Source organism: Callorhinchus milii, unplaced genomic scaffold (assembly GCF_018977255.1).
Source record: "Callorhinchus milii isolate IMCB2004 unplaced genomic scaffold, IMCB_Cmil_1.0 Scaffold2, whole genome shotgun sequence".
Lineage (NCBI taxonomy): Eukaryota > Metazoa > Chordata > Chondrichthyes > Chimaeriformes > Callorhinchidae > Callorhinchus > Callorhinchus milii.
In genome coordinates, this window is record NW_024704743.1 from 10,540,245 (window position 1) to 10,684,423 (window position 144,179).

Genomic DNA, 144,179 nt, shown 5'->3' on the forward strand with positions numbered 1-144,179 from the left:
GCGCTTTGAGATGTCGAGAAGATGTGAAAAGCGCTATATCAAAATGCAAGGATTATTATTATTATTCTCAGGCTCTCACTTCTAACAGTATAGACACGGTTTCATTCCCTTCCTTGGAGGAACTGGTGTAAAATGAATCCAAAATCTCCTTTACAGCATAGAAAATGTGTTCTCCATTCCCTTCCTTTGACAGCATCAACAGATTCAAGGAAGGCTTTCTCTTGCTGTAACATGCTGTTTGCAAATGCTGCCAACAAAATTTTCAGCAGTGCATGGGTTTCAAATAGTGCCATCAATATGATCACAGAACTGCTTACATTACTGACAAGGACATGTGTTACTTTTGGCCGCTCCAGTTGTATAACAAAAACAAGGGGCAATGTAATTCCTCCTCTTCCTGACGAGGCTGGGTTTCAAATGGCATTTGTGCCGTTTCCCACAATTTGCGTTTACTTAAAAGGACCATCTGTCCTTTGGATGAGATGTTCAACTGAGGTCCTATGCTGTTGCCTGTTCATTAAAGATCCTATTAGCACCATTGGAAAAAAGAGAAGGAAGTTTCTCCCGAGGCCTGGCCACAAAATCCCTAGATAAAATTGTTCATTCACTTTGTGGTTGTTTATGAGACATTGATGTGCATAAATGGGCTGCCGGGTTCAGTTTCAGAATTAAAAATTTGCAAAATTCTAGATGCTCAGAAATGTTGGGGCTGGGGGGGAAGTGGGGGAGGTAGCTGAACCTCAGATATGCTGGGGTCAGTGCCGATTGATCTTTGCTCACATCAGCTTCAAGTTAGACCAGGTGAGTGATCTTCTCTTGTTTCTTTTATCTTCAATCCGGGAGTAAAATTTACAATCTTCCTTCACACATTTCTCATGCTGATTAGCACAAAGGCAAGTTAGACCAGGTGAGTGATAATAATAATAATAATCCTTGCATTTGATATAGCGCTTTTCATGTCAGGAGGACGTCCCAAAGCTCTTCACAGAACACACTGTAAAGTGAATTGACTGTATATTTGTGGTGAACGCGGCAGCCAATTGCGCACAGAAATGTCCCACAAACAGTCGTAGATTGAAAATGACCAATTTATTATTGTTTTTTGTTTTGGAGGGATTATTATTAGGTGTGTGGAGTAAGGAAACTTGCCCAAGGTTTCGCCCTGCCCTCCACGTCCCACGACCCACCCGCCCCACCATTGGCGGGAGAGCCTTCAGCCATTCTGCCCCCAACCTTGGAATTCCATCCCCCAATCACTCCGCCTCGCCCCATCCTTAGCCTCCTTCAAGTCCCACCACAAAACCCTCCTCTTCGACCATGCCATCGGTCACCCCCTTCCCCTCCCGCCCTTCTCCCCAGCTCGGGACTGAAATCTGTACACCGTTGAGCACCTCGGGACGTCCTCCTGACGTGAAAAGCGTTCTGCAAATGTAATCTTGTTGTTGTTGTTATCACTGAATGTGCACTTACCAACAACCATTGGAATCACATTGAATCATGGGAAATGAAGTTTTCTGCACATGCGGCGACAGATCAAGACTGCATTTCCCGCTTCACAGAATATACTGTAAATTGGTGTGTATTGTTTAATGGGCAAACATGGCAGCCAATTTGCACACACCAGTATCCCAGAAATAGCCATGGAATTAGCACAGATGTTGACACTCACTGCAATGAAAAGATCTCTAGTCTGACCTCCCAAGCAAATCATTGAGATGTCCTCAAGCAATCAATTCTGGTATCTCCTATAAAACTGGTGTTATTGTGGTGTCTCTAGTAAGCTTGTAAATAATTATAGTCATTTGGTGCTTTGCAAATGCCTTTAGCTGCATACATTATAGTAGGACAAATAACATTGAAAAATGTAAGGAACACATGAAGATGTAAACTAACTTTTTTTAATATTTACAGAGAAAGGTGAACAATAGGAATTGGTAACAAATTTCATACGATACATTTTTCACCACACGGGAATGAGCTCCAGTAAAGCCTGTCTCAAGTGAGGAGTTGAATAGAAAAACAAACAGCTAAACAATGATGAGGAGAATCATCACAAAGTGAAAATAATAACGATAATAATAATAATATTATTATTAATAATAATAATAACGATAATAATAACGATAATAATCTTTGCATTTGATATAGAGCCTGACCATGTTTCACCCACAAAATATACAGTCAATTCACTTTACAGTATATTCTGTGAAGCGCTTTGAGACTTCTAGAAAGGCGCTATTTCAAATGCAAGAATTTTTATTATTATTATTATTATGTTGTTGAGCTGCCTCAAAGTGCTTCACAGGATTTAACATTAAAGTGTAGTGATTGTGTATTTTACAATAATAGTCATAATAATCCTTGCCTTGTGTACAGTGCCTTTCCCATCGTGACTTCTCCAAGCGCTTTACACAATATAATTCAAAGTGCAGTGACTATGTCATTTGTAGGCAAATGCGGTAGCCATATTTGCACACAGCAACGTATGCATCACCTAGAAATGAAGACTATTTCTAGGTGATACGTGGTGTCCTGTAGCTTAGTGGTTAGAGCACTTGCCTCGCAAAGCGAGAGGACCTGGTTTCAATTCCTGAGCAGGGCGAAATGTTGGGCAGTTTGCTTACTCCACATGCCTCTGTTCACGTTACAGTTGTTAGTCGATTGGCAAATCTTTTTTCCGGGGTAATAATCCCTTAAAAAAATAATAACTTTGTCACTCAATCCTCAACTGTTTGTGGGACACTGGTATGCGCAATTGGCTGCCGAGAAGACGAAAGGAAGGGAGGAAGGAAAACTGCTTCATCTGTCAAGTGAGAATTTAGGCAAATAAACATGTGTTGGAAATGCTCAAGGTAGGGCTGGTATTGTGTCAATCTCTGCGGATTCTGAGCTGGATTGTTGGATAGCTGGTAAAAGCCACCAGACTAGAATTTGGTGTTTAGCTTGCAGTTTTGGCTATTGTATTATCTCTGAAACCCAGATGAGTTTGCGCTTTCAATTAACTCACAATTCGGGGAATTTGTTTGGATTCTTGTGGTGCATGTGAACCGTCTGAATTACATTACTAATCCTGTTTGCCAACTTTTTGGTTTTTGACACAACAGTCCAACCTTATGCTATTGCTAGTGCACATGAATGAAGCCACTGTTCTGCACTTATCCGCTGATAAGGAACAAGATCAGTGCTTTGTTATATTATTGCTGTGTTATTTCCATTGTGATGTTGAATTAATAAATATCTACCATATCTACATTTGCCTTCAAAATACATAGTAGTACACTTTCGAGTAAATGTTACTTTGAGACGTCCTCCCAATGAGGAGTGATACCAAATGTAGGGATCATTATTATTGTTTATTATTATCTCAAATTTTATTCCAGAGCCTCTTTAAAAAGTGATGCCAAATAAAATTCAAGTATTTGGTCAGGTTAAGGCAATAGGATTCTTTATCAAAAAGTGTTCTTTTGTGTCCTGAAGAAGTTAAGCTCCCCTTTAAAAAGTAAAAGGCAATTAAGAAAGCCAACAAAATAGAAGGAGCCAGGCTGCAGCTTTATGGATGGATGATTGGAGGGAAACTGAGATTGGTGGAATTACTCATTACAGCAGTATTGTAGATAGAGAATCATTACAGAATTGCTGTTACAATTGGCTTCAGCAACATTGGTGAGGAGGGTAAAAACAGCCAGTGGTCAAATACGCTGTGACACTCACTGAAAAGGTCCGCTTGTATTGGTGTCAGCCTGGCTCAATTGGTAACATTCTTGCCTCTTGACTCAGAAAATTGTGGGTTCAAACGTCAGGACTTCAAATTCACAGTTGTCAATCTGACACTCAAATATACTGCTGGGTATGCTACCTTGTTGCAAGTGCAGTCCTTCAAATTAGATGCGTTTTCTCCCAGGGTCCTGGCCAACAATCCCTCAGATAAAATTGATCATTCACTTCATGGCTGTTTGTGGGGCATTGCTGTGTGCAAAGAGGCTGTGTCGTTTTTGCTTTCAAACATACAGTAAAATCCTGTAAAGTGCTTTGAGCCATCTCAACGATGTAATAAGCTACTATATCAAATACAAAAAAATCATTAATATTATAATGGACACTTGGGTGACGTGAAGTACTAGAGGGTAATTGTGGCTTCCCAGAAGTAGGAAAAAATAGTCAAATGTTTTCAGGAGAGGGGAAAATATTGAAGGAGAAAATTGTTAAAACACTGTACAGTACATTAAAACTAAGGAATTCTGACAGGAGACTGGGTACTGCCTAACACCTCTTACTGTGCATTAGTGATCACAGAAAGCTGTCTACTGGAGCTCAGACAATGTTTCTGAAAGATGCCAAAAAGTCAGAGAAGCAAATTGGTGACTCAAACTGTTACTGAACAGCACAAGTAAAATCAGTTTGAACAGGGCCAGGCAATTGAGGGTAATGGGCTGGTTGAACTTCTCAGGCATGAATCTTATACAATGGATCAACTTGGCCAGTCTCAATTCCCTGAACAGAACAAGTGGTTATCAATTACTGCTTAGTTATTTTATTTAGGTGTGACATTTATTGCTTATCGTATTAAAGGATGTATTAGACATCAGAACTGATGAAAATGGTCAGACAGACAGACAGACCAGCGAGTTATTAGGTTCTGACAGTGATTTGACAGCAATAGGTTTATATTTCTACACCATTCATCTTACTTTGAGAACCTGTTACACTTTTTACGGTTTGTCTGTTCCTCTGACAGTCGTAATAAGTAATTTTTATTAAAAGGCATTTGCTTTCACTTTTCTAGACTGCAATATATCAAAAGGGCTGCAGGATGTGTCTTTGTAAAAATCTTATTTGCCAATTAGGCCAAAATAAACCTGTTGTTTATTAAAAATTCAAAAGTGCGGTGTTAACTGGTTAACACCATCCAGAACTCTGTAGCTCATGTCCTCTCTCGCACAAGGCTCTGTAACCCCATCACATCCAACCTCCACTGGCTCCCCATCCCTCAGAGGATCGAGTTCAAAATCCTCATACTCACCTTCAAGGCTCTCCATCGCCTTGCCCCCGCCTACCTCTCTGACCCTTATCAACCTGCTTCCTCCATTTGGCAGCCTCCGACCTGCTCTATGTCCCCTTTGTCCATACCCTCTGGAACTGCATCCCACATTTCCTTTGGCTTGCTCCCTCGCTTGCCTCCTTCAAAGCATGCCTCAAGACCCTCCTCTTCAATTGTCCCTTCAGCCACCCTCTCTGCCCTCCACCCTCCCTGATCCCAACACCCCCACCCCTCGGATCCTAATGACCCTGACTGTTCAGCACCTTGGGCCGACCTCCCAATGTGAAAGGCGCTTTACAAATGTAATTTCGTATTGTATTGTTAAACACCAACAGTACCCCAAAACGTATTCTTTTTCACTAATCTGTGCCTAATAACCTCTGGAAATGGATAAGAAGGAGACAGTATGCATTCCTTGCCAGAAACAGGGAACTTTTCGCATGGACGTTGCATAATTAAGTGGCATTTTTAGTCTGGTTTGGATACTCTTAAGTATGGTGATGCCTTTCTGCATTGTTCAGAACAAACAAAACAAATACTGCGCTGATATCTCAATGAGAGTATGAGTTTGTTGCTGTACTTGAATTCAAAACTATCTAGTCCAGAGGTGAAGGCACCGATGCAACATCTGGCATAGTTAATTTGCTTAACCTACTCTTACCTATTCATATGACTCTGAATCTCAGCTAACTTAATGCTCCACCAAGGACGACTTTCAAAGGTAATAATCATTTAATAATTATAACAATTTGATGTAATGCCTCTTTCAACATGGCTCAGAGCCTTCACAGGATTTATTTAGTGTGTGACTTTGCTCAGTGTCCAACCCATTTCCTGTCTGAGATGTTAGCCTAAGTGAAGGGTGCTATATAAAGGTTAGTTGCTGTTGTTTTTGTAGGGGATTGTGCAGTCACATTGTGCATTGCAATGCTCCACAAACAGGCATGAAGTGAATGACTAATTTTATTTGGGGGATTGTTGGCCAGGACACAGGGAGAAAAATGCCTTCTCACTGGAAGAAAGATCCCATCTGTGATGGGATTTGAATAAATATTACTGCAGAAAATAAATTTTTCATCGCACTCAGTTGCCAATTGCCATTCTGGGAATTCTGGAAAATGTTTAAACTGCAGAATTTTGAATATTATAAATACAATTTTGAAAAGTGTCCAGTGTGGATGTCTCAGCCACTGAGATAACAGTTTGATTGCCTTCAGCCACTATGCCCCAAATCACTGGAACTTCTTGCCTCTATTCTCCACCTCACCCTCTCATTTTCTATCTTTCAATAATAATAATAATCTTTACATTTGATATAGTGTCTTATCACATCATTGAGATGTCTCAACGTGCTTCACAGAATACACCTTAAAGTGAATTGACTGCATATTTATAGGCAAAATGCATTTATATTATATCTAACTTTATTTTAGATATAATATAATACACTGTTTGTGGGACAGCAGTGTTCCACAAACAGTCATGAACCAATTTTTTTTGAGGAATTATTACCCTCCGAAAGCAAACCACCAATCAACTAACAACTGGGTTACTACTTACTGCTAGGTAAACAAAGGAGGGTAGAGTAAGGAGACTTGCCTAAGGTTTCGCCCTGCCTGGGAATCGAACCCAGCTCCTCTCGTTTGTGAAGCGAGCGGGGAAACCACTATGCTACAGGACTCCACACTATAGCAATGTCCCACAAATGAATGACAAATTTTATTTGGGAGTTTTTGATTGGGAGAAATCTCTTCTCTTTTTTAATAGTGCCACGGCGTCTTTACTGTCCACCTACACAGGTAAATGGGACCTTGGTTCAGCAAGTCATCCAGCAATGCAACACACTTTACCACACAAAATAAAGTAATGTTATTCCAAGAACCTGATATGCAGCCAAAGATGTGGATCTGAGATGAATGGTATCCATCTATTTCTGGTTACACGGTAGATTATTTCGGGACCAGCACATATGCCAGACAATCATACATTACTGTCTGACACATGCTCTATGGTAAATATATCGTAGGCAGATGACTGATATGTACACCAGCATAATTCCAATCTATTGAATTCTAGAAATGTTCTGAAGCAGGGCTGAGGGGATGAAGTATCCAGTTTAAGCTGACACAGCACACTGCGCTTCATGATTCATTAACGTTTCAGACCTTCCTGATTGCACTGAATAGTTGCCAGAATTTTGTTCCCACCCACTCATCCACCTCCAGCTCTGACAAAGGAGACCGAAGGTTCCCAAAAGAATATTAATAGCATCGTTCTCGGAAAATAAATTCCGAAGGTGTTGTAATTGGGGAGAGGAGGCAGGAAGAGGAAGAAGGAGAAAAAGGGTGAGTGGAAGAGCTGTGAGAGGCAGGGGAGAATAGTGGGACAGAGGAGTGGAAGAGGAGGGGGAGAATAGGGGGAGAGAGGAGGGGAAGAGGAGGGGGAGAGGAGGACGATGAAAGCAGGGATAGATGGAGGTGTGAGAGGAGAGGTGAGAAAGGTGCTCCAAACCTCTCTTAATGTTTAATCCAAATAGTCTGGAAATTAAGTGTAAAACAAATTAAAGCTGCCTGGATCTTCTAATATGTCTGGGAAGGAGAGATCAAGAGCAGTAAATTTATATGCAAATGATGATTATTTGCAGACAAAGTGACCTTTTTACATGCAGAGAAGGTGGAAGGGGAGAGAGGCATAGCATTTGAAATGCTTTTGACTTTCAATTGCAAACAGCTGTTCATTTGGTAGCATCTCCCTTTTCAGCTGCAGTGTCAACAGAGCTCAAGTGAGGTCATGAATGGCAGGCAGCAGCTGTATTCACAGTACAATCAAACCATATCCAAGTGAAATTTACTGCACGGTTCCCCGAAGGATGAAATTCCTGTCACTGTTATGTGTAGTGGTTATGGTGCTTTTTTTGGTCACATGAAAAAAAACCATCTCTGTGCTTAAGAGAATCCAAACCTGATTGAGCTATCCATGTTTGCCACCTACACATGGAAATTTCCGTGCCTGGAATGGGATGCACACCCTCGCCCTGAGGGATACACCATGCTTACCCAATTCGGAGAATATTAGGAACAGGTTGGCAAAAGTCAAGATTTGGGGACCCTAGTGGATGCGTTGCGGGTACTGCTGGAGTTTAACCAGCGAAGACCACAGTAGCTGAGCTGTACTAACATGGAATGTTCCAAGTCTAACTTCCACAGTTAGGGTTGATCTACGCTGGGGCTGGACAAGAACCTGCTACAAATATAGGTTAAATGAGATCAGACATGATTGAGATGCCACTTTCTGCTGCTGAATAGTCTGTCAGTCACTCACAAAACTCATTCAGAAATTATGGTTGATGTTTGGTCAATATCGAATTATCGGACAGCAAATAGCACTTCAGTAGAAGGTCTCGTCCTTCGGATGAGTCATTAAATAAATGCAAGTTGTTGTTGTTCAACTGAGGTCCTGTCTGTCTGTTTAAGTGAAGATTAAAGATCTCATGGCATTATTTCAAAACATGTACTGGGCCAAAAATACTCCAAATCATAGAATCATAGAATCGTACAGTTCAAAAAGAGGCCATTCGGCCCATCGAGTCTGTGCCGGCTCTTTGAAAAGAGCAATGCATGTCAATCCCACTCCCCAGCCCTTTCCCCATAATCCTGCAAACCCGTCCTCCTCAAATACCCGTCCACCACGTTTTTAAAAGTTGTTATCAAATTGGCCTCAACCACCCTTTCAGGCAATGCGTTCCAGATTCGAACAACTCGCTGCGTGAAAAAATTTCTTCTCACCTCCACTCTGCTTCTTTTAGAAACTATTTTAAATCTGTGATCTCGAGTCACCGACACACCCACCAGTGGAAACAGTTTTTCCCTTTCTAATCTATCAAATCCCCTCATGATTTTGAAGACTTCTATTAGGTCTCCTCATAACCTTCTCTGCTCCAATGAGAATAATCCTACCTCTCTAGCCTTTCCTCATGATCAAGGTCCCTCATTCCTGGTACCATCCTCGTAAATCTCCTCTGCACCCTTTCCAATGCCTCAACATCCTTCCTATAGTGTGGTGCCCAAAACTGGGCGCAGTATTCTAATTAAGGCCTATCCAGTGGCTTACATAGGTTAATCATAACCTCCTGACTCTTGTACTCTATGCCCCAAGTTATAAAGCCTAGTATCCCACATGCCCTTTTTACAGCTTTTTTATTTTTAACTTTTACCTGTCCTGTCACCTTCAAGGATTCATTTACCTGAACCCCCAGGACTCTCTGTTCTTTCACCCCCTTAAGATTGTATTACCTAGTCTATATTGCCTCCTCTCATTCTCGTGTTACCTCGCATTTCTCCACATTGAAATTCATCTGCCATGTGTCTGCCCATTTTACCAATTTGTTTATATCTTCCTGCCGTTGACTACTATCCTTCTCACTGTTTAGCACCCTACCTAACTTTGTGTCATCCGCAAATTTGGAAATGGTACTTCCTATACCCAAGTCCAGATCATTTATGTATATTAAGAAGAGCAGTGGTCCTAATACTTCCCTCCAGTCAGCAAAGCAGCCATTCACCACAACTGTCTGCTTTCTGTCTCCCAGCCAGTTCTGGATCCACGCTGCCACTGTCCCTTTTATACCATGGGCTTCTAACTTTCTTACAAATTTTTCATGTGTCACTTTGTCAAATGCCTTTTGAAAGTCCATATAAACTACATCAACTGCACTACCTTTATCCATCCTCTCTCCGTTACCTCATTGAAAAATTCTATTAGATTTGTTAGACAAGATTTGCCTTTAACAAATCCGTGCTGGCTGTCCCTAATTAACCGATATTCTTCTAAGTGAAGATTTATTATCTCCCGGATTATAGTCTGCAGGAGTTTCCCCACTACTGATGTCAGGCTGACTAGCCTGCAGTTCCCAGGTTTGTCCTTCTGCCCCCTTTTGTCCAGGGGAGTCACATTGGGCACTCTCCAGTCCTCCAGCACCAACCCTGTGTCCAATGAAGATTGAAAAATTGTAGCCAAAGCCTCCGCTATTTGTACCCGTGCCTCCCATAGTAATGTTGGCTGCATCCCCTCCGGACCGGGCGACTTATCTACCAGTCAACCTTTTCAGTACTTCCTCTCTGTTATACTTATCCTATCCATTTCCTCTACCCTCTCCTCCAATACTGGGGCATTTGGTGCATCCACTTCTTTTGTGAAGACAGATGCAAAGTACTCATTCAGTACATCAGCCATGCCCACTGCCTCCACAATAAGATTTCTGCCATGGTCCTTAATTGGCCCCACCCTATTTTTGACTCGCCTTTTTTTCTTGATATGTTTGTAAAATATTTTAGAATTCCCTTTAATGTTACCTGCTAACTTTTTCTCGTATAATCTTTTTGCCCCTCTTATTTACTTTTTCAAACCTCTTCTGCACTTCCTATATTCTATTTGGTTGTCTTCTGTATCTTGGGTTTGACATTTGTCCTACGCCTCTTTTTTCTGCTTCATTCTAGATACCTTTGTCATCCAGGGAGGTTTGGATGCCCTACTTTTCACTTTTGTGGGAATGTATTTATTCTGTCCCCAGCTATCTCATCCTTGAAGACTTCCCACTGCTCTTTAGTTGTTTTACCTGCCAATCTTTCTTTCCAGTCCACCTTGGCTAGGTCCCTTTTTAACTCACTGAAATTTGCCTTCTTCCAGTTGAGCATCTTCACCTTAGATGGTTCCTTGTCACTTTCCATATGTACTCTGAATCTAATGATGTTATGATTACTATTGCCCAGATGCTCTCCCACTGAAACCTGCTCCATTTGCCCTACTTCATTCCCCAGAACTAGATCCAGCACTGCTTCCTTCCTTGTCAGGCTGGAAACGTACTGATGAAGTAAAATTGATCAATCACTTCCTAGCTGTTTGCACTATATTACTGTGTGCAAATTGGTTGTTCTGTTTGCTTACCATGAATAATAATAATAATCCTTACATTTGATTTCAAGATCCTCATCCTCACCTACAAGGCCATTCACGGCCTTGCTCCCTCCTACCTCTCCAACCTACTGTCCCCCTACCTACCTGCCCGTACCCTCCGTTCCTCTAGCTCCGGTCTGCTCCACGTCCCCCGCCCCAATCGCCCTACCATCGGTGGTCGGGCTTTCAGCCTCTCAGCCCCAAGGCTCTGAAACTCTATCCCCCAGTGCCTTCGCCTTGCTTCCTCCCTTTCCTCCTTCAAGGCCGGTCTCAAAACCTTTCTCTTTGACCGAGCCTTCAGCTCCCCTCTCGACTCTCTTCCCCCTTCTCGCTCCCTCCCATCCCTCCCCTCACCCTGACCATTTCCCCCCTCCTCGCTCCCTCCCCTCCCCTCACCCTGACCATTTCCCCCCTCCTCGCTCCCTCCCTTCCCTCCCCTCACCCTGACCATTTCCACCCTGCTCGGGTCATGACCCAACTGTGCAGCGCCTTGGGACGTCCTCCTGACGTGAAAGGCGCTTTATAAATGGAATCTTGTTGTTGTTGTTGTTGATATAACACCTTCTCATGTCATCGAGACATCTCAAAGCTCTTCATAGAATAAACTATGAAGTGTAGTGATTGTATATTTGGTGGGTGAAACGCGGCAGCCAATTGCACACAGCAGTGACCCACAAACAGTAGTGGATTGAGTGGCCGAAATTATTATTATTTTTCTTGAAGGGATTATTAAAATCATAGAATCATATAGCACAGAAGGAGATCATTTGGCTCATTATGTCTGTGCCGGCTCTTTGAAAAGAGCTATCCAAATCAATCCGAATCTCCCTCTCTCTTTCTCATAGTCCTGCAAAAACTTGTCCTCCCCAAATAATTATCTACTTCTCTCTTAAAAGTTGTTATCGAATCAGCTTCCACCACCCTTTCAGACAATGCGTTCCAGATCTGAACAACTCGCTGTGTGAAAACATTTCTCCTCACCTCCCTTCTGTTTCTTTCAACAACTACTGAATGGTTCAGTTTTAAATCGGTGTCCTCTACCAGTGGAAATAGTTTCTCCTTGTTCACTCTATCAAACCCCCTCATAATTTTGAAAACTTCTATTAAATGTCCTCTTAACTTTCTCTGCTCCAAGGAGAATAATCCTCGCTTCTCTAGCCTCTCCTGATAGCTGAAGTCCCTCATTCCTGGTACCATTCTGATAAATCATCTCCTTTGCACCCTCTCCAATGCCTTGACATCGTTCATAAAGTGTGGTGCCCAGAACTGAACACAGTACTCCAGCTGAAGTAATTTGTCATATTACCGCCGTAAAGCGATCCACCAATCGACTAACAAGCGGGTTCCTACTTACTGCTAGGTAAACAGAAGCGTGTAATAATAATAATAATCCTTGCATTTGATATAGCGCTTTTCACATCTTCCAGACATCTCAAAGAGCCTCACAGAATATGCTGTAAAGTGAATTGACCGTATATTTGTGGGCGAAACGCGGCAGCCAATTACGCACAGCAGTGTCCCACAAACAGTCGTGGATTGAAAATGACCAATTTATTATTGTTTTGTTTTTGGAGGGATTGTGTGTTTGAAGTAAGGAAACTTGCCTAACGTTTCATCCTGACCCATCTGGGAATTGAACCCAGGTCCTTTCACCTGCGAGACGAATACAGTCACTACATTTTACAGTAAATCCTGAAAAGCATTTTGAGACTTAAAAGGTTACAAGTTGTTCGGATATGGAATGTATTGCCTGAAAGGGTGGTGGAAGCCAATTTGACAACAACTTTTAAGAGAGAATTAGATGATTATTTGGGGAGGACAAGTTTACAGAGCTATGGGGAGGGAGTAGTGGAGTCAGATTGATTTGGATAGCTCTTTTAAAAGAGCCGGAACAGACACAGTGTGCCGAATGGTCTCCTTCTGTGCTGTATAATTCTATGATTCTTTGATTCTATGACTTACTTTGACATGAAAGTGGCATCCGCCTTTGGGAGGCTACCCAGCAAGAAGGGCGCTGTAAAGTTGCAAGTTGTTGTTGAAAGGCGCTCTATCAAATGTAAGGATTTTTATTGTTATTATGTTGATAGACGGTGCAGTCAAAATCAGGGAAATGTTAGGATGGACATTTATAATTGGAAGGATTACAAATCTTTCCAAATATATTGAACTGTGTTTGAGAGGCATATTTATCAAAACAGAAGGATGTTTTTGAAACTAAACAAAGTGAATGGTATTCCTGAGGAGTGACATTTGGAAGATCTCCATGGGCGATCAAAGTTGGGATTGTCATTGATTACTCAAATCCTAGCATGCACGCTTTTATCATGTCCTGATAAGAATCTCTTCACATTGTGGCCAATCTTTTCAGCACCTGAAGCTCATCGCCAGTCTATTTAATACTTGCTGTGGAAATTGATGGAATTTGGATGATGAATTGTACCTGATTTCCGAAGCAAAAATTACTTTGAACTCTCAGCGGGAAGATTTTCTCTAAAAACAGGCCTGTGTGAAGCTACCGGAACACAGATTGTCCAAAACAATGCTGTGAAATCCACAGTCAGTCTCCATCTGTCTACCATCATCGTGGCTGCTTTATATGCAACAGAATCAGGAGAAAAATTAAAGAGTTACATTACACGAGAAAACAATCTTTGCACAGAAGCTGGTGGAATGTGAATTTCACTGTCGTAAATAAAGCTTAATAAAACAACATAACTTGGATTTATATAGTGCCCTTCATGCAGGGCAACATCTCAGAATGCTTAATAATGCAAAGAATATAATAATAATTTTTGCATTGATATTGCACACCTTTAATGTTGGGATGATGTTTCTGTGGATGTTCAAGATCCTGTGCCACTATTCAAAAAGAGAAGGGAGTGTCCCAGTGTCCTGGCCAACAACCCCCTAGAAAAAAATTGGTCATTAACAAAATCGGGACATGTGCAATACTGTGGGACATTCGCTGTGCAAATTTGCCTGCAAAATGCCTACTTACTAGATTTTACAGGAAATTCTTTGAAGTGCTAGAAGATGCCCTCTTGACATGAAAGGCCTTAAAAATTGTAAGACAGTAAGGATGTAAATGTGGATGTGAGAAATTCCATATATGGGATATATGTCCATTGATATCCAACTGTGTACAAGAACAGCAAATTACACTTGAAGGGCACCCTTCACATTGGAATGACATCCCCAGGGCACTACCATCAGTTGAAGGGGGTGGGTATTGTGAGAGTGGAGTTGTGGTGGATATGGTGGGGGGCAGAGAGTGAAAAATGAACAAGAACAATGAGTTCGAAAAAGAGGGAAATTAAAGTAGAAAATTAAAGAAAGTGAAAAGAGCAAAATAAAGATCTTCTGGTACTGCAGAAGAGAGAGTATGAAATAAGAGCAACCTCCAAGAAAACAAACACAGCACTTTCCCTTACAGCTACCACATGTCAGAGGTCATAAATTAGCCCTATTATGCCTTCAAAGTGCTGGAGGTGCAGAGTTTACTGCCAGATATTTGCATTTATCATAACACAGAGTATTACGTCAATCGCTTGCCATTAATCTATGCATTCCTAAGAACTTGTGTGGACAATTCTTTTTTTCAGATGCAGCAAATTCCCTAGAAAAGGGCTGATAGAGCACAGTTAATTGCCTCTTTTGATAAGATCGCATGTACACCATTTTCACTAGCTCAGCACCATCCTGTTAGATGCCATCTGCCCTATAAACAACCTGGAATTCCATTTCTGAAATGAGAAACATCATTGTACATTCACTGATGTTCAAAGTAAGAGTGGAGGAAAAATGGATAACACAATTTTGTATGCAAGGGAGCAGGAAGAATGTCTCATTCTCAGGGAGAATGTTTTCTTACTGGACGCCATAAACTTTCACATGCAAATGCTGCTTACAGTAATGAAGCATAGTTATGGGATAAACGTATTTAATTTAGTTTAATCGGTTGTCCATTTCCTGAGCTAGGTGGTTCTGCAGTTATCCACTGCACTGCTGATAATAGACCACTTTCTGGCTTGCTCCTGTGAACCCTGCAAGCCAAAGCCCCAAGTGGTTGAGTGATACTGATAGCAAGAATCTTGCCGGATAATGTTCTCAATGGTAAGCTATGCAGTTTTGGCTGGATAAACTGCAGCAACCGTAGGGGCAGGGAGTCATCCCACTCAGCTTCCGTTAACCCTGCAAGCCAAAGGCCTAATGAGTAGGGTGGTTCCAGCTGGACAAGCAGCGGGAAAGCTTGCCGGACAGCAATATCAATGGCAAGCTGTGCTGTTTTAGCTGGATAGATTCCAGCAGTACCCCAATGCAACCCTCGAATATTGAAGCCAACTGAGTGTTCTCACTGCAAACAAAACTGCAATACAAAAACCGATCAGATTTGAGACATTCCTAGGTTCCCCTTTGGAACCTTAAAACTTTAGGCAATTTGCAGGTGCCACTGAGGTTAAAGTTCAGTACAGAAATCTGTCAGGTATCAGGGTGAACACTGATATGCCAGGGTCTAATGTGCAGTATTTCTTAATCAAATTCCTTCATAAGAAAGCCAAGCCACGAGAAAAAAATTAGGGCTTCTCAAGTACATTCATCCACAAATAGTCACTCCACTTTACCTTCTGTCCACACACCCTTCTGTCAACCACATCGGACTACAAAACGTCCGCTCCCTCTGTTACAAGGCCCTGGTCATCAACGATCTCATCCTCGATGAGAGCGTTGACATCATGGCCTTAACGGAAACCTGGCTCACCCCAAGCGACACCTTCCCCCTCACGGAGGCCACACCACCCGGCTACACCTCCCACCACATCCCTCGCCCCAACCGCCTTGGCGGTTGTGTAGCACTTATCTCAAGGACACCACTTGCCCTATCCCCTACTCCTCTGGCTCTTTCCCCACTTTTGAGTACCTCAACCTCTTCCACCCCTCCTATATCTCACTCAAAATCCCTAATCCTAACCCTAACTCTACCGGCTCCCTAAAATCTTTCCCACCTTCATCTCCAATATTTCTACCCACCTAACATCTCTCTGTCTCTGCTCTGATCGCCTCATCATCCTGGGCAACTTCAACCTGCACTTCACAGCCTCCTGTGCCATCTCCTCGGACTTCTCCTCCCTCCTCTCCTCGCTCAACCTTTCACTCAACATCAATTCTGCTACTCACAGTCACGGCCACCCACTCGATTTTGTGATCACCCGGGGCCTCAGTGTCTCGGATGTCACCATTACCGACAAGGCCATATCTGATCACCACTTCATCTCCTTCACCACCTCCACCCCCATCCTCACCTCCACCAGACCCACCACCATCTTCTACCGCCCCTGGAAGAAGTTACCCCCACAATCCCTAACCGCTGCCTTGGAGTCCTCTGAACGCCTCTCCCTCTGGCCTTCATCCCTCACTGAAACCTTCTTCTGCCCTCACCTTCATCCACAACGCCCTCTCCTCCACACTCGACACTATTGCCCCCATTACCTCCCGTACTGTCTCTTACTCTCGCTCCTCCCCCGGTTCACCACCCACTTCCACTCATTGAAGAGCCAGGTGCGGGCCGCTGAACGCAACCTGCCTCAAATCTGGCCTAACGGGCCACCGACATATCTGGTTGGACCTCCTCAAAATCTACCGCTCCACTCTAGCCTCAGCCAAGTCGTCCTTCTACTCCAGCATAATCCTGGAGGCGAAGAACAACCCCAGGCTTGTGTTCTCTACCACATCCCGACTCCTCCAAACCCCCGCCACCCCGCGCAGGTCATCTCCTCCAACCTTCACTGCGAGGAGATGCTGGATTTCCTTGAATCCAAAATCAAGGGAATCCGCTCCGCAGTCACTGCCCCTCCAACTTCCACCCACCCCACACCCCTTCCCTCCCATACTCCGTCTCCTACCCATCCTCCCCTGCACACCTTCGAACCTGTTTCCCCACCCTCTGTCACCAAACTCATCCTGTCCCTGAAACCCACCACCTGCTCCCTTGACCCCATCTCCACTCCACTCCTTATCTCCCAGCTCCACCTCCTTGCCCCCTTTCTCGTGGACTCGTGGAGTCCTGTAGCTCAGTGGTTAGAGCACTCGCTTTGCAAGCGAGAGACCTGAGTTCAATTCCAGACAGGGCGAAACCTTGGGCAAGTTTCCTTACTCCACACGCCTAATAATAATCCCTCCAAAACCAAAAACAGTAATAAATTGGTCATTTTCAATCTACGACTGTTTGTGGGACATTGCTGTGCGCAATTGGCTGCCGCGTTCGCCCACAAATATACAGTCAATTCACTTTACGGTGTGTTCTGTGAAGCACTTTGGGACGTCCTCCCGACGTGAAAAGTGCTATATCAAATGCAAGGATTATTATTATTATTATTATTATTATTATTATTATTATTATTATTATTATTATTATTATTATTCTCACAGACATCATCAACCTGTCCCTCTCCTCTGGCTCTGTTCCCATTACCCTAAAAACTGCCACCATCACTCCCACTTTGAAAAAACCCTCCCTTGATGCGTCGCAGCTATCAAGCTACCGGCCCATCTCCAACCTTCCCTTCCTGTCCAAGGACCTTGAAAGAGTACTCGCCTCCCAGCTGCACTCTTTCCTCTCCATCCATGCATTATTCGAACCCCTTCAGTCGGGTTTCCGTGCTGCCCATAGCACAGAAACTGCCCTGGTCAAGGTCACCAATGACATCCTGACCATCTGTGACCAGGGCTCCCTCTGCCTCCTCGTCCTCCTCGACCTATCGTCCGCATTCGATACGGTCGACCACGCTATCCGCCTCCACCGCTTTTCCTCCCACCTCAACTTTCAAGGCCCTGTCCTTGAGTGATTTAGGTCGTACCTCTCCCACCGTCTTCATTTTGTTTCCATAAATGTCTTTTCCTCCAGCCCCCGCACTGTCTCGTGCGGTGTCCCTCAGGGCTCTGTCCTTGGTCCCCTCCTCTTCACCCTCTACATGCTCCCCCTTGGTGACATCAACCGCAGACATGGAGTTAACTTCCACAAGTATGCGGATGACACCCAACTCTACCTTTCCTCTTCTACCCTCAACTCCACGACCACCGATGTCCTGACAGCTGCCTGTCTGACATCGAGTCCTGGACGAGAGACAACTTTCTTCAGCTCAACGTGCGCAAAACTGAGGCCCTCTTGATTGGCTCGTGTCAGCCCCTCCGCACCTCAGGCGCTGACAGCATCAGCATCCAAGGCTGCACTCTCCACCTCTCAAAGTCAGTCAGGAACCTCGGTGTTCTGCTGTCCTTTCTTCCTCATATCCGCGCCACAACTGGCACTGCCTTCCATCACCTCCGGAATATCACCAGACTACGGCACTACCTCACCCCTCACGCTGCTGAATCACTGGTCCACGCCTTTATCACTTCAAGGCTGGACTATGGGAACTCTCTCCTCGCCGGCCTTCCCGGCACCTCCCTCCACAAGCTGCAGGTCATTCACAACTGTACAGTTTGTGTACTGTCCCGCACCAGGCTTCGCGACCACATCACTCCCACCCTCGCTCACCTCCACTGGCTCACCATCCCCCAGAGGATCGACTTCAAGATCCTCATCCTCACCTAAAAGGCCATTCATGGCCTTGCTCCCTCCTACCTCTCCGACCTACTATTCTCCTACTTACCTTCCCTTACCTTCCGTTCCTCTGGCTCCAGTCTACTACACATCCCCTGCCCTAACCGCCCTACCATCGGTGGCCGGGCCTTCAGCCTCTCAGCCTCTAGGCTCTGGAACTCCATCCCCCAGTGCCTCCGCTTTGCTTCCTCCCTTTCCTCCTTGAAGGCCTGTCTCAAGACCATTATTGTTGTTTACAATATACAACAGCAACAACAAAATTACACTTATAGAGCGCGTTTCACATCGGGAGAACGTCCCAAGGCGATGGATAGTTGGAAGTCAGGTTCCGAGCATGGGAAAGGGGTGGGGTAGGGGCAAGGGAAGGCAGAGAGGTGGGAGGGCAACCGAAGACACGATCGAAGAGGAGGGTCTTGAGACCAGCGAGGAAGGAGGCAAGGGAGGAAGCGATGTGAAGGGACTGTGGGATGGAGTTCCAGAGTGTGGGGGCAGAGGCTGAAAGCTTGGCCACTGATGGTAGGGCGGGTCGGGCGGGAGACTTGGAGCACGACAGAGCCTGCTGATTGGAGACAGTGGGCAGGTTGGTAGGGAGTCAGCAGGTTAGAGAGGTAGGAGGGGGCAAGGCCATGGATAGCCTTGAATGTGAGGACGAGGATCTTGAATTCGATCCTATGGGGGATGCGGAGCCAGTGGAGTCGGGTGAGGGTGGGAGTAATGGGGTCACAGAGCCTGGTGCATGAGAGTACACGAGCTTCAGGGTTTTGGATGATCTGCAGCTTGTGAAGGGAAGAGTTGGGAAGGCCGATGAGGAGGAAATTTCCATAATCGAGCCTTGATGTGACAAATGCATGGGTGAGGGTTTCGGCAGCCTGAGGGGTAAGGCAGTGGTCGAGTCTGGCAATGTTGGGGAGGTGGTGGTAGGCAGTGCCAGTCATGGCGTGGATGTGGGGGAGAAAGGACAGTTCTGGTTCAAACAAGACACCCAGGTTCCTGACTGGCTTAGTGAGGTTGAGTGAGCAGCCATAGAGGCTGGTGCTGCCATCAACTGAGGTGCGGAGACGCTGGCGCGAGCCAATCAGGAGCCTTGGTCTTGCTGACATTCAGCTGGAGAAAGTGGTCCCTCGTCCAGGACTTGATGTTGGACAGGCAGTCGGTCAGGACGCCAGTAGTCCTGGAGTTGAGGGTGGAGGCAGAGAGATAGAGTTGGGTGTCATCCGCATACATGTGGAAATTTACCCTGCAGATGATGTCACCAAGGGGGATCATGTAGAGGGTGAAGAAGAGGGGACCGAGGACAGAGATGGAGGATATATCCTGTGAAGCGCTTTGAGATGTCCTCCTGATGTGAATGGCGCTACACTAAATGGAAGAATTAAGGTAACTGGAAGAATATCAGGCTGACTCATGGGAACGCCACTCTGAAGTGAGTTGCTTCCAGAGCAGCGCAAAAAGCATCCTAACAAAATACTTTAATTCTGATTTTTCGAAATAATAATAATCCTTGTTGATGTATTTGTTTATCCTTATTGTTTGATAGAGCACCTTACATGTCAGGAGGGTCAGTCAAAGTACTTCATGTGATATACTGTAAAGTGTAGTGACTTTGTATTGTGTAGGTAAATGCAGCAACCAATTTACTCACAAAATACAGCAAATTAGACCTCCCATCATGTTCTAAGATAGGATATACAGGCTCACATCCACCACAGCTATGAGCAATGATTTGATAAGCTAAGGCTCTTCAATCTTGAGAAACAACATCTCAGAGGGTACCATATAGAGATGCATAATATTTCTGCTGGGGTTGAAAAAGTAAACCTTGAATAATATTTTAGGATGTACCAAGACAGTGAAACAAAAGTACAAGTTTAGAATTGCAAAGGGCAATTTCAGAATAGCACTAGGAAGTTTTTTCCTTTACGACTGGAAAAGTTTGCCAGGAAGAGTGGTTGAGGACTCTGTATTGTGGAAGTATGAGATCAAAAGAGCCAAAGAACCTTTTTCATTCAAACCAATCCTCTGATTTTGTACCCAAACCGTTCGTTAATCTGACATGGACTAACAGGTAATTAAATAAAAACACCTTGGAACATGAACACAGATCACCAGTGAAAACCAACATAATCCCAACCTTAACCACCAATGCATATTAACCAACCAACTGTCTGGGAATCAGACACTGGCAAACAGAGAAGCAACAACAGCAAAATTACATTTGTGTAGTGCCTTCCACGTCGGGAGGACATCCCAAGGTGCTGGATAATCAGGGTTTCTGACGAGAGCTGAGAGTTGGGATCGGGGAAGGTGAAGGGTGGTAGGGAAAGGAAGGTGACCGAAAGGCATGGTCGAAGAGGAGGATCTTGAGATGGGTCTTGAAGGTGGCAAGGGATAGGGCAAGGTGAAGGGACTGTGGGAAGGAGTTCCAGAGGATGGGGTGGCTGAAGGCCCACCCACCAATGGTGAGATGGGCGAGACGGGGGATATAAAGCAGGCCGGAGCTCGCTGAACAGAGGGAGCAGACAGGTTGGTAGTTAGGAGGTTACAGAGGCTATGGAGAGCTTTGAAAGTGAGGACCAGGATCTTGAACTGTATCTGTGTGATGGGAAACCTGTGGAGTCGTGCAAGGATGGGGGTGATGGGGTCTCGGAGCCTGATGTGGGAGAGGACACGGGCTGCAGATTTCTGGATGATCTGCAACCTATGGAGGGAGACGTTGGGGAGGCCGACAAGCAGCGAGTTTGCGTAATCAAGCCTGGATGTTATGAATGCATTTATGAGGGTTTTGGTGGTCTGCGGTGAGACAGTGGTGGAACCGGGTGATGTTGCAGAGGTGGGGGAAGGCAGAACTGGTCATGGTATGGATGTGGGGTAGAAAGGACAGTTGAGGGTCAAACAAGATGCCAAGGTTCCAGACTGGCTTAGTGAGGTGGAGTGTGCATCCTTAGATGGTGATCCTGTCAGTGCCTAAGATGTGGAAGCACTGATGGGAGCCAATCAGGAGAGCCTCGGTCTTGTTGATGTTCAGGCGTAGAAAGTTAGCACTCATCCAGGACTTGATGTCTGACAGACATTCTGTCAGAACAGCAGTTGTCCTGGAGTCGAGGGTAAAGTCAAAGAGATAGAGTTGGGTGTCATCCGCGGACATGTGGAAGTTGACTCCATGTCTGCCGATGATTGTCACCAAGAGGGAGCATATAGATATTGAAGAGGAGGGGACCAAGGACAGAGCCTTGAAGAATGTCGAATGAGACGATGCAAGGGCTAGAGGAGAAACCGTTTGTGGAGATGAAGTGGAAATGGTGTGAGAGGTAGGAGCTGCACCATTCAGTAGTTGTTACCAGAAACAGAGGGGAGGTGAGAAGACATTTTTTCACCCAGCGAATTGTTTGGATCTGGAATGCATTGTCTGATTCGATAACAACTTTTAAGAGACAAGTAGATAATTATTTGGAGAGGACAAGTTTGCAGGGCTATGAGGAGAGAGTGTGGGAGTGGGATTGATTTGGATAGCTCTTTTAAAAGAGCCAGCACAGACACGATGGGCCAAATGGCCTCCTTCTCTGCTGTATAATTCTATGATTCTATAATGATTTAGCAAGTACATTGAAGGATGCATTGTAATGAGAGCTGTGAGGGCTGCATTTAATTTTAAGTTTGCCTTCAAAATATACTCACTAAACTTTGAGATGTCTTCCTGACATGAAAATATTTATAATAATAATAATCATTGCATTTGATATAGTTTTATTATCCTGGTTTCCAACAACCAAACTAGGAGGGTTATTGTCAATAATATGCCAGTGCACATGTGCAGATTGAGGGCACTTGCCAGGTAGTGCTCACAGTGTCCAGGAAAAAGGTTTAGGTTAAATCCAACAGCACACCAACAACTACTCTGCTCCTCTCCCCCAAGCTTTGCTCTCGCCAAACTCATCCTAATATTCTCCGGATTAAATAAGCAGGGTGCATCCCTCCAGGGAGAGTGTGCATGTTCCATTCCAGATACAGGGATATATACAAGTGTAGATAGCACACACAAAGAACCCTCAGTCTGCTTTAGATACTCTTAAGGGTGGTGATAGGTTCCCAAGTGTCAGACACTCATCTGACCAAACAAAAATAGAAGAAAAAAAGAGGGAAAAACACTTGTAAACTATTCAAATTTTTTTGAAGGACTAGATGAAGCTAAACATAATATTTTACCTTTCAGCTGCGTTTTTATTTGGTTTTTCTTAACTTAAATCCAAATCCATTTGTGTTCAAGAAAATATACCTAGAACATGTCCACACATACAATGCCACTAGTTGATCTACTTCAACTTTGAACCTCCAACTTTACTACAATAATAAATGATAATCCTTAACATGAATTAATATCTCACTTTTACCTTCCAATGCCTCAACACCCTTGCCCCACTCTATCTCTACGATTTCCTGTGGTGCTAAACTCCCAGCACAATCGCTGACTCCATCAGCTCAGACTTGATTCATGTCCCTTGCTGCTTCTGCCCCAGTGTTGAAGGGCAAATTTTCAGCCACTTTGTCCGCTCTCTATCTGGCTAAATTTCTCCTCTTCGCACCCTCCCTCTCTGCTTTCAAAACCCATCTAAAGCCCTATATCTTTGAGTGAGCATTCAGCCACCTCCTGTCTAAACCACTTGCCTCTGTCTCTTTCACTGCTAGGAAACCCACTATCTCTGTAAAGTGCTATACATAAATATAATAATAAGATGCTGCTTTTGTTGTGTTAGATTGTCTATAAAATACAGCCACTTAACTTTACAGTGTCCTGAGAAGTGTTTTGAGATGTCCTTCCTAACAGGAAAGGTGCTATATTAAATGAAGGATTGATTAATTTGTGTATTTATTTATCAATTTATATACCTATTTATTTATTTAATTATCTATTTATTTGATTATTTATTTGGCTCAATGTCTTTTGAAGCAACACTGAACTGTCCTATGGGCATCAAAGAGGACAGAGATTGGAGACTTTGACCTGCTTCAGTCCAAACCATTGTTCTCTAATAAGTAAAATAATAGAATTTAAATGCACCATTGGCAAAGAGATAACGTGGAGTTCTGTAGCATAGTGGTTAGAATACTCGCCTCGCAAGCGATAAGACCTGGGTTCAATTCCCATCAGGATGAAATGTTGAACAAGTTTCCTTACTCCTCATGCCTCTGTTTACCTAGCAGTAAGTAGGAACCAGGTTGTTAATCATTAAGTGGATCGTTTTTCTGGGGGTAACAATCCCTAAAAGAAACATAATAACAATATTAATTTGTTCACTCAATCCATGACTGTTTATAATAATAATAATCCTTGCATTTGATATAGCGCTTTTGACGTCTTCTGGACGTCTCAAAGCGCTTCAAGAATAGACTGTAAAGTGAATGACCGTATATTTGTGGGCGAAATGTGGCAGCCAATTGCGCACAGCAGTGTCCCACAAACAGTCGTGGATTGAAATGACCAATTTATTATTTTTTTTGAGGGATTATTATCAGTGTCGAGTAAGGAAACTTGCCCAAGGTTTCGCCCTGCTGGGAATCGAACCTAGGTCTCTTGCTTGCAAAGCAAGTGATCTAACCACTGAGCTACAGGACTCCACATATGGCGGAGATGGCCGATGCATCAGAGGTATTTGTGAGATACCACTGTGCACAATTGGCTGCCGCGTTTCGCCCACAAAATGCATAGTCAATTCACTTTACAGTTTAGTCTTTGAAGCACTTTGTGACGTCTAGAAAACATGTTAAGGTGCTATATCAAATGCAAGGATTATGAACACGTGTGATCAGAGAATAATAAAACATGAAACCATTCCATCCAGATAAATAGATACAAAATTATGATTTGTAACACAACCTGTTAATGCATTGCTTACATGTGCCCTGTGTGTGAATCATAAAGAGAACATTTTAATGAAAAGCTGCTTGTTGTTGGCTCAGCTTGCACTTTGAAATGGGGGGTGAATGTGAAATGTGCGACATTTCAGAACAAATTGGATGTGATAATTACCACATTGAATCAGGGTTTCACTACAGCCACTGTGTTAAAAATCAATCATTTCATTTCACAAGATTGAGTATTGTAATATCAAGTCATGTTTCGCAAACTCTAGAGTTTATGGTAACAGCGATATAAATATCAGCCTGGGATTCTGTTGCAATCATCAGTAACCTTTAGCTATATGCCAGAGTTCCCTTTGTTGGTTCAGTTTGAACAATCTGGCAGTATTTTACATTAAGCGCACCTTTCACAAGCTGTGACACAGACAGGTTATCTGTTTTTTGTTCACAATATTTGACATAACTGAAGTAAGAAAAAAAGGTCAGGGCTGGATTGAACATGATGCAGTGTACATTCATCTGACTCACTGCTTAGTCACATAGGCAGATTTCTTCATAGCTTGTGTAAGTCACTTGTTCTGGAGAACAGAATTGACTGACAGGCTGTGGTTTGAGTGGGAACTAAATGACACTTAGTTCCTCATAAATTAATCCCTGTTGAAAACGTATTGCATTTCCCTTTCATGCTCTGTTATCATTCTTGGTTGCAAGAGTAGGTGACAGGAACGTGTTTCGGTGGCAGTAATAATAATAATTCTTGCATTTTACACAGCGCCTTATCATGTTGTTGAGACATCTCAAAGCGCTTCACAGAATATATTGTAAAGTGAATTGACTTGTGGGCGAAAATGGTATGACAATGGTCTCCTTTTGCTCTATAAATTTCTGCAATTCCATGCTTCTAAGAACTATATTGATATTTTAAAATAAAATACAAATAAATTCAAATTAAAACAGCGCTCAAGTGAATTGATTGAATATTTTGTGGGTGAAAAGCAGCAGCCAATTGTGCACAGCAGTGTCCCACAAAGAGTCATGGACTGAGCAACCAAACTACTATTTTAAGGAATTATTACCCCCAGAAAGCGATCCACCAATGGATTAACAACTGAGTGCCTACTTACTGCGAGGTAAATAGAGGTGTGTGGAGTAAGGAAACTTGCCTATGTCTTGCCCTGCGTGAGAATTAAACCTGGGTCCTCTCATTTGCGAGGCAAGTGCTCTAACCAATATGTTGCGGGACTCCAAGCCTCAGCTCAGGCCAACCTGCGCTTAATACTCTCTGGAATTAAGCAGGATGGGTCCCTTTGGGAGACAGTACACATTCCAATTCAAATATGGGTATTTCCATGTTCCATACCTAGAACTCTTAGTTTAGTTTGAGTACTTTCGCTTATGGTAATGGGTTTCTGCATGTGTCAGACTGACCATAAAATACTAGGAACACTTTTCAGAAAGGCACTTGGATAGCTCCCTCTGTTGTTCTCAATCTCACTTCAATGGTTTCAATGTGGTGTCTCGGGTAATCTCTGCACATGTATCACATCCATTTGATTAGAAAGTAACAGTCTGGCATCTGTTCTCATGAGGAATGTGTGGAACAGGTTGTGGCTCTGTATGAGATTGCAGAATGTTGTAGGACTAAGGGGAAACCCAGCTATATTGCATTCATCGAATTCCACAGGGATTTTAACCTAGTGACTTATGAAGCCTTCATGGTGAACCTGGAAGCCATGGGAATACTTGGCCAAATAACAAATTTTAAGCGCTCTGAGACGCTACCTTGCGTGGAGGGCGCTATATAAGTGCACGTTGTTGTTGTGTTATAGTTGTTGTGCATTCCAACTGTAAGATCCATGTAAAGGTTGACGGTGGACTGAATGAGCTCATTCCTCTTGAAAGAGGGGTGAAGCAAGGGTTGTCCATTGTCATCCACCCTATTTGATGTATTCATTGATGTATCAAATGGCATCGAGGGGAATGCCATCCAGGGCATTGCTGATGACAGCCAGCTTGCCAACTTGTGCTCTTGCTAACCTCACCTAATAGATAATTAGATAAGCAGTGAGAAAGTGCACATTCCATTCCAATAAATACCTCAGGAATTTCCATGTGGAGGTGGGATGCATGGAACTCTGTTAAACATGGTGAATGTGTCAGTTGAACTCCCAAAAAATATAACAGCTCAGGATTGAGTATTTGTGCACTGATTACTAAATGCAAGTTGTTGTTGATTATTAATGGCCAGATTTTCCTAAGGAATCATTGCCATGAGTTTTGCAGGTTCAGCCTGGTTGTAATTTTACATGTGTGCATGTGGTTATAAATAACTGAAGTGAAGTGCTGGGAAGGGGAATATTTATACTCTGTACTTCATGTCAACATTAAGCACTGCTTAGTTTTTCTTGTGTCAATTACCACCTCCACCCACTTTCTCCTTCTGTCCTGAAACCTTTGATACTTGCTGGGATACAAGCCCCCAGGCCTCTTCAGTCAGTATCTTGCCCAAGTGTACCAAGCAAGATTCTAGTTAATTGGACGTCAGCAACTTGTTTAACCATGTGTGGGCTATCACAGTAAAACCAGATTCAGGCATAACCTTAACAAAACACAAAATACTGCAGATGCTGGAATCTGAAACAAAAACAGAGAGAACTGGGAAATCTCAGCAGGTCAGGCAGCATCTATGGAGAAAGGAAAGTAAGTCAACGTTTCGGGTCCACGACCCTTTGTCAGAACTGGGGCATGTTGGGAGGGTGAGGTTTTTAAGGACAAGTTGAGAGGGGGAGGCAGGACAAGGGTGACAAAGAAGACAAAAGAGAGAATGTGTTAGTTGATGGGTTAAAGAGGTGATAGTAGTGTAAAACAAAAGGGGAGGTTGTACAACAAAAGGAGGGGGCGAGGGGTTTGAAACAAAACAAGGGAGAAGAGGTGTTAATAGTGTGGAACAGACAACACACTAGAGAGAGGCAAAGAGTATCTGGGCTGATGATTGCAATGATAACAGAAGATAACTTTTCTGGTAACAGAAAGAGAGGAGGGGAGGAGGTGAGCCGTATTTTCTGTACCTACGTCCTCACCCCTTCCCCCCCATCCCGGAACTGGGGTAGGGTCCCCTTAGTCCTCTCGACTCTCTACCCCCTCCTCGCTCCCTCCCTTCCCTCCCTTCACCCTGACCATTTCCCCCTTGCTCGGGTCCTGACCCAACTGTACAGCACCTTGGGACGTCCTCCCGACGTGAAAGGTGCTCTATAAATGGAATTTTATTGTTGTTGTTGTCCTCATCTATCACCCCACCTGGCTCAAGATTCAGCACATCATTCTCTGACATTTTCAGCATGACTCATCCACCAAACAAACATTTCCCTCCCTGCCACACTCCGCATTCCAAGGGAATCATTCCCCCCGGAATTCCTTAGTTCATTCCGCCGTCAGCACTACCAGCTGCTCTCCTTCCCCTGGCACCTTCCCATGCCAGTGCAGGAGATGTAATACCTGCCATTTCACCTCCTCTCAGACCACTAGCCAAGGCCTCAAATACAGCTTCCATGTAAGATAGCGGTTTACATGTACTACCACCAATGTAGTCTACTGTATTAGCTGCTCACGGTATGGTCTCCTCTATATTGGGGAGACTAAGCGCAGATTGGGTGACCGATTTGCAGAACACCTCCGTTCTGGACGCAAGGTCAACCCTGATTTTCTGGTCTTCAGCCATTTTAACTCACACTCCCATTCACAGTCTGACCTCTCCAACCATGATCTCCTACGCTGTTCCAATGATCCACGGCGAAAGCTTGAGGAACAGCATCTTATCTATCTGCTAGGGACGCTACAGCCCTCTGACCTTAATATTGCCACTCTCTTTGCCTCTCTCTGGTGTGTTGCCTGTTCTGCACTATTAACGCCTCTTTTCCCCAGTTTTGTTTCAACCCACAACCCCCCCCCCTTTTGTTGTACAACCTCTCTTTTGTTTATGCCACTATCACCTCTTTAACCCATCAACTAACACAGTCTCACCTTTATCTTCTTTGCTGTCCTTGTCCTGCCTCCCCCTCTCAACTTGTCCTTAAAACCTCTCCCTCCCAACATACCCCAGTTCTGACGAAGGGTCGTGGATCTGAAACATTGACTCACTTTCCTTTCTCCATAGATGCTGCCTGACCTGCTGAGTTTCTCAGCTCTCTTTGTTTTTGTTTCAGACATTACCTTGTTGTGCCTTCATATACACTTTCCAGCAGAGGTCACTGGATAGTGATGCAAAGTGGGAAGCTTGATTGACATTCCACATCCCTATCCCAAAGGTACTTTTAGGTTCAGTTTATCAAGTCATGGTGATTAAAAATGAACAACAACTAGACAAGCTTCTCTCTTCAGTCTTGAGAGAAGATGACTCAGAGGGGATCTCAGACCACAATGCGATCAGAGGAGATCTCAGCACACAATCTTGAATGGGATTGAAAAACTAAACCCAAAGCAATACTTTAGGATGTATCTAAAGTAGTAAAAGAGGGCATAGGTTCTGAAGAGCAACTTCGGAACAGATATCAGGAAGTTTTTTCTTTTCTTAGATGGTACTCAATGACTGGAACAAGTTGCCAGGAAAGGTGCTAGAGGCCAAGACACTAGATTCATTTAAAAAGCATCTCAATGCTGTGAATAGGGAGGTGGTAGGGTGGGTGTTTTGGATCTTTGATGGGCTGAAGGGCCTTCTTCTTTCCGACTAATTTTGTGATTTTATGAAAAAGAGTTGTCAGAGATTAGCTGGAATAAATAACCTTCTCCTGTTCTCCCATTCCTATCGTCTCTCAGATCATCTATAGCACCTCAGAACGTCCAGATATACCTATCATTAGAACATTAATGGAACATCATTAGAACTTCATGGAGTTTTGTAGCTCAGTGGATAGAGCACTCACCTGGCAAGCGAGAGACCTGGGTTTGATTCCCAACAGGGCGAAATATTGGGCAAGTTTCCTTACTCCACACGTCTCTGTTTACCTAGCAGTAAGTAGGAACCTGTTTGTTGGTCGATTGGCAGATTGTTTTTTGGGACAATAATTCCTTCCAAAAAGATAATAATAATTGATCACTTCAATCACGACTGTTTGTGGAACACTGCTGTGCGCAATTGGAGTCCACGTTTCACCCACAAAATATACAGTCAACTCACTTTACAGTCTATTCTGTGAAGCGCTGTGAAACGTCTTGAAAACGTGATAAGGCCTTATATCAAATTCAAGGATTATTATTGTTTATTGTCATTATATTCTGTGAAGCACTTTGAGACATCTGGAAGACGCGATAAGGCGGCTCTGAACTCCTCAACCTCCCCACCCTATCCCTCAGACTTACCGAAGTAGTGCACAACCTAGGCATCAGGTTCGACCCACAGCTGTCCTTCCTTCCCCACATCCGCTTCTTCCCCACATTATTGACAGGGAGGAACGGGCTGACAGGATCACAGAATCTTGTTCTCTGTTATTGGTGCATACAGTATATTGTGTATTTGGTCATGTGGAATGACATGCACTCACTCACTAAGGTTTCTAAACAACCAGCACAACAAGATTATATTTGTATTGTGCCTTTCATGTCGGGAGGATTTCCCAAGGCGCTGGACAGTGTACAGCATTTCAGACCTGAGCTGGGGTCAGAGGGTGTGAAGGGAGGGGAGGGGAAGGGGGGTGGCCGATGGCATGATCGAAGAGGAGGGTCTTGAGGTGGGACTTGAAGGGAGCTAAGGTCAGAAAAATCTCTCAGTGTATTGAAACATTCCTTTCATTTGGCTTGGCAATGTGTCTCAGTTTATACGTCAGATAAACATTCATTCCTGTACCATTTCCCTTTTCCTTTGCATTTAACTTCATGATCTCTGAATGCGTGAGACTGGCACATTGTTCTCAAAGAGTGGGAACAATGAAGATAGATCTAAACTGTGGGTAATTCACTGAAGCAATGGACAATGGCATACTCTAATCTGATTTTATTCTGGGATTTTGTAAGCAGCGAATGAACACACAATCAGAGAGAGAGAGAGAGAGGGAAATTTTCTCTTTTAAATTTTTTTTTCATGGGGATTCTCTTTTCCAGTTGTTCTTCCCTTGTTCTCCTCAAAGTTTGACTCATTTACTGAGTAACAATTTCACATATTTGCTTGTATTTGAACTTTTTGAGAGCTTCAGCAGGTTGTTTATCCACAAGAAACATCCCATCCCAAGTCTTCACCTGAAGTAACACACATACTTTTATGATCAAATGGAATGGATTACCAGGGAAGCCTGTTCTCTGAAGTAATTTAACAAACAGCTTCTGCCATCTAATCAAGAACTTAATTTCACCTTATCATGTTGTCGAGACATCTCAAAGTGTTTCACAGGATCTACTGTAAAGTGTAGTGACTGTATTTTGTAGCCAAACACAACAGTCAATTAGCGCAAGGCAATGTCCCATAAACAACTATTGACCAATTGTATTGGGAATTTGTTGGTCAGGACACTAGGAGAACTTCCCTTTTCTTTTTGAATAGTGCCATGGGGTCTTTGATATCTACCTGAACACACAGACAGGACCTTGTTTCATCCGAAGAACGGCACCTCAAACGATATAGCACACCCCCAGCACTGTGTTGAAGTGTCATAATAATAATAATAATAATCCTTGCATTTGATATAGCGCTTTTCACATCGGGAGGATGTCCCAAAGCGCTTCACAGAAGACACTGTAAAGTGAATTGACTGTATATTGGTGGGCGAACGCGGCAGCGAATTGCGCACAGCAACAGCCAATTGTGCACAGCAAATCATAGACTATTTGGGTTCAAAGTCCCAAGATGGGGTTCAAACCAACAACTTTCTGATTCAGAGTTGAGAGTCTTACCAGCTAGGCCTGGCTGACAAACTGCTGTTTGATGGTAGGGGGGATTTCTGGAAGGACGAGATCAAATGGAGTCCTGTAGCTCAGTGGTTAGAGCACTCGCTTTGCAAGGGAGAGACCTGAGTTCAATTCCAGGCAGAGGGCGAAACCTTGGGCAAGTTTCCTTACTCCACACAGAGCCTAATAATAATCCCTCCAAAACCAAAAAAAAAACAATAATAAATTGGTCATTTTCAATCTACGACTGTTTGTGGGACATTGCTGTGCGCAATTGGCTGCCGCGTTCGCCCACAAATATACAGTCAATTCACTTTACAGTATATTCTGTGAAGCGCTTTGGGACGTCCTCCTGACGTGAAAAGCGCTATATCAAATGCAAGGATTATTATAAATGTCCTGAAGGACTGCACTTTGAAGGGGTGAAGGGCACTCTGATCATGCTCATCCCTCTTCAAGGGCAGCAAGGTCCCAATGTAGGTCAAGCTTGTGGCATCCAAGACCTTTGTCAAACAGTCCTCCCATTGGTGGATCCATCACTGAATGGGAGGATATGTGCTTAAGCTGCAGACAGGAAGACAGTTGCAATGCTCTCACTCATTTCATGCTGAGATGCATTGCCCACTAGGAAGCTTGCAGGGAGTTCTTTGTGCTTACCATCCACCTACAACAACAACAACAACAAAATTACATTTATATAGAGCCTTTCATGACAGGAGGATGTCCCAAGGAGGTGAACAGACAGAGTTTCGGACCCGAGCTGAGGGTCGGTGTGGGGGAGGGGTGAGGGCAGGGGTGGAAGCAGAGAGATCGAAAGCACAATCGAAGAGGAGAGTCTTGAGATCAGTCTTGAAGGTGGCGAGGGAGGGGGCGAGAGGGAGGGACTGCGGGATGGAGTTCCAGAGAGTAGGTGCAGAGTGGCGGAAGCCCACCCGCCAATAGTGGGATGAGCAAGGTGAGGGACGTAAAGCAGGTCAGAGCCCGCTGAGTGGAAGAAGCGAATAGGATGGTAGGGGGTTAGGAGGTCGCAGAGGTAGGGGGGAGCAAGACCATGGCGGGCTTTGAAGGTGAGGACCAGGATCTTGAACTTTATCCTCTGTGTGAAGCCAGTGGAGTTGGGCAAGGATGGGGGTGATAGGGTCATGGAGCCTAGCGTGGGAGAGGACATGGGCTACAGAATTCTGGATGAACTGGGGCCTGTGGAGGAAGGAGTTGGGGAGGCCGACAAGCATTGAGTTTGCTTTGTCGAGCCTCGAAGTAATGAAGGCATGTTTGAGGGTTTCGGCAGCCTGGGGTGTGAGACAGTGTCAGAGCTGGGCAACGTTGCAGAGATAGGGGAAGGCAGAGTGGGTCATGGCGCGAATGTGGGGTAGAAAGGATAGTTGAGGGTCGAAAAAGACTCCAAGGTTCCAGATTGGCTTAGCAAGGTTGAGTGTGCAACCATGGATGGTGATACTGTCAGTGCCTGAGGTGAGGAGGCGCTGATGGGAGCCAATCAAGAGCCTCGGTCTTGTTTACAGTCAAATGAAGAAAGTTAGTTCTCATCCAGGACTTGATGTCTGACAGAAATTCTGTCAGCAACCAGTGGTCCTAGAGTCATGGGTGGAGGCAGAGAGGTAGAGTTGGGTGTCATCCACATACATGTGGAAGTCTGCGGATGATGTCACCGAGGGGGAGCATATAGATGTTGAAGAGGAGGGGACCAAGGACAGAGCCCTGAGGAATGCTGCACAAGATGGTTTGCAGGCTAGATAAGAAGCCATTTGAGAGATGAAGTGCAGGCAGTGTGAGAGGTATGATCTGAACCAATCAAGGACAGCGCCGTGGAGGTTGAGGTGAGAGGAGAGGCGGTGGATGAGGATAGAGTGGTCGTCGGTGTCAAAAGCAGCAGAGAGGTCAAGGAGGATGAGAAGGCAAAGGGAGCCCTGGTCGCAGATGGACAGAATATCATTTGTCACTTTGATCACTGCGGTTTCTGTGCTGTGGGCAGCTAGGAAGCCCGATTGAAGGGGTTCGAGAAGGGAGTGGTGGGAGAGGAAGGAGTGAAGCTGAGAAGCAACAACTCGTTCCAGGACCTTGAAGAGGAAGGAGAGGTTGAAGATGGGGCGGTAGTTAGAGAGTAGAGAAGGGTCCAGGGAGAGTTTTTTAAGGACAGGAGTGATGACACCAGTTTTTAAAGGGGTGGGAACAGGCAGGACAGGGAGAGGTTAACAGTGTCAGTGAGTAGAGGGGCAAGGAGGTGGAGCTGAGAGGTAAGGAGTGGGGGTAGGGATGGGATACAGAGAGTGGGTGGTGGGTTTCATACAGGTTATGGTGGTGATGAGAGAGGAAGGAGAGACGGGTTCAAAGGTGTGGGGGGAGGGGTGGGTAGGGGCTGGGGTGGGTGGGAGGAGATGGGGAGGGGGTTGCAGTGGCAGAGGCAGCTGAGCGGATTCCCTTGATTTTGGATTCAACAACAACAACTTGGATTTATATATCGCCCTCCACGCTGGACGGTGTTTCAGAGCACTTCACAATAACGGATCCCGGGGCCGAGCCAGGGGAGAGGGAGGAAGGTGACCAAAGGCATGTCAAAAAGAAAGGTCTTCAACTGAGACCTGAAAATAGGAAGAGAGGGGACGAGTCAGAGGGATTGAGGAAGGGACTTCCAGAGCCTTGGGATGTAGTGGCTGAAGGCACAGCCACCGATGGTGGAGCGGAGAATTCAGGGAACAAGGAGGAGGCCAGACCCAGTGGAGCGAAGGCAACGGGCACTGTTGTGAGGAGAGTGGAGGTCAGAGAGGTAGGGGGTTGCAGAGGAGTGGAGGGATTTGAAAACAAGAGTGAGGATCTTGAAGTAGATCCTCTCTGGGACAGGCAGGATTTTATGAATGGTAGTGGAGGGGAGACCAGCGAGGAGGGCATTTGAATAGTTCAGCCAAGAGGTGACAAAGGAATGTTCAGGTCTCGGCTGAACCAGGATTTCGGCGGCTTTTGGGGTGAGGTATTGGCGGAGATAGGCAATGTGTCGGGGGTGGAAGAAAGCGGTGCTGGTGAGGGATTGGATGTGGGTGAGGAAAGATAATTGGGGGTCGAACCTGACACCTAGGTTGCATATGGGTTCGGAGAGTTTTAGGAGTAGGTGGAGGAGATGAAAATCATGCGATTTTAGATGTTGACGAAAGCAAAAGAATATGGCTTCCGTCTTGTCAACATTTAGCTGAAGGAAATTCACGCTCATCCAGCTCCTGATGTCTGACAGGCAGGCTGACAGAACATCAGGGATTGTGGGTCGCAAAGTGAGGCGGAAAAATAGAGTTGGCTGTTGTCCGCAGACATGTAGAAGTGTACCCCGTGTCTGCGGATAACCCCCAAGAGGGAGCATGTAGATTAGGAAGAGGAGGTGGCCAAGGATGGATCCTTGGGGTACCCCGCAGGTAACCGGGTAAGAGTCGGAGGAGAAGCCGTCTCTGCTGGTGGTTTGTGAGGTAGGACTCGAACCAGGCGAGTGCGGTCCCACTGAGGTGGATAACGGAGGAAAGGCGATGGAGGAGGATGGAGTGATCGACTGTGTCAAAAATGGTGGAGAGGTCCAGGAGGACAAGGAGGCAGAGGGAGCCCTGGTCATAGATAGAGAGGACGTCATTTGAGACTTTCACAAGCGCAGTCTCTGTACTGTGGGCAGGGCAGAAACCAGACTGGAGGGGTTCGAAGGGGGAATGGGAGGAGAGGTGTGCGTGAAGTTGATTGACAACAACGCGTTCTAGGACTTTGGCGAGGAAGGGCACGTTTGAAATAGGGCGGTAGTGGCTAGGGTTTGAGGGATCTAGGGAAGGTTTTTGTGGAGGAGAGTGATGACAGCAGTTTTGAGGGGGGCATGGACTGATCCAGAGGAGAGGGACTTGTTGATGACATCAGCTAGTAGTGGGCAGAGGAGGGGGAGCTGGGTGATCAGCAAATTGGTTTCATCAAAGTGATTGTGGGTGAGAGGGAGGAAGGAGAGATGGGGAGGAAGGAATGTAGGATAGAGGTCGTGGTAGGAGCTGATGTTGGGCAGGGTGAGGGGGATGGAGAGGGGGTGGTGGTGGGTGACAAGAGTCAGGAGGATGAGGCTGCCTGGCGAATATTATGTATTTTGGTTGAAAAGAAGTCCATGACCTCCTCACACTTGGCCTTAGATGAAGAGGCCTGAGAGGGCACACGGAGGAGGTAGTGGTTGGTGGAAAAAAGGACTTTGGGATTTTTTTTGGCTCCAAGATGATGTTGCAGTAATAGGCCGTTTTCGCACGTGTCAAAGAACGGCAGTAGCTGTGGAGATGAACGAAAGAGTTGAACGTGGAGGAAAGGCGATCATGGAGCAGCTGGACGGCTGCTTCAGGGTCTTCGTGGGTGGAAGGCCAAAGGGATAGGATATTTGATGATGTGAGGGCCTTTGTGAGGGTGTCAGGTAACTTTTTCCACGGGCTGCAGAGTATGGTTGAGGGTGGAGGAGAGAGGGATGTGAGAGGAGAAGGAGATGAGGAAGTGGTCCGAGATGACCTTGTCCACTATGCTAAGGCCGGAAATGTCAAGGCCGTGGGTGATGATGAGGACAACCCTACCTCGCCTCGCATTTGGCATTTGAGGTGAGAATGGGTGAGGCATGAAAGGGTGGGCGGAAGAGTTGGTTCATGATGGAGAAGAGGAGCCTAGGGTTGTCCTTAGCAACCAAGATTTTCTTGGAGTAGAACAACGATTTAGCGGAGGCGGGGGCTGAGTGGTAGGATTTGACAGTCTAGCCAAATCTGCTGGTGGACAGTTAGGTTTGATTTGAGCCAGATGCACTCAGCAGAACGCACTTGGGCTTTAAGGGAGCGGAGGTGGCTGGTGTACCAGGGTGATCTGCGTGAGTAGGGGACGGTTTGGGAAAAGAGGGGAGTGAGGGAATCAAGAGTGAAGTAACGGGAGCTATGGAGAAATGTGACCGAGGAGGATAGGTCAGTGCAGGAGAATGCCCAGAGGGGAAGGAGTTCAAATGACTCCAAGGCAGCCAAGAGGGAGGGGGGGGGTGAGATTTTTTTCCAAGGGCGGTGTGAGATGGATGTGGGTTGGGTGGTGGTGGGAACAGGGAATGAGGAGTTAAGGGAGATGAAGTGATGGTCTGAGATCACTTTGCGATGATGGTGAGGTCCAAGTGATCACCAGGTCGAGGAGGTAATGGAGTGAATGTGGAGGGAAAGATTGAGGGAGGAGATAAGGAAGGAAAAGTCAGCAGAGGTAGAGCAGGAGGGGGCGAAGTGAAGGTTGAAATTGCCTTGGATGAGGAGGTGTTCAGAGCAAAGGGAGATGGAAGATAGAAGGGTGGAGATGTCAGAGATGAAGATGGGGTAAGGCTTGGGGGCGGTAGATTAGGAGAATTTTGAGGGAAAGGTTGGAGGGGTGATAGAGTGTAACGTGCTCAAGGGAGGGGAAGGTGGTGTGGCCTCATTCAGGGGGAAAGTGTCCCCTGGAGTGATCCAGGTTTCAGTGAGGGCAAGGATGTCAATGTGTTCATTGACGATGAGGTCTTGGATGGTGTGTGTTTTGTTGGTGAGGGAACAGACATTTTGTAGACCGATACAGAGGGGAATAAGTGAGGTCAGAGGAGAGGGCTGGGGGCATTGTGGGGAAGCAGCTTGGGTTGGTGGCGGCAGCCATAACTGAGACTAAAAGCAAGCGGCTGGAGTGGCGGAGCTTAGCGAGGCATGGTGAGCACACCGGTGAGAGTCATCGTGGGAGGGGGGACAATGTCAGTTCAGGCCGAGAGATTCAGAAATGGCAGGAAGGTGTGACGTCACGCAGCAGCCGGTCTCTGGTTGTCTCCTAATGAGCCGCACCTAGTGAGGCTCAAACCCACGCTTGTTGGATGTCCAACAATCAACTAGTGACTGTCCTCCTTGGGGAGGATGGTAAGCAGGGTCTCTTTGGAGCTAAACTGGCAATGGAATGTCAGAATTGAGGCAGCCTTCTTTGGCGACCTTGGTAGTCCGGTTTCTGAGCCAGGCGGGTTTGCCAATATTCCAGTGCGCTGCTGATGACAGCACAGCCAGCTGGCTCATCGCCAGGACCTTGAAGGGCAGACCAGTCACTGGGGGCAGGGAGTTATCCCATTCAGCTCCCTTTAATCCTGCAAGCCAAAACCCTAACGGATAGGATGGTACTAGCTGGGTAAGAACGGGACAGCACTATCAATGGCAACCTATGCGGTTTAGATGGTGAGACTCCAGCAGTACCACAATATGCACTTTGGGGTCCCCAAGCCTTTGGTCTTGCCAACCTGTTAATCCCTATGATATAGGACTTCACAAATTATATCAATCCTATAGTCTGCCTGGCCTGTGTGACGAGCTACTACTTTAAATTCTCACTATACCATGATTTTAAATACAACACGTTCTTTTAGTAGCTGAGAGATCAAAGCGTTTTAAAGAAGTTGTAAAATAATACAAAGCATTCATTTATGGAAAAATCCCAGTTCTCTCGAAACAAAAAAGTTCTTTTGAGCTATTCACATACAAATGTGGCTATCGTTATGTAACATCTGTTCAGATTATTTCTCACAATTTTCTTATGTTCTATTAATAATAACTCATCGACATTGGGAGATTTTCTGTTTATTTCTGTGTTAATTTCTCTGGCGAATCGATATAAAAGATAATTTTTCAGTTCAAAATATGTTTTTGTGAGCACTTCAATTAATCAAAGTAAACTTTTGTTTTGGACAAGACACTGGATATGAACTATGTGTGGAAATATGATTTTTATTCCTTCTGATTTGTGACTACATGGATTTGGATTGCATTTGCTATTCTTCTCCTCTCCTGAAGACCTGAGTCTTGTTGGGATTCAGTCTTGAAAGGAGACATCTCAGAGGAGACCTTAAAGAGGCACACAATATTTTAAATGGGATTGAAATAATAGTAATAATAACAATAGTATAATAATCCTTATATTTGATATAGCGGGATATCCTCACATTGGGAGGATGTCTCAAAGTGCCTTACGGGATATACTATAAAGTGTAGTGATCCAGAACACCAAAACAGTAGAACAAGAGGACATTTATTTGTAATGGTGATAATTATCATATTTTCCACCATTCTCAATAAAAATACTTGAACGAAAAAGAGAATTACAATAAATTACAAATTGATGTTTGTATAATTCCTTTCATGTCGGAAGGACAACCCTACTGGTGGTAGGAGATGACGAGAGGTAGGGAGAGGAAAGATGACCAAAAACGTGGTTAAAGGGGTAGGTCTTGACACAAACCTAAGGTTATCCCAGGTTGAAATGAGCTACAGTTTAATCTAGTCATTTTTGCAAGTGCACATATTTATCTTGCATTTTAATAATCCTAAAATAATAATGGTATAGTGCTTTTCATGTTGGGAGGATGTCTGAAACTACTTCACAAGACACACTCTAAAGTGTAGTAACTATGTATTTGTAAGGGAACATGACAGTCGAATTGTGCAGAGCAATGCCTCACAAACAGCCACGAGCAAATGTGTTTGGGGGATTGTTGGCTAGGACGATGGGGTGAAACACACTTCTCTTTTCAAATAGTGCCATGGGAACATTAACATCCAATTGAACGGGTACACAGGACCTCAGTTTAACATTTTATCCAAAGGACGGCACTGCATTGGAGTATCAGCCTCAATGTAATATCAAGTCCTGATGCTTATTTCATCATCAAAGGAAAATTCAGTTTTCAAAATGTTACTTATCTACTAATACAAGTGTGAAGACTGAACAACAACAAAATGACATTTGTATAGCCCTTTCACATTGGGAGGATGTCCCAAAGCGCTGGACAATCAGTGTTTCGGACCCGAGCTGGGGGTCGGGATCGGGGAGGGTAACTGGGGAAAGAGGATGATGGAAGGCGTGGTGAAGGAGGAGGGTCTTGAGACGGATCTTGAAGGAGGCAAGAGAGGGGGCAAGGTGGAGAGACTGCGCGATTGAATTCCTGAGGGCGGGGGCAGTGGCTGAAGGTCCGTCTGCCAATGTTGGAGCGTGCGAGGCGGGGGACATGAAGCAGGCCGGTGCCCGCTGAGCGGAGGGAGCAGGCAGGTTGGTAGGGGTGTAGGAGGTCACAAAGATAAGGGGGAGCAAGGCCATGGAGGGCTTTCAAGATGAGGACCAGGATCTCGATCTGTATCTTCTGTGTGATGATAAGTCAATGAAGTCAGGCGAGGATGGGGGTGATAGGGTTGCGGAACCTGGTGCTGGAGAGGACACTGGCTGCAGAGTTCTGGATGATCTGCAGCCTATGGAGGGAGGATTTGGGGAGGGCGACAAGCAAGGAGTTTGCATAGTCAAGCCTCGATGTTATGAATACGTGTATCAGGGCCTTGGCGGCCTGCGGTGTGAGACAGTGGAAACACACCTCAGCAGAGGTTACAGATGTGATCTTATATAGCTATTCCTCAGCTCAGTTGATAACACTCTTGCCTCTGCCATCAGAAGATTGTGGGTTCACAAGTTCACTATCAGGTCTAGCACTACAAAACAATGCTGTAAGGGTGTTGCAATGTTCTTTGAATGAACTATAAACTTACATCGTGTTTATCTGTTGAGATGAATATTAAAAACCTGTTGCACTGTTCGACAAAGAAAGGAGTTTCTTCCTGTCTTTTAATCAAAAATCCTTTTGGCTGGCTGTGAGAATTTGGTATGTACGTTGTAGTTGACATGCTTGCCTACAAACACAACATCCTTACACCTGACAGAAACTATCTGCAATAAAATCTTTGAGATGTTTTTATTATTAATGCAATTATAATTAACTAGTCACTGAGTAAATTTGTTCAACTGCTTTGATATTTGGTGCAGAAATGGGCTAAATACTCTGTAATAAACAACTAGTGTGATGGGAATCATTCCGTGAAGAGGGGTTTACTTTCAATATCCTTGTGAAGCCGAAAAAAGTAAAATCCCATACATCACTGCTAACAGCACGTGCCACAGCTATAACATTGAATTTGTAATATAGATTAAATTGTTCTCATTTGCCATTTTAACAACTAGAAGTGAAGTGCCACTTGGTATTTTGTCAATAAGTAATGCCTACAACAACGATAACAAAATTACATTTATAGAGCACCTTTCGCGTCAGGAGGACATCCCAAAGCGCTGACCAGTCAGGTGTCGGGGCCCGAGCTTGGGGGAGGGGTGGTGTAGGGGTGAGGGAAGATAGAGAGGTGTGAGGGAGAACAAAGGCACGGTCAAAGAGAAGGGTCTTGAAACCAGCCTTGAAGGATGCAAGGGAGGAAGTGAGGTGAAGGGACCGTGGGATGGAGTTCCAGAGTGTGGGGGCAGAGAGTCTGAAAGCCCAGCCACTGATGGTAGGGCAGGTTGGGCGGGAGACATGGAGCAGGCCGGAGACCGCTGAATGGAGGGAGCGGGCATGTTGTTAGGGAGTCAACAGGTCAGAGAGGGCAAGACCATGGATAGCCTTAAAGATGAGGATGAGGTTTTGAATTCAATCCTCTGGGGGATGGGGAGCCAGTGGATTCAGGCGAGGGTGGGAGTGATGGGGTCACAGAGCCTGGTGCATGAGAGTACATGAGCTGCAGAGTTTTGGATGATCTGAGGTTTGTGAAGCGAAGAGTTGGGAAGGCCAATGAGGAGGGAGTTCCCATAATCGAGCCTTGATGTGACAAATGCGTGGGTGAGGGTTTCGGCAGCCTGAGGGGTAAAGCAGTGGCAGAGTCTGGCAATGTTGCAGAGGTGGTGGTAGGCAGTGCCGGTCATGTCACGGATGTGGGGGAGAAAGGACAGTTCAGTGTCAAACAAGACACCCAGGTTTCTGAGGTTGAGTGAGCAGCCGTGGAGACTGATGCTGCAGCGACTGAGGTGCGGAGGCGCTGGCGCGAGCCAATCAGGAGGGCCTCAGTTTTGCTGACGTTGAGTTGGAGAAAGTTGACCCTCGCCCAGGACTTGATGTTGATGTTGGACAGGCAGTCGGTCAGGATGCCTGTAGTCCTGGAGTTCAGGGTGGATGCAGAGAGGTAGAGTTGGGTATCATCTGTGGAAATTTACCCCAGGGGGTGGAAATTTACCCCGTGTCTGCGGATTGTTAACAAAGGGGAGCATGTAGAGGGTGAAGAGGAGGGGACCAAGGACAGAGCCCTGAGGAACACCACACGAGATGATGTGGGGGCTGGAGAAAAAGCCGTTTGCCACGATGAAGTGGAGGCGGTGTGAAAGGTAGGACATGAGCCAGTCAAGGACAAAACCTTGAAGGTTGAGGTGGAAGGAGAGGCGGTGGAGGAGGATTGAGTGGTCCACGGTGTCAAAGGCAGTGGAGAGGACAAGGAGAATGAGGAGGCAGAGGGAGCCCTGGTCACACATTGTCAGGATGTGTTTTGTGACCTTGACCAGAGCAGTTTCCATGCTGTGGGTAGCACAGAAACCCGATTGGAGGGGTTCATGGAAGGCGTGAGAGGAGAGGAATGAGTGAAGCTGGGAGGCAATGGCTCTCTCAAGGATCTTAGATAGGAAGGGGAGATTCCCTAAGATGACCCAGTAGCTAGATAGCTGTGATGGGTTAAGGGAAGGTTTCTTCAAGGCTGTTTTTAGGGGTGAAGGAACAGTGCCAGATGACAAAGAAAAGTTGATGATGTCGGCAAATAGTGGGGCAAGGAGGTGGAGCTGGGCTTGAAGGAGTGGGGTGGGGATGGGGTCGAGGGAGCAGGTGGTGGGCTTCATGGAGGTTACAGTGGTGAAGACAGAGGAGGGGATGACAGGTTCAAAGGTGTGGAAGGAGGGATGAGTAATTGTCAGATGGGTAATTGTGTGGTGTGGGGGTAGGGAGGGTGTGGAAGTTGCGGGGTGCAGTGGCAGCTGAGTGGATTCCTTCGATTTTGGACTCGAGGAAGTTCAGCATTTCCTCACAGTGAGAGTCAGAGGAAAAAAATTGCAAGGCATGTCAGGGAGGACAGAGGAGCCGGTTGATGGTGGAGAACAGGAGCCTGGGGTTGCCCTTCGCCTCCAGGATTAAGCTGGAATAGAAGGACGATTTGGCCGAGGTGAGAGCGGAGCGGTAGGTTTTGATGAGGTCCAGCCAGATGTGGACCGTTAAGCCGGATTTGAGCCAAGTGCATTCGGTAGTCCACACCTGGCCCTTCAGCGAGCGGAGGTGGCTGTTGAACCAGGGTGAGGATCGGGAATAATAATAATAATCCTTGCATTTGATATAGCACTTTTCACATCTTCTAGACGTCCCAAAGCGCTTCACAGAATATACTGTAAAGTGAATTGACTGTATATTTGTGGGCAAACGCGGCAGCCAATTGCAGTGTCCCACAAACAGTCGTAGATTGAAAATGACCAATTTATTATTGTTTTTTTTTTTTGGAGGGATTATTATTAGGCATGTGGAGTCAGGAAACTTGCCCAAGGTTTCGCCCTGCCTGGAATTGAACTCAGGTCTCTCGCTTACGAAGCGAGTGCTTTAACCACTGAGCTACAGGACTCCACAATAGAGGCAGTTGGGGAGGTGAGGAGAGCAAGGACATTGAGTGTGGTGGAGAGGATACTGTGGAGAAGAGTGAGTGCAGCGAGTGGGTTGGGGCGGAAGGTGGGCCAGAAGGGAGGAGTTCAGAACTCCAGGGCAGCAGAGAGGAATTGTGGGGAGATCTTCTTCCACGGGTGGTAGAAGATGGTGGTAAGTTTGGAGGCAGTGGAGAGAGGGATATGGGAGTTGAGGGAGATGAAATGGTGGTCAGAGAGGGCCTTGTCAGTGATGGTGACATCCGAGACGCTGAGGTCCGGGTGACCATGGGTGGAGGTAGCAGAGTGGATGTGGAGGGAGAGGTTGAGAGAGGAGAGGAGAGAGGAGAAGTCTGAGGAGGTGGAGCAGGAGAGGGTGAAGTGGAGGTTGAAGTCACCTAGGATGATGAGGCGGTCGAATCAGAAGCAGAGGGAAGCAAGGAGTGTGGAGATGTCAGAAATGAAGGTGGGAGAGGATTTTGGGGGGCTGTAAAGTAAGAGAACTTTTAGAGGGAGATGGGAAGGATGGTAGAGGGTAAGGTGTTCTAAAGAGGGGAATGAACCAGTGGAGTAGGGGGATAGGACAAGTGATGCCCTGGATATGAGGGCCACACCACTGCCACGACAGTTGGGATGTGGGGCATGGTGGTAGGTATAGCCGGGTGGTGTGGCCTCAGTGAAGGGGAAGGTGTCATCCGGGGTGATTCAGGTTTCCATGAGGGCCATGATGTCAATGTTTTCATCGAGGATGAGATCATTAACGGCCAGGGTCTTGTTGGAGATGGAGCAGACATTTTGAAGGCCAATGTGGAATGGACAGTTGGCAGGGGTGTGTGTGGGATGGGAGTGGGTAGTGGATTGGTAGGGAGGGAGGGTGGAGATGCGGATGAGGGAGGAGAGGTTAGCCCCCGGGGTCAGGGTCCTGGGTGGCTTGCAGTGGTAGTGGGGAATGGGGCAGTCGGTGTGGCTGCTGCTGGACATCCAACACTGAATGCCGCGATGCGCCCGGTGGAGGATTCCCAGGCTGGAGCAGAGGGAGGCAGTGTGGGGGGTGGGGAAGCAGGGACAGGAGGCAGGGAGGGCGGAGAGAGAGCAGGACAGAGCGGGAGATTGGCAGGGTGGGGGGCATTTTGAGGGAGGGCCAACTCGGGTCAGGGGCGGCAGCCAAGATGCGAATGCTGGAACAAGAGGCGGCTGGTTTAGTAGGACATTGTCAGCCTGCAGGAGGCTGTGGGGCTAGAGGTGGCACAGAGAGGAGAGGGCGCTCATTGTGTTTAGCAATGAGTAGCCTGTAGGGGAAGGATAGGGGAGGGAGACAGACAGACAGAGGGTGGCAGGGAGGGAGACACATGATAGAGGAGCTGTAATTGAGGTGCTGAGGTTTATCTGGGAGACTGTATGAAAGACGTACAGCATATAGCCCATGAAGACCTACAGGGATATCCCACTGTAGGGACAACTTGCTGTAGTACCAATGGCAATGAAGTGAACTGACCCTTTAACCAGCCCCTTGGGGCGTCCTCCCGACATGAAAGGTGCTACACAAATGAAATGTGTTGTTGCTGTTAACTGGTATCATTTAACTTGCTCAGTTGTATTCCCTTGAGTTTAGAAGGTTGAGGAGTGATCTGATTGAGGTATTTAAAATAATAAAGGGATTTGATAGGGTAACTACAGAGAAACTATTTCCTCTGGTGGGGGAATCCAGAACAGGGAGGTATAATTTTAAAATTAGAGTTAGGCCATTTAGGAGTGAAATCAGGAGGCAATTTGGAGATAAACTGGAACTCTCACCCCCAAAAAGCAGTGGATGCTGGATCCATTGAAATTTTGAAGATGGTGGATAGATATTTGTTAGGTAAGGGTATCAAGGTATATGGGGCAAAGGTGGGCAATTGGAGTTTAGGTACAGATCAGACACGATCTAATCGAATGGCTGAACAGCCTTGAGGGTCTGTGTTCCTGTGTTCACTGATTAAGTGAGTATGAGGGTTTTGAAATCAATCCATTCTGTGATAAGGGACCAATGTAGCCCAGCAAGGACCGGGGTAATGGAGGTGTACAGTTTGTTTGGTAACACACAGAACACATAATTCACGTTTCCTTATGCTTTTCTTAGCATTAAGGCGGCATGTCCACTGCAAATGTCTGAAAATGTTATGTATATAATAAGCGCTTTTTAATTTGAATTCATTTGTATTTTATTTTACAATATCAATATACTTCTTAGAAGCATGGAATCATAGAAATTTACAGAGCAGAAGGAGGCCATTCTCATTCCATTTTCACCCACAAAATTTACAGTCAATTCACTTTACAGTATATTCTGTGAAGCACTTTGAGACGTCTCAACGACGCGATAAGGCCCTATCTCAAATGCAAGGATTATTATTATCATCGTCATTATTCTGCGCTTCAAGTCTGCACTGGCTCTTAGAACAAGCTGTTCATTCAAACTCACCCACTTCCCTCTCCCCGTATGCCTTCAAGCCTCTATCTTTCGCATGCCGATCTACTTCCCTCTTTACACCCATAATGGACTCTGCCTCCACCACCTTATTTACGTATTTTATTTATTATTTACGTATGTTGTGAAACAAGGCATTCTGCATCCCAAAAACTCTCTGAGTGAAAACATTTCTCCGTGGCACTCCTTGCACTTTTCTTATCTTATATCTATATCCTCTAGTCACTCTCAGATTTTTATTTCATTAGCTCTACATTTCAAGAGTCGTAATAAGGATTTTAATGAGTCATGGATGTGTCCTGGTCTACTCTTTGGAAATCCAATTGGATTTTTTTTATATTTCTTTGTCTCTATTTGACTCTTTGGATCTTGATTTTTTGCTTTTTTGAAGTTGGTATGTGAATGGAGCTTCAGAGGGTCATGCACAAGACACTTGTCCAACAATTCATTATTAATGTCTGGCCTGTAACATACAATCCCTAATGGAAATAACAACCTTTACGCTCTAACTGTTCATAAAATTCACAGTGATTGCATACGTACTCAAGAATGTATAGGCTTCCTGTCCTGGCCTTGTTCCTTCTTCATTTTATTTGGGTTTGCAGGGGAGCTGGCCCCATAATGTCCTTCTATGAAATTAGTGTTTTAAACATGAATGAAGAAAGCACTGCCTGCCCCCCCTCCTCCCCCATACACAGGCGAACATTTTTCGCAATTTACCAACCATGCTGTTAACTATCAACTACGAATGCTTGACATTATCAGAAATTCCTGTCTTGCAAGCCAGGAATTCTTGCGTGCAAAACTATCCATCATCTGAAGACAAGGCCATTTAGAGAGCAGTCAGTGTCAGTGATCCGGTTGAATCTGCAGTAACATTTCCAGTTCAACTTGTTCCAGATGACTGTCTTGTGTAAGGACTCCGGGAATATATTTGAATACTGGTGAATTGGTGAGCTAAGAGATACTGTATTTTGTTCAGCAACAACAAATTACATTTGTGTAGCACCTTTTACGTCAGGAAGACGTCCCAACTAGCTGGACAGTCAGGGATCTGCACCCAGATTAAGTTCTCTGTCAATTGGGGCTAAAAAAAATCCCTAGTTGTCCCATATTGGTCCCACATACCAATTAATCCTCTATTCTGCATTCAGTTTAAACAGAAGACAATGGGGCACATTTCATGAAAGAAAAACAGTTTACACGTGTCTCAATATAGTTTCCAAAATGTGTTGCTGTCAGAATGCGACAGAACCAGAACCATGAAACATTAAATGTGCACACTTGTTTATAATAATATAATAATATAATAATAATCCTTGCATTTAATATAGCGCTTTATCACTTCTTTGAGATGCCTCAAAGCGCTTCACAGAATAACATAACATAACATAATATAACATGTATGAGCAGGAGTAGACTATTCGGCCCTTCGAGCCTGCCCCGCCATTCAATCATGGCTGATCTTCTAATCTAAATCCAGCTAATAAGCTAACCCTGCCTTATCCCCATATCCCTTAATCCCTTTTGCAATAAGAAATATATATCTATCTCAGTCTTGAATATGTTCAAGGACTGAGTGTCAACAGTGGGGTAGTGAGTTCCATAGTGAAGAAGTTCTTCCTTAACTCAGTGCGAAAGGGCTGGTCTCTGATTTTAAGGTTGTAACCCCTGGTTTTAGTTTCTCCAACTAGGGGAAACAATCTCTCACTATCTACTCTATCATGCCCTTTGATGATCTTATAGGTTTCTATAAGATGCCCTCTAATTCTTCTATATTCCAGAGAATATAGGCCCAAATTGGTCAGCCTATCCTCGTAACTCATCCCCTTCATCCCTGGTGCTAACCTAGTAAACCTACGCTGCACCCCCTCCAAGGCAAGTACATCCTTCCTTAAAAAAGGAGACCAAAACTGCACACAGTATTCCAGGTGTGGTCTCACCAGGGTCCTATACAGTTGCAGCAAGACTTCCCTACTCTTATACTCTAATCCTTTCATAATGAATGCTAACACACCATTCGCCTTCCTAATTGCAGCTGCACCTGTAGACTACCTTTCTGTGATTGGTGTACAAGGACAGCCAAGTCCCTCTGGACGCTAACACATTCCAATCTCTCCCCTTCTAAAAAATAACCCGCTCTACTGTTTTTGCTACCGAGGTGGATGACTTCGCACTTCCCTACATTATACTTTATCTGCCACCTGCCTGCCCAATCACCTAACCTATCTATGTCGCGCTGCATTTTTTTAATGTCGTCCTCTGTGTTGACACTTCCTCCTTGTTCTGTGTCATCTGTGAATTTAGATATATTAACTTTGATGTCCTCATCTAGATCGTTGATGTAGATGGTAAATAGCTGAGGCCCAAGGACTGATCCTTGTGGCACTCCACTAGTCACATCCCGCCAATCTGAAAAGATCCGTTTATCCCTACTCTTTGTTTCCTACCCGTTAACCATTCCCCAATCCACGTTAATATGCTCCCCCAATTCCGTGGGCCCCTATCTTTTGAACTAATCTTTTATGTGGCACCTTATCGAATGCCTTCTGGAAGTCCAAATAGACCACATCCACTGATTCACCCTTATCTAGTTTACTCGAAATATCCTCAAAAAATTCTATGAGATTTGTCAAACATGGCTTTCCTTTTGTCCATCACTTGTCCTATCCCACTACTCCACTGGTTCATTCCCCTCTTTAGAACACCTTACCCTCTACCATCCCTCCCATCTCCCTCTAAAAGTTCTCTTACTTTACAGCCCCCCAAAATCCTCTCCCACCTTCATTTCTGACATCTCCACACTCCTTGCTTCCCTCTGCCTCTGATCCGACCGCCTCATCATCCTAGGTGACTTCAACCTCCACTTCACCCTCTCCTGCTCCACCTCCTCAGACTTCTCCTCTCTCCTCTCCTCTCTCAACCTTTCCCTCCACATCCACTCTGCTACCTCCACCCATGTTGACTTGGCCTAATTATAACGTGCTCCCCTAAATACAGCACTACCACATCCTTAATCAATGATTCTAAAATTTTTCCTATCACTGATATGAGACTAACTGGCCTATAGTTCCCCATCTTTTCCTTTCCACCTTTTTTAAATAGGTGAAAAAGATTTGAATGTTGGTTTTGTTGACCTTTCGTTCAAGGTTAATTGGTCTGAGGTTTGTTATCAACAAAGTTAATCAAGAACACGGATAGAATTTGAGGGCATTAGAAGCCTGAAATTTCTCAATCTTAGCCTTAATTTAATTTGCATTTGATGTCATGCCGTATCATGTTGAAACACACTTCACAGATGCTTTTGTAAAGTGTAGTCATTGTAATTGTCCACAAATGTTTCAGTCAATCTGCACTCCAAAATGTCCCACAAACATCCATGAAGTGAATTACTAATTTGCTTTTATTCAAGGGGATTATGGGTCCTTATGTATAGTGCTTTGAAACATCTTTAAGGTGTGATAAGGCGCTAAATCAAATGTAAGCATTATTATTATATATTATTATTTGACTGAGAAATCCATGAAACCTAGTTTGTTTGCCAACTGTTATTTTAATAAGAATAATTTATTATTTATTATAACTCTTACTTGAAGTACTTAAATTGCCCTGTCATTAAGAAATTATTTCGGGAAATACAGATTACAAGATACAGTAAAAATAGTATTAATTCAGGGATAACTGAGCCAAGTATTCACAATGCTCTTTTGGCTGGTTTCTAACGTGACATGTTTGAAACCTTTCAAGACTATGTTACCCGATAGAAGAGTTTAAAGACTGTTCTTAAATGGTCTGTCTTCAGATGATTAATAGTTTTGAAAGCAAGGTTATTTCCACTTGTTGGTGAGTACAAAACAATGGTTTATAAATAGTGTTTAGAAGCCTTGGCTGTTTGTGGGAATTGGCTGCTGTGTTCACCCACAAAATACACATAGTTGCATTGCTTTACAGCATATCCTGTGAAGAGTGTTGGGACGTCTCAATGACTGTGCTTACATTTTATATTAACTGCAAGATATAATATTTCAAACACTTTCGTTTTGTATAGTGTCAGGAGTGTTTGGCTCAAACTGTTTCACAGGATAGAGTAAAAGTACAGTCACTCTGTGTTTTGTGGATGAATATAAAAAAGAATTTAGAATGAATCTCTTTAAGCCGAGGATGATGAACATCTGGAACTTGCTGCCATAAGGTGTAGTTGAAGCAGAAAACATCAACAATTTTCAGAGGAAATGTGATGTATATGTGAGGGAGAAGGGAAAGTTTTGTACTGTAATTTTCAATGTAATTCTATGTAATGTTTTGACCTGCAAAGCTTACACTACATACACTCCCTTCTATAACTCTACATCCATGTGCAGCAACATCTGGAAAGTGTTCAAAATTTTGAGTGCCAGCACAATTTTAAACCCAGAGTTACATAGTGTGCAGAATTTTATAAACTCCAGGGTTTTCCTTATCTCTGTAATTATTGTTGAAGGTGAAGGGTCAACCAGAGTAGAGAATCGTCAGACAGAAATCCCATTCCTGATCACCGTTCAGTCTCCTGTTGGAAACTCATGTGAATTTAAGATAACCACTGTAAGAATTAAAGGGGGATTGGGAAGGAAAAAAAATCTTGGCACAGAGTTGGAATGTGGAATTCTTTGCTACAAATCATAGTAGAAGCAGAATTCTTAAATCCTTTCTTTTATAAAAGGATTAGGTAATAATTATTATTGGTCCTTCAAAAAGTAGCTATTTTAGGAAGTTCTAACATAATAAGAAAAGTTACATCCATTCATATGTTCGGCTCTGTAATGTATTGCCTGAAAGGTGGAAGCACATTCGATAACAACGTTTAAGAGAGAAGTAAATAATTATTTGGGGAGGACAAGTTTGCAGAGCTATGGGGAGAGAATGGGAGAGTGGGATTGATTTGGATAGCTCTTTTGAAAGAGCCAGCACAGTCACGATGGGCCGAATGACCTCCTTCTATGCTGTATAATTCTATGATTCTTGAAACCCTCACCCATGCATTTGTCACCTCAAGGCTTGATTATGGGAACTCCCTCCTCATCGGCCTTCCCAACTCTTCCCTTCACAAGCTGCAGATCATCCAAAACTCTGCAGCTCGTGTACTCGCACGCACCAGGCTCCGTGACCCCATCACTCACACCCTCCCCCGACTCCACTGGCTCCCCATCCCCCAGAGGATCATGTTCAAGATCCTCGTCCTCACTTTCAAGGCCATCCATGGCCTTGCCCCCTCCTACCTCTCTGACCTGCTGACTCCCGACCAACCTGCCCGCTCCCTCTGCTTATCAGGCTCTGGCCTGCTCCACGTCTCCCGCCCGACCCACCCTACCATCGGTGGCCGGGCTTTCAGACTCTCTGCCCCCACACTCTGGAACTCCATCCCATGGTCCCTTCGCATCGCTTCCTCCCTTGCCTCCTTCAAGGCCGGTCTCAAGACCCTTCTCTTTGACCGTGCCTTTGGTCTCCCTCCCACCTCTCTGTCTTCCCTCACCCCTACACCACCACTCCCCCATGCTCGGGCCCTGACATCTGACTGTTTAGCGCTTTGGGACGTCCTCCAGACGTGAAAGGCGCTCTATAAATGTAATTTTGTTGTTGTTGTTGATATGTAACAAGGCAGTGTTCCTGGTCTGGTGACCAATCACTGAAAACCACTTAGAAACGACTCAAAGCAGGTATTTAAACTGTAATTCTATAATACTGATAATAGTGATACTGATAATACTAATACTACTATTACTAATAATTAAGTTATATAGTGTAGTGCAGTGCTGGGGTGTGCTCCTTTGTTGGAGGTATCACCTTTTAGATGAGATATTAAACCAAGGCCCTGTCTGCCTGCTCAGATGAATATTAAAGATCCCATAGCACTATTTGAAAAGAGAAGAAAGTTTCTCCCGGTGTCCTAGCCAACAATCCCTTAAACAAAACTCGTCATTCACTTCATGACTGTTTGTAGAACATTGCTGTGTACAAATTGACTGCCAATTTCACCTACAAAATTCACAGTGAATGCTCTTTACGGTATATCCTGAAAAGCACTTTGAGCACGTCAAATACAAGGATTCTTAGTGCTGCTACTTGATAAACATCTGAAGAGGGTGAATATTAAAGTCTTTGGTAGGAGTGGGTTTAGATTGGGAATTTAAGGACATTTTAAAAACACCCTAGTTAAATCAGTTACATTCCATAAATTTGTAGGTGACACTAAGTGAACTGTGAAATTAGCAGAGGTATCAAAGGTCTTACAACGAGCTTGACAGGGAAGCTAGATTGGCTTAAAGTTCAATAATAATAATCCTTGCATTTGATATAGTGCCTTATCACATCTTTGAGATGTCTCAAAGCGCTTCACAGAATATACTGTAAAGTGAATTGACTGTACGTTTTGTGGGCAAAACGCAGCAGCCAATTATGCACAGCAGTGACCCAGTCATGGATTGAGTGGCCAAATTATTTTTTTTTGAAGGAATTATTACCCCCAGCAAAGCGATCCGCCAATTGACTAACAACCGGGTTCCTATTTACTGCTAGGTTAACAGAGGAGGACGGAGTAAGGAAACTTGCCCAATGTTTCACCCTGAGAATCAAACCCATGTCCCCTGCTTGCAAGGCGAGTGCTCTAACCACTGAGCTACAGTACAGTTAAATGTCAGGTACTGTATATCAACAAGATAGAATAGGAAACACAAGTATTCCATTAATGGGATTTCCAAGGGAAAATCTGAAAGAAATCCCCATCGCCGAACGGGGTGATTTCAAGATCCTCACACTTTTTTTCCATCCCTTATGCCCTGGCAACTCTTTATCTCTACAGCCTGCTTACTCCCCAACGCACTATCCACTGCCTCCAGCTACCTGCATGTCCCTACTGCTCACTGTTCCACCATCGGTGGTCACGCTTTCAGTCACTACGCCCTGAAACACTGGAACTTTCTCCCTCTATCCTTTGCCTTGTCCTTTCCTTCCCCATCTTCAGATCGCGCCTGAAGACCTTCTTCTTTGACTTTGTCTACAGTCACCTCCCCCTCCCCCAGTCTCAGGGTCATGCTTTGCCACTGTCAAGCACTCTGGAATGCTACTGTGTATATATGAATGCGAGTTGTTGCTTAGAGGTTTCAGTTGACACATTGTCAAAATGAGGTGAGGCACAAATAAACAAAGAAATGAACAAAGAAAACAAGGTGAGAGGCTATACTGCCAAATAAGTTGAGATAAGAATTCCAGATATTCTATTTAATTTATGTAGTGTTCTTGTCGGTTTGCACCTGGCATTCTGGTCAACATAACACAATGGGGCTACCTAGGCCTTAAGAGGAAGTGTAGATAAGAGCAATGAGGATGATTCCCTAGTGTTAGAGGAATGAGCTATGAGCAACAATTAAACAAGTTAGGGCTCTTCAGTTTTCAAAATAAATGTCTTAGAAGAGCCCTTGTTTATTTTAGATTATATGTAGATTTCTAGATACAAGATTTTAAATGGGAATGAGAAAGTAAATTCAGAATTATACTTTCGGATGCATTGAGACAGTAGAACAGGAGGACACAGGTTCAGGGTTGCAAAGAGAAATTTTAGGAGAAACAGCAGGAAATATTTCCTTTCCCAGAGGATAATTAACAACTGGAACAGTTGTCAGAAAGGATGGTTGAGCCAGGAAACTAGGACTCATTTTAAAAGCAACTTGATAGTGTGATGAGAGGATGGTAGATTGGGCATTCTGTAGGGATGAGATCAAGTGGACAAAGGGCCTTCTTCATCCAAATCAATCTTATGATCCTGTGTAAAGATCTACCATGATTGAATAAACTGGCAGAACAGGAATTAATAAGTTGAATAACTAATGTTCAAATGTAATAACCTTGAGAGATAAAGGAGATAGAAAGGTTCTTAGGAAAGAGTGTGAGTGGCTACAATAAAGACATCACTTAACAGTGCGTTTATTGATGATAAATGGGACACAGAATCTAGCTGTGGGAAACAATAAGATTCTTTTGAATCTAATAAAAACCAAATTTAATTGCCCACAAATCAAAAGTAAAAAAATCAGGCAAGGAATACACATGGACCTTATTACACTCTAGGTGTGCAGCATGTGGCAATTAAGAACCAAAATAAAAATATCTCAACGCTTGTTCGCTTCCCAATGAAAGGTATTGTCGATGTTAATTTGTTCTTTCTTGGCATAATTATGTAAGGAAATCGCATTCATAGAGGCAGTATATGCTCTAGAAAGCATCAGTGTTACTATATTCACCACAAACTGTGACCTCCTTCACCCCCAATGCGTTTTTACAAGTTACCAGGGCTGAAGAGTACTTTTTCACGTCCTATAAACACAACTGCTACTGTTATCACTTCCCGCCTCTGCTGAGCTTCTTGTGCATTTTGGCAACAGGTCCTGATAGCCATCTGTTCACACCTCTAATTCAGTATATGAAAAACAAAGAATTTAAGCATTCATTCCCCCTAAGAGCCATTCATGCAATGTGCAGTTCCGGTATGTTTGAACGAAAACTGGCTATTAAACAACGTTTTTTTTAGACTATTCATATCTTTTAAAGGATCCAGAAAGAGCCATTTAACAGTACAAGGATATCCAATAAATTGTAAGGTAGGATATGGCTTACAAAATACATGCAGTCAATCAATTTTAGATTATATCCTGTGAAATACTTTGTGCAAATCTTTTGAGGTATCTCAATTAAGTGATAAGGCGCTCTATCAAATGCAAAGATTACAACAGGATCTTGCTGTACAGGTTTGGACTCTCAAGGGGAAAGTCCCAAAAATAAAATTCACCATATCTGACTCAGACTTATATCATTCCTCCGATAAATTCTTAAGAATAACAGCCTTGTTCAATTGATAAGATGAACTGGCTCCAAAATGAGCAGCCAAAATGTTTGTCAACGGAGTGTCAAAACCGAGTCAAACCTTTGCGGTGGTCTAAGTAGCCCAGGTCCTGAACTAGGCGTCTGCAGTATTCCAGGTCACTGCTGATGCAGCCCAGCTAGCCTAGGCTCATTGGCAGAACTTGGAAGGACAGACCAGTAACTGGGAACAAAACCTTTCCCACTCAGCTCTTTGGAGTCCTGTAGCTCAGTGGTTAGAAAACTCGCCTTGCAAGGGTTTCATTCCCTTCCTTGGAGGAACTGGTGTAAAATGAATCCAAAATCACCTTTACAGCATAGAAAATGTTTTCTCCATTCCCTTCCTTTGACAGCATCAACAGATTCAAGGAAGGCTTTCTCTTGCTGTAACATGCTGTTTGCAAATGCTGCCAACAAAATTTTCAGCAGTGCATGGGTTTCAAATAGTGCCATCAATATGATCACAGAACTGCTTACATTACTGACAAGGACATGTGTTACTTTTGGCCGCTCCAGTTGTATAACAAAAACAAGGGGCAATGTAATTCCTCCTCTTCCTGACGAGGCTGGGTTTCAAATGGCATTTGTGCCATTTCCCACAATTTGCGTTTACTTAAAAGGACCATCTGTCCTTTGGATGAGATGTTCAACTGAGGTCCTATGCTGTTGCCTGTTCATTAAAGATCCTATTAGCACCATTGGAAAAAAGAGAAGGAAGTTTCTCCCGAGGCCTGGCCACAAAATCCCTAGATAAAATTGTTCATTCACTTTGTGGTTGTTTATGAGACATTGCTGTGCATAAATGGGCTGCCGGGTTCAGTTTCAGAATTAAAAATTTGCAAAATTCTAGATGCTCAGAAATGTTGGGGCTGGGGGGGGAGTGGGGGAGGTAGCTGAACCTCAGATATGCTGGGGTCAGTGCCGATTGATCTTTGCTCACATCAGCTTCAAGTTAGACCAGGTGAGTGATCTTCTCTTGTTTCTTTTATCTTCAATCCGGGAGTAAAATTTACAATCTTCCTTCACACATTTCTCATGCTGATTAGCACAAAGGCAAGTTAGACCAGGTGAGTGATAATAATAATAATAATCCTTGCATTTGATATAGCGCTTTTCATGTCAGGAGGACGTCCCAAAGCTCTTCACAGAACACACTGTAAAGTGAATTGACTGTATATTTGTGGTGAACGCGGCAGCCAATTGCGCACAGAAATGTCCCACAAACAGTCGTAGATTGAAAATGACCAATTTATTATTGTTTTTTGTTTTGGAGGGATTATTATTAGGCGTGTGGAGTAAGGAAACTTGCCCAAGGTTTCGCCCTGCCTGGAATTGAACTCAGGTCTCTCACTTGTGAAGCGAGTGCTCTAACCACTGAGCTACAGGACTACAGTGATCTTCTCTTGTTTCCTTTATCTTCAATCCGGGAGTAAAATTTGCGATCTTCCTTCACAAATTTCTCATGCTGATTAGCACAAATGCGAGTTATAATAATAATAATGTTGGAGTTGGAGTTGGAGGCTGGAATTCCAGAGGGTGGGGGCTGATTAGCACAGCTGATCGGTTACTTGAGCTAGTGGTGAGGGTGGTGGGAGTGGAGGGCGGAACTGAAGAGGGTGGTGAATATACATTGCATTTGATATACAGTAAACCTCACATAAGCCGAATCAGTTGGGACCATAAAATTTAATAGGAATTACGTGAACCCTGAGTTGCAGGCACACTTGTATAAATCATACAAAATCTGATTTAATCAATAAACTACACGTGGTAATTCAATGGGTAATTGCAATGTGTAAGTGCATATTCGGTGACAGATCAAGACTTTTTCCCACGATTCAATGCGTCACTGAATGTGCACTTACCAACAACCATTGGAATCACATTGAATCATGGGAAATGAAGTTTTCTGCACATGCGGCGACAGATCAAGACTGCATTTCCCGCTTCACAGAATATACTGTAAATTGGTGTGTATTGTTTAATGGGCAAACATGGCAGCCAATTTGCACACACCAGTATCCCAGAAATAGCCATGGAATTAGCACAGATGTTGACACTCACTGCAATGAAAAGATCTCTAGTCTGACCTCCCAAGCAAATCATTGAGATGTCCTCAAGCAATCAATTCTGGTATCTCCTATAAAACTGGTGTTATTGTGGTGTCTCTAGTAACCTTGTAAATAATTATAGTCATTTGGTGCTTTGCAAATGTGTTTAGCTGCATACATTATAGTAGGACAAATAACATTGAAAAATGTAAGGAACACAGGAAGATGTAAACTAACTTTTTTTAATATTTATAGAGAGAGGTGAACAATAGGAATTGGTAACAAATTTCATATGATACATTTTTCACCAGACGGGAATGAGCTCCAGTAAAGCCTGTCCTAAGTGAGGGGTTGAATAGAAAAACAAACAGCTAAACAATGATGAGGAGAATCATCACAAAGTGAAAATAATAACGATAATAATCTTTGCATTTGATATAGAGCCTGACCATGTTTCACCCACAAAATATAGTCAATTCACTTTACAGTATATTCTGTGAAGCGCTTTGAGACTTCTAGAAGACATAAAGGCACTATATCAAATGCAAGAATTATTATTATTATTATGTTGTTGAGCTGCCTCAAAGTGGAGTCCTGTAGCTCAGTGGTTAGAGCACTCGCTTTGCAAGCGAGAGACCTGAGTTCAATTCCAGGCAGAGGGCGAAACCTTGGGCAAGTTTCCTTACTCCACACAGAGCCTAATAATAATCCCTCCAAAAAACCAAAAAAAAAACAATAATTAAATTGGTCATTTTCAATCTACGACTGTTTGTGGGACATTGCTGTGCGCAATTGGCTGCCGCGTTCGCCCACAAATATACAGTCAATTCACTTTACAGTGTGTTCTGTGAAGCGCTTTGGGATGTCCTCCTGACGTGAAAAGCGCTATATCAAATGCAAGGAAAAAAAAAGTACTTCACAGGATTTAACAGTAAAGTGCAGTGATTGTGTATTTTACAATAATAGTCATAATAATCCTTGCCTTTTGTACAGTGCCTTTCCCATCATGACTTCTCCAAGCGCTTTACAGAATTTAGTTCAAAGTGCAGTGACTATGTCATTTGTAGGCAAATACGGTAGCCATATTTGCACACAGCAATGTCGCACAGGATGTATCACGTAAAAGTGAGAGGACCTGGATTTGATTCCAAGCAAGGTGAAATCTTGGGCAAGTTACCTTAGTCCACATGCTTGATAATAATCCCTCAAGAAAAAAACAATAATAAATTTGGTCACTTCAATCCACAACTGTTTGTGGGACAATGCTGTGCGCAATTGGCTGTCGCATTTCGCCCCCAAAATATACAGTCAATTCACTTTACAGTATATTCTGTGAAGCGCTTTGAGACGTCTAGAAGATGTGAAAAGCACTATATCAATAGCTAGGATTATTATATATAATATGCATATTATAGTAATTCCTAAAAAAAAGGGTAACTCAATCCATGACTGTTTGTGTGCAATTGACTGCCATGTTTTGCCCACAAAATATACAGTCAATTTACTTGACAGTATATTCTGTGAAGCACTTTGAGAAGTCTCGAAGATGTGATAAGGTACTAAATACAAGTAATATTACTAGTAGTATTATTATTATTAGCCTGCAAGCCCAAGCCCTAATGGGTAGGATAGTTCTAGCTAGTCATGCAGCAGGAAAGCTTGCAAGATGGTGCTTTCAATGGTTTTGCTAGTTAGACTCCAGCAGTACCCCAACCACACTCTTGGGTCCCCAAGCCTTGGCTCTTGCCAATCTGTACCTAATACTCTCTGGAATTTAGTAGGCAGGATGTGTCCCCCCAGGGAGAGAATGCACATTCCATTTCAATAAATATCTCTGTAGTTTCGATGCGCAGCATGGAACTCTGTTTGATTTGGATACTCTTAAGCATGCTGATGGGTTTCCGCATGTGTCAGACATCCAACTGACCCAAAATAGCAGAGGGATGAAGGCACAGAGTACCAGAGTTTCATGGTATAGAGGCTGAAAGCACAGCTGCTTATGAGGTGGGGACGAGGGATGTGTAGGTATAATGAAGTAAATAAATAAAGTCTTTGGTAGGAGTGGGTTTAGATTGGGAATTTAAGGACTTTTTAAGAACGCCCTAGTGAAATCGGTTACATTCTATCAATTTGTAGATGACACTAAGTGAACTGTGAAATTAACAGAGGTATCAAAGGTCTTACAAAGAGAGCTTGACAGGGAAGCTACATTGGCTTAAAGTTCAGTAATAATAATCACTGCATTTGAAATAATAATAATAATAATCCTTGAATTTGATATAGCACTTTTCACGACGGGAGGACGTCCCAAAGCGCTTCACAGAACACACTGTAAAGTGAATTGACTGTATATTTGTGGGCGAACGCGGCAGCCAATTGCGCACAGCAATGTCCCACAAACAGTCATAGATTGAAAATGACCAATTTATTATTGTTTTTGGTTTTTTGGAGGGATTATTATTAGGCTCTGTGGTGAGTAAGGAAACTTGCCCGAGGTTTCGCCCTCTGCCTGGAATTGAACTCAGGTCTCTCACTTGCAAAGCGAGTGCTCTAACCACTGAGCTACAGGGCTCCACATAGTGTCTAATCACGTCTTCGAGGTGTCTCAAAGCATTTCACAGAATACAGTGGAAAGCAAATTGACTGTATATTTTGTGGGCAAAACATGGCAGCCAATTGCCCACAGCAGTATTTCAGAATAGTGGGGGCTGATTAGCAGAATAGTCGTGGATTTAGTGACCAATTTTTTTTTAAAGAGATTATTATCCCCAGAAAGCGATCTGCCAATAATCATTTCTTCACATTCTCTGTAACCATATTGCTGCATTAAATACAACTCTAATTTATTGTTTACATCAGAAATCCATACATACTCATAACTCTTTGATTTTCCTCATTTTTAAAAAATTTAGAAAATAATTCTAATGCATTTTTTGTTGGGAAGAATATTGATAATTGTCTGACATCTTTCAGAAATTAGAATGTGAAAATCCAAAGTAAATGTTTTTTCTCTCTCAAGCATGGGAGGTTACGGGGCTGAAGTTATACCGCAATAAAATAAAGTATCTTGGTTGACTTTCTCAAAAAGAGTATTTCTTTCAAGACACGATTTGCTTTATGCATTGGTGCACAAAATCAATGCAGATATGACAGCTCAGACATTGTTTAGTGTGTACAATATGATATAATACAACACACATTTCCATTTATATAACGCGTTTCGCTTTGGGAGGACGTCCCAACATGCTTAACTGTCCTGTCTTGGCATCCAGTATATCACTGGGACCATATGGCACTTAACTCATTTTCACTCAATAGCAAAGGAAAATGTTATGTGGCCAAAGTAAGAGGAACACTGTGCACAATTGGCTGCCACGTCTCTTTAACTTCCCAAGCCTCAATCCATCTCCTTTTTAAACATCTTAATTTTAAAAAATTGTGTGGAGGAGGTAAGGTGGCTCCAATGTGACATGCTATATTCTATATTCTATTCCAATAGAATGTTGGAATCAAGACATCCCTTTGTTGTGGTCTTAGTAGACTGATTCCTGAGCCAGTGAGGTACTTCAGGGCACTGCTGATGACAGCCTAACCAGCCAATAAGACTTAGAGGAGCAAATCAGTCAATTGGGACTTGGATTCCCTTCACTCAGCTCCTGTTAACCCTGCGAACCAAGTCTCTGATGGGTAGGATGGTTCTTGTCAGATAATTAGTGGGAAGCTTGCCAGACAATGCTTTCAATGGCCAGTTGGCAGTTTTAGCTGGTTTAACTCCAGCATTATTCCAGCACACACTCTGAGTCCCCAACCGTTGTCTCTTGCAGACTTGCCCTAAATATTCTCTAGGTAAGCAGGAAGTGTTCTTCCAGCAGAATGTGTAAATTCCATTCCAGACAGAAGAACGTTTCCATTTGCAGGTGGCATACATAAGTAGAATTATCAATCTGGTTTGAATACTCTTAAGCGTGGTGATGGATGTCTGCATTTGTCAGATATCCAGAGCAAAAATCAATTGAGTCTGCCTCTATAGCCCTCTGGGGCAATGCATTCCAGATTTGTACAACCCTCTTTGTGAAGAAATGTTCTTACCAACTACCTAATTCTCTAATGTTAGCATTATTTTAGATTACTCTTTCAGGGGGGAAGAGTTACCCGTGATCCAGCATGTCAGTTCGCTTCATTATTGTAACATTTGAAGGAAAAGATGTTTTCCATGCAGCTTTGTGACTGTGCGAATTCATACTGAGCTGACCCTGAAACATAGGAAGATGACTTTAATCAAATACTGGTCTTTGGGTATGAAAGAGACTACATGTTGTGCCACAAATGCTTTCATGCGTGCGCACATCTGGTTCAATTTGTAAAGACAAAGGAGTTTCTCTCAGGGTCCTGACCACCAATTCTTCAGATAAAATTGATCATTCATGTCATGGCTGTTTGTGTTGTGGGACATTGCTGTGTGCAAATTGGCTGCTGTGTTCACCTATAAATACACTGTCGCATCACTTGGCAAAAATAATTCTGTGAAGCAGTTCTTCCATAGAAATATAGAAATTTATAGCACAGAAGAAGCTCATTCAGCCTATCGTGTCTGAGCTGGCTCTTTTAAAGAGCGATCCTTTCAGTCCCAATTACTTCCTTTTCGCCGTTTACTCCTTTTGCGATACCTGATTCCCTTTTGAAAGCTAATATAAAACCACATGTAAATCAAATGCAAGAATTATTATTATTAGATCAGTGAAGTTGTGAGTTTGGTTCATTTTAAATTAATTCACTAGTTTGCAGGGTTCACAAACTTGGGAGAAAGTTTGAAGAGATTTTATTTTTTTAGAAAAGTAGCTGTAATTTTTCTCACAGTATTATACGAGAAAGACCTGAATTTGTGTAATCCGATTCTGAGGTAAGTAATCTCTCGCGCAATTGGCTGCACATTTCGGTAACAAAATACAGTCAATGCACTTTACAGTATATTCTGTGAAGTGCTTTGAGATACCTCAACGACGTGATAAGGCACTATACAAATGCAAGGATTATTATTATTCCTGGTGACCAGCAATACCGCTCTCACAGATTCCTAACATTTCAGCACAGAGAGAGGCCATGAAACCTCTGCCATGCCAGTTCTCTTAAATACAGAACAATCTGCTCTAATCTCATTTCCTTGCCCATTCCCATACCTTACCACAATTTGCATTTATATAGTGCTCTTCAGGCAGAGTAGGGACTCGGAGTGGTTAAAACCCAAAACATTGCAAGAAAACATTGCCTGATTGGTGTAAAACCCAACTGGTTTAGTTATATTCTTCAGAGAAGGAAAATCTGCTATCCTTATCTGGTTTGGTCTACATGTGAGTACATTCCCATAAAATTATTAAAATAATAAAATTACACAGTTTATACAGAAATGCAAAGTGCTCCAAATGGGATCAAAAAATCCAGGATGCAACTATTATTTAAATGGAAAGAAAATAATCTATACAGGAAATGAAAACGAATTGATTGACAATAAACTGAGGCTATTGCAACAGTGCTCAGTAGCAGTGAGTACAACAACAACAAGAACAACAAAATTACACTTTTACAGTATCTTTCACATTGGGAGGATGTCCCAAGGTGCTGGACAGTCAGAGTTTGGGATACAAACTGGGGGCTAGGATTGGCGAGGGTGGAGGGCAAGGGGAAAGCAGAGTGATCGAAAGAACGTCGAAGAGGAGGTCTTGAGATGGATCTTGAATGAGGCAAGGGAGGGGGCGAGGCAGAGGGACTGTGGGAAGGAGTTCCAGTGAGTGGGGGCAGAGAGGCAGAAGGCCCACCCACCAATGATGGGGTGGGTGAAGCAGGGGACATGAAGCAGGCCGGAGCCCGATGAGCGGAGGGAGCGGGCAGGATGGTAAAGGATTAGAACCACATCACTCCCACCCTCGCTCACCTCCACTGGCTTCCCATCCCCAGAGGATCGAATTCAAGATCCTCATCCTCACCTAAAATGCCTTCACGGTCTTGCTCCCTCCTACCTCTCCGACCTACTATCCCCCTATTTACCTGCCCATACCCTCCGTTCCTCTGGCTCCGGTCTGCTCCACATCCCCCGCCTTAACCGCCCTACTATCGGTGGCTGGGCCTTCAGCCTCTCAGCCCTAGGCTCTGGAAGTCCATTCTCCAGTGCCTTCGCATTGCTTCCTCCCTTTCCTCCTTCAAGGCCGGTCTCAGGACCTTTCTCTTTGATCGTGCCTTCAGCTCACCTCTCGACTCTCTACCCCCTCCTCGCTCACTCCCTTCCCTCCCCTCACTCTGACCATTTCCCCCCTGCTCGGGTCCTGACCCAACTGTCCAGTGCCTTGGGACATCCTCCCGATGTGAAAGGCGCTCTATAAATGAAATCTTGTTGTTGTAGGAGGTCGCAGAGGTAGAGGTCGCAAGACATGGAGGGTTCAAGGTGAGGACCAGGATATTGAAATGTATACTCTGTGTGATGGGAAGCCAGTGGAGTCAGACGAGGATGGGGTTGATAGGTTCACGGAGCCTGGTGCAGGAGAGGACACGGGCTACAGAGTTCTGGGTGCTCTGCAGCCTATAGAGGGAGGAGTTGGGGATGCTGACAAGTGAGGAGTTTGCATTGTCAAGCCTTGATATAATGAATGCATGTATGAGGGTTTCAGCGGCCTGTGGTGGAGCCGGGCGATATTGCGGAGGTGGGACAAGTCATAGCACGGATGAGGGCTAGAAAGGATAGTTGAGAGTCAACAAGACGACAAGGTTCCAGATTGGCTTAGTAAGATGGAGTGTGCATCCATGGATGGTGATGCTGTCAAGGAGTGAGCTGAGGAGGTGCTGACGAGATCCAATGAGGAGAGCCTCAGTCTTGTTAATATTCAACTGAGGAAAGTTAGCTCTCATCCAGTACTTGATGTCTGACAGACATCCTGTCAGGACAACAGTGGTCCTGGAATCAAGGGTAGAGCCAGAAAGGTATCATTCGCATACATGTGCAGGGTGATCCCGTATCTGTGGATGACGTTACCAAGAGGGAGCATATAGATATTGGAGAGGACAGAGGCCCGAGGAAAGCAGACCAGACAGTGCGGGGGTCTAGTGGAGAAACCATTTGTGGAGATGAAGTGGAGGCGGAGTAAGTGGAATAAGGTAAACCAGATGCTGGCTTGTATTAAAAGGGCAACATTGAGCCAAAATAGTGGGGTAATCCAGATCCTGCCACTTTATGAATCATTGGTACAACCTCACTTGGAACACTGTGTACAGTTCCAGTCACCGCAATGCACTGCTTCAGTGAGTGAGTAGTAAACCTATGGAGCAGGTTTCCTAGGGAGAAAATGGAAGCAGAAAGTGTTGATCATTTCTTCAACAAGTTGGATAGATTTGTGTTAAGAAATAACATCTTGGGATACAATACAATACAAAATTACATTAGTAAACCGCCTTTCATATCGGGAGGACGTCCCAAGGGACTGAACAGTCAGGGTCATTGGGTCCCGAGTGGGGGGGGAATCAGGGAAGGTGGAGGCCAGAAAGGGTAGCAGGGTGGCCAAAGGCATGGTCAAAGAGGAGGGTTTTGAGGTATGCCTTGAAGGAGGCAAGGGAGGGAGCAAGGTGAAGGGAATGTGGGATGGAATTCCAGAGGGTTGGGGCAGAAAGGCTGAAGGCCCGAACACCGATGGTGGGGCAGGCCAGGTGGGAGATATGGAGCAGGCTAGAGCCTGCTAAGTGGAGCGAGCGAACAGGTTGATAAGGTGTTAGGTTGATAAGGTTGATAAGGTGTCTATCCAAGGCACTGAACAGACAGAGTTACGTACTTGAGCTGGGGGTCGGGGTCAGGGAGGGTGGAGGGCTGGGGGAAAGCAGGGAGATCGAAAGCACTGTTGAAGAGGAGGTCTTAAGTGGGTCTTGAAGGTGGCAAGGGAGGGGGCAAGGTGGAGGGATTGTGGGATGGAGTTCCAGATGGTGGGGAAGGCCTGCCTGCCGATAGTGGGATGAGCGAGGCGGGGGACGTGAAGCAGGTCAGAGCCCGCTGAGCAGAGGGAGCGAGCAGGATGGTAGGGGGATAGAGGTCGCAGTGGTAGGGGGGGCAAGACCATGGAGGGCTTTTAAGCTGAGGACCAGGATCTTGAACTGTATCCTCTGTGTGATGGGAAGCCAGTGGAGTTGGGCAAGGATGGGGGTGATTGGGTCATGGAGCCTGGTGCGGGAGAGCACACAGGATACACAGTTCTGGATGATCTGCAGCCTGTGGAGGGAGGAATTGGGGAGGCTGACAAGCAATGAGCATGCTTAGTCGAGATATGGACAGAATGTCATTTGTCACCTTGGCCAGGGGCTGTTTCCATGCTGTGAGCAGCACGGAAACCCGATTGGATGAGTTTGTAAAGCGAGTGTCAGGAGAAGAAGGAGAAAAGCTGGGAAGTATCAACTCTTTCAAGTACCTTGGAAAGAAACGGGAAGGTTGGAGATGCAATTGTAGTTTGTGAGCAGGGTTGGGTCCAGAGAAGGTTTTTTGGGATAGGGGTGATGACAACTGTTTTTAGATGGGTGGGAACAGTGCCAGTTGACAGGAAGAGGTTGACGAGGTCTGAGAGTAAAGGGGCAAGAAGGTGGAGCTAGGAGGTAAGGAGAAGGGTAGGGATGGGGTCAAGGGAGCAGATGGTGGGCTTCATATGGGTTATAGTGGTGGTGAGAGAGGAGGGGGAGACAAGTTTGAAGGTGTGGAGGGAAGGATGGGTAGTGCCTGGAGTGTGAGGGAGAGATGGGAGGGAGTGGTAGTTGGGAGGGTAGAGGCGGCTGAACTGATCCCCTCGATTTTGGTCTCAAGAAACTCCAGCATCTCCTCGCAGTTGGAGTAAGTTCTGTGAGTACTAGTGTGAGTTGTATGAGGTGGTTCAGGAGGTGAGGGGGGCAAGGGCATCGAGAATGGTGGAGAGGGACTTGTGAAGGAGAGTGACCGAGGAGGATAAGTCCGTGAGGGATTTAGGCCAGAGGGGGAGAAGTTCAGATGACTCCAGAGCAGTGGAGAGGGAGTGCATGGAGATTCTTTTCCAGGGGTGGTAGGAGATGGAGGTGGGTTGGGTGGCAGTGGGGAGAGTGATTGAGGAGTTAAGGGAGATGAAATGGTGATCTGAGATGGCTTTATTGATGATTGTGAGGTCAGAGACACTGAGGCTTCAGGTAATCACTAGGTCGAGAGGGTTGCCATGAACATGGATAGCAGAGTGGATTTGGAGGGAGAGGTTATGAGAGGAGATGAGAGAGGAGAAGTCAGCTGAGATAGAGCAAGAGGGGGTGAAGTGCAGGTTGAAGTCGCTTAAGATGAGGAGGCATTCAAAACAGATGGGAAGCTAGAAGGGCGGAGATGTCAGATATGAAGGTGGTGGAGGGTTTGGGAGAATTTTGAGTTAGCGATTGGAGAAATGGTCGAGGTTAAGGTGCTTGAAAGAGTGGAATGAGCTGGAGGAGTAGGGGGATAGAGTATGTGAGGACCTGGAGATGAGGGCCACAACACCGCCACGGCAGTTAGGATGTGGGATATGTCGAAGGTATAGCCAGGTGGTGTGGCCTCAGTCAGATGGAAGGTATTGCCTGGGGTGATCCAAGTTTCAGTGAGAACCAGGATATCAATGTTTTCATCAACGAAGCTGTTGTTGATGGCATGGACCTCGTTGGAATGGGAGCAGACATTTTGTAGGCTAATGCAGAGGGAACAGTTAGCAGTGGAATGTGTGAAATGCGAAGGGGTGGTGGGAGGATTGACAGGGAGGGTGGAAATATGGATGAGGGAGGAGAGGTTTGCTCCTGGGATCTGGATCCAGCCGGGCTTGCGGTGATAGTGGGGAATGGGGCAGTTAATATGGCTGCTGCTGGACAGTCAACACTGAGTGCCATGGTGAGCCCGACAGAGGATATCCAGGTTAGAGCAGAGGGAGGCTATGGGATGGTCAAGTTGGGATAGGAGGCAAGGAGGCCGGAGTGAGAGGAGGACAAAGCAGGAGAGTTGCAGGGTGGGGAGCATTTTTGGGAAAAAGCAGCTCGGGTCGGGGGCGACAACCAAGATGTGCACGCCAAGCATTGAGGCAGGCGGTTAGTGGGGCATGGTCAGCACACAGGCATGGAGACTGCAGGGGCAAGAGGTGGTGCAGTGGGGGAGAGGGGGCAGGGCACTCGTGTTATCCACCAGGTTGCCCAACCTGGAAGATAACTCCAAACAACCTGCAGGGAAAAGACAGAGGAAGGAAGGAGATTCCAAGACTATACTAGACCTGGTTCCAGGGATTCAAACCTGGCGGGCACAAGTGACATCATTCGGGGATTTAGTCGGGAGATTGTGAAATGGCAGCTCCGCCTGAATCCAGTAATGGCCGCCATCCCCGAAACCTCGGCTCTGCCTATCACTACCTACCGGTCCCAATCACCGAGACCTCGGCCCTTTACAGTTTGGACATGACATATCATGCGACTGCCAGGATGGTGAAAGGGAAACTTGATGGATCTTGATCTTCTTTTGTCTAGCAAATTCTTATGTTCTTATGAACCAAACTAGAGCTTGAACCCTCAATTTTCTGACTCAGATGTAAGAGTGGGACTAATTGAGCCAAGCTGACTGTGAATTGTTGTGACTGTAATTGTAGGCAAACACAACAGTTAATTTTGTATACGCCAATGGCTTACAAATAAAGTGAATTAACATTTTTTTTAATGTGCCATATAAATTGTGGCATAGAAGGAGGCCTTTGGGCTTATCAAATTTTGCTGGTGTAAATTCATCCACTGGAGCCATTTTAATCCCGACATGAAAGGCGATATAAAATGTAATCTTGTTGTTATTGCTGTTAATCCCAATTCTCTGCTCCTCCACCGTATGTTTTCAAATTGTTTCTCTTCAAATCTAATTTCCTTTCCAAGTGCTGTTATGGTTTCAGCATCAATAGCCAACTTGTTTCAAAACATCGCAGGGGTAAATTTCTAGTTAAATATTTGTAGAGTTAATGCCAGACTTTGGAGATTATTGGGGCATGCTTATACCTTTGTCTATTTGTTTAATGCCTTCAATTAGTATGGTTTGTAGTGGTAAAGAAATGGTAGGGTAAGATACTTTTATATAATACAATTTACATTTATATAGCACCTTTCACATTATGAGGATGTCACAATGTGCTTAAGTAATTGCCACTATTTCCTCTTCATGTGCCAATATCTTTTGTATTTCTGTAATTTTGACATAAATAGGTTTTATTTCAGTTTTCTTTCCCTTCTTAAGAGTTGTATACATTAAATGATATTTATGCATGCATGTTCTACTTATCTGCTAAATGTTTTNCCTTTCTGTTGTTTTCACTAATGGAAATGGCTCAATTAGTTATTCGGAGTTGCTGTACTCTGGCCTGATGTGCAGTAAAGCTTTATTGACTCCATGAAAGTATACGTAATAAGCTTGGTGTTCTGCCTGCTTTCGAAGTGACTGTGGGATTTTGGCAGAAAATGGGAAGGGGTTTGGTCGTGCAAGATGCAGCATAATGAGCTGTAGCTGGAGAGCATGAATTCTGAATGAAACATCAAATGCCAATAAGGTAATGAAATGCTGGTTTCCAAGAGACAAGGGGAGGAAATTATAATAAAAAAATCTGTATATTTAATAAAGCACCTTATCATGTCATTGAGATGTCTCAAAGCACTTCACAAAGATGCACTGCAAAGTGTAGTGAATGTATATTTTGTGGATGAATGCAGCAGCCAATTTGGCTGACAAACAGCCATGGATTGAGTGACCAAAATTTACTATGGTTCTATGGTGCTAGGAAGATTTGTGTCTCCATGTAATATAAAGGGGGAGATGACCATTGGTGCAGTTGAAGTAAAAGTTGTTAAATTAGGATTTAAACAAAGCAAAGTAGAAGGATTAGGCCAGGGAATTCTAGAGAATTCCGTAATACGTTTGGTGTTCTGTCCACAATGACTGAAGGTTTAGACACTGATGATGATGTGGAGGGAGCTGCAGGTGCATAGGAGCCCTGTGTTACCCAAGCAGCGAGGATGGACAGAGGAATGGGGTATGAGCAGATCAGAAAGCTAGGAAGGCACTATTGTACCATTATACAAGTGACATTGTGAAATTCAGCACAAAAGAGTAGACATTGCGAAAACCGATCTATGATTGACTTCATGTGTGTGATACTCATCTGGACAATTTTACTTGTGGATTCAGGCCTGTCAGTAGGTAGAGTTATTTGGAATTTTTTTCAAGCAACTTTATTCCTGTAAATTGTTCTTGAATCCATATTAAAAAATATAGTTTTATTTTAATTGTTATAGTTCAGTAAAATTGTGTGTTTATCAAGTTTAGCAACGCATTTCCATTCTTGGCATCTAGTGTTCAGTTAAAGCACTTACAGGTGTAGTCCAGGATACATGCAGAGGAAAGCTCACTCCACTTTTTGCCAACATGTGGCTTGATCCCAACATCACAAATTAATCCTTTATTTCACTGGTAAAATATTTCCATTTACTACAAACCTGCACAATCTCGTTGAGTGGGATTAGCAGTTTGTATCATGTACAATTTTGAGTATTGTCCCATCAATCAAGGCCAGATTTGAAACAGTGAAGGGGATTATGGTGTGATAGAATGCTCCACACAGACACCAAAGTGCTCTTACACAGAAACTTAATTCAGATTGAAGTTGAATTAGCTACTGATATTAATCTTACCAGTACAAAGTTCAAATATTAAGGCCTCAACTTAATTGCGTACATAATAATAGTAACAATAATAATAATAATCCTTCTATTTGATATAGATCCTTTCATATTGGAAGGATGTGTCAAAGCACTTCACAGAATTTCAGGTGCAGGAACCTAGGTGTCTTGTTTGACCCTCAACTGTCTTTTCTTCCCCACATCTCTGCCTTCCATCACCTCCATAACATCGCCCGACTCCGCCACTACCTCACCTCTCAGGCCGCTGAAACTCTTATTCATGCCTTCATCACCTCCAAGCTCGACTATGCAAACACCCTGCTTGTCGACCTTCCCAACTCCTCTCTTCACAGGCTGCAGATAATCCAGAACTCTGCAGCTCATGTCCTCTCCCGCACCAAACTCCGTGACCCCATCTCCCCCACTCTAGCTTGACTCCATTGGCTCCCTTCAGAGGATCCAGTTCAAGATCCTGGTCCTCACCTACAAAGTCCTCTATGGCCTCTCCCCACCTTACCTCTGTGATCTCCTGACCTCCTACCAACCTGCCCATTCCCTCCGCTCAGCCGGCTCCGGTCTGCTCCAAGTCCCCCGACCCACCTGCCTCACCATTGGCAGGAGAGCCTTCAGGCACTCTGCCCCCAACCTCTGGAATTCCATCTCCCGGTCACTCTGCCTTGCCCCCTCTTTAGCCTCCTTCAAGCCCCGCCTCAAGACCCTCCTTTTCGACCATCGGCCACCCCCATTCCCCTCCCTTCCCTTCTCCCCCCCTGACCTCAGCTCGGGTCTGAAATGCTGTACACTGTCCGTGAAAGGCGCTATACAAATGTAATCTTGTTGTTGTTGTAAGACTGCCACAGAGGGCTGGTTTGATTCCGACATTCCATTGCCAAACATGTCACCTTGGAACCGGCTCAGCTCCAAAGAGGCCCCACTTACCTTCCCCGCAAGGAGGATTGTCACTAGTTGGTCATGCTGCACTGAAGTAAGTGCTGACTGTTCAGGCAGAAAATATGTTGTTACTTCTGTTGTGAATGGTTTCCTGCTCCATAAAAAGCACATTCTCAGTATATATGTATCCAGAGGACATGTGGTGCTGATGGACTTCAGGTTGGGACTTTTTTGGAATCCAAAGTAATAATAATAATAATCCTTGCATTTGATATAGCGCTTTTCACGTCAAGAGGACGTCTCAAAGCGCTTCACAGAAAACACTGTAAAGTGAATTGACTGTATATTTGTGGGCGAACGCGGCAGCCAATTGCGCACAGCAGTGTCCCACAAACAATCGTGGATTGTGTGAACACATTATTGTTGTTTTTTTTAAGGATTATTATCCCCGGAAAAGTGATCTGCCATTCGACTAGAAACCGGATTCTTACTGCTAGGTAAACAGAGGCGTGTGTAGTAAGGAAACTTGTCCAACATTTCGCCCTGCCAGAAATAGCACCCAGGTCTCTCGCTTGCAAGACAAGTGCTTTAATCACTGAGCCACAGGACTCCTAAATACTATTTTAATTCAGTTAGAAATGCGTATGCAAACGTTAGCCATAATGGAATGATTTGTAGACACTATGAGCCTAATTAAAGTCAGCTAAATTGTAGAGTTTATGTCTAAGCACGACAAATGTTACTTTTTAGTTGGTATAACTTTAGATAAAATGTAATGGAAAATGACAGTATGTGTGCCTTGAAGAGTTAAATTGATTCAGAAGTATTTATACATGTTTATTACAGCTGCAGCTCTCTTCTAATTGTTGATGTAATGGTCCTATATTGTTTATAATTTGATTCAGCTCATGGGCACTGCATTCAAGGACGGTTCCAGTTTGTTTAAACCAGCCTGAAAACAACTATCAGGTGGATGAGGATGTGCAGATTTGCACGGACCATCTTGAATTTTTTTAACTAAAGGACAATTATAGACTAGGTATAGCTAACCTATACTATGTTCAGTTCAAGTCAATGAGAGCATGACTACATTAGCCACTCCTCCAGGAAGGCAGAACTTCTATCGGAGGTTCTGTGACTCGAGCCACTCACACTCGACCTTGACTGTTCCAAGGTTCCAGTGATTCAGCAACATCGGAAAAAGTAAAAAAAAGAGAACAAGAAAAGAAGAACTGCAGAGATATGAGAATACAGCTGCAGCACAACTGCTAGAGATTCAAATTTGGTTCTTTGAATCGATACCAGCTCAACAGAGCGTTAACACTGCTGCTGGTTGTGCCTCCCAGGCTCAATACAGTCATTATTTCTGCTACTTGCTGTACTACTGGCTACAACAACAACAACAAGATTCCATTTATTGAGCGCCTTTCATGTCGGCAGGACGTCCCAAGGCGCTGTACAGTTGGGTCAGGACCCGAGCAGGGGGGAAATGGTCAGGGTGAGGGGAGGGAAGGGAGGGAGCGAGGAGGGGGTAGAGAGTCGAGAGGGGAGCTGAAGGCTCGGTCAAAGTGAAAGGTCTTGAGACCGGCCTTGAAGAAGGAAAGGGAGGAGGCGGCGAAGGCACTGGGGGATAGAGTTCCAGAGCCAAGGGGCTGAGAGGCTGAAGGCCTGGCCACCGATGGTAGGGCGGTTGGGGCGGGGGATGTGGAGCAGACCGGAGCCAGAGGAACGGAGGGTACGGGCGGGTAGGTACTGGGATAGTAGGTCGGAGAGTTAGGAGGGAGCAAGGCCGTGAATGGCCTGGTAGGTGAGGGTGAGGATCTTGAATTCGATCCTCTGGGGGATGGGGAGCCAGTGGAGGTGAGCGAGGGTGGGAGTGATGTGGTCGCGAAGCCTGGTGCGGGACAGTACATGAGCTGCAGAGTTCTGAATGACCTGCAGCTTGTGGAGGGAGGTGCCGGGAAGGCCGGCGAGGAGAGAGTTCCCATAGTCCAGCCTTGAGGTGATAAAGGCGTGGACCAGAGTTTCAGCAGCGTGAGGGGTGAGGTAGTGCCGTAGTCTGGCGACATTCCGGAGGTGATGGAAGGCGGTGCCAGTTGTGGAGCGGATATAGGGGAGAAAGGACAGCTCAGGGTCGAACAGAACCCCGAGGTTCCTGACTGGCTTTGAGAGGTGGAGAGTGCAGCCTTGGATGCTGATGCTGTCAGCGCCTGAGGTGCGGAGGCGCTGACGCGAGCCAATCAGGAGGGCCTCAGTTTTGCGTACGTTGAGCTGGAGAAAGTTATCTCTCGTCCATGACTCGATGTCGGACAGGCAGACTGTCAGGACATCGGTGGTCGTGGAGTTGAGGGTAGAGGAGGAAAGGTAGAGTTGGGTGTCATCCGCATACATGTGGAAGTTAACCCCATGTCTGCGAATGATGTCACCAAGGGGGAGCATATAGAGGGTGAAGAGGAGGGGACTGAGGACAGAGCCTTGAGGGACACCGCACGAGACAGTGCGGGGGCTGGAGGAAAAGCCATTTGAGGAGACAAAGTGAAGACGGTGGGAGAGGTACGACCTAAACCACTCAAGGACAGGGCCTTGAAGGTTGAGGTGGGAGGACAAGCTATGGAGGAGGATAGCGTGGTCGACCGTATCGAATGCTGCCGATAGGTCGAGGAGGACGAGGAGGCAGAGGGAGCCCTGGTTACAGATGGTCAGGATGTCATTGGTGACCTTGACCAGGGCAGTTTCTGTGCTATAGGCAGCACGGAAACCCGATTGAAGGGGTTCGAATAGTGAATGGTTGGAGAGGAAAGAACGCAGCTGGGAGGCGACAACTCGTTCCAGGACCTTGGACAGGAAGGGGAGGTTGGAGATGGGCCGGTAGCTTGATAGCTGCGATGCAACAAGGGAGGGTTTTTTTAAGGTGTGAGTGATGGTGGCAGTTTTTAAGGAAATGGGAAAAGAGCCAGAGGAGAGGGACAGGTTGACGATGTCTGTGATATGTGGGGCAAGGAGGTGGAGCTGGGAGATAAGGAATGGAGTGGGGATGGGGTCAAGGGAGCAGGTGGTAGGTTTCAGGGAGAGGATGAGTTTGGTGACAGAGGACAGGAAACGGGTACGAAGGTGTGTAGGGGAGGATGGGTAGGTGTCGGAGTGTGGGAGTCGGGGAGCGGCGGCAGGACAGCGCGGGGAGGAGCCTGGGCCTACTGACCCAGGTACTTAAACTCGACGCCGGAGCGAGTGCAGCCAGTCGGGGAGCGGCAGCAGGACAGCGCGGGGAGGAGCCTGGGCCTACTGACCCAGGTACTTAAACTCGACGCCGGAGCGAGTGCAGCTAGGGGGAGGGGACGGAGCGGGGAACTGCGACGTCATAGATTAGTTTTCAGGTGAGTGCGCGCGCACAAAAAAAACAAACAAAAAAAAACCCTCTGCGCCCCCCCCCCCCCCCAGGGCTCACATCAGAGCCCACTATGGTCCTGTTGGGTTCGATGCCCCAATCTGCGGGATAATGCCATCCACCTGACCGCTCGCTCCCGGTCCCCGCGTGCGCACTATGGCTGCCGCTTTGACCCGAGCCCCCTCACCCCCTCCCTCCCGCCCCCCTCCTCTCTCCCCCCAAACCCTCCCCCCTCTCCATCTCTCCCGCTCTCTCCTCCTCTCTCTCCGTCCCTCTCGTCTTCTATCCCCACTTGACCCTCCCACAACCTCCCTCTGTTCCAGTCTGGGAATCCTCCGCCGGGCTCACCGTGGCACTCGGCGTTGGCTGTCCAGCAGCAGCCACACCGACTGCCCCATTCCCCACCACACTCGCCAGCCACCCCGGACACAGACCCGGGGAGTCAACCTCTCCTCCCTCATCCCCATCTCCCCCACCCCTGCCTCACAACCTGGACCCCCCTCCCCTCCCACACACCCTTCTGTCAACCGCTCCCTCCACATCGGACTGCAAAATGTCCGCTCCCTCTGCAACAAGGCCCTGGTCATCAACGATCTCATCCTTGATGAGAACGTTGATATCATGGCCTTGACAGAAACGTGGCTCACCCCAGGCGACACCTTCCCCCTCACGGAGGCCACGCCACCCGGCTACACCTCCCACCACATCCCCCGCCCCAACCGCCGTGGCGGTGGTGTTGCCCTTATCTCAAGGACACCACTTGCCCTATCCCCCTACTCCTCTGGCTCTTTCCCCTCCTTCGAGCACCTCACCCTCTCCCACCCCTCATTCCTCTCCCTTAAAATCCTCCTCCTCTACCGGCCCCCTAAAACCTCTCCCACCTTCATCTCTGACATTTCAACACTCCTCACATCTCTTTGCCTCTCCTCTGATCGCCTCATCATCCTGGGCGACTTTAACCTACACTTCACCCCCTCCTGCTCCATCTCCACAGACTTCTCTTCCCTGCTCTCCTCACTCAACCTTTCCCTACACATAAACTCCCCCACTCACAGTCACGGCCACCCACTCGATTTGGTGATCACCCGGGGCCTCAGTGTCTCGGATGTCACTATTACCGACAAGGCCATCTCCGACCACTACTTCATCTCCTTCACCACCTCCACCCCCCTCCCCACCTCCACCAGACCCACCACCATCTTCTACCGCCCTTGGAAGAAGTTACCCCCACAATCCCTAACCGATGCCTTGGAGTCCTCTGAACTCCTCTCCCTCTGGCCTTCAACCCTCACCGACCCCTCTTCTCCTCTCTCCCTCCTCCACAATATCCTCTCCTCCACACTCGATACTCTTGCCCCCATCACTTCCCGCACTGTCTCCTACTCCCGCTCCTCCCCCTGGTACACCACCCACCTCCGCTCACTGAAATGCCAGGTGCGGGCTGCTGAACGCACCTTTGTCAAATCTGGCCTAACGGTCCACCGACAAATCTGGCTGGACCTCCTCAAAATTTACCGCTCCACTCTAGCCTCGGCCAAGTCGTCCTTCTACTCCAGGATAATCCTGGAGGCGAAGAACAACCCCAGGCTACTGTTTTCCACCACATCCCGACTCCTCCGTCCCCCCGCCACCCCGCGCAGGTCATCTCCTCCAACCTTCACTGCGAGGAGATGCTGGATTTCCTTGAATCCAAGATCAAGGGAATCCGCTCCGCGGTCACTTCCCCTCCAACTTCCACCCACCACCCACCCCTTCCCTCCCACACTCCGACTCCTACCCATCCTCCCCTACACACCTTCGTACCCGTTTCCCCACCCTCTGTCACTGAACTCATCCTATCCCTAAAACCAACCACCTGCTCCCTTGACCCCATCCCCACTCCACTCCTTATCTCCCAGCTCCATTTTCTTGCCCCACACATCACTGACATCATAAACCTGTCCCTCTCCTCTGGCTCTGTCCCCATTCCATTAAAAACTGCCATCATCACGCCCACCCTGAAAAAACCCTCCCTTGATGCGTCGCAGCTATCAAGCTACCGGCCCATCTCCAACCTCCCCTTTCTCTCCAAGGTCTTGGAAAGAGTTGTCGCCTCCCAACTGCGCTCTTTCCTCTCCACCCATTCTCTTTTTGAACCCCTTCAGTCAGGTTTCCGTGCTGCTCATAGCACAGAAACTGCCCTGGTCAAGGTCACCAATGATATCCTGACTATCTGTGACCAGGGCTCCCTCTGTCTCCTCGTCCTCCTCGACCTATCGGCAGCATTCGATACGGTCGACCACGCTATCCTACTCCACCGCTTGTCCTCCCACCTCAACCTTCAAGGCACTGTCCTTGAATGGTTTAGCTCTTACCTTTCCCACCGTCTTCACTTCGTCTCAACGAATGGCTTCTCCTCCACCCCCCGTACTGTCTCATGTGGTGTCCCTCAGGGCTCTGTCCTCGGTCCCCTCCTCTTCACCCTCTATATGCTCCCCCTCGGTGACATCATCCGCAAACATGGGGTTAACTTCCACATGTATGCGGATGACACCCAACTCTACCTTTCCTCCTCTACTCTCAACTCCACGACCACCGATGTCCTGACAGCCTGCCTGTCCGACATCGAGTCCTGGACGAGAGACAACTTTCTTCAGCTCAACGTGCGAAAAACCGAGGCCCTCCTGATTGGCTCACGTCAGCGCCTCCGCACCTCAGGCGCTGACACCATCAGCATCCAAGGCTGCACTCTCCACCTCTCAAAGCCAGTCAGGAACCTCGGCGTTTTGTTCGACCCTGAGCTGTCCTTTCTCCCTCACATCCGCACCACAACTGGCACCGCCTTCCATCACCTCCGGAATATCGCCAGATTACGGCACTACCTCACCCCTCACGCTGCTGAAACCCTGGTTCACGCCTTTGTCACCTCAAGGCTGGACTATGGGAACTCTCTCCTCGCCGGCCTTCCCGCCACCTCCCTCCACAAGCTGCAGGTCATTCAGAACTCTGCAGCTCGTGTACTGTCCCGCACCAGGCTTCGGGACCACATCACTCCTACCCTCGCTCGCCTCCACTGGCTCCCCATCCCCCAGAGGATTGATTTCAAGATCCTCATCCTCACCTACAAGGCCATTCACGGCCTTGCTCCCTCCTACCTCTCCAACCTACTATCCCCTACCTACCTGCCCGTACCCTCCGTTCCTCTGGCTCCGGTCTGCTCCACGTCCCCCGCCCCAACCGCCCTACTATCGGTGGTCGGGCCTTCAGCCTCTCAGCCCCGAGGCTCTGGAACTCCATCCCCCAGTGCCTTCGCCTTGCTTCCTCCCTTTCCTCCTTCAAGGCCGGTCTCAAAACCTTTCTCTTTGACCGAGCCTTCAGCTCCCCTCTCGACTCTCTTCCTCCTCCTCGCTCCCTCCCTTCCCTCCCTCACCCTGACCATTTCCCCCTCCTCTCTCCCTCCCTTCCCTCCCCTCACCCTGACCATTTCCCCCCTGCTCGGGTCATGACCCAACTGTGCAGCGCCTTGGGACGTCCTCCTGACGTGAAAGGCGCTCTATAAATGGAATCTTGTTGTTGTGTTGTTGTTGTTGTTGGGAGGGAAGGGGTGGGTGGTGGGTGGATGTTGGAGCAGAAGTGACCGCGGAGCGAATTCCCTTGATCTTGGATTCAAGGAAATCCAGCATCTCCTCACAGTGAAGGTTGGAGGAGATGACCTGCGCGGGGGGGGGGGCGCGGAGGAGTTGGGATGTGGTAGAGAACAGTAGCCTGGGGTTGTCCTTCGCCTCCAGGATTATCCTGGAGTAGAAGGACGATTTGGCCGAGGCTAGAGTGGAGCGGTAGATTTTGAGGAGGTCCAGCTAGATTTGTCGGTGGACCGTTAGGCCAGATTTGACCCAGGTGCGTTCAGTGGCCCGCACCTGGCTCTTCAGTGAGCGGAGGTGGGTGGTGAACCAGGGGGAGGAGCGAGAGTAGGAGACAGTACGGGAGGTGATAGGGGCAAGAGTGTCAAGTGTGGAGGAGAGGGTGTTGTGGAGGAGGGTGAGAGCAGAAGAGGGGTCGGTGAGGGTTGAAGGCCAGAGGGAGAGGAGTTCAGAGGACTCCAAGGCAGCAGTTAGGGATTGAGGGGGTAACTTCTTCCAGGGGCGGTAGAAAATGGTGGTGGGTCTGGTGGAGGTGGGGAGGGGAGTGGAGGTGGTGAAGGAGATGAAGTAGTGGTCGGAGATGGCTATATCTTCAAATGAGCCAAGCAAGAGATGTTTGTCAACTACTTATGAACTTTGATAATGACTTTAATATTGCCATTACAGTAACATTGCTCTACGTGAGAATAACAGAAAATGTTGTTTGGCGTAAGCCTGGCTATCGTAATTATCTTATTGCAACTTTTCTGCCTTATTAAGTAAACAAGCTTTAAAACATAAAACTAGTGACTTTGGTTCCCCTGTTCAAGGTTCCTAATATAAAACTGAGGCTAACAGAATAAGCTGGTCTTTTCTGGAAACACTTTGTCCCAGGCTGCAGCAGAGTGGTTAAGTTCACCATTGACTGTACATTCGAACCCAACAGCATCACATCCAAAATAGAAGAATTATAAGGACTAAAATGTAATCTGGGCTGGAAAGTCTGTCCCTGTTTGATGGTTCTCAACTTCAGCTATTTGTCTGGAGTGTCAGCAATAACTCAGTTGGGTAGCACTGTCACCTCTGAGTCGGTGAAAGTTGTGGGTTCAATCCCTACGTCGGGACTTTGAACCCATATAGTCTATGCTGACACAAAACTAACAGTTAGAAGTGCCGTTCTTCAGATGAGACATTAAACTCATCTGCTTGTTCAGATGGATGTCAAAGATTCCAAGGCACTATCAAAAAATCTCATAGATTAAATTAGTCTTTTAATTTAAGTCTGCTTGTGTGACATTGCTGTGCAGAGATGGGCTGCATTGTCTGGTTACAAAATATAGTCACTAAACTTTGCAGTATATCCTGTGACATGCTTTGAGATGTCCTCCTGCCATGAAAGGTGGGCTACAAAATGCAAGGATTATTATTATACTCATCATCACATTCAGTCCCTTCTCTTTTAGAAACACATCATCTGGGTGTTTTTATTTAAAAAAATTACACTCCATGTCTTTCCAATTAATTCCACAAATCTGTTCAGCTCTACTTATTTCCAACTTTGTACATTTTGCAATATGTAATCATAATCGCCAGTAATAATCATCACAGTATTGATAATTGCAGTCAAAATCAGTCGATACCTAAAGAACAGTTTAATTTTCTCCTTGATTTAAGCACAATGGTTGGACCTGAGGCCAACCTGAAAACTACCAATAAAGTTGTCAGCCCACATAATGTGGGCCATTAATCTGATGGTTCATAGTATATGGTTTTAATTGAAGAAAATAATCTGGTTAAAGACTGTATCCCACAAACCAGTGTTTAGGCACATTATCCCACAGGGTGGTGACTGCAGTGTTGCCTTTAGGCCAATTTTGGGCCTAGTCACTGTGCCAAAATAGTGTGGTTACACACCATGACCAGAGTTAGTTATTGTTTGACACTGATTGCCATTTTCCTCCGGGTGATAATTACTGGTGGTGACATTTAGCACATCATAGAATCATAGCATTATACAGCGCAGAAGGCCAGCTTTTTGAAAAGAGGTATCCAATTCAATCCCACTCCCCCGCTCTCTCCCCATAGTCCTGCAAACTTGTCCTCCCCAAATAATTATCTACTTTTCCCTTAAAAGTTGTTATCGAATCAGCTTCCACCACCCCTTCAGGCAATGCAATCTGGATCTGAATAGCCCTCTGTGTGAAAAAAATTTTCCTCTATTTCTTTTAATAACTATTTTAAATCGGTGTCCTTGGGTTATCGACCCACCCGCTAGTGGAAATAGTTTTTCCTTATTCACCCTATCGAATCCCCTCATAATTTTGAAAACTTCTATAAAGTCTCCTCTTAACCTTCTCTGCTCCAAAGAGAATAATCCTCGCTTCTCTAGTCTCTCCTGATAACTGAAGTGCCTCATTCCTGGTACCATCCTGGTAAATCTCCTTTGCACCCTCTCCAATGCCTTGACATCCTTTCTAAAGTGTAGTGCCCAGAACTGAACACAGTACTCCAGCTGAGGCCTAACCAGTGTTTCATAAAGGTTCATCATAACTTCCTGACTTTTGTATTCTATGCCCCTATTTAAAAAACCTAGTGTCCCGTATGCTTTTTTAATAGCTTTATCTGCCTGTCCTGCCACCTTCAAAGATTTACTTATATAAACCCCAGGTCTCTCTGTGCCGTCACCCCTTTTAAGATTGTACCATCAGCGTATATTGCCTCTCCTCATTCTTCCTCCCAAAATGCATCACTTTGCATTTCTCCGCAATAAAATTCATCTGCCACCTGTCTGCCCATTTTACCAGTCTGTCTATCTCCCATTGCAGTCTGCTACTATCCTCCTCACTATTTATTACTTTTCCTAGCTTAGTATCATCTGCAAACTTCTATAAAGTCTCCCCTTAACCTTCTCCCTGTACCCAAGTTCAGGTAATTTATATAGATCAAAAACAGCAGTGGTTCCAATACTGACCCCTAGGAACACCACTGCATGCTTCCCTCCAGTCAGAAAAACCAAAACAACTATTCACCACCACTCTCTGCTTTCTGTCTCCCAGCCAGTTCTGTATCCATGCTGCCACTGTCCCTTTTATACCGTGGGCTTCTATTTTGCTTACAAGTCTCTTATGTGGTACTTTATCAAACACCTTTTGAAAATCCATATAAACTACATCAACTGCACAACCTTCATACACCCTTTCCGTTACTTCATCAAAAAACTCTGTTAGGTTTGTTAGACATGATTTGCCTTTAACAAATCTGTATTGGCTGTCCAGATATTTTTGTAAGTGAAAATGTATTTTGTCCCATTTATAGTCTCTAGAAGTTTCCCAACCACTGACATTAGGCTCCTATCATTAACTACTGCTCCATCTCCAACCTCCCTTTCCTCTCCAACATCCTGGAATGAGTCGTTGCTTCCCAGCTTCACTCCTCCCTCTCCTGCCACTGCTTTCATGGACTCGTACAACCGGGTTTCCTCCCACAGAGCAGAAACAGCCCTGGTCAAAATGACAAATAATATTCTGTCCTTCTGTGACCAGGACTCCCTTTGCCTCCTCCATCAAATCCCTCCTTCTCTGGACTATTCCTTATTGCATTGCTATTCATCTCTCCCAGCTCTCTATGTAATTTTTTTTCCCTCTCAGATGCTACATGTTGATTCCCTTTCCCCCATCAAAATTAGTTTAAACGCTTCCCCGCAGCACTAGTTAACATCCCTGCGAGGACATTGGTCCCAGCCTTGTTCAGATGTAACCCATCCACCTTGTACAGGTCCCACCTGCCCCAGAACTGGTCCCAATGATCCAGGATCCTGAAGCCTTCCTTTCTGTACCTTTCCTCGAACCCTGCATTCATGTGTTTCATCCTGCTGTTTTGATACTCACTTGTGCAAGGCACTGGGAGTAATCCAGAGATCCCCACCTTTGAGGTCCTATTATTTAGATTTTTCCCAGCTTCTGATACTCTCCCTGTAGGATCTCAGCCCTTTTTTCCCTACATTGTGGATCTCAACATGGACCACGACTTCTAGATGTTCCCCTTCCCCCTATTGAACGTTTTGCACCTGTTCAATGATGTCTTTAACCTTGGCACCAGAGAGGCAACGTACCATGCGAGAGTCACGTCTTTGGTTGCAGAAACGCCTGTCTACTCCTTTCACGATTGGGTCCCCAATGTCCACCGCATTGACATTCTTCCCTGTGTGCCCCTGTGTATCCATTTGCTTTTGACTTCCCTCCCGAGAGGTGTTATCATCCTCACCAGTATTCAGTACAGAGAGCTCGATCAGCCGGAGGCACTTCCTACACACATGTTTGTCCAGGGCACACAAAGCATCCTGGAGTTCCCACATGGCACACATTGTTGCAATTTTCACCTCTTGTTAGAAACTTTGTCAAGATCCATGTTTTTGGAAAGGATCCTTTAAAAGCCAGGCTTTCATCGCATCTTCATTTATTTCCGATTCTCTCCCATTCTTTTTCCCTACTCTCAAGCTTGGCAGTGAATCATATGATTGGGTTTGGCCCATCGCTTAGGATTCTCAACCAAAAATCTTTGTTGGATCTTGACTGTTCTTGTTTCATTTGTGTTGGGTGTGTGTGTGCGTGCATGTGTGTTTTGATTTCTTTGATTTTCAATAATAATAATCCTTCTATTTGATATAGCGTTATACACAGTCCATGCAAAACTAATTTAAAAAACTGCCACCAGCCTTAAGGGGGAAGCTCACATTACCTGAATCTGTATTCTGTAAAGAAGGCTGACAAACAAACTACAGGAAATTGCTTGAAATCTACATTCCATGTTAACAAAACATTAATAATAATAATCTTTGCATTTGATATAGCACCTTATCGCATCGTTGATACGTCTCAAAGCACTTCACAGAATATACTGTAAATTGAAGTTACTATATATTTTGTGGGTGAATCATGGTAGCCAATTGAGCACAGCAGTGTCCCACAAATAGTCGTGGATTCAATTAATATATTTTTTGAAAATACACAGAATTTGGTGAAATTTTAAAAAGCATTTTTAGGACAGACATCAGGAATCATTTATTTATGCACAAGTCAATCAATAGCTAAATAGAGTTACCAGGAAGGTTGGTAGTGGCCAGAATATTGAATTTGCTTAAAAACAATATGTTGCAATGGGAGGATAACAGGGTGAGTATTTTTCAAGGATGGGATCAAATGGGTTGAAGGGCCTTCTTCATTGGAATGATGTTCTGATAGTGTGGGTTGGAGGGGGCGGTGGGGGGGAGCTGGAGATGACTGAGACTGTAGAAGATCAACCCGATAATAAAATTCTTATTTTTGATCGAGTGCCTTTTACTTCGGAAGGATATTTCAAAGCACTTCACAGGATTCACTGTAAAATGGAGTGACTATGTGGATTTGTGGATGAACCCTGCAGCCAATTTGCACGCAGCAATATCCAACAAACAGCCGTAATCGATTTTATTTGGGGGATTGTTAGCAAGGACACTGAGAGGAATTCACTGCTTTTTTCAAAGAGTGCCATGAGATCTCTAATTACCTCCTGAAAACTAGGACAGAGCATTCAGTTTAACATCTAATCCAAAGGACCTCACCTCCGAAACAGAAACACACCCCTAGCACTGTCCTATAGTGGGAGAATCTTATGAGAGGTCAGAATTAGCACCAGCCACAGAACCAGTAGACCAAACCTAATGTATTAACAGAGTCATTGGGAATAAATAATAAACTTGAAATCAACACCTACAATAAACATAGACAATACAATTTACAATAAATCCTGTGAAGCACTTTGAAATGACCACCCGATATGAAAGGCGTTGAATCAAATGCAAGAATTATTATTATTATCATTTTCTCATGTTAAGTATCCAAACATGGCAGTCAATATGTGCCAGCATCAACCCACAAACAATGAGTCAAAATAATTGGAATTTTTAATTCCCTTCATTACATTTTACTTCCGTAGTGAAAACAGCAACGTGTGATGTACTCGTTCCTGAAATGTTATAACAGCTTACTTCTGGAGCTTCAATCTAAAAGGTTACAAAACCCCTGCATACCTCCTTCCCTCCCCATATCAATGTTGTTTTCCAGATTTTTATCTTGCAATTCCATGTTTCTTAGGAAGACATTTCATGTCTTCAGTGAAGATGTTGCCATCACCCAGATACTTTATTGCTCCAGCATACATGAGCATAAACATACAGATGTTTGCGTTTATCTTAAATGGAAAAAAAATAGCTCCTGGTGTGTTCACTGCTTCATGTGCACAATATCCCTCCTAGAGATATATTTCATCACTGTTACATGTGGCTTTCATTTCTGGGAATTCTTTCGCTGATTAACTCCACATTCTGCACAACATTGGGCCATCACTTCACCCAGTGCAGTATGATAAATATGGATTGGTAAAGTCAGTCGAAAGTGGAGTCATTTGTCATTCTTCAATAAAAGTACTCTTGCTGGAACTTCTTTGGTGTTTGCCATTGCAAGGGCAGCAAGCAGAAATAGAATAATCCCATGAGAGATTCACACAAAGAAGGTCCCTCAGACCATTTAATCTTATCCATTCAGAATACCCAGCCTCTGTTTTACCGTAAAACATCAAGCTACGTAACAATAATAATAATAATCCTTGCATTTGATATAGCGCCTTATCACATCGTTAAGACGTCTCCACATTCTATTGCAGCAAAATCATAGCTCAGTGTGAATCACTGCTTTCAGAAAGGATGGAAGAAAATATAGAGGGGAAATGTTTCGTTTTGCTGTGGAAAATGGATCCGCACACCTGGACTCACTTGAGGAACCCTTGAATATTTTTGCCAAATGTACCCAAGGCAACAGGAAGCACCAGTGTGATGATGATATGACTCACCACACTGCAGTTTCTGTTGTGCAGCTGGAGCTAAGCATCAGAGTTCTCCAGCAATAGTTTAAACATGGAAAATATGCCAGGCTTGGGGAAGGAGTCAAGTTAATTTGTATTGTGTGAAATGATTGTCCTTTCTTGTCTCCCAAATCAATTATCTATTGCTGTCTGACAAGACTCGAGACTTTATGATATGGTTAAATATGATGCTTTACCATCATAAAAATGCAGTAAAAGTAGCTGGAAGAGAAATTACATTGCAGTGGGTTGGTCGTTCTGAATGCCACTGAGCGTTTGTTATTTTAAAATTTTTATTGATATTTGATTACCTTGGTAGAATTCTGTAGCTGCCAAAAATAGATATAAATAGTTGTAATCTATCCTTTCTACCCAACATCCGTGCCATGACTCGCTCTGCCTTCCCGCACCTCCGCAACATTGCCCGGCTCCGCCATTGTCTCACACCACAGGCCACCAAAACCCTCATGCATGCCTTCATAACATCCAGGCTTGACTATGCATACTCCCTGCTTGTTGGCCTCCCCAACTCCTCCCTCCATAGGTTGCAGATCATCCAGAACTCTGCAGCCCGTGTTCTCTCCTGCACTAGGCTCCATGACCCTATCACCCCGATCCTCGCCCGACTCCACTGGCTTCCCATCACACAGAAAAATCAGTTTAAGATCCTGGTTGTCATCTTCAATGTCCTCCATGGCCTTGCTCCCACCTACCACTATGACCTCCTAACACCCTACCAACCCGCCCGCTCCTACCGCTCAGGGGGCCTGCTTCACGTCTCCCGCCTTGCCCACCCCACCAATGGCAGGTGGGCCTTCAGCCACTCTGCCCCCACCCTCTGGAACTCCATCCCTTAGTCCATCCGCCTCACCCTTGCCTCCTTCAAGACCCATCTCATGACCCTCCCCTTTGACCATGCTTTCAATCACCCTCCTTCCCCCCCCTGTCCTCCACCCTCCCCAATCCGAACCCCAAGCTCGGGTCCGAAACACTGACTGTCCAGGGCCTTGGGACATCCTCCCCACGTGAAAGGCGCTACACAAATTTTGTTGCTGTTGTAATGTATGAGAGTTTACGAAACCACGGTTCAGGGATGTGAAGTACAATTTTACAACAGCCAGGAAGTATTTTCTTTACCAACCTAATAGTTAAAAGTTTGGAACAGATTATTATTATCTTTATAATCTGACTGTGTTTACGGTCACCTCCTCTCCCTCCCCGGCTCTGTGTCAGGATCCGCCATTCTTAAGTGTTCCGAGATGCTGCCTTGCTTGAAGGGCGCTATATAAATGCAAGTTGTTGTTTTTGGTATAACACTTTTTATGTCGGGAGGATGTCCCAAAGCACTTCAAAGGATGTACAGTGAAGTGAGTGTGTTTTGCACCTAAAGGCAGCAGCGAATTGCATACAGTACTGTCCCAGAAGGCAATTGTATTTGGAGGATTTTATTTGTTGTTCCCAGTTCATCCAGCCATGTAGCAAGAAAAAATAATAAAGCCTAGAGTAGTACAGGTCTCCCGTGGCCCTGCCGATGGGAAGATAAGGTTGTCTCAGACTTCTTTACTATTTTGACTATTGGCAATAGTTCATTAAGTGCCACTTGACTCCTAAGTGCAAGTGGAGTCCTGTAGCTCAGTGGTTAGATATCTCGCCTGGCAAGCAGGAGACCTGGGTTCATTTCCCAGCAAGGCGAAATCTTGGGCAAGTTTCCTTACTCCACACGCCTGATAATTTTCCCGCAAGAAAAAAAATAATTTGGTCATTCAATCCACGATTGTTTGTGGGACACTGATGTGGGCAACTAGCTGCTGCGTTTCGCCCACAATTATACAGTCAATTCACTTTACAATATATTCTATGAAGCTCTTTGAGATATCTAGAAGATGTGAAAAACGTTATATGAAATGCAAGGATTATTATTTATTAACACAGAGTCTCTATTTTTCTCTAAATTGAAGCAACAACAACAACAAGAACAACAACAAGATTCCATTTATAGAGCGCCTTTCACGTCGGGAGGACGTCCCAAGGCGCTGAAGCAGCAGTATGAGAACCCTGGCAGAGACACAGTATTTAGATAAATGGACTGGGTGTGTAAATGAATTTGGGAGTTAACCAGTGACAACCTGATCCCAAAAAGAAGTGTTTATAATGCCTCCAATAATAATAATAATAATAATCCTTGCATTTGATATAGCGCTTTTCACATCTTCTCGACATCCCAAAGCGCTTCACAGAATATGATTCAGCAACAACAACAAAAAGAAGATTACATTTGTATAGCTCCTTTCACGTCGGGAGGACGTCCCAAGGTCCTGGACAGTGTACAGCATTTCAGACCCGAGCTGGGGTCAGTGGGGGAGAAGGGAGGGGAGGGGAAGGGGGCTGGTTGATGGCATAGTCGAAGAGGAAGGTCTTGAGGAGGGTCTTGAAGGAGGCTAAGGAGGGGGCGAGGCAGAGTGATTGAGGATGGAATTCCAGAGGGTGGGGGCAGTGTGGCTGAAGGCTCTCCCGCCAATAGTGGGGCGTTTGGGTTGGGGGACATGGAGCAGACCGGAACCGGCTGTGTGGAGGGAGCGAGCGGGTTGTTAGGGGGTTAGGAGGTTGCGGAGGTAGGGTGGGGTGAGGCCAAGGAGGGCTTTGTAGGAGAGGACCAGGATCTTGAACTGGATTCTCTGAAGAATAGGGAGCCAAGGGAGTCGGGGGAGATCGGATCACTGAGTTTGGTGCGGGAGAGGACACGGGCTGCAGAGTTCTGGATTATCTGCAGCCTGTGGAGGGAGGAGTTGGGAAGGCCGACAAGCAGGGCATTTGCATAGTTGAGCCTGGAGGTGATGAAGGCATGAACAAGAGTTTCAGCGGCCTGAGGGTTGAGGTAGTGGCGGAATTGGGCGATGCTACGGATTCACTCTTTCCATTATGTGTATTCACAGGTTTGTTCCTTCTCCTGAGATAAAGATTTGTCCCATTGACTTAAGTAACAATGTATATTTATGTAGAGCCCTTCACAACAGGAATCTCATTCAGAATTTCAAAATACTTCAGACAGCTGATTGTAAGCACTTTGTAAAACCCAGCCATTTGTACACCAGGAGCCATAAATCCTATGTAAATCTAAATAGCTGTTGGAACATTTTAATTATCTTGTTCTTGTTTCATTCTGAGTTTTGCCACCTCATTAATAGTAAATAATTTTAGACTCACTAACCAAGATGTTTACTGCTTTGGCGCTTAGATTAGTTGTGAAGTAGATATATAAATAAAAGGGTATGTTGACCTTTTTTGTAACCTTGCTCGTTCCCACAAAGATCTGATCAATTTATAATAATAGTAGTAATAATCTTTGCATTTGATATAATAATAATAAAAATAATAATAATAATCATCCTTGCATTTGATATAGCGCTTTTCACGTCTTCTAGACATCTCAAAGCACTTCACAGAATATATTGTAAAGTGAATTGACTGTATATTTGTGGGCGAAACGCAGCAGCCAGTTGCACACAGCAGTGCCCCACAAACAGTCGTGGATTGAGTGACCAAATTGTTTTGCTTTTTTCTTGAGGGATCATTATCAGGCGTGTAGAGTAAGGAAATTTGCACAAGGTTTCACCATGCTGGGAATCGAACCCAGGTCTCTTGCTTGCAAGACTCGTCATTACCTCACCCTTCAGGCCACTGAAACTCTTGTTTATGCCTTCATCACCTCCAGGCTCAACTATGCAAAAGCCCTGCTTGTTGGCCTTCCCAACTGCTCCCTCCACAGGTTGCAGATAATCCAGAACTCTGCAGCCCGTGTCCTCTCCCGCACCAAACTCCGTGACCCCATCTCCCCCATTCTCGCCTGACTCCACTGGCTCCCTATCCTTCAGAGGATCCAGTTCAAGATCCTGGTCCTCACCTATAAAGCCCTCCATGGCCTCACCTCTTCCTACCTCTGCGACCTCCTAACCCCCTACCAACCTGCCCGTTCCCACCGCTCAGCCGGCTCCGGCCTGCTCCACGTCCCTCGACCCACCATTGGTGGGAGAGCCTTCAGCCACTCTGCCCCCAATCTCTGGAATTCCATGCCCCAATCACTCCACCTCACCCCCTCCTTAGCCTCCTTCAAGTCCCACCTCAAGACCCTCCTCTTCGACCATGCCATCGGCTCCCCTCCTTCCGCTCCTCTCCCTTACCCCCCCAACCCCAGCTCGGATCTGAAACGCTGTACTCTGTCCAGCGCCTTGGGACATCCTCCCGACGTGAAAGGCGCTATACAAATGTAATCTTGTTGTTGTTGTTGTAGTGCTCTAATCGCTGAGCTACAGGACTCCATGTTGAGCTTTATTGCGCCTCTGGTCTCCCCCCCACCTCTCTGCCTTCCCTCACCCCTACACCACCCCTCCCCCATGCTCGGGCCTCAACACCTGACTCTTCAGCGCTTTGGGACGTCTCCCGACATGAAAGGCGCTCCATAAATGTAATTTTGTTATTGTTATCATATCGTTGAGGCATCTCAACGGGCCTTACAGAATATATTGTAAAGTGAATTGACTGTATATTTTGTAGGCAAAATGCGGGCACACAGTAATGTCCCACAAACAGTTATGGATTGAGTGACCAATTTATAATTTTTTTTTGAAGGATTATAACTGGGTTTCTACTTAATTTTAGGTAAACAAATGCATGTGGAGTAAGGAAACTTGCCTAAGGTTTCGCCCTTAGGAACCGGGACCCCAAACCTGCCCGGGACTCAAACACAGGTCCTCTCACTTGTGAGGCGAATGCTCTAACCAAAACGCTACAGAACTCCATTTTCTTTAGATATAATAGTTCGCCTTTGAATTCAGTGTTTCCACGAAGAAGGATACAATTCAAGAAAAGGGATTATGAGCTTGAGTTCACTCTCCATGCTGCTTGACTCCCAATACTAGCTCGGGGCTTTGAGACATCCCCCAATGTGAAAGGCGAAATGTAAACGTAAATTGTATTACAAATTATAATGCATTGAAGGAGTGATCAAGGCACAATTGAACAGGAATAAATTGAGATCCTATACATTGTAACAAGGTTTAGATAACAAATCATAAAAGTTGCATTTATTTAGCATCTTTCATGTGCAAATAAATGTCTTGAAGCACTTTGCAAAATATGATCGATTAGATATAAAGCAAACATCCACTTCAACGACAACAACAACAACAAGAGTCCATTTATAGAGCGCCTTTCATGTCGGGAGGATGTCCCAAAGCCCTGGACAGTTGGGTCAGGACCCGAGCAGGGGGGAAATGGTCAGGGTGAGGGGAGGGAAGGGAGGGAGCGAGGAGGGGGTAGAAAGTTGAGAGGGGAGCTGAAGGCACGGTCAAAGAGAAAGGTCTTGAGACCGGCCTTGAAGGAGGAAAGCGAGGAAGCAAGGCGAAGGCACTGGGTGATATATAACCTTTACATTTGATGTAGCACCTTTCACATTAGAACAATGTCTCAAAGTACTTCACAGGATAATACTATAAATTGTAGTGACTGTATATTTTGTAGGTAAAGATGGTAACCAATTTGCACACAACAATGTCCTACAAACAACCATGATTGAATGACCAATTTTATCTTGGGGATTATTGGTGCCATGGGGTCATTAACGTCGCTGTGAAATCAGGCAAAACTTTGGTTTAATGTCTCATCTGAAGGCGGCACCTCCATCAACACTTTTCCCAACACTGCAGTGGAGTGTCAGCCTACACAAGCAAACAATCAAAAATGTATTGGAAACTATTGGGATGACATAAAAAAGATGGCAAGGGCAATTTAGTGAATAGCTCTCTAAATTAGCTCCTTTTATATAATACCCCAAACTCAACTATGTAAATTCAATAATGCTACTGTAATGTTAGCTCACTGCTCCAAAATGCTATTCTGCATGAAGACTGCTATATAAATACAAATTGTTGTTGTTTTAGCATGTACTTGAGCCAAAGACAAGGCTGGGTGCAGAATCGATTGGGATGTTTTTAAAGCAAGACAAGCAAGACTTACTTAAGATATGGAGAAATGGGATCTACTATGATCTAAGAGGAAATGATGTAACAGTCTGGACAGCCCAAGATCAACTTCTGCTTCTCTCTTCTTGAAGCACAACTGATTGGAACATCCTCTTGATGTGAAAGGCACTATACAAACATATTTTTGTATTGTATTGTATCCTGCCCACTTCCCCTTTCCAGCTCTTAATACTGTTGTGCCTTAATTTGTTTCATGAAGCTTCCTCTAAGGATTTTTTTTCTAATGGCATTTTATTTTTTCTTTGAAATACTGAGGTTGAGTTTGTAGTGTTTCTCAATGAGACTCCTTAGTAAGGAATCTGAGTCGCATAAACTACTCGTGTGTTCAGGGTGGGGGTGGTTTCTCCATCCAGTAGCCAAAAGAATGTCATATTGACCCACAGAAACTTTGCTCTGACATGACCTATCTCTGGAGCAGAATTCCCTCAGGAATTCGAACAGGATTCCTTGTTTAGGAATCCCTTTAAGCAAAAATTTTACAAGTTCACCTATAAAATACACAGACCAAACATACACTACAAATAAATCCTGTGTGGCACTTTGAGATGTTTTCCAGATGTGAAAAGCGCTATATAAAATGAATGAATTAATATTATTATCATCTACAAAACACACAGTAAACTGTGTGAGATGCTTTGATATGTTCTCTTGACGTGAAAGGCACTTTATCAAACCCAAAGGCTTATTAATGTTAAGTTAGACCTCACTGCTTCATTCACTGAGTACACTGGGTATGTCTGGGTCAATGAGTGTTAATAGGGTAATAACGAAGATTCCAGTCTGTTTAAGCTGGTGCTCAGCTGATGTAATGAGTTGCAGCTTTCTGTTTCTTCCAGCGTAAAACCTGCTAGATTATTCATTAATATTGTAAATGGGTTTGTTCCCATAACAATAAACATAAAATCCCTTTTTGTGTTACATTTTAACATATCTTTGGCTACCCACATATCGCAGACCATTAATGATACTAAACTCACGACCTCAGCCAATCTGATTACCTCGCTTGAATAATCCATCCACTAATGGATTTTATAAGCAGACTATCTAATAAGATAATGATTTTGCTCAGCATATAAAATGCTAATAAATTAGCTTGAATTTCTTTCTAACTGAAAGTCAGGCTTTTATATTTGAATAATGAGTGGGCTGCTGCTGGTTCCTTGAAGCAACTGAAGGGAACGTTATGAAGTACTTTGAGATGTTTCAACAACGTGCTGAGGCGTTGTATCAAATGCAAGGATTATTACGAATCCTGACATCTATCATTCAGTTCTCTTTCTGAACCTGCTGTTTAATGCTTAACTGATAGAAAGAAGTCTTGATACTTAATATAATAGAATAATAGAATTGCATTTGATTCTTATCACATGGTTGAGACACCTCAAAGTGCTTCACAGAATATAGTGAATTGACTGTATATTTTACGGGGGAGACGCAGCAGCCAATTGCATACAGCACTGTCCCACATGCAGACTGAGTGACTCAATTGTTATTATTGTTTATTACTTATTGCTTATGATTCTTATTATTTGAGAAACAGATTTTTTTTATTGAGAAACAACTCTACGTTTCTCTAACCTCTAAATGCCCTCTAACCTCTGGAACTCCCTCCCTCCACTACTTCATCTGCCCCCCACCCTTTCCCCGCCTTTCTGCCCTTCAGGACCATCTCAAATCTTACCTCTTTAAACATGCCTCTGGACACATACCACAGCCGCACTTTGCCCCACTCACTTGCGGATCCAAACCCGCCCTGTGAAGCTCTCTCTCCAAGCTGTTACGCTAGGTGAAGGCGCTTCATATTGTTGTTGTGTTTTAACTTCTAAATGCAGATGGCACATAAAGAAATGCAATTCAATTTTTAAAAAGCATTTCTTTCAACCAAATCATCAATATCAGAAGAGCTAAAAACTGGTGCAAATATGCAAACAGGAAACAGATGTTTTTTGATTATATAAGTGTCAATGCAGGGCTGCACTGGGTGTAGGTATCATTGAGGAGCAGCTATTGCTCAATTAAAGTTAAGACATGAACAATTATTGTAATGTGATGATCAACTAAATGGGGTAATGTTGCCTTTTGCAGGAGCTTTGAGTCTTTCAGGACTTAATCGGCTCAAAACGCACTAGCAGAGGCCTATCTCCCCGTAAGGAAGCATATTCCTTAACAAGTGTCACAACATGAATGGCAGTAAATGACTTAGGTGATATACTCACCTTTGAAGAAACTGAATCTGCTCTCACTTTAATATCTAACATTAAGATATTAATAACTAACATTATATAATAATAGTATTCCTTACATTTGGTACATTGTTTTACATTTTTTCACATTCTTTCACATTGCAAAGTGCTCAAGGCGCTTCACAGATTCAGTGTAAAGTGGTGTTTTGTTTATTAATCTTGCAGCCAATTTGCTCACAGAAATGCCCAGAAACAGCCATGAAGTGAATGACCAATTTTTTTTATTTGCAGGATTGTTGGCCAGGACACTGGGAGAAACTCACTCCCCAGCATTGCAATGGAGTGTCATCTTAGACTACATGGGTTCCACGTTCAGATGTGGGGCTTGATCCCACAATCTTCTAACTCAAGGCAAGAGTGCTAACAATCAACCCAGGCTGAAAAACTGTCAATATTAGATACATATTATGCATTAATATTAGCTACTTTGATAACATTAGATATTATTAACAAACATTCAAAAAATCACTTTACAGTATATTCTGTGAAGCGCTTTGAGATGTCTAGAAGACATGATAAAACGCTGTTCAAATGCAAGGATTATTATTATTATTAATAATAATAATCTCTGAATTTTGATATAGCACCTTATCACGTTTTCAAGACGTTTCAAAGCGCTTCACAAAATATACTGGAAAGTGAATTGACTGTATATTTTGTGGGCGAAATCCTACAGCCAATTGCGCACAGCAGTGTCCCACAAACAGTCATGGATTGAAGTGACCAATTTATTATTATTATTTTTAAACGGAATTATTACCCCCAGTAAAGCAATCTGCCAATCATTAAAAAAACAGGTTCCTGCTTACTGCTAGGTAAACAGAAGCATGTGGAGTAAGGAAACTTGCCCAACATTTCGCCCAGCCAGCAATTAAACCCAGTTCTATCACTTGCGAGGCAAATGCTCTAACCACTGAGCTACAGGACTCCATAGGACTATAGTTATTATTACTATATTATTATTATTAACAACAACAACTTACATTTGTAGAGTGCCCTTCACCCTGGGCAGTGTCTTGGAGTGCTTTAACATTAGATATCCACAAGTATTCCACCTGTTCTATAAATGTTATCAGTCTTCGTTTTGTCAACCGCTGCAGTTGGTCCAATTCAAGACATTGTTCAGACTTACAGGCCATTCACAATCAATGGATTTATGGTTGGGCTTACTAGACATAAATGGAACATATGAAGTGAAGCACTTTGTGGTGCTTCCCGAGTAGCTGAATAAATATTCTCCATCTCTTGTAGAGCCAGTGTCAGGATCTGCACAATATATTTACCATTTAATATTTGATCTGATCTCTTGTAAAGGAATACAGAGGTCTCTGAAGTAACATCTGCCCATTCATTTCAAGTCAAGTTAGAAAAGTTACCATTGCCAAGTAGTTCAACAATGGGTCAGGTTTTTGGGATCAACTGAGATTTTAATCCACATGGCTATAATCAGGAAGGTTTTGTTAACTATCAAAAGTTAACTTCAGCAGAGATCCCAAGAGTGTGAGGAGGCAACAGAGTGTGGAGAAACAGAGTGAGAATTCTGTTTGGGAATTAGGTGAGAGTGGGAATTCGGTGAAGAGGGGGAATTCGGTGGAGGTGAGAACTTGTAAAGGAGAAACAAACCCCCCAAGAGTCTGCACAAAAAGGTCACATTCCTATGGCGGTAATTGTTGAGTAGGCATTTAGGATATAAGGAGTGTGAGCAAGGGAATAAAAGATGTGAAATTACTTGTTTTTACCTATTTATCCCAAAACTGTTGAGACAAAACATGTCTGAAAACCTGGCAGGGCAGCTGAGACCCATTACATGCACAATGTGTGCCAAGTGGGAACTCCAGGATGGTTCATGTGTTCTGGACAAACACATGTGTAGGAAGTGCCTCTGGCTGCTTAAGTTTTAACTCAGGGTCACTGAGCTTGAGGAGAGGCTACAGTCACTACATAGGATACGAGAGGCTGAAGAATTTATGGATCGAACTGTTCAGGAGGTGGTCACCCCACAGCCACAGAGAGTTCAGGAGGTGGTCATCCCACAGCCACAGAGAGTTCAGGAGGTGGTCATCCCACAGCCACAGAGAGTTCAGGAGGTGGTCAACCTAGCTACACATAGGGCTCAGAAGAAGGGTGAGTGGGTGACCATCCAACATGGAGCAAAAAAAGAACAGGCAGCACAGAAATCCCCTAAGAGTGTAGCACTCACAAACCGGTTCTCGGTACTGGATACCGGTGAGGACGCCTCTGGCGAGAAGAGTCAAAAGGTAATGGATGTTCAGGGAGATAAGGAGAAAAATCCCAATGCTGTTGTCATTGGGGATACAACAGTAAAAGGGATAGACAGGCCTTTATGCCATAAAAGACGGGACTTGCGCCTGGTATGCTTCCTCCCTGGGGCTAGGGCGCGTGACGTCACGGAACGGGTGCAAAATATACTACAAGGGGAAGGAGAAAATCCGGAAGTTGTCATCCATGTCGGGATCCATGATGTAGGTGATAAAAGGGCTGAGACCCAACAGGGAGAATATCGGAAGCTTGGGAAGAAGCTAAAGAGCAGGATCTCAATGGTGGTGATCTCAGGATTACTCCCAATGCCTTATGCAAGTGAATACCAAACTGGGAGGATCCAACACACGAATGCCTGACTGGAGAAATGGAGCATGAAGGATGTCTTCAGGTTTCTAAACCACTGGGATCACTTCTGAGGCATATGGGACCTATACACAACGGATGGGTTACACCTGAGCAGGGCTGGGACCAACGTCATTGCAACAAAGATAACAAATACTGTGGGGAGGCATTTAACCTGATTTCGAGGGGGGATGGAGATCAGAATGTAGCATCAGGGAGGGGAAACAAGTTACATAATGGACGAGGAGAGACAAATAGAAATGAAACAAGGAATAGTCCAGCAAAAAGTGGAAAGAGATGTGGGAGAAATATAGAGCGGATCAAGCTGGTATTGGAGTGCATGTGTGTAAATGCACGGAGCGTGACCAATAAGCTTGGTGAGCGGCGGCTCAAGTTGCCACATGATATAATGGTAAATACGGAGACTTGGCTCAAGCAAGGACCGGAATGGGAGCTAAATATTCCTGGCTACAACCTATTCAGGAGGGATAGGGAAAGGAAAAAAGGAGGAGGGGTGGCAACAGGCATTAGAGACAAAATCACGGTCTTGAAAAAGGACGATGTGTTAGAGGGTCCAAAAACTGAATCTATTTGGTAAGAGTTACAGAGCAGAAAAGGAGCTGTTACTCTGTTAGGTATTTACTATAGACTTCCAAATAGTGGGAAGGAAATAGATGAGCAAATCTGCAAGCAGATTTTGGAGAGATGCAAAACCAATAGAGTAGTGATAATGGGGGACTTCCATTATCCTAACAATACACTGGGAAACACACAGTGTAAAGGACAAGGAAGGGGAGGAATTCCTGAAATGTGCAGGAGAACTTTCTGGATCAGTATGTTTCCAGCCCAACGAGGAAGGAAGCAGTGCTGGATTTAGTTCTGGGAAATGAAGTGGGGCAAGTGGAGCAGGTTTCAGTAGGAGAGCATCTGGATAACAGTGATCACAATGTCATTAGGTTTAGAATAGTTATGGTAAAGGACAACAATCAATCAAAGGTAACACTTCCTCAACTGGAAGAGGGCTAATTTCAGTGAGCTAAAAAGGGATCTGGCCAAGATAGATTGCAAAGAAAAGATTGGCAGGTAAGACAGCAAACAAACAATGGGAAGCCTTCAAGGAGGAGATAGTTCGGAGGCAGAGCAAATACATTCCCAAAAAGGGGAAAGGATGACTAAGGAAATTGGGATTAAAATTAAACAGAAAAAGGACACTTATGGCAAATGTCCGGACCAAAACACAAAGGATAATCAAATAGAATATAGGAAGTACAGAGGAGAAGTGAAAAGGAAAATAAAAAGGGCGAAGAGATTGTACGAGAAAAGATTAGCAGGAAACATAAAAGGGAACCTAAGGTATTTTATAAGCATATCAAGAGTAAAAGGTTAGTCAAAGGTAGGGTGGGTCCAATTAGGGACCCAAGTGGAAATCTTCTTGTTGAGGCAGAAGGCATGGTTGATGTACTAAATAAGTACTTTGCAACTGTCTAAACAAAAGAAGACGATGCAACCAATGCCACAATATCGCAGGGGTGTGAACAGAAATTGGATATGATAAAAATCAACAGAGAGGAGGTACTAAAAAGGCTGTCAGTGCTCAACATAGATAAGTCACCTGGTCTGGACGGGATGCATCCTGGGTTACTGAGGGAAGCAAGCGTGGAAATAGCGGAGGCTCTGGCCACAATCTTTCAATCCTCTTTGGACACTGGAGAGGTGCCAGAGGACTGGAAGGTTGCAAATGTTACTCCCCTGTACAAAAAGGGGCAGAAGGATAAACCTGAGAACTACAGGCCAATCAGCCTAACATCAAGTAGGGAAACTTTCGGAGACTATAATCCGGGGCAATATAGATTCTCACTGAGAAAAATATGGTTTAATAAAGAACAGTCAACACGGATTTGTTAAAGGCAGATTGTGTCTGACAAACCTAATTGAATTTTTGGATGAAGTGCAGTAGATGTAGTTTATCTAGATTTGCAAAAAGCATTTAACAAAGTGCCACATAAGAGACTTATAAACAAAATAGAAGCCCAAGGTATTAAAGGGACTGTGGCAACATGGATCCAGAACTGGCTAGGAGACAGAAAGCAGAGAGTGGTAGTAAACGGTTGCTTTTTTGACTGGAGGGCAGTGTGTAGTGTTGTCCATCAGGGGTCAGTATTGGGACCACTGCTCTTTCTGATCTATATGAATGATCTGGACCTGGATATAGGGAGCACAATTTCCAAATTTGCAGACAATACTAAGCTAGGAAAAGTAGTTAATGGTGAAGAGGATAGAACCAGACTCCAAGAGGACTTAGACAGATTGGTACAATGGGCGGAAAAGTGGCAGATGAGATTTAATGTGGAGAAATACGGTGTTGCATTTCGGTAGGAAGAATGAGGAGAGGCTGTATATAAGCTAGATGGTACAATCTTAAAGGGGGCAAATGAACAGAGAGACCTGGGTGTCCTGAAGGTGGCAAGACAGGTAGATAAAGCTGTTAAAAAAGCATACGGGATACTAGGTTTTATAAATAGGGGCATAGAATTCAAAAGTCAGGAGGTTATTTTGAATATTTCTGAAATGCTGGTTAGACCTCAGTTAGAGTATTGCGTTCAGTTCTGGGCATCAAACTTTAGGAAAGCTGTTAGGGCATTGGAGAGGGTGCAAAGAAGGTTTACCAGGATGGTACCAGGAATGATGGACCTTAGTTATGAGGAGAGGTTAGCAAAACTAGGATTATTCTCCCTAGTGCAGAGAAGATTAAGAGGGGATTTAATAGAGGTTTTCAAGATCATGAGAGGATTTGATAGGTTCAACCGGGAAAAAACTGTTACCACTGGCATGTGGGTCAGTAACTTCATGACACCGATTTAAGATAGTTGGTAAAAGAAACGGAGGCGAAGTTAGGAAAAAAAATTTCACCCAGCGAATTGTTCAGATCTGGAATGCATTACCTGAAAGGGTAGTGGAAGCCGATTCAATAACAACTTTTAAGAGAGAAGTAAATGGGTATTTGGGGAGGACACGTTTGCAGGGCTATGGAGAGAAAGTGGGCCACTGGGATTGAGTTGGATTACTCTTTTAGTAGTTGGCGCAGACACGATGGGCCGAATGGCCTCTTTCTCTGCTGTATGATTCTATGAAAAGGGTTATTAGATAAAGCACCTCATTAGTGAAGTGAACTCATCTCCTGTTGCTTAAGCACTCAATACCCAACCATGTAGAAACTCCTGAAAGAAATTGCATTGGAATGGTTTTTACGATTGTAGAATTATACAGCACAGAAGCAGGCAATTCGGCCCATCATGTCTGTGACAGCTCTTTGAAGAGAGGTATCCAAATCCACCGCGCTCCCCCCATAGCCCTGCAAACTTGTCCTCCCCAAATAATTATCTATTTCTCTCTTAAAAGTTGTTATCGAATCGGCTTCCACCATCACTTTCAGGCAACGCATTCCAGATCCAAACAACTCACCATATGAAAAAAAAATTCCTCATCTCCCCTCTGTTTCTTTCAACAACTATTTTAAGTTGGTGCCCTTGCGTTACTGACCCATCCACCAGTGGAAATAGTTTCTCCTTGTTCACCCTATTAAATCCCCTCTTAATTTTGAAAACGTCTATTAAGTCTCCTCTTAACTTTCTCTCCTCCAAGGAGAATAATCCTCACTTCTCTAGTCTCTCTTGATAACTGAAGTCTCTCATTCCTGGTACCATTCTGGTAAATCTCCTTTGCACCGTCTTCAATGTCTTGACATCCTTCCTGAAGTGTGGTGCCGAGAACTGAACACAGTACTCTAGCTGAGGCCTAACCAGTGTTTTATAAAAGTTCATCATAACTTCCTGACTTTTGTATTCTGTGCCCCTATTTATAAAGCCTAGTGTCCGTATGCATTTATAACAGCTCTATCTACCTGTACTGCCACCTTCAAAGATTTACTTATATGAACCCCAGGTCTCTCTGTCCCTTCACCCCTTTTAAGATCGTACCATCAGCTTATATTGCCTCTCCTCATTCTTCCTCCCAAAATGCATCACTTCACATTTCTCCACATTAAACTTCATTTGCCACGTGTCTGCCCATGTTACCAGTCTGTCTATGTCTCTTTGCAATATTCTACTATCCTCCTCACTGTTTACTGCTTTTCCCAGCTTTCCCATCTGCAAACTTGGAAATTGTACTCCCTATACCTGAATTTTGGAGAGTGCCAATTGCAGCGTGTGTCGATTTTTACATTCTGTCTTAATTTCAAAGCCCATTAAAACCAGCATCAAAATTTAAGGCTGCAATTAAGAATTGTCTAAAAAATGTATGCTCTGAAATACAAAGAAAAAAAATTGTAGTCCTTATACCCAAGACCAGGTCATTTATATAGATCAAAAAGAGCAGTGGTCCCAATACTGGTTCCTGAGGTACACCACTGCACACTGCACCTCCAATCGGAAAAACAACCGTTCACCACAACTCTATGATATAGTCTGCCTAGTCCTTCAAAATGCACTTCCAAAAAGAATATAATAATAATTCTTGCATTTGCCTTATCACGTTGTAAGAGAAAACAGTCAAGATATTGCAAAATGTTTGGCAGGATGTATACAACAACACGGTAAATTTATATAGTGTTCTTCACATGGAGAATGGTCTCAGAGTGCTTAGGTGCGATCTTAAAACAGGTAAAGAGAAGGCAAAACTGAGGGATTGAGGCAGGGAGCTTCTGCCCCTGCTTCAAAGCCAGTGGCCACATTTGTGGTAAATACAAGCTGTCAGCTCTGAGTATCGTCAGCCACTTGTGCAACTATCATTTTTCAGGTGTCAAAACAGACGTTAATGCAATGTGTTTAGGGCACTATCTGGTTAGACCACCTTGATCTCGGGAATGAACTTACAGAGATGTACAATACAATTACAATTTACATTTTACGTGATTGGAGGTCTGAAATGTAATATTCGCAAACTGTATTTCTTTTGTCAATTGTGTCTTAGGGTTTATGAATAACTGACTATGGAAATTGCAAAAAGAGTGAATTGCAAAACTCAGCATGTACAAACGAAAAGGACATCGATACAAATATTGAGACAGTTTCTCCCCCACTGGAGTTTTGCTTGCTGGACATTTTTGGTTGGATTTTACCTGCTTGGGGTTTACAATTCATTTTAAGATATCAATTTAAGATAGTTAGCATACAAGGCCAAGGGAAGGTTAGGAGACATTTTTTCACACACAGAATGGTTAGGATATAAAATGTCCCGCCAGGAGCAGTTGTTGAGGCAGAATCCACGTCAGATTTCAGAAGGGAACACGATAGATACCTAAGAAGAAGTGAACTGCAGGGGTTTGGCGAAAGTGCAGGTATATACATTTTTTCTGTTCTGTAAATGTCTATGGTTCTATGGTTCACAAGTCTTGCTGCTAATTTGGCAATCAAAGATTGTCTGGTTATCAAACGATGCATTATCTGGTTATCAAACGACCTCTGAGTGTGTGAGTGTAATTCATGTAAATGGGCCTCTGTGTGGCTCGACTGATACTGGTGAAGCTTTTTTATTCTTAAAAATCTTTGTTCTGTCCCACTCTGAGTTACACCTGTATCTCCTCCATTAATATGAAAATAATAATCATCATTATATTTGATGTAGCTCTTTTCACATCAGCTGGACATCTCAAAGAACTTCAGGTGAATGCAGCAATGAAATTTCACCTAGCAATGTCCCACAAACAGCCAAGAAGTAAATGGCCAATTTTATTTGGGGATTGTTGTCCAGAATACCAAGAGAAACTCCCTTCTCTTTTCGAATTGTGCAATGGGATCTTTAACATCCAACTGAATAGATCCGCAGGATCAGTGTGAACTATGTAACTTCAAAGTTCCAACATGAGTCTTGAACCCACAACCTTCTGACTCAGATGTGAAAGTGCTACCAACTGAGACGGTCTGACACACATTTTATTAATTTTGAATCTTTTCTCCTCCACAGCTCTCTCGTGCACCCCAGAAGCTGATTATAAAATAGCATTGGCAGAGTCCTGGTTGCTGTGTGTCAGCCTTACTTGTTGGTCAGAGAAAATGCACGAAGCAGAGAGAAGGAGAGAGAGGAGTAAAAAAAACCACACAAAAATTGTGTATTTTGTTTTCCCTCAAGAATGAGAGTAGTTGCAGCTTTGTGGGAGGAGAAATTGATAGCTATACCATTCTCTGCTAAAGAGCGGTAGGCTGTATAGTTAGATTCACAAGTCTCTGTGCATTGAGTTACGACTATCAGAGGAGCAAATTCGGAAAACATTGTCCTTGCCCACCCTTTCATCCACAGATAGATAAGTTCTAATTTGGCACAATGGAACAACATGGAGAACAGGAACACACGCTTGGAAAAATAATTGGCCCTTTGACTAAAACAAAAATAAAAATAAAATATGACGAGGTTGGATTTATTCACAGTTCTGCCCCGAATACTTCTGCATAATAATTTCCAGAAAATCATATTTGACAAGGTTACATAATAACAAGATGTACAAAGAAATAATCCTGAACGGCTTCACACGGACACACTGAGTATGAGGCTGCATGCGCAGCGGAAACTGTTGAAGTGTGTGCACTGTTGTGTTGAAAACAAAAAACAACCAACACTGCAGGTTTTGTTTAAAGATTGTTTTTTGTACTTTATAAAACATGTTGATTCCTGAAGGATATTGATTGTGGGTCATTCCTTTGGTGACTCTTTGGCAATGCATCTTCAGGGTCAAAATTAATGACAAGTATAGTACTGAATCTGTTTCAGTTCACGCCTCCTAAACATCCTAATAACAACAGTCCTTGCATTTAAAATCTTTCACATCTAGAAGACATTGCAAAGCACTTTGCAGGATTTGCTGTTAATTATAGTGACTATTTGCTGGCCAAGACACTCCGTTCTCACTAGGAATAGAGCAATGTCCACCTTTAACGTCCACCCGATCAGGCAGGCGGGACCTCATCTCATCTGAACGATGGCACATTTGGCAATGGAGCACCCCCACACTGCTTTAAGGTTTTAGTTTATACCAGTGGTTCTCAAATTAATTATCTTAGTGGCCTCAGTGTTCGGCTGCAGTTCTAGTTTTTTCTAAAAATATTTGTGAAATCATGTAAAAGAGAAAATATAGATATATGCACATTTCAAATGATTTTCATTATTTCTGTACATTTCTGTACTGGAGTCCTGTAGCACAGTAGTTGGAGCACTTACCTCTCAAGCAAGAGAACCCGGATTTTGGACAGTCAGGGATTTGGACCCGAGCAGGGTATTGGGATCAGGAGGGGTGGAGGGCAGTGAGGGTAGAAGTAGGAGGGTGGACAAAGGCACTTTTGAAGAGGAGGTTCTTCAGACGTGCCTTGAATGAGGCAAAGGAGGGAACAAGGTGAAGGGTCTGTGGGATGGAGTGCCAAATGGTGGGGGCAGAGAGGCTGAAGGCCTGATCCCTGATGGCGGGGCGGGCCGAATGGGGGATGTGGAGCAGGCCGGAGCTTACCAAGCAGAGGGAACCGACAAGATTGATATGGGGTTAGAAAGTCACTGAGGTAGGAAGGAGCAAGGCCGTGGAGCGCCTTGAAGGTGAGGACAAGGATTTTGAATTCTATCCTCTGGGTGATGGGGGAGAAAGTAGAGCCGGGCGAGGGCAGGGATGATAGGATCACAGAGCCCGTTGCAGGAAAGGACACAACTTGCAGAGTTCAACAGCTTGTGGAGGGGAGAGTTGGCATAGTGGAGCCCAGATGTAATAAATGTGTGGATTTGGGCAGTCTTAGAAGAGAAGCAGTAGCAGAGCCGGGAGATGTTGTGGAGGTGGGGGAAGGCAGAGAGGGTCATTATACAGATGTTAAAGATCCCATGACACTATTTGAAGGGAGAAAGGAGTTTCTCGCAGTGTCCTAGCCAACAATCTCCCAAATAAAATAATTGGTTATTTGCTCCATGGCTGTTTGTGAGACATTGCTGTGTACAAATTGGCTGCCAGGTTTGCCCACAAAACACAATCACTGTGCAGTATATCCTATGAAGTGCTTTGGGACATCTTCCTGACATGAAAGGTGCTATATCAGATGTAGGGATTATTATTATTCATTATTTGCAGAAGATGGCAATGTACCTGCTCCAAAATTGGAAAAAAAATTAAATACAAAGTTTATTTCCCTGGATGCTGGAGAAGATTAAATGATAATTTGTGTATTTCTTCTACTTGTGCTGCACAATATTGATCAAACAGAGCTTCAAAAAAAACTACACAAGGTTCAAAACTCAATCTGTGCTGAGATAGCCGGGGCTACAACTAAAAAAAATTGTTTTTCTAGCTGTTACACAGAAGATAAAACATGAATACTTTGAGGGCTCAAAAGGTGTTCCCATCCCCACAGGATTAATTATTTTCCTAGAGCAGTTTTTAGAATAATAGGATTGCAAAGTGTGTGTGACCTGCGCTAACTTGCGGTTTGGCCTGTATGGGCGATCACACCATAAAACACAAAGAGTGAGTGCACACACTACAGTCGAAACCTGACCATCCAATATTTTATATGCAGCTTATTTTTTAGACATAAGCAAACAGGTTCCTTTGATTCTGTTACCCCTAGGCTACAGAACAAAAAAATGCACTAGTCCATCCTGTTTAGCAAAGACATGTCACATATTATAAATAGAAGGTGTTGCAAGCAGCATTTTGAAATTAAAAGCACATCTGTATTTTTGTCCCCCATTTCCATTTTCCTCTTTTTTCTCTCTCTTTTTGGAAGACTTTGGACTAACGCACCACTCAAAAAGAGAACAACAACAACAAAATTACATTTGTATAGCGCCTTTCATGTCGGGAGGATGTTCCAAGGCGCTGGACAGACAGAGTTTTGGACCCGAGCTAGGGGTTAGGGTTGGGAGGGTGGAGGGCAGGGGGGAAGCAGGGAAATCGAAAGCACGGTCGAAGAGGAGGGTTTGAGATGGGTCTTGAAGGAGGCAAGGGAGGAGGTGAGGCAGAGTGACTGTGGCATGGAGATCCAGAGGGTGGGGGCAGAGTGGCAGAAGGCCCACACGCCAATAGTGGGGTGAGTGAGGTGGGGGACGTAAAGCAGGGTGGGGCCTGTCCACCTCAGGTGAGGATGGGGGTAATAGGGTCACGGAGCCTGGTGTGGGAGAGGATGCAGGTTGCAGAGTTCTGGATGATCTGCAGCCTATAGAGGGAGGACCTGGGGAGGCCGACAAGCAATGAGTTTGCATAGTCAAGCCTTGATGTGATGAAAGCATGTATGAGGGTTTTGGCAACCTGCGGTGTGAGACAGTGGCGGAGCCGGGTGATGTTGCGGCGGTGAGGGAAGGCAGAGTGGGTCATGGCGCAGATGTGGGGTAGAAAGGATAGTTGAGGGTCAAACAAGATGCCAAGGTTCCGGACTGGCTTAGTGAGGTGGAGTGTGCCAACCATGGATGGTGATGCTGTCAACGCCTGAGGTGAGGAGGGTTCCTGGGTGAGTTGTAGTGTGCAACCATGGAGGTTGATGCTGCCAGAGCCTGAGGTGCAGAGGCGCTGGTGCGACCCAATCAGGAGGACCTCAGTCTTGTTCACATTCAACTGTAGGAAATTTGCCCTCATCCAGGACTTGATGTCTGACAGGCAGTCTGTCAGGACAGCAGTGCTCCTGGAGTTGAGGGTGGAGGCAGAAAGATAGAGTTGGGTGTCAACCATTGGAAGTTGACCCCAAGCCTGCGGATGATGTCACCAAGGGGGAGCATGTAGATATTAAAGAGGAGAGAGCCACTGACAGAGCGTTGGGGGGACGCCAGACATGACAATGCGGGGGCTGGAGGAGAAACCTGGAGGAGACAACAAAGTGGATATGATGAGAGAGATAGGATTCGATCCAGGCAAGGGCAGGTCTGTGAAGATTATGCGTAATCTGATTATGTGTAATCTAAGTCCGTGTGTAAGATCTGATTTACCTCTCCTTTGAAGCAACATTTATCTTCGTCTCTGAAATTACACCGAAACCAGCCCGATAAAATCTACTCACATTCCTGTGGATTGTCAGATGCCATCAGTTAGCTTTTACTCACAATCAGGGATAGAATAGGGTTGCAGTAAGCATTTCTGCACAGAATAAATGTGTCAAGCATTTTCTTAATTATCTGAGTGCACATATCATTGAGCAACATCAACAACAACAACAAAAATACATTTATAGAGCACCTTCATATTGGAGGACATCCCAAGGATCTGGACAGTTAGGAATCAGGACCCGAGCATGGGGGAGGGGTGGGATAGGGGTAAGTGAAGGCATGGAGGTGGGAAGGTAACTGAAGGCACGATCGAAGAGGAGGGTCTTGAGACTGGCTTTGAAGGAGGCAAGGGAGGAAGTGAGTCAAAGGAACTGTGGGATGGGGTCCTGGAGTGTGTGGGCAGAGAGGCTGAATTCCCGAGTTCTGGCAGGAGACATGGAGCAGGCCGGATCCCGCAGAACGGAGGGAGCGGGCAGGTTGGTAGGGAGTCAGCAGGTCAGAGAGGTAGGCGGGGGCAAGGCCATGGATGGCCTTGAAAGTGAGGATGAGGATCGTGAATTCTATCCTCTGTGGGATGGGGAGCCAGTGAAGTCGGGTGAGGGTGGGAGTGATGGGGTCATGGAGCCTGGTGTGCAAGAATACACGAGCTGCAGAGTTTTGGATGATCTGCAGCTTGTGAAGGGAATAGTTTGGAAGGCCGTTGAGGAGGGAGTTTCCATAATCGAGCCTTGATGTGACGAATGCGTGGGTGAGGGTTTTGGCAGCCTGAGGGGTGAGGCAGTGGCGGAGTCTGGCAATGAGGCAGTGTGAAAGGTAGGACCTGAACCAGTCAAGGACAGAACATTGAAGGTTGAAGTAGGAAGAGAGGTGGTAGAGGAGAATTGAGTGGTCCACAGTCTCAAAGGTGGCGGAGAGGTCGAGGAGGACGTGGAGGCAGAGGGAGCCTGTGGGCAGCATGGAAACCCGATTGGAGGGATTCATGGAGGGAGTGGGAGGAGAGGAAAGAGCGAAGGTGGGAGGTGACGGCTCCCTCAAGGACCTTAGACAGAAAAGAAAGCAAGAGCTTTACTCAGAAAAATAATTGTTTATGTGTAATTATCATATATTCTGTGCCGTAGAAATTTACGACAGAGAAGAAGCCCATTCGGCCCATACTTGAGGGAGAAGGGAATAGAGGAGCACAGGAGAGGGGTTTAAGAGAGGTGGAGGTTTGTGTGAAGTATAAAAACCGACATGGACTAAATGGCCTATGTCGTTGACGTATCATCTATACTAATAAAGACGAAATGTCTGTCTGTGTTCAGTGTATCTGTCCACCAATAACCGATTAACATAGAGACATGATTTACACCTCATCGGAAATATCTTGTATGTGGGAGCGTCATGGCATTTTTTTTTCAGGATCTGCTATCGTTGATGAGCTATATTTAAAAAATGCTTTAATTAAAGCCCAAAATATGAGGTATATGTGGTATTTTGCAATAAATTAGCAACTGAGGAAATCACACAACCCTAGAGAGATACATCTATAGGAATGCATTCTGCAACAAAGTAGCAACAGAAAAAAACTATGACCTCCAAGCTCATCACAAATGTATGCACTTCAACAAGGAGAGCTCCCAACAGGAGTCCACCCAACAAGTGTCCTCCCACAGGAGTCCTACTAACAGGAGTTCTCCCAACCAGGAGTCCTACCAACAGAAGTCCTCCCAACCAGAAGTCTTCCCACAGGAATCCTCCCACTGAGACCTCTCACTGAATACTCCCAATTGGAGTCCTCCCACAGGAGTCCTCCTAAAAGGTATCCTCCCACTGAGTCCTCCCATGTGAGTCTAGATAAACACTGAATGTTTCTCTGTGTGTCTGTCTGTGTGCTCTGTCTACATTCCATATTGGATCTTTTGGTTGCAAGTGAAGCTGCAATGGTACAGCTAGTTCTATATAATAATCCTTGCATTTGTATATTTGTTCAATGGTCATATATTATTGCTACTCGAATGCCCACTCACAGGTCAAACCACTCATCTCCAGTGTCATTCTCGTAAATATCCTCTGCACCTCCTCTATAACCTTGATGTCTTTCCTAAAGTGAAGTGAACAACACTGGATACAATATTCTAACTGAGATCTAACTAAGATTCATATATGTTTAGCATTACCTCTTTGCTTTCATGTTCTTTATCCCTATTTATAAAACCTAGGATTGCATTATTTTTTGACAGCTTTATCCACCTGCCTTTCCACATTTAAGGATTTATCCATGTTAACCTCTGTTCCTCTATTCCTTTTTGAGCCCAGGAATTAGTTTTATTCATCTGAACAAGGTACATTCTTATGGATAGAATCTGCACTGAAAAGCTCAGACATCGTTTGTATTACGTAATGAACAGAAGATATAGACATCTGCTAATAAAATAAATACCAAAATCACATCTGGTTTAATTATATGATGGATACAAAGGGGGCATAGTAATAATAATGATGATAGTGCTTGTGTTTAATGTAGTGCTTAGAGAAGTTCACCCTTCGGAACTCCATCCCACATTCCCTTTGCCTAGCTCTCCCCCCTTACCTCCTTCAAAGCACGTCTCAAGACTGTCCTTTCAGCGCCGTTTCAGTGCCTTGGGACATCCTCCCAACGTGAAAGACGCTCTATAAATGGAATCTTGTTGTTGTTGTTGTCCTCTTCGATAGCGCCTTTGGCCAACTGTCACGGCCCTCCACCCTCCCTGATCCCAAGCTCTCCCTGCTTGTTTCCAAATCCCTGACTATGCAGTGCCTTGGTTGTCCTCTTGATGTGAAAGGTGCTGTACAAATATAGTTTTTTAATTGTTTTGTACATCTTTCTGATGTGAAAGATGCTATGTAAATGTAAATTGTATTGTACTTGTATTTATAGCACCTTTCACTTCTGAAGGACATCTCAAAGTGCTTCATAATATTTTACTGAAATGTGTAATGACTGTATCATGTAAACATCCTGGTTGGAGAGGCTACAACAACTCAGACACCTGGGTCTGTGAGGCCAGAGATGCTACCCGCTAAAGGGTGCTGTATCAATGCAAGTTGTTGTTGTTGTGTATGAATGCAAGTTGAGCCAATCAGGAGAGCCTCGGTCTTGTTGACGTTCAACTGAAGAAAATTAGCTCTCATCCGGGACTGAATGTTCGACAGACATTCTGTCAGGATAGCAGTGGTCCTGGAGTCAAAGGTGGAGGCAGAGAGGTACAGTTAGTTGTCTTCCGCATACATGTGGAATTTGACCCCGTGCTTGCGGATGATTTCACCAAGAGGGACCATAGATATTGAAGGGGAGGGGACCAAGGACAGGGCCTGAGGAACACCACACGAGATGGTGCGGGGGCTAGAGGAAAATCCGTTTGTGGAGATGAAGTGGAGGCAGTGTGTGAGGTTTGATCTGAATCAGTCAAGAACAGAGCCGTGAAGGTTGAGGTGAGAGGAGAGGTTTTGGATGAGGATAGAGTGATCGATGGTGTCGCAGGCAGCAGAGAGGTCAAAGAGGACGAGGAGTTAGAGGGAGCCCTGGTTGCAAATGGACAGAATGTCATTTGTCACTTTGACCAGGGCTGTTTCTGTGCTCTTGTCGGCATGGAAACCTGATTGGAGAAGAAGAAGAAAAGAAAAGAGTTTCTCCCAATGTCCTGGTCAACAGTCTTGCAGATTTTTTTGAAGTTAGCCTAATGTTTGACAAATGTGAAAACCCATCACTATTATTCAGAATATCCAAACCACACTGAGAGTTCAATGTATGTATGCCACATAAATATACATGGAAATTTCTTTGTGTCTGGAAATGGAGTGCACATTCTCTCTCCAGTGGGATGCATAACCTAATTCCAGAGAGTATTAGATGCAAGTTGGTAAAAACCAAGGCTTGGGGACCCAAAGTGCATGTTGGGGTACTACTGAAGATAACTAGCTAAAATCATGCAGCTTGCCTTGTGTTTGCCAAAGCACTGTCTGGCAAACTTTGCGCTGCTTTGTCAGCATAGGACTACTTTGGTCTTATCCTGCCTTTGGCTTGCAGAGTTAACAGGAACTGAACAGGAAGGATGCCTTCCCCCATTGGGAAGAATCACTGGCCCCAGTGACTGTTCCTCCAATTCCAATGAGATAAGTTGGCTGGTCTGTCATCAGCAGTGCCCTGGAGTACTGCGGATCTGCCTGGTTCCGGCTCTGGAACCATCAGAGAGAATCGACTTAATTCAAAAATTCTGTTACAAGCTCATCTACAAGGATACACAACTTTCCCCAACTACCAAGGAAAATAGAGTTATTTGAGAGTTGTAATCTACATTATGACAATGAAGAAAGTAATTTTTTCTATTTAATAGTTGCACAAATGCACACCAGATACTCTGTGTTGCAAATACTAATAATGTTCAGTTCACAGGCAATGTGAACATTTTTGTGTTCATATCTATTGTGGTAAATTCCTTTCGGATGTTAAACGAAGGTCCCGTCTGCCTGTTCAGATGGACATTCAAGATCCCATGGCATTATTTGAAAAGAGAAGGGAGTTTCTCCTGGTATCCTGGCCAACAATTCTCCAGATTAAGTTAATCATTCACACAGTATAATAATATAATTCAATAATAATAATAACCCTTGGATTTGACATAATGACTTTCACATCAGAAGGATGTCTCAAAGCACTTCAAAGGATTCTACTAGTAAGTGTTGTGACAGTGTATTTTATAGTCAAACATGGCAGCCAATTTGTGTGCAGCAATGTCTCACAAACAGCCAACAAGGGAATGACCAATCTTGATCATGGGGGATTCATTCTGTTGTTTGCAGAACATTGCTGTGCACAAATTAGCTACCATGTTAGCTTACAAGTACACAGTCACTACACTTTACCGTAAAATCCTGTGAAATGCTTCAAGACATTTCAACAACCTGACAAGGTTCTATAGCAAATGAAGGACTAGTTTTATTAAACTATTTATGAAAAAAAAACTGGAAACACTGTTGTAAATCAAACAGGCGTTTGCTGGACTGTAATGTAAGCATAGTCCACCCTCATTATAACACTATACTACAGGATTGAGCATTTTACACAACCTAATGAGCTGCTTCTTTTAATGAATATCCAGGAATATATTATAAAATATAACGCGAAAAACCTAGAAGCAGAGGAATTACAACAGAAAGAAATTGATGGAGCAAACTATAATGAGATTTATAATGAATGTGTGGTGGAGGTCAGGAATTGCAGAAACCATGTTTGAATCATACTATAACTAGGCTCACAAATGTGCTACAATTTTTCAATTGCTGATCAATTATGCTAATGTCCTACCTTTTCTTAAATACTCCTAATATTTATGTACTATTTTTGGCCGCAGTTAATCTCCATGGCGATTTCAAGGAAGATGAGTTGGGTGTTAGAGAAGTGAACTGTGAGCAACTATTAGGAAGCCTGGACCCTTCAATCTTGAAAGAAGACATATAATATAATAATAATAATCCTTGCATTTGATATAGCGCTTTTTCACGTCTTCTAGATGTCTCAATGTGCTTCACTGAATATACTGTAAAGTGAATTGACTGTATATTTTGTGTGTGAATTGCAGCTGCCAATTGCGCACAGTAGTGTCCCACAAACAGTGGTGGATTGAAGTGACCAATTTATTATTTTTTTTCATTGAGGGATTATTATCAGGCGTATGGAGTGAGGAAAGTTGCCCAAGGTTTCAGGACAGACACCGGGAACATTTTTCGTTACCAAGAAGGTAATTAACAACTGGAGCAGGTTACCAGGAAGGGTTATTGAGGCAGGAGTAAACCCAATAAGCAGCTTGATCAGGGAAGGGGGATAGTGGGATGGACGTTATGGAACGAGGAAGGGCCAAATGAAGTGCTTCTTCATTCAAATCAATATTATAATCTTGTGTATCATCTTGGTAACACTCTTGCCTCTTAGTCCCATTTTGTGGTGTTAAGCCCCAAATCAAGAATTTGAATTTACATTGTCTGGGCCAGAGTTTCTCAAATGTGGAAGGCACTATACAAATATAATTTGTTGTTGTTGTATGACTCTGCATGTCAGGCTTTGGCAGCATCAACCTCCATGGTTTGACACTTCAACTCACCAAGCCAGTCAGGAACCTAGGTGTCTTGTTCGACCCTCAACTTTGTTTTCTTCCCCACATCCAAGCCATGACCCGCTCTGCCTTCCCTCACCTCCATAACATCGCCCGACTCCGCCACTACCTCACCCCTCATGCCTCTGAAACTCTTGTTCATGTCTTCATCACCTCCAGGCTCAACTATGTAAAAGCTTGTCGGCCTTCCCAACTCCTCCCTCCACAGGTTGCAGATAATCCAGAACTCTGCAGCTCTTGTCCTCTCCCGCACCAAACTCCGTGACCCCATCTCCACCATTCTTGCCCGATTCCACTGGCTCCCGATCCTTCAGAGGATCCAGTTCAAGATCCTGGTCCTCACCTACAGAGCCCTCCATGGCCTCACTCCACCCTAACTCTGTGACCTCCTAACCCCCTATCAACCCACCCACTTAGCTGGCCCTGGCCTGCTCCATGTCCCCCGACCCACCCGCCCCACCATTGGCGGGAGAGCCTTCAGCCACTCTGCCCCCAACCTCTGGAATTCCATCCCCCAATCACTCCGCCTTGCCCCCTCCTTAGCCTCGTTAAATTCCCACCTCAAGACCCTCCTCTTTGATCATACCATCGGCCATCCCCTTCCCCTCCTCTCCCTTCTCCCCCCCTGACCCCAGCTCAGGTCTGAAATGCTGTACACTGTCCAGCGCCTTAGGACGTCCTCCCGACATGAAAGGCGCTATACAAATGTAATCTTGTTGTTGTTGTATGCAGCTGCTATTGGCTAGCTTCAGCGCCAATACATTGCTAGTCATGCAAATCAATATAACAGATGCAAGTTTGTTAACAAAATTGCTCTTAACCACTAAGCTGATAACAATTTTCCCAACAGTTTTAGCCCTAATAATAATAAGTTTTATGTACATCTTAAAAGATTTTCAATTATTGTTCTGTTCTAATCTGGTTACTGTCTGTGCAAGGTTTGTGCAAAAACATTTTCTTAAATGTCTCAAATGTAATAATAATATTCTTTGCAATTGATAGAGCACCTTATCATGTCTTCGAGACGTTTCAAAGTGCTTCACAGAATAAACTGTAAAGTGTATATTTTGTGGGCGATACACAGCAGCCAATTGCACATAGCAGTGGCCCACAAACAGTTGTGGATTGAATAATCAAATTTTTTTTTAATGGATTATTACCCCCGGAAAAGCGATCTGCCAATCGACTAACAACCAGGTTCTTACTTACTGCTAGATAAACAGAGGCGTGTGGAGTAAAGAAACTTGCTTAATATTTCACCCTGCCTGGAAATCAAACAACAACAACAACAACTTGGATTTATATAACGGTCTCCACACCGGACGGAGTCTCAGAGCGCTTTACAGTAACGGATCCCAGGGCCGAGCCAGGGAAAGAGGGAGGAAGGTGACCAAAGGCGCGGTCGAAAAGAAAGGTCTTCAGCAGAAACCTGAAAATGGGAAGGGACGGAGCGAGGCGAAGGGAGTGAGGAAGGGAGTTTCAGAGCCTCGGGGCATAGTGGTTGAAGGCACAGCCACCGAGGATGGAGCAGAGGACTCGGGGGACGAAGAGGAGGCCAGACCCGGAGGACCCAGGTTTTGTCAGAGGTCAACAGAGGTGGACACCTGAAGAGTCCACCTCTGTTGAATATTTAATTTGAAGGATGGCTCCAACAATCCAGCAGCCCCCCAGCACTGCACTGGAGTGTCATCTTTGATTATATGAGCTCCAAGTCCTGGAGTTGAGTTTGAACCTACAGCCTTCAGACTCAGAGGGGAAAGTACTACCATGAGCCAGGCTGACACACCAAAAGGCCCTTTTTAGACTTGGTTTTCGTGAGCAAAACTGTGAACAGAAACAACCGGCTCACTGCTGCATCCAAATCGATCAATCTTGTGTCAGATCATGTCACACTGAGATCCATTAGAGGCCCTGCAAAGGTCATGGAGGTGTGGAAAGTAATATCCTAAGGGAACCATTCAGAATAATTATAGAATGGGAAGGTGTATTGAGATTAAATTATTATTGGTTAAAAAGGAATTAATAATTCAAAACAAAGGGGGGGGGGGATTGTTTTGTTGCAGTTCTCCCCCTTTGTTTTACATTATTAACATGTCTTTTCCCCTGTTTTGTTGCAATCACCCCCTTTGTTTTACATCAATACCTTTCACGGACGCTTTACAAGCCCATGGTTGAAAACGGGAGAAAATTAAAATGCCATTAACTCCTCTATAAATTCTGGTAAAAATAATTCTGCAGCTCTTTGTTTTTTATTTCGATTTTATTGATCTGCTGGCTGATATTTCATTAACTAAGCAGGCACCCCTCTTGTTATTATTGACTTGAAGCAACACCAGAAACAACTTGCATTTATATAGGGGCCTTCACACAGGATAGCATCTTGGAGCATTGCATGGTGGCTGGATTGAGGCAGAGGTTAGGGGTGTCGTGGCTAAAGGCATGGCTACCAATGATGGAGCTGAAGGGTTGGGGGACATGAGATGTTCAATAAAGCCCGTAAAAAATGGAAATTAATTGCAGTGCTTGTAAGCTAAAGTATGTCATCCCTCATTGACTTTCGCCATTTGTAAGTCCGAGCGATATCTGAATCCATACGCTTTGCACTTCATTGAGAATACATCACTGAAATGCGACTTACTAGTTTTCATATTACATCCACATTCAAAACCAAATAAGTGTGAATAATTAAAAACATGTGAGTTTTTTGCAGATATCAAGAACTGAAATGATTTTTTTATTGATTGCTTCCAAAACAAATGTGTAAAATGTTACTCTAGTTACGGATGTAATATGTATTCCAAAACTGATGAATCATTAAGCAAATTGATCCATCATACTTTCCCAGAAAGCACATTGCTCTGAGAGTAGTTTGTAAAACTGTCAGAAGGCTGCAGAGACTGAAATTGAGCTGATGTCTTAAACAAATCAGTATGGGTCAGATTAACAACTTCACTACCATCAGAATCAATAGTCAGGATCCCTCCAGGGGAGAGAGTACAGATTCCATTAAGGATGCAAGGAAATTCCATGCATCGGCAATATGCAAATGTGGAATTCTCAGTCTGATTTGGATACCTGTATCAGACACCCGCCTGACCACAAAAAATCTATAGTTCATCCAAGTCTAAGCCAAATCCTGATCTGCATTAAAAAACATTTCATAGTTGAATGCAATAAATAATGTTCTGGAACTTATTTTTGAAAGGACATATAAGAAGTATATTCTTAGAAATGAAAAATACTTAACATTGGCATTGAATTTGTGGAAATCAAAGGACATATTAAGGGGGAGAAATTGCAACTTGGTGCAGATTTAGACTTTTATCCTTTGTATTTCAGAACATACATTTTTTAGACAATTCTTAATTGCAGCCTTGAATTTTGATGCTGGTTTTAATGGGCTTCGAAATTAAGGCAGAATGTAAGAATCATCACACACTGGAATTGGCACTCTCTAAAACTTGGGTATAAGGAGTACAATTTCCAAGTTTGCAGATGATACTAAGCTGGGAAAAGCAGTAAACAGTGAGGAGGATAGTAGCAGATTGCAAATGGACATAGACAGACTGGTAAAATGGGTAGACACGTGGCAGATGAAGTTTAATGTGGAGAAATGCGAAGTGATGCGTTTTGGGAGGAAGAATGAGGAGAGGCAATACAAGCTGATGGTACAATCTTAAAGGGGGTTCATATAAGTAAATCTTTGAAGATGGCAGGACAGGTAGATAAAGCTGTCAAAAAAGCGTACGGGATACTAGGCTTTATAAATAGGGGCATAGAATACAAAAGTCAGGAAGTTATGATAAACCTTTATAAACCACCGGTTAGGCTTCAGCGAGAGTACTGTATTCAGTTCTGGCCACAAAACTTTAGGAAGGATGTCAATGCACTGGAGAGGGTGCAAAGGAGTTTTACCAGGATGGTACCAGGAATGAGGGACTTCAGTTATCAGGAGAGGCGAGAGAAGCGAGGATTATTCTCCTTGGAGCAGAGAAGGTTAAGAGGAGACTTAATAGAAGTTTTCAAAATTATGAGGGGATTTGATAGGGTGAACAAGGAGAAACTATTTCCACTCAGTTTAACGTCTCATCCGAAGGACGGCTTGTCAGATGGTTACGTTGGTAAAGTGAGTGCCAGCCCAGCCCTGAGCCACAGCAAGCTAGGAGGGCTTAATGTTGGATTGCTTGTCTCTCCTGAGTTAGCTGATTTCAAACACGGCTGTGCCCCGTGATTTAGCCACTAATTGGCTTCAGTGCACCCAGGTTAACTAGGAAAGGAAAACAATTAAGAAGCTGTCACTCTGAGTTAGTTCTAATTTATGGATGTGTTTTGCTAGAGATCGTGAGCTGAGGAAGGCATACAAAAGGTCACACCGGAGATTTTAAATGCACTGATCACCATTCAGAACCTTTAGCAGAACAGATTGGATCCACTGGCCATTAAAAATAACCAATTTTTCATTACATGTTTATAATGGGATTTCTCATTAGCTAAAAGATCACTATTTTTAGACATCGACCCTTGTTAGACATGGCTATACCTACAACAACAACAACAAGGTTCCATTTATTGAGCGCCTTTCACGTCGGGAGGATGTCCCAAGGCGCTGTACAGTTGGGTCAGGACCCGAGCAAGGGGGAAATGGTCAGGGTGAGGGGAGGGAAGGGAGGGAGCGAGGAGGGGGTAGAGAGTCGAGAGGGGAGCTGAAGACATGGTCAAAGATAAAGGTCTTGAGACCGGCCTTGAAGGAGGAAAGGGAGGAAGCAAGGCGAAGGCACTGGGGGATAGAGTTCCAGAGCCTAGGGGCTGAGAGGCTGAAGGCCCGGCCACTGATGGTAGGGCAGTTGGGGCGGGGGATGTGGAGCCGACCGGAGCCAGAGGAACGGAGGGTACTGGCAGGTAGGTAGGGGGATAGTAGGTCGGAGAGGTAGGAGCAAGCAAGGCGTGAATGGCCTTGCAGGTGAGGGTGAGGATCTTGAATTCGATCCTCTGGGGGATGAGGAGCCAGTGGAGGTGAGCGAGGGTGGGAGTGATGTGTTCCCGGAGCCTGGTGTGGGACAGCACACGAGCTGCAGAGTTCTGAATGACCTGCAGCTTGTGGAGGGAGGTGCCGGGAAGGCCGACGAGGAGAGAGTTCCCATAGTCCAGCCTTGAGCTGATAAAGGCGTGGACCAGAGTTTCAGCAGCGTGAGGGGTGAGGTAGTGCCGTAGTCTGGCGACATTCCAGAGGTGATGGAAGGCGGTGCCAGTTGTGGCGCGGATATGAGGGAGAAAGGACAGCTCAGGATCGAACAAAACACCGAGGTTCCTGACTGGCTTTGAGAGGTGGAGAGTGCAGCCTTGGATGCTGATGCTGTCAGCGCCTGAGGTGCGGAGGCGCTGACGCGAGCCAATCAGGAGGGCCTCAGTTTTGCGTACGTTGAGCTGGAGAAAGTTATCTCTCGTCCAGGACTCGATGTCGGACAGGCAGGCTGTCAGGACATCGGTGGTCGTGGAGTTGAGGGTAGAGGAGGAAAGGTAGAGTTGGGTGTCATCCGCATACATGTGGAAGTTAACCCCATGTCTGCGGATGATGTCACCAAGGGGGAGCATATAGAGGGTGAAGAGGAGGGGACCGAGGACAGAGCCTTGAGGGACACCGCACGAGACAGTGCGGGGGCCGGAGGAAAATCCATTTGTGGAGACAAAGTGGAGACGTTGGGAGAGGTATGACCTAAACCACTCAAGGACAGGGCCTTGAAGGTTTAGGTTGGAGGACAGGTGGTGGAGGAGGATAGCATGGTCGACCGTATCGAATGCTGCCGATAGGTCGAGGAGGCAGAGGGAGCCCTGGTCACAGATGGTCAGGATGTCATTGGTGACCTTGACCAGGGCAGTTTCTGTGCTATGGGCAGCACGGAAACCCGACTGAAGGGGTTTGAATAGTGAATACACTACTGGGCCTTTGATTACTTCTTTCCATTGTTATGCACTGGTTTGGTGGGATTGGAAGGTGGTACTAGCAGATGCACAATAAATAGCTGCTCAGTGCTGTGTCTATTGCACGTTATCATAAACTGATAAACTGAATGTTTTCGTAATTTGGTGTTGTGAATGAGGATTGTGGAATCGGCTGAGCATTGATTATACAATAGCTTTTAACTCATTTAATGTTAGTTACAGAACTTGTGAATTCAAGCCCCATGTCACAGTCTAGACTGTCACCCCAATGCATTGCTGGCGTCCTGGCCAACAATCCTCCAGATACAATTGGTCATGCACTTTGTGGGTGTTTGTGGGACATTGCTGTGCACAAATTGGCTATCGCCTTCACCTACAAAATACACAGTCACTACACTTTACAATGTATCATGTGAAGCTCTTTGTGACATTCTCCCAACTTGAGCTTGAAAGGCTGTATATAAAATGTAAGGATTATTATGATTATTATGATTGGATCAGGGGGATTTGATGTTGAAGTTCTTCCGACCTTGCAGTCCAAGGGCAGAGGAATTATTTTGGTAATTAATGAAAGGGGAAACCTATGATATACACAGATTGTCTCATCAGTGATATTGAGCACAGCAGTTATTAACCTTTTTCATTCTGCCTGTTTCAGTCCTACTCAGTGGACTTTTAAATATATTGAATGTGAACAGTGAAACCTCAGAATTTAGTAAAACTTAGTGACAAATATAGCAATAAAGATTATCATAATCATTATGTTTGATATCATTTATCAAGTCAAAACATCTCAAAGTGTTTCACAGATAAGTACTATAAAATGTGATGATTGTGTATTTGTTGGAGAACATAGTAGTCAGTTTGTGCAGAGAAATGTCCCACAAATGGCCATGAAATGAGTGATCAATTTTATCTGAAGAATTGTTGGTCAGGACACTGTAAGAAACTGCCTTCTCTTTTTGAATTGTATCATGGAATCTTTAATATCCACCTGAGCAGCCAGGGTATAATGAATAAAACATCAGGAAATATTTATCAAATTAAACATTAAAGTAAAGCTTTTGTTTTAAAGATCTTTTTGTTGAAATTATTATTGTGTTTATAGAGGGAAGGAATGTTAGTGTTAGTGGAGGGCAGACATCCCTATTTCAGTAGGAGGTTTCTTTTGCATTCTTTGGCAAATTTACTGGATGTGATGGCATTTGCTTATATCAAAATAATCCCTTTAAAGTTTCAATCATGCACTTACATTTACAGACAAGAGGAATAGCCCCAAGTCTCAGTATCAAGCATTCACAGTTGTTAAAGTGCAGCCAACTGCTATCTTGCATTCTAAACTAAAAATAGGGTCAAAAAAATGCCTTTCACAATCCAGACATGGCTTTGTTAATTGCAAGTTCTTGATTTGAGCCTGAAATTGTGCGTCACCTTGTTTTGTACCTGTGTTTTCCCTAAGGCATGGAATCAGGAGATTATGTTACACTCTTTAGTATATGTAAATGTGGAAAATGCCCATGCTCATCAATGTCTGTACCCATGTCATGATTGAATAATAAAAANCACAGAAATTCCTGCTTACAAATCTGCTGACAAATTTGTTAAATGAAGCATGATCCTGAGCACCCAGCGGAGAAATTTCTATAGCTGGCGCTTTGCTTTCCCATCTTTCATGGAATCTTTCAGGCTTTTTCTTTTTTTGGTCAAACCATAAGTCATAATTGATCATTTTTTTTGAGTCACTCTTTGTCTGACACATGCAGAAACCCACCGCCATGCTTAAGATTATCCACTTAAACATGGAAATTGCAGAGATATATTGTTGGAATGGAATGTGCACTCTCTCCCTGAAAGGACACATCCCGCTTACCTAATTCCAGAAAGTCTTAGGCATGAGTTGAATAAAACAAAAAATAATTTTTTTACCCCAATATCTAAGCACCAACCATGAAAGAGCACACGGCACAGCAGCACCAACAGCAACAACTTGCATTTATATAGCAACATCATGCAGGTAGTGCCTCGGAGCACAGAACAATGGTGGGGTTTAATGCCGAGCTGGGGAGAAAGGGGACAGTCAAAAAGGAAACTCTTCAACTGGGTGAAGAAGGGCCAAGGTGGAGGGATTGAGGCTGAGAGATCCTGAGGTTTGGAGTGTAGTGGCTGAAGGTACAGCCACCAAGAGGGAGAAGAGGTGTCAGGGGGTGCGCAGATTGCCAAAGCCAGCTGAACGAAGAGGGTGGGTAGGGGAGTTGGGAGTGAGCGGGTTGGAGATGTAGGGAGGTGGTTAGGGCATGGTGGTATAGAATTTTGAGTGTCATGTAACAGCATCCATCCTTGTGGTCTGCCTGAGTGGATTGCGAATCAGTTCCATATAAAAAGCAATAATATAAAAAATAAAAACAAAAGTAATTTGTTCAGGCAGCATTTATGGAGAGAAGAAAGTGAGTTAACATTTCAGGTCAACCATATAACATGCAGTTTTGTACTGTTTGCCTGTGACCACTCAGAACTAGGTTGAGATTGCCCCAAATCATTTTACATCAGGTCCTTCAGTCATTAAGGTGAGGAGACTTTCACTCCATCAGTTGCATTCACAGAAAGTTCTCAGAGATGAATGGATAAATGTACTAACCCACTGCATCCAATCTCCCATGCTGGGATTGAACACTGAAAAAAATAGTAAGCATGTAATGGCAACAAAGAAAGCTTAGATCATAAAGAAACAGTGGACCTGAATTTTAAAATTAAAGCTCAATATGGATTTCAGAGATGTAGAGATGAAGAAAAAATCTTTCCAATCACTTAATTTTACATTGGGGATTTATGTTTTCAATAATATCAGATTTAATAATATTAATAATCTTTGCATTTGATAGAGTGCCTTTTACATTGGAAGGACGCCTCAAAGCATTTCACTGGATATACTGTCACTGTTTATTTTGTAGGTGAATACAGCAGGCAAATTTTGCATGAAGTGCATGACCAATTTTACCTTGTTGATTGTTAGCCAGCACATTGAGAGAAACTCTCTTCTCTTTCCAAATAGTGTAAATGGGACCTTCAACATCCTCCTGAAATGAGTTTAATGACTCATCTGAAGGACCGTACCTTCAACAATACATCTTTCCTCCAATTCTGCTTTGGAGGATCTGCCAAGACTGTACAAGTCCAATGTCCCAAAATGGGGCTTGAACCCACAACCTTCTAACTTAGATGCGGAAGTGGAGCTACAAACTGAGGACGGTGGGTTCATTGTTGGAGCAGCTGTTCTGAGCCAGGCTGAAATGTGAAGTTTTAGATGCATGTATAAATCAAGTACAATCACAAAAAAAACAGAATAAAAAAGACATAAAAAACGATTTCTATAGCTGAATGTTGAAACTGTTGAAAAGCACCAAATAATCGTTTGACATTTACCAGCTGTAAAAGGAGAAAAGAGTTTTACATTTCTGTCAATTGGTGTTTGTGTAGACTTGCAGTTTGATCAGAAACAACAACAAAAGATAACTGAGTCACCAAGCCTTGTGACTGATGATAAATCAACAGTGTTTTGTTTCCTACATGTCGGCAATTGGTTGCATGATGTTGCAGTCATTGGACCTTTCGACTGAAGAAATACTGCACAGTAACTAGTGTGGCACATAGTGTGAGCTGCTCACATGTTGTTCCAATTACACAGCAGTTCCCTGACACAGCTGGTTTGCATTTCATGTCTAACATGTTGGGCAACACATAAACTAAGAGCTCTCTTTGAGTCAGCATATATCCCCATTGCTTTACAGCTGTTCCACACAATGGGATAAGCCTGACCAAGTGAGCATTTGGTTAATAAAAAAAGTTCCAGTTTTGCGAATTTTCAGATCAAAATTCAACTCACACCACATCCGGCATCATTAAGATCCACTTTGCTGCAGCGAGCCTAATTTAATAGTTGTGCTTCACTTTAAACCTGTTAATAGTTCTGAGATATCCCTTTATGTGAAAGGCTCTATGTAAATGCAAATGCTTTCAACAAAAGCGACAGTATTTAAGTGTATCATTGGCAGAGTACTGAAAGAGTATCTAGTTTGCAGATAACTAGTCTACTTGAGAGGAAACAGAACTGCTATTCCAAGATGTTGTTTCCTGAATAAAATTAATTCATCTGAGGGATCCCTATCACCAAGAGATCACTTCTGGATGTCTTTGTCATCTTAGGCTACAATTTTAGCATTTCATTCTGGTGTATACTAATTCCATAGCTTCATGCAAGCCAGCCTCATGTGTCAGTTTGGCTCAGTTGGTAGCATTCTCGCCTCTGAGTCAGGTGGTTGTGGATTCAAGACCCACAGTGGGACTTTAAACTTCCATATCCTGGAGTGGATCTCCCATGAGGTGAGACACTGCGTGAATACTGAGTCACCAAGCCTTGTGACTGATGATAAATCAACAGTGTTTTGCTTCCTACATTTCAGCAATTGGTTGCAGGATGTTGCAGTCATTGGACCTTGGAACAGTTGGAGCTGCCATCTTTGGATGAGATGTTAAACGAGGTCCTGTCTGCCTGGTCAATGGGTATTAAAGATCCTTTGGCATTATATGAAAAGAGGTGGGAGTTCTCCCAGTGGCCTAGCCAACAACTACACCAGATCAAATTGGTCACTCACTTCATAGCTGATTGGGAGACATAGGTGCCTTGTTCACTTATAAACTACAGTCATTTCATTTTACAATAAATCCTGTGAAGCGCTTTGAGACATCCTCCCAGCCTGAAATGCGCTATGTCAAATGCGAGGATTATTATTAATATTTATCACAGAGCAATGGGACTATTGATTTTCATAACTTTCTCCCCTCCTCAGCTGCAGGTAATGAACCCACAAAGCTTTTGAAACCTTCATATGTAAGTACAGACAGTAAGCTTTGGCATGTGATACCATCACTGAGTGTGGGTAGAAGGGGAGAGGGGGAAACATCACTGCTGATGCTGATCCTATCCTCATTTGTCCACACACACACTTCCCACAGTGGTCACCAGATAACAATCAGATTTACTGTACTTCACAGTAAATCCTATGAAGAGCGTTGAGATAATAATAATAATAATAATAATAATAATAATAATAATCCTTGCATTTGATATAGCGCTTTTCATGTCTTCTAGACGTCCCAAAGTGCTTCACAGAATATATTGTAAAGTGAATTGACTGTATATTTGTGGGCGAATGCGGCAGCCAATTAAGCACAGCAATGTCCCACAAACAGTCATGGATTGAAAATGATCAATTTATTATTGTTTTTGTTTTTTTGGAGGGATTATTATTAGGCGTGTGGAGTAAGGAAACTTGCCCAAGGTTTCGCCCTGCCTGGAATTGAATTCAGGTCTCTCACTTGCAAAGCGAGTGCTCTAACCACTGAGCTACAGGACGCCTGACTGAACGACATGATAATAATAATAATCCTTGGATTTGATATAACGCCTTATCACTTATCATCTTCGAGATGTCTCAAAGTTCTTTACAGAATAAAGTGAATTGACTACATATTTTGTGAGCGATATGCAGCAGCCAATTGCGCACAGCAGCGTCCCATAAACAGCCAATTTTTAAAATTCTTTTTTTTTAAAGGATTACTGAACCCAGAAATTCGACTTAGTGCTTATTAGAGTAAGGAAACTTGCCTAACGTTTCGCCCTGCCCGGGAATTGAACCCAGATCCTCTCCTATGCGAGGCAAGTGCTCCAACCAATACGCTGCAGGACTCCACGGATAAGGAGCTGTATCAAATGCAAGGATTATTAGATATTATATATTAAAAAAAAGTCTTACAGGTTAAGGCTAGGTGATATTTGGGGTTTCTGAAGTGCAAACTTTGACTGGCTTTAATTCACCCACAAACCTAGGACCTTCCTATTCAATAAGGCCATTATTGGCCTTATTGAATAGGTTTAATGTGTAAAATTATTTACACATTAAACCAGATAACTGCTTCTTAATAAGGAAAGCCAAAGTGAGTAATAACTATTTTGAAATGAATATGAAACGAGTTTGGAAGGAAAATAAACAACAGGGATTTTACATTTAACCAACTCCACAGAGCCATCTGCACCAAAATTCAAAATGCCAGCATAGTGAAACCCAGTTAAGTAAATATTTGATCAGTATTGAACTGAGGTGAAAGGAAATTGAAAAGTGTCCATTTCATAGGCCTGACCCCCTACCCCAATGTATATTTGCAAATGGTCAAGCCTCGGGCCCATGTGTTTCTGTTCCTAAGTTGCTGCAACTGCTTTAGCTGCGCTTTGTTAATAAAAACACAACTTAAAAGATATGCCCCCACTGAGCACACCGCATAACTGCGGTGCCTTCAACTCCTTTCATTGACCACATGAATCATTCCCCTCAGGGTGTACAGGAATCTGTGACACAGAAATTAGGCCAGTACACTTGCTGCTTTTGAGCACAGTTAAGAACTGCTTTGAACATTGTCCCATATAAGCCATTCTAAATACTATAATTGTAGTCTATTATCTTGAATTGTGGACTGAGTCATATGTCTGTTGACTTGCGTGGAAAAAATACAACTTTGGGTTGGTTATGCTGCCATCACAAGTCCTGCTAACACATGTCATGCAACTTTTGTGTAATTTATGCTTTGCTTTGCAAAACACCTATGTGTATGTTATTTGGTGCTTTTTAAAGGAATAATTAGCAGGGTAAATGTGGTACTATAAAATTCCATTCATAACCTATTGCCTCGGAATGGTTGAAAGGAATCAGCTAAAATGCTGCAGAGGGATCTCTGCATTTTCACTGTAATGAGAATGAAATCAAAATGACTTGAATATTTTTGATACCTGCATGTGATAGAACAGACTGCTACAACAACAGTTTACATTTATGTAGTGGCTTTCATGTCAACAATTGTGCTGCTGTTGATTTAATATCCAGACTGTTCCAATGTAGAGTTAGAGCATGCGCTCAACCCAGAAGACCTGGATTCGATTCCCGGGCAGGGCGAAATGATAGGCAAGTTCCTTACTCTACATACTCAATTTACTTAGCAGGATGTAGGAACCCAGTTGTTAGTCCAGTAGTGGATTGTTTTTCCGGGGGTAATAATCACTTTAAAAAAATCAAAAACAAATTTCTCCCACAAAATATACAGTCAATTCAATTTACTGTATATTCTGTGAAGCACTTTGAGATGTCTCAAAGATGTGATAAGGCGCTATATCAAATGCAAAGATTATTATTATTAATATTATAATACAATGCTGGGGAATGTTGCATTTGCTGGAGGTAGCGTCCTTTAAATTAGGTCCAAGGGCACTATGCGAAAAGAGGAGTTTCTCTCAGTATTCTGGCCAACAATCCTTCAAATAAAATTGTTATTTCACTTTATGGCTATTTGTGGAACATTATAATCTGTGTGCATATTGGCTGCTGCATTTGCCTACAAAATGCACACTCACTACAATTTGCAGAAAATTCTGTGAAGGACTTTGAATTGTTTTGTTGACATGAAGAAGTGCAATATCAAATGCAAGTGCTTATTTGTTGTTGTTATTTGAAAGGGATTCAGTTCATGGTCATGGTCAGGTATGTGAACACGTAATGTCTCATAGGAAGAGAAAGATTAATGTTTCCATTTACAACACCGTAACTCTACACCAACATCTATTTTGTTTAATGGATAATAATGCAAATATCCATGTGGATTCTGATACAGATGATTTTGTTGGCCCTGAGGCAGATAATTCATGAGGACAGATATTCAATGCTAGAGTGCACCATATTTTTTTACTTGGTTTACTGCTGTGCTTTAATATGTAAGGCATGCCACCTTATTGAAAGACTTGGTTGTATTGATGTTACATTTAATACTACTATTATGGCCCCAGGACATTCACTAAGGCACAAGTTGTATTAAAATGTTGCAAAATCCTTGGTTATACAATAGAATTTACATTTATATGCCTTCACATTGGAAGGACTCTCAAAGTTCTTAACATTGATGGCTGGGCACCCAGCTGGGGATGACAGCTGATGGGTGTGGGGAGGGAAAAGATGACCAAAACCTCACTCTTCTACCACTGCTTAAGATCAGCTGGTTCGGGTGGTCTCCATGACCCTTGTAACCTCCGCTCCACAATTGGTGGGTTTGCTTTCAAGTTACTATACCCCAAATCTCTTAAACTCCTTGTCTTAATTCCTCCATCTTGCCACCTCTTTGCCCATCTTCAAATCACACCCGAAGACTTTCCTCTTTGACTGTACTTTCAGTCACCTCCCTTTCCATTCTGGCTCGGTGTCAAGGCACACCACATTTAAGCAGTCTGTGAGGCTATCCGCGAGAAGGGCGATATATGAATGCATGTTGTTGTTGCTAAAAGCGCGGCAAAAAGGGAGGTCTTTAGATGGACCTTGAATGAGGTGAGGAAGGGGGGGTAGTCGGAAAGACTCCAGTATGGAGATCCAGAGAAGGGCTGAATGCACACCCACCAATGAGGAGTGGGGGGGGGGGGGGGGGTGGGGAGTGAGCACAGGGGGATAGGACAGGGGATATGGAGTAGTACAATGTTTGTTGTGTGAGGGGAGCAGCCAGGTTGGTAGCGTAAGGTTAACAACAAGAAAGTATACAATGAAAATTGAGTGGAGCATGACAAAAATAATATTCTGAATCAATGCTTTTCCAAAAGCTATCACAAATGCCACAGAAAATCAGAAATGCTTTCCCCCAACATCTGAATAAACTACAACCTTCATGATCTTGTCAGAACATTTCCCTGTGTCATGCAGAATAAAGAGCGCTATGACCTTTAAAAGGCATCACATACACTTTGCTATATTTATTACACTGGAAATAATATTTCTTCCAATATTTCAGAGCTTTCTGGAAATCAGAGCCATGTATATTAAAGATGATTTACAATAGCTTCTGATTAAAAAAATCATTCCTGTTTTTTGCAGAAAACCTGGCATTTGCACTTTATTACATTTTCTTTGAAGCAATTAAGTCTATCAGTTCAGGGTGTAGCAAATCACCCGGTGATCAAGGATGAAAGATTTGGCAGAGTTTCAGGAACCTGAGCATGTTGAATTAGAGTATTTCACTGACAGACCTCCTTTGGTACAAGATTATTGTAAGATTGTTGCTTCTTGCAAGGACATTGAAAGCCCCCGCAGAGATTTGGCTTTTTCCCATACAGATTCATTCCAACAAAAACATCAACAAGTGGCAGTTTCTCTTGGAAGCTACAGTAGGAATGTAATCCTAGGAAATTATGAGTAAATATCACAAATGGGCTGCTGCCAAGGCAGGTACAAACCCCTTTTTTTTCAGATTTTGGCTGTTGAAATCCACTGATCCCAAATCAGTGACCCCAGGTTTCACCCTATTTAGAACACTGTGGCCGAATATCGTGACTGATGTTTACAGATCAAATGACACAAAACCTATCAACATACAATGCATTCAACCCGGAGAAATAAAATAATAATAACAATCCTTGCATTTGGTATATCGCCTTTCATGTCGGGAGGACATCGCGAAGCACTTCATAGTATTTCCTGTAAAGTGCATCTCAAAGGGCTTTGCAAAATATACTGTAAAGTGAATTGACTGTATATTTTGTGGGCGAACTCCACAAAGTCGTATATTGAGTAACCAAATTATTTATTTATTTATTTGAAGGGATTATTACCCTCGGAAAGCAACCTGCCAATCGACTAATAATCGGGTTCCTACTTACTGCTAGGCAAACAGAGGTGTGTGAAATAAGGAAATGTGTCTAACGTTTTACCCTGCGTGGGAATCGAACTTGGGTACTGTCACTTGCGAGGTGAGCCCTATAACAGGATTCCTTTAGGTGAGCTACATGACTCCACAGGACTCTTCTTGGCTAAGATGCAACTCTATTTCTTCTACCGTCTAAGTCAATTTCTTTACTAAAAAATATCAAAGGCCATCTTGTACTAACTTTCACAATATGCCTTTTTTCAACTGCTTGGATGATTCATTCCAGGTATTCCACGTTTTGCCCACAAAACATACAGTCAATTCACTTTACACTATATTCTGTGAAGTCCTTTGAGATGTCTTGAAGATATGATAAGGCGCTATATCAAATGAAAGGATTATCATTATTATTATTCATCATTATCTGTATAGTGACATTTAAGCTGTCAGTTCACATTCCCTCTTTAGAGTTTGAGTCTATGTCTCCTTGTGGTAGGTTTTGTGTCTACATTAAAGATATTGCTGTGGTTCAGTTTAGAACATTCGTTACTCTAATAAGACTATTTGTGCCACTTCTGTTCTCCAGATTGAATATTTCCAAGTTCTGCAGCCACTGCCCTTGAATCAAAAACAACAACAACTTGCATTCATACACAACAACAACAACTTGCATTGATACAGCACCCTTCAGCGGGTAGCATCTCTGGCCTCTCAGACCCAGGTGTTTGATTTGTTGTAGCCTCTCAAAACCATGATGTTTACATAATACAGTCATTACACATTTCAGTAAAATATTATGAAGCACTTTGAGATGTCCTTCAGATGTGAAAGGTGCTATAAATACAATTACAATACAATTTACATTTATATAGCAGCTTTCACATCGGGAAGATGTACAAAACAATAAAAAACTACATTTGTACAGCACCTTTCACATCGAGAGGACAACCAAGGGATTGCATAGTCAGGGATTTGGAAACAAGCAGGGAGAGCTTGGAATCAGGGAGGGTGGAGGGCCGTGACAATTGGAGGGTGGCCAAAGGCGCTATCGAAGAGGACGGTCTTGAGACGTGCTTTGAAGGAGGTAAGGGGGGAGAGCTAGGCAAAGGGAATGTGGGATGGAGGTCCGAAGGGTGAACTTCTCTAAGCACTACATGAAACACAAGTACTATCATCATTATTATTACTATGCCCCCTTTGTATCCATCATATAATTAAACCAGATGTGATTTTGGTATTTATTTTATTAGCAGATGTCTATATCTTCTGTTCATTACGTAATACAAACGATGTCTGAGCTTTTCAGTGCAGATTCTATCCATAAGAATGTACCTTGTTCAGATGAATAAAACTAATTCCTGGGCTCAAAAAGGAATAGAGGAACAGAGGTTAACATGGATAAATCCTTAAATGTGGAAAGGCAGGTGGATAAAGCTGTCAAAAAATAATGCAATCCTAGGTTTTATAAATAGGGATAAAGAACATGAAAGCAAAGAGGTAATGCTAAACATATATGAATCTTAGTTAGATCTCAGTTAGAATATTGTATCCAGTGTTGTTCACTTCACTTTAGGAAAGACATCAAGGTTATAGAGGAGGTGCAGAGGATATTTACGAGAATGACACTGGAGATGAGTGGTTTGACCTGTGAGTGGGCATTCGAGTAGCAATAATATATGACCATTGAACAAATATACAAATGCAAGGATTATTATATAGAACTAGCTGTACCATTGCAGCTTCACTTGCAACCAAAAGATCCAATATGGAATGTAGACAGAGCACACAGACAGACACACAGAGAAACATTCAGTGTTTATCTAGACTCACATGGGAGGACTCAGTGGGAGGATACCTTTTAGGAGGACTCCTGTGGGAGGACTCCAATTGGGAGTATTCAGTGAGAGGTCTCAGTGGGAGGATTCCTGTGGGAAGACTTCTGGTTGGGAGGACTTCTGTTGGTAGGACTCCTGGTTGGGAGAACTCCTGTTAGTAGGACTCCTGTGGGAGGACACTTGTTGGGTGGACTCCTGTTGGGAGCTCTCCTTGTTGAAGTGCATACATTTGTGATGAGCTTGGAGGTCATAGTTTTTTTCTGTTGCTACTTTGTTGCAGAATGCATTCCTATAGATGTATCTCTCTAGGGTTGTGTGATTTCCTCAGTTGCTAATTTATTGCAAAATACCACATATACCTCATATTTTGGGCTTTAATTAAAGCATTTTTTAAATATAGCTCATCAACGATAGCAGATCCTGAAAAAAAAATGCCATGACGCTCCCACATACAAGATATTTCCGATGAGGTGTAAATCATGTCTCTATGTTAATCGGTTATTGGTGGACAGATACACTGAACACAGACAGACATTTCGTCTTTATTAGTATAGATGATACGTCAACGACATAGGCCATTTAGTCCATGTCGGTTTTTATACTTCACACAAACCTCCACCTCTCTTAAACCCCTCTCCTGTGCTCCTCTATTCCCTTCTCCCTCAAGTATGGGCCGAATGGGCTTCTTCTCTGTCGTAAATTTCTACGGCACAGAATATATGATAATTACACATAAACAATTATTTTTCTGAGTAAAGCTCTTGCTTTCTTTTCTGTCTAAGGTCCTTGAGGGAGCCGTCACCTCCCAGCTTCGCTCTTTCCTCTCCTCCCACTAAACCTAACCCTAACCCACAATCTTTTCACTCAGAGAAAATAGTGCTATGAAGTGAGACAGGCTGACTCCCTGATCTACTTCCTTGAGATTCAAAGCAAGATTTCCATGACAGCATTCCCTTGGTGATTGGTGATTGGTGATTTGAGGATCTACATAAAGACACTGTCTATTTCCTCTTAAAGGGAAACATCAGATCTGAACTAATCGCTCATCCACAATAAGTGAAAACATTACTTTGATCAGAATCACCTCATATTGAAGTTGCCTGAATTGAATTGGATCTTTAGGTTAAATGAGGTATGAAACTCATATCGTCAAGCCCAAAAGCTTAATTTCAATAGGAATACAAATATGAGATCAGCTGTGTTTAATGTTTATGCCAGAAGTCTTTTGTGTCAAATACCTTCCAGACAAGCAATCAATGTGAATGCACAACTGTATATCACACTGGTTAAAGCCAGAGACATGTACAATATGCACAAAGCTCGAAGCAGAATCAAAGTGCATTTTCTGCAATTTGTCACATCTCAGGCAAGCTATTCTGTTGTGATTTATGCTATAAAATGAGATGCCACAATATCTATTTGGATGCTGTCACCTATATATATATATACCGCAAGTGGACCACCCACTGTGTAATGTGACCATCAAGTAGAGATTTGTACTTTAATGTTTTTCTTGATGATTTTGATTGGTCAGATTTAATTACTTTACCCAGCAGACCAATGAATGTGTGGGGTAAACAACGCAAGGTTGTGATGGACCAGATTGAGTTAATCAATTCAAAAGAGAAATAAATAGCTGTTTGGTGAACCACAGAAATGTATGACACAGCAGGAAGCCATTTATCCTATTATTTTGTGTTGGTGTTTGCTCCTCGAAGAAGCAACCTACCCTGTTTCCAATTCCTTGCTCTTTCCCCTACCTTCTAATGCCCTTCCTCCACATGTAGCCTGATTCCCTGTCGGAATGAAATGTTAGGCAAGTTTCCTTACTCTGCATGCCTCTGTTTACCTAGCAGTAAGTAGGAACTGGTTGTTAGTCGATTGGCAGATCGCTTTTCTAGGGATTTTTCCTTCAAAAAATAAATACAATAAAACATTATAATAATTTAGTCACTTAATCCATGACTGGTTGTGGGACACTGCTGTCCACAATTGGCTGCCATGTTTCACCCACAAAATATAAAGTCAATTCACTTGACAGTATATTCTGTGAAGCCATTTCAGACATCTCAAAGACGTGATAAGGAGCTATATCAAATGCAAGTATTGTTTATTCCAGCGCCTTGGGACGTCCTCCCGACATGAAAGGCGCTCTATAAATGGAAGCTTGTTGTTGTTGTTATTAGTAGTAGCAGTACCGGTATTATATGTTGGTCCAAGTGCTCCAAGACACTGCCCCACATGAAGAACGCTATATAAATGCAAGTTGTTGTTGTTGAACAATTCTTTTTTAATGCACCAACTGATTGTACTCTGATACCCAGCCCTAGCAAACCATTCTGTGCTCTGACAAGGAAGTATCTCTTTTACCTAGAACGTAATTAGTGAATGGTAATTACCAAGAAGGCTGGTTAAAACCAGGACACCGCTCTCATTTTTAAAAAAAAACAGCTTAATGCTGTGTTTATAGGGATAGGCTGGCGTGTGTCCTGGAAGGATGAGATCAAATGAGCTGAAGAGTTCTCTTTATCCAAACCAAGTTGTGATCTTGTCATCTTATGATCCCTCTAGGAGAATTTTTTCTTCCAAAACTCTCCTTTCTCCCCCTCTCCACTCCCCCACTATAGCTAACTGGGTGACTGACTAAGGGGGAAGTGGACACTGATGAGCATGGGGAAAGAAAGAGTCTTTTACAATTAATTCTCTTAAACCCTCTCATTATCTTAAACACCTTGATCATTTCAATTCTTACCCTTCTCTGTTTTAATGACCTTGCATTGCCAGGTCTCTCCTCATATCTATTTCCTTTCATCTTCAATATCATCCTCATGAATGTATGCTGTACCCTCTCTATATCACTCTAATATCCTTTATATAATATGCTTCCCTAAACTGCACATAATATTCCAGCTGCAACCTATCACTTCAAGAAATTGAAGATAAATAATAATGATCCTTGCATTTAATAGAACACATTATATCATGTATCATATTGAAATATCTCAAAAGACAATGGTCTTTTCCAGCCATTCATTCCGATGTTTTCTGCCCCATTCTCTAGAATTATATCCTGGAGTCTCTACGATTTGTTCCTTCCCAAATATCATTCAAGATCTGTTTCAAGACCTACCTCACTTTTGGTCATCTTTCTCCTCCCTGCATCTCAGGCTCTAACTTCAAACTTAGGCACCAAACCATTATCATTAAGTACCTTGAGATGTCTTCTTGACAAGAAAAATACTATATAAATGTAAATTTGTCTTGTATTGTAGTTGTCTGCAGATGGTACAGGTGAAACCTCAACTAGCCAGACCAATGATGAGGGGGGTGTGGGGAGATCCTGTCCGGCGAGCAGCTGGAATATCCTGCTGAGTGTAATTACATTGCCGGGACCAGCACTTTTTTTCTTTCAGGACTGGTCCAGCTAGGTGCTAATTCTAGATATCTGGAGAGGTTACTGTATCTCAGATTTCTGGAAGTAAAGAAGCAATTATGTCCCAGTTTTTCTTGAAATGAAGGAAGAATAGTTGGAAACAAAATTGGCTCCACGTAGTTGCAGGAAAGGCATTTGATATCTTTTTGTGCAGTCCTGTTGCTCAGTGCAAGTGAAGGACCTGGGTTCGATTCCCAGCAGGGCAAAATGTTGGGCAAGTTTCCTTACTCCACACACGTATGTTTACCTAGCAGTAAGTAGGAAGCAAGGTGTTAGTCGATTGGCAGATTGCTTTTTCGGGGGTAATAATTCCTTCAAAAAGAAATAATAAAATTAGTCACTTCAATCCGTGACTATTTGTGGAACAATGCTGTGCACAATTGGATGCCACATTTCACCCAAAAAAATATAATGTAAATTCACTTCACAGTATGTGATGTGCTTTGAGACGTCTCGAAGACGTGATAAGTCACTAAAGCAAATGTAAGGATTATTATTATCAGAAATTAGTCAAATGCAGCTTTTGGAAATGGGTACGAACATGTCTGATTTGTGTCACTTGGGGACTGCAATTCAATTCATCCTTATTCTTGATATTGAAATGAATCCTGAAATCACAATGATGAGAGTGGAAAAATGTGTATAATGAAGAAGAATGTTTTGGACTCAGAAGACACAGGGTTAGTTGTCAACAAAGATTTAACTTAAATTGACAAAATAATTCCATGAAAGAAGGCTGATTTCTAACATCCACATGCAATGTGCATACATACTTTATTTATTGTTACCAAAAGAAATGTACGATGATTATTAATGCATCTGTATTTATCTATTCTGCTACGGCCCCAAAGGATTCACTGTATATGAAAATAATTGTTAAGTGGAGTGAAGATAGTTTGCATGTATGGCTTCAAATGAGGTACATATCGTCAATTAATGGATATAACCAGATTATTTTTAGGTTAGAATAAGTAGGCACAAAATAAGTAACCATCATCCATCAAACGTTCTGTTCCACCTTGCATGAATGAGTCTGGTGCCATTTACTTAGAATATATTGTCTAGTCCTGTTGCATAGTGGTTAGTGCGCTTGCCTCGCAAGCAAGAGCACCCAGGTTCAATTACTGGGTGGGGCAAAACCTTAGGCAAGTTTCCTTACTCCACATCATTCTGTTTACCCAGCAGTAAGTAGGAATCCAGTTGTTAGTCGTTTGGCGGATCTTTCTGGGTGTAATAATCCCTCAAAAAATAAAATACAAAAAATAATTTGGTTACTCAATCCATGACTATTTGTGGGACACTGCTGTGCGCAATTGACTGCTGCATTTCGCCCACAAAATACACTTTACAGTAAATTCTGTGAAGCACTTGAGACTTCTCGAAGACATGATAAATTATCGTTGTTATTATCATTTATATTGACAAATGGTTCTGAAACTCAGGAGCATGTTCCAGTGACACCCTGTTGATTGTGAAAGTAGAACCTCAACAACAACAAATTACATTTGTATTGCATCTTTTAGGACGGGAAGACTTTCCTAGGTGGTAAAAGATGCTGAAAGACAGATGAGACCCCATTTGAAGGGCAGCCCAACTCAATACAGAGTGCTCTCCTAACTAGAGTGGAGTATCAGCCTAGATTGTGAGCTCAAAGTCCCAAACATTGAAGCTCAACACACAACCACATCTCACCTACAGGCGAGAATGGTATTAGCTGAACCAGTCTCAAATTCACTGGGTTGTAACTTACCTGGATCCTTTTATTTAATTAAGTACTGTACTTTCAGTTAATTGAATATTTGAACATTAATTTTATTGTGAAATTTATATGGGATGTGAACAGGTATTTTAAAATTAATTAAGGTTAATAATGAATAGGTGTTTCACAAACTTTTTAAGAGGAAGTGGCACCTTCATCCTCATCTTCAAATCTCCCCCATAATGTCGTCACATCCTACCTCTGCAACCTCCTCAAAACATCCTGACCAAGTCGCTCACTTCAATCAGCGGCCTGCTACATGTTTTCCGTAAATGCAATATTGTCCACCTCTGCTACTATCTCTTCCCTAAGCCACCTAGATCCTAATCCATGCATTTATCATGTCCGGGTTTGACGGTGCCAATGCTCTGCTTGATGGAATATCCCACTCCATCCTACTCAATCTGCAGACTATCCAAAACACTGCAACCCATGCCCTTGCCCACACTATGCTCCGAAGGCCTATCGCCCCACATTCTCACCCAGCTTCATTGGCTCCCCAACCCCAACAAATTGAGTTCAAGATCCTTCTCCTCACTTTCATGTTTCTCCACGATCCTGCCCCATCCTACCTTTGGGACCTCCTCAAACCATATCAACCCGGTCACTCGCTTCGCACAGTTCTTATCTTCCCCGCCATCGGTAGTGAGCTTTCAACGTTTCTATCCCTACTCTCTGGAACTCTGTCCCAGAGTCAATTCTGACTCCCTCTCTCACCATCTCAAAACCTACCTCTTTGATTGCACTTTCAGTCATCCTTCCCCCTCCCCATCCTCCTCGGCTACCACTACTATGGTGCCATGCCAGGTTTATCAAGTGCCTTGGAACATCCTCCCAATGTGAAAGACGTTATATATATGTAAATTTGTATTTATTGTAGTCTACCTACTTTTTTATCAAGCAAATAAACTCACAAATCTTATGTCTATATTGAAAGCAAATGAAAATATCATGCTCAAACAAAGAGAAACATAATTCTGATTACATTGGAGTAAAGGTGAATGGAGAATCTTATGTAGATTTTCAAAACTGAAAGATTTTGATAAGGGAAATTGAGAATTTTTTTTTTTCTTCAATGATGAATGAATCAATAACAAGAGTGTAGAAATCACAAATTATAACCAGAAGAAATAATGGGAGTTTTAGACATAATATGTTGTATGCAGAGGGTTGTTGGAATACTGAAAATCTTATCACAAGTTGCTGTTGAATCCAAGCCAATATCAGCATATAAAAGGGAATTGGATAAATATTTAAGCAAAAATAATATTAAAGGATAAGTGGAATGAGCAAGGAAATGAAATTAGTGTAAATAGTTCCTTATAGGGGAGCTAAGCACAACCGCAAACATAGTGGGCTGAACAGCCTCATTCTGTTCTGTAAATGTTGTACGGGGTCAATTTTGTAGAATTTTTTAATAAATGTCATTGTTAATGAAATCCAAGTGAAAATTTCTCTCAGCGACTGGAAGCAGGCCATGCATGTCATTTGAACCCCCCCCCACCACACACCCCCACCACCATCACTCTGAATATAGGTTGGTTGAATTGGGTGCTGGCCTTGTGAATCGGAGACATGGATTCCTAAATTTCTTAATAAAGTAAATCATTAAGAAGTACTGCAAAATTGATCCCATTGATTATAAGCAATTACAAAAAGGCACTGGTATAATACAATAGAAAAGGTACATAGAAAGGAAAGATGAGGAATAGATGAGCACAGCCTACTCTTTAATTAAACAATTTGGCTTCTGTCTGTAAGTTGGAATACAATGCAGATCAGCAAATGTAGACAGGGTGTGTGTGTGCAAGGGAGGGGAGAATTTGTTTTAATTTAACTTTACGATAAATTCTTTGTGAAATTTGCTTGCTTCTTTCTGCAAATATGATGGTTTATAATAGATTGCATATAATCAATCTCAATTTAACTATAGATTTAACTGAAGTTTCTGGTTAATTATAATTCTTGCATCTGATATCTTATGTCTTTGAGATGTCTTAAAGTGCTTCAAAATTTTTTACTGTAAAATGTAGTGATGTTGTATTTTGTGGGCAAACATGGCAGCCAATGTGCACACAGCAATGTCATGAAGCGAATGATCAATTTTATCTGGAGGAATGTTGGCCAGGACACCAGGAGAATCCCACTCCCCTTCTGTTTTCGAATATTACTATAGGATCTTTAACGTACACCTGAACACACAGACGGGGCTTCAATTTAACAATTCATTTGAAAGATTGCACGTCAGACATGCAGCATTGTATTAGAATGTACCCCCTCTCCCAGCATTGTATTAGAATGTCAGCCTAGACCAAGGTGGTTCAACTGGCAGCCCGTGGATCACATCTGGCCCCCAGCTCCCACCATTTCATCTGGCCCACCCACTCCCTCTATAACCTGTGAATGTTATGTTTTGTTTCTGGAAGGGAAACACAAAAATATTACTTTTGTGGCCCGCGGACGTTTCTCAAATAGGGAATCTGGCCCTCAGCAGCCAAAAGGTTGGGCCACCCTGGCATAGACTATGAGTTCAAAATCCTGACATGGGGCTTGAATAAGTGTTAGTTTACATATGCAAACTACATGCATCATGTCAGTAAATGGATCGTTCCTTAATTTATTTTTTCTTGTTTTTCACACTGTCTTCTCCACATCAAATTTGCATTGCTAGCCAAACACCAGGACTTGAGCTAACTACTAAAATGACCCAGAGTAACAAATCTTCCAATTTTCCCTAGACAAAATGCAGAACTGAGCATTCTGCGAAATCACTGGCACAGCGCCAAGTCCTATAACTTGGCGGAACAGCTTTTTGAAGCACCAACATTCTGTGCTGACGGACTGCCTACAGCAGATAATTGATTTGCTGGCACCCTTGCTCTTTTGAAGTACAATGCTTGTCCTCTGAATTAAATGTGATCTCACTGCTGCTGAATGCGTAAAGTGGATGTTAGATTAATCATCCAGTCTTTGCTGTTCAAAGAGATTTTGATCCATTGCATGCTTAACCGAACCTTGCAAAATTACGTCTAGTGTATTATTGGTATTGATGCAATGTATTTATTCCTGTGTGTGCTAAAATATTCTCATGAGCATGAATTTTTAATTTGGGCCAAATTATCTGCAATATATAAGCAGCCTTCTGCATTTGGTGACTGATTCAATCATCTCCCTTTATTCCTACCAAATATCTTTCCGTCAATTTTTCTGGCTTTTCACTGAAGCAACCAAGTGATAGCGAAAGCTCACTTGACCATGCAATTCAGCATTAAATATGCCCTGGAGAGATTATGCTTGGTCAATTGTTTGCACAGCGACAATATAGAAACTTCTGTTTGCTGTGGTTACTATCATTCATTGACAACCATTCACAGATGGGATGCTGTCTATGCAGACAATGATTGACAGGCAGTGCATTCCTATCCATTACATCATGCTAGGAAATGTCCAACAACAATCCCTCCCATTCTGTCTGTAATCGGGGAAGGAAACAGTGAGTTCCTCTGTTTCCTTCCAAAAATGCCATCACTGGCCTGTGATCATTCGATGTCAAGGCCAGAAGTAGTTAAAGGAACTGAGTAATTTTAAAGGGAAGCACTTCAATTGTTCCAAAGGAAGGCATGTGGAAAATGTCACAAAGAAAATAAAACTTTAAGAATCAGAGATTCCATTGGGGAAAAAAAACACATTTTGTTCTTTCAAATAAAGTGATCCTTTGTACTCACGGATGTGGTTGCATTATTTGCAAAGACAGGGTGGAGTTGTTTTGTTTGCTGCAGTCAAACATCCAAAATTAAATCAACAATATCAGTAATTTCAATTGCCTGCTGCTTGCCCATCTTTAGATACCATCTGAAGCAGATTTGCCTACAGTTACATCCCCTCCTCTCTCTGGCTCGATATCAAACTCATCCAATGTTAAGCATTCCGAGACACTACCCCGCACGTAAATAAATGTATAAATGCAAATTGTTGTTGTTGTAGCTGTTTTGATTTGTCTGGGATCAATTTTCATTACAGCCCTGCAACAATTCTGAACTAGGAAAAAAATGGCATTTATTTCCTAGTACAGATTTCCCTCACATTTGTACATTACAGTCAATGTTGCTTAACTTCGGTGTTTGTGCCTTCAGAGTCTATTATCTGAAATGCTGCTGTCCATATGCTCTTGCTTGCAGATGTCAATCTGGTTCAGTTGGAATCACTCTCGCCTCTGAGGCAGAAGTTTGTGGGTTCAAGCTCCACATTGGGTTCATGGTCTAAGATGATACTTCAATATAGGGCCAGGGGAGTGCTTCATTGTTGGAGTTGTTTACAGAGAGCTGTTGGGATGTTGAATGCAATACTGGGTGTTGTTTTTGAGGTAGGATTAGCTTTCAAGAGGGAAATATATATATTTGTAGGTAGGGTACCCAGGTAAATGGGACTATGTTGATTGGTCTTCCAAAAAGCCAGCACAAATTCAATTGGCTGAATGGCTTCCTTCTTTGTTGTAAATTTCTGTGGTTGTATGTGTAATCCAAAACCAATTATATCATAATTGATGTAATAATCACAGATCCTGGTAAAGAACAAAAGTCAATGGAAAATAAAACATTGTGACTAAAAGAGAGGAACACATCATTATAGGATTGCCCAAGTCATATAAGATACCTTTCAATTTTAGGAATTCGAAATGATATGACCCCAATGCCCTACTCGTTAGTCTCCCCAGTTCCACCATACACAAAATTTAACTAATTCAAAACTCTGCCACCCAGATACTCACACACACAAAACTCTGTACACCTATCACACCAGTCCTTGCCAGGCTACACTGGCTCCCAGTTACTGAATGGATCAATTTCAAGATCCTCTCACTTATTTTCAAATCCCTTCATGCCCTCGCAAATCCCTACCAATCTGAACTGCTAAGCCCCCACTCCACCATTCGCTGTCTGAATCTCAAAAGATGTAGAGCATAGAAGAAGACCATTCAACTCATTGTATCTATATTGGTGCTAACTAACCCACTGAAGCTAAATGCTCCAATACTATTTCAAGTGTTCTTTCCCAGTATTGAACAAATTCCACATTTACTGTATAATCTTGTGAAATACATTGAGAAGTTTTTATAATCTGGTAAGGCACGATATTAAATGTGAGGATTATTATTATTATAATTAAGTAAGAAATAAGTAAGGATTTTTGTCAAAGGCATGGCCGATTATTTGAATGTTTTTGGATTATGTTTACGTTGCATGATCATAACTCCTTATGAGGAGGAATTATCACAGGAATTATTGGAATATAATCATAGCACATGATGAGCTATGATTATATTCCAGTAATTCCTGTGAAGCACTTTGAGAAGTCCTTCTAAATTGAAAGGTGCTACAACAAAAACTTGCATTTATAGAGCGCCCTTCATTTGGGATATTGTCTCGGAATGTTTAACAGTGGCAGAGCTTAATGCCAAGCCGAGGAGAGACGGGAGGTGCCCGCAGGCACAGTTGATCAAATCAGAGGCTATAAAAAAGTATTATGATAATTATATATTATCATAGAATCCTGTTGTCTTGGATTCCAGACAATTTCATACTCCAGCTGAAGGAAGAGACATGATAGAGAAATTATATAATGGTAAAATAAAAGACAAGGAAGAAACATGCGCACAAGAACACCAAGAATGCATCATGTCACGTTGTCATTCAAAACCAAAAATGAACAGAATGTATCTAAGGTATGTATTTACCGGCTGAATTGTCTGTCAACAAATTTATCCAGTGTGTTTTTTCACTGAAGGTAATTCCTCCTGGTTACCATGGCACTGGCAAGTTCCAACCATACCTTGAATTGAAGCCTGAAATAAATAGTAACATTGTGCCTCACACGTTTGAGCCTGCTTTCCCGTAACTTGTGTTATGTGTATATAAAGTACCGAAAGATGATAGTGTTCAAATACCTGGGAGTGGGGTTACTTCAAAGATGTTTCAGCTGTTAGATCCAAATGCTCCTCTCATCCAGTAAGGGTTTGATACTCTCCATCTAAGGCTCACATATTCACAAACCTTAGATGGAGAGACAAGAAGGGTCTAATCAATGTATCAGAACTATATTGCATTCGTTTTCTTGCATAATCCCAGGCACATGACAGTAAACATTAAAAGCAGTCTTAAACATTGCTCCATTAGAAACTGGTTGCCTAGAAATGAATAAAAAATCAAGAATGGTTTAATGTTCCATTAACTATCAACATGTAAATTTCTTTGCAGTGATCCAGTGATTATGCCTAAATGTAACAAATTAATAAACATTGATCTTCATTTGAAATCATAGAATCATAGAATTATACAGCACAGAAAGAGGCCATTCAGCCCATCTTGTCTGTGCTGGCTCTTTAGAAAGAGCTAACCAATTCAATCCCACTCAATCCCACAACGTGACCTGATGCTAACACCCCCACTGCACCATTTGCTGCCTCTGATCAGCTGTCTCCGGTCTCCTGTTTGTCCCTCGTCCCCTCCAACCACCTTCAGTGGCCGTGCCTTCAGCCACTGCACCCCAAAGCTCTGGAACTCTCTCGCTCAATCCCTCCCCGTAGCCCTGCAAACTTGTCCTCCCCAAATAATTATCTACTTACCTCTTAAAAGTTGTAATCGAATCAGCTTCCACCACCCTTTCAGGTAATGCATTCCAGATCTGAACAACTCACTGTGTGAAACAATTTCTCCTCACCTCCCCTCTGTTTCTTTTAATAACTGTTTTAAATCGGTATCCTCGGGTTACCGACCCACCCGCCAGTGGAAATAATTTCGCCGTTTTCGCTCTATCAAATTCTCTCATAATTTAAAAATTTCTATTGGGTCTCCTCTTAACCTTCTCTAGCCTCTCCTGATAACTGAAGCCTCTCATTCCTGGTACCATCCTGGTAAATCACCTTTGCACCATCTTCAATTCAAGTATCAGCAATGTCCACAGACAGTTACTCCACTTCATAATATATCCTGTGAAACACCTTGAGGCCTATTCCTGACATGAAAGGCATTATACCAAATGTAACGATATTTTAATATTCTTACGTTTGGATAATAAAGCAAGAGACCTGAGTTTGATTCTCGTCAGGGCGAAATGTTGGGCAATGTCTCCCAGCCATTCCCTTCACTTTTCAAATAATGCCATGGGATCTTTAACATCTAGATGGGCAGATGGCAAATGGGACCACAGTTTCATGTCTCATCCAAAGGAGGCCCCAGCATATACTCTATGTGTTCCAAATCCCAATGTAAAGCTTGAACCTACAATCTTCTGACCCAGTAATGAAAATGCTACCAATTAAGCCAGGTTGATGCAGGCTGAAGCTCTTTGAGACCTTTTATTATGAAAAGGTGTATATCCTTTTTTATTTTCATTTTATTGTTTGTGAAATGCACTTTTCTGGTTAGGAATGATTACTAGCTCTGAAATTTCTGCTTAGGATATCTTGTACTAATGATCAATTTGCCTTGCTCATACTGTCGGAGGCAGTGAGGCAATAATTTGAGGCATAAAGCCTTATATGTATTTTCTGTTCTCAGTCACATTCACTGGGGGATGAGGAGAGTTCTGCACATAGAATCGTAGAAATCACAGCACAAAAGGAGGCCATTTAACCCATCAAACCTATTCTAATGCTAGCTCATTCTTGGAATCTGCAGACGTGACCAGCAATTCCCCAGATAAAATTGTTCATTAATTTAATGAGTGTTTGTGAGTCATTGCTGTGTTAAATTCGCTGCTGTATTCATCAACAAATACAGTCGCTAAACTTTATTGTAAATGCTGTGAAGCATTGTGAGACATTTAGATGATGTTGTAAAGTGCAACAGATTACAAGATATTAATAAACTTGCTGAATGGGAAGTTATTTGGCAAATTAATTTCAATATAGATAAGTGTGAGGTGGTATATTTTGGTTGGAGGAATAAGGAGGTCACATGCTGCCTGAAAAATAAGAATCTAAATGGAGTAGAAGAGCCAAGGGATCTAGGGGTACAGATACACATATCACTAAAAGTAGTGACGAAGGTTAATAAGGCCATAAAAAAGCAAACTAATTTCCAGAGGGATAGAAATGAAAAGCAGGGATGTTATGCTAAACTTATATCAAACCTTGGTTAGACCACACTCGGAGTACTGTGTACAGTTCTGGTCCCAATATTATATAAAGGATATAGAGGCACTGGAGAAGGTGCAAAGGAGATTTACATGGATGATACCAGAACTGCAAAGGTTATACCTATCAGGAAAGACTGAACAAGCTTGGACTCTTTTCTCTTGAAAGAGAAGTCTTTAGGAGGTCTGATAGAAGTCTTTAAAACTTTGAAAGATTTTGATAGCGTAGACATAGAGTTTCCACTTGTCGGGGAGACCAAAACCAAGGACCATAAATATAAAATAGTCACCAATAAATCAAATAGGGAAGTCAGAAGAAATTTCTTTAACCAGAGAGTGGTGAGAATGTGGAACTTGCTACCACAAGGAGTAGTTGAGGCGAATAGCATAGATGCATTTAAGGGGGAGCTAGATAAGTACATGAGATAGAAAGGAATAGAAGGTTATTCTGATTGGCTTAGTCGAGGAAGGGCAGGTGGAGGCTCATGTGGAGCATTATCGCCAGCATGGACAAGTTGGGCCAAATGGCCTGTCTCTGTGCTGTATATTCTATGTAATTCTATGGATCAAAGTGGTAGGTTTTAAGGCTGGAGTTGAAGGCAGATAAAGAGGGGGGAGATATAGAGAAGTTTCCATTCTAAGAATTGTGGTACTTCTTATCTCCTTCTTCAGTAAGGAATGCTGATAAAATTCCCATTTGCACTCTGGAATTTCACATGGGAATTAAACTGCATTGTAGCTGAGTTCCCAGAGAACCGTATGGTATAGTTGTAATCGTCTAAAACATTTCCTACTTATAATAATAAGTAGGGAATGCTTCAGGCATAAATGCAAGTGGCCATTGGAGAGGGTGCAAAGGAGGTTTACCAGGATGGTACCAGGAATGAAGGACCGTAGTTATGAGGAGAGGTTAGCGGAAGCAGGATTATCCTCCCTAGAGCAGAGAAGATTAAGAGGGGATTTAATAGAGGTTTTCAAGATCATGAGAGGGTTTGATAGGTTGAACTGGGAAAATCTGTTTCCACTGGCATGTGGGTCAGTAACCCGAGGACACCGATTTAAGATAGTTGTTAAAAGAAACAGAGGGGAGGTTAGGAAAATAATTTTCACCCAGCGAGTTGTTCAGATCTGGAATGCATTACCTGAAAGGGAGTGGAAGCTGATTCAATAACAACTTTTAAGAGAGAAGTAGATGGGTATTTGGGGAGGACAGTATTACAGGGCTATGGGGAGAAAGGGGGCCATTGGAATTGAGTTGAATTGCTCTTTTCAGAGCTGGCGCAGACACGATGGGTTGAATGGTCTCTTTCTGTGCTGTATGATTCTATGGTTCTATGATTCTATGAATTTGCACACAGCAACGTCATACAAAACAGCCATAATGTTAATGTTAAACTTTATCTGGAAGATGCCCAGACTGCCTTCTCTTTCTGAACAGTGCCATGCGATCTTTAACGTCCACTAAATCAGTTTAACGTCTCATCCGAAGAATGCCTCAGTTTAGTTTCCTTGTTAAGAAATCCTGTTAAGGAATACTGTGAATTGGCCCAATATTAATGGTATGTCTAGCTAAGCATTGCATTTGTTTTTGTGGTGAACATACATTGCAGCATGTAGTTACATCCACATTATTGTTTTTCAAGTTTGCCCAGCAGACAAGGAATGCAGAGAATGACATAATGACATATTTCCAATTCTGAAACTGTTTCCAAAATAGTTAGAAAAGTCAAAAGCTCCACCAGCTGAAATAAAGGCTATATCTAAATGTAAAAGTCTATTTTCTTATTTATTTGCTTATTTATTTATCAGATTTACTATCTGCTCAGAATTGTTGACATATTTGGATTCATGAGCAAGCTGTCAAAAATTCAATGAAAGGACTTTTGACACTGAGCCTAAGTCTGGAATGGGCAATGACTGGCTTCCATTTGACCTTTGACATTTAACTCCATTCTTCTGTTAATATAGGACTTGTATCACACATTGATATTCATAATTTAGGAGCCTATGTTTATAAACATGGAGAAAGGATAAAATCTGCTATCAAGCAACATTTAAATGTCTTGAGTTTACTTTCTCCTCTGTCTTCAAAAAACCTCCAAAAAGCACATTTCCTTGATTGTGTCTTTGGTCAACACTTTTATATCTCTTACATTCCTGCGTGGAGTCCTATAGCTCAGTGGTTAGAGCACTCGCCTCACAAGTGAGAGACCTGGGTTTGATTCCCGGCAGGGTGACATGTTGGGTAAGTTTTCTTATTCCACACCCTTCTGTTTACCTAGCAATAAGTCGGAACCTGATTGTTAATCAATTGGTGCATCGCTTTTTGGGGTTATAATAATTCCTTCCAAAAAATAAATAATAATAATAATTTTGTCACTCAATCCATGACTGTTTGTGGGACACTGCTGTGCACAATTGGTTGCCACGTTTTGCACACAAAATATACAGTCAATTCACTTTGCAATATATTCTGTTAAACACTTTTTGAAGACAGAGGAGAAAGCAAACTGAAATGTTTTTGGAATTGAGTTCCGGAGAAACACAATCATCCTGACAGGAACAATAGGTCTTTTACTCAGTCATAAATCTCATACAAGCACATAAATGTCCAGGGAGAA